Here is a 144,179-nt window from a genome sequence, read left to right as displayed (position 1 = left end):
ATGCCAAAGTCTTGCTATGGTACTCTGTGACACATTCAGTTGCCTTGCAATCGCACACTGAGACTCGACAGCCTACAAATGACCAATCGCATTGTTGCGCTGTGCCTCAGTACGTCCAGGCATGACTTTAACACCAAATTTAAGGTTGTCAACTGTCGCAAGAGCATTGAAACCCCCCGACCTTTTTTGGGGAAATGATGCATGGAATGTGCGTGCAAAAGGAAATACATGAATTTCTTCCCGTTCACAATTTATTGAATTTATTGAAGAAAACAGAATTTGTTGCGTTTTGGCGAGTTGTCGTTAACCAAGAATGTGAGTTAACGTTAACCATAGTCAGGGAGACTCCCAAAAGATAGTTGTAGATGATCTCTGCCATACAAAAGGTTGCTACGTTAAAGGTGAGGAAGATAGAATGGTAATGGCGCTGTTTGGAGCTTAGTGGCGCCATTAGAGTTATTTCCCTTTAACGAGGGCCAACGACATTTCGTCAGCAGACGATTGTGGTAGCTATGAGAAGTGTTGTCCTGTGTCCAAAATGGACTCTGTGACTGCCTTGAAAGTGTGCTGTGGCATAGCACTAATGGTTTGGTGCCCTCGGTGTGCGTCCGCGTCACATGATTTTTCTTGTAAGTGTTTTTACATCCTGGTTTGGGAACAAACTGAATAATGAAATTCAAATCTGCGACAGTGTAACTGGTTTTGAGTTTTCTCTGTTTGATTTTTGAGAGATGACAGAACATCCAACTCAATGTTTGCAATGAAATATTCGAAACGCTGCACACTTTTTAATTCGAAGACAGAACATTACAGTACATGGAGAGGATATTAATTGAATGAATGAAATATTAATAGTATGAATGAATAGTATGAATGAAATATTTGCATCCCATTGCAAATACCTTAATATGTGTATGCAGTGATTTTAAGAACGCATGCGTGCTTGAATGATACATAAAATATTTTGACAATTTACTTTCCTCGAAAAGAAACTAATTGTTAAGGTAGCCGCTTCTAACAATTAAGTTTAAACTGAAATGCAACAAAGAAATCGACGGAACTATGTTGATTAAACAGATTCGTGCATACAGTGGCGATATATTCCAAACGACAGCTCTTTGCAAACAATCAATCAGTCTTTTAATATGAAGTGTTACCTCCCTGGGATATTGAGGTTTTCAGATATCTCTAACTGTACATGTGTGTGTGTGTTGCAGATTACATGGAGGATGTCTGCGGTCACACCGTCTCTTTTAGTTCAGAGGAGGCAAATGAGTTTTTGTTTAGCCTCACCAGAGATGAGAGCAGTTTTGCTGCCAACATGTACTGTCCAGTAGAAATAGTGGCAGACAGAGGCTTCCAGATAATGTTCAAATTCACACGGCTTGACTTTTCATCCTCTTCACATTATTTGTCATTATACAGCCATGCCGTAGGTTGGAGTTATGGTGAGTTGATCATATGCCCTAAACATCATATAGATGAATCTGACTTGTGCAAGCATAATAATGACAAAAAGTGGAAGTTACGGAATATATTTACCTTTCACAAGTTCTATTAGGGAGTGACTCAGACATGCTGGATTGTAACTATAGCCTTCTGACAGACATGAGAAACTTCTAATCAATGGATTAAAGCTGTCTTACTTCTATCCCATACTCTGACATTGACCAGTTGAATTGCTCTAGAATTGCTTTGTGGACCTGGGTCCTGAGTTATAGAAAGATTTATGGTTAAACATATTGCTTGCAGAAAATTACTGCATGTGAGTGACTGAAATGTTCTGAGCCTAACTATGATTGATGGGTGTATAACTAATTTAAATATTACCATAAATTAAGTGTTTTTCAACAGAGATAGACAGATTGGTAGATATTTATTATTTTTCAACATAATCCATTCCCAGGTCCACAGGCTTCTGTCAAGCAGTCTGGTGCAACAGACATGTCCTTCATCTCAGGGCAAAACTCCATGTTTCTGCTGCTTCATTCCGAGAATAGGAGTGAAGCCAAACTCCACTGGTCATAAATCACTGAAAAGATCAGCTGAATCTACTTCAGAACTGCATGATATATTTTTGTTTCATCTCAGATGACGAGTCTTGAGCATTTCTAATCTGGTGTCAGAGGCCATGGCCTCATGATGAGGCTTCTTCCTTGACCAGCTGATTGCTCAAAATGTTCTCAACTCTGTCATAAAGATTCCTGCTGTATTTTCACATCTGGCTGGTTGATGATTAGTGATAATCATGTCATGTTTTATGAATATGTAAATTCATTCTTTGATCATCTTTAATGCTTTCTCTCTCCATCTTGGACTCCACTGCCCACCTATCAACAGCTGCAAAGGAAACATCACCTCTTACTATAAGGATGGATTGCCTTCCAACAGTGTTTAAAACTACCAAAATGTCAAGCCAGATAGTCAGACTGGTAACTTGAAAATATTACCAGTCCGGATACAAACTTGCCTGTCCGGTTTTCAACGATGAAAAACCAAAATATTCAGTTTTCTGAATACTGTCTTTACAGCACGTAAGCTACATGGCCTGCAATTTTTTTCAGCAGCAGGAACCTCATCATCATCCGCAGCTAAATGCTGTTGAAACAAAACAACACTCTTCAAAGCTTTTTTTGACCTGGGTAAGAAGTCAGGTCTTCTATGATGATTGTGATTCCATCTGAACCTGTCTACTGATACTATGAAAAGTATACTTTTAGCCTGTTAGGCAATTTAGGGGTAAAAATATCTACCAGCCCACCGCCTAGCAACTATTAAAATTAAACCATCCGAGATGAAAATAGACCGGTCAGGATATTTGGGTAGGTGATATTTTAAACACTGCTTCCAGTGACAAACCAGTTGGCATTTAGTGAAATATTGTGACTTGATGTGTAATTCAACTGACTGGTTCAAATACAGCATGTATTTACGAATAGTATTTTACAAAATGCTTACAAACAGACAAGGGCTAGCTATTCATCCTTCAGCTCGGAAACTGCAAGCCACCTATACTGTATTAATGTATGTTTGTGTTCCTATATCTGCTCCAAACATTGAATGTCCATATCCATAAAACAGGGATGAAACCACTAGATCTACTTTTGTCTTTTTTGAAACTGTTCTGTACAAACCGGTGTCTCCATCCTTATAATTAGACTCTTTGAGACATTGCAAACTGTATATTTGCTAGTTAAGGCTGTCATCTTGGAAAGTGTACATATGAACATGTGATGTGGACAAATGTAGTAGTAGTAGTAGTAGTAGTAGTAGTAGTAGTAGTAGTAGTAGTAGTAGTAGTAGTAGTAGTAGTAGTAGTAGTAGTAGTAGTATATTTAAATATTATATTTATTATGATATTTTGCTGAAATTTTCAGTCTTGATTTTCAGGTATAGATACGTACATAAATGACCTCTTGCACAGGCCAGTATCTGTAACCCCAAGCAACAAAGGCATCCTAATATTTAGGAGTGGAACAGCCCGTCTATCTGGGGGAATGTCTGTTACAGTCACGCAGTTCAAACAGGGTAAGTTCAAAGATTCCTCAATGGTACAAATAGTCACAGCAGGTTTGTAAAGTATTTTGGGTCAGTACCACCAGCTGTTAACTTTATGTTGGAGATAAGCCCAAGGTGATGCATGTCTTACACCATTACCACTTCATTAAAACCCATAGTGCCGTGTTGACATACCTACAAACATAATTAAAGCCAGTGTTGGATTCCAGGGCATGACGTTTGGTTAAAGTATAACACCACTGCACCACCTAAGCTCTATGACAGGGTGAACAAATAAGATTGTTTAACAAATCTCCAAGACTCCCTGACACTGTTACCAATGTGATCATAGATTCTTGAGGGAAGTTGTGATGTATATATGCCATTAAAAAAAGTAGGGTATATTTGATTTACAAGATTGATAAAATATAAATGATAAAACCAAGGAGGAAACAGTTGATGAAAAGAAATTAACGGAAAATTTGATAATTTATGCCATAACTTTGAAAATGTTTCATCTGTGTGGATATATAGTATTTTTTCTCACATGCATTGGCAATGGCTACTGGTATGATGGCAAAATGGAATATTCTCTACTTTCTTTAAATGGTATATATAAGGTAAAGAAGACCACTGTAGCCCAGAATTTGGGTAAAACAGCCAAAACACCTAAATGAAAAAGGAACATCAGTTATTAAGGTAAAGTATAGGGAGACACAAATATAAAAATCAGGTCATATCCTTTGGCCAACAATTCTTGACAACTCTGGGAATACCGGTATTCAATTTGTCAAGGTCAGCTTGCCATGGTGCCTGATTTTATATTGTCACATAGATAATCCAACAGTCAGTGCCCAATGACTTCAGAAAAGAGGGTAGGATTACATGCATCATAACTGAAAACAACAGAAGTGTCATTTTCAAAATGATAAAAGTCCTTTGTTGTAATTGTATAATAGAAACATATCCATATGACATGCAAGGCAATAATATGTCAGGGTTTTTTTTTTAATGAGATGAAGGATCATTTGAGTTTCACAGCATTGGAGAGTTTATATTATATATCTCCATAATGATTTACTTCTATTAAATACAAAAAATGCCTTCCAATTACCTTACTCTAACACAGAGGATGAGGGTCAGGGTTGTTATTGCAGCTAATGGAGGTTGCATCAGATACTGACATTATACTCAGTTGTTAGTACTTATGCAAGTTTGTGGATTCTATGCCAGAATCTTCAAAAGGACTGCATTTGTTAGGGTTATACAACCATACCTGTTAGCATTACAAATGAGTAAATTTTGTTCCCATGTTACCTTCTGTTTTTGATTCATTGTTTTCGCATTTAGATTTGTCATGTAAGTCTTCCTGAGTATCGGTTTTACCAGATATTAAGTAAATGAGGTTTGGATACATTTGCTTGCTATGGTTAATGGTGACCTATTGATACCATGAGAAGTATAGCATGTTTACTTTTTTCCATGTGTTTGGATTAAATGACCCTAGTGACACCATATATTGCTTGTTACAGCAACCCAGCTTACAATTTCCGATTCCAAATGTGACGATGGCTATTTCCACTGCGAGAATGATCGCTGTATCAGTGATGACCTGGTGTGTAACACACGTGACAACTGTGGAGATGTGTCAGATGAGTGGGATGACTGCTCTCTTCTGCCTTGGTGGATCTACTTCTTGATCGCCTTCGGTGTGATTTTCACACTCTGTGGAATTACCACTTGTGTCTGCATATCGTGTAAGAAAAAGGTAGGCTGAAAATCTCTTAGTAATGTGAATGTTACCTTGTCAGTCTCTGCATTTAAAGTTCAAACTTTGCAGGCTATTAGATTGCTAATACAGCCAGATTTGTTTTCAGGCAGAAAGACCTTCAGTAGCTGTTGATCAACGCCAGCAGATAAGCACTGTTCATACAGGCTCATCCTACAAATCTGCCAACACAGGAGTTTCATCAGCCATCAACAGTCTGGAGATGAATGCTGCCCAAGCTGCACAACATGGCTCCATGCAGATGCACACATCCCAAGCCATACAATATAGCTCAAGGCAAATGGGCACTTCCCAAGCCACACAAAATAGCTCAATGCAGATGGGTGTGTCCTCCCAAATGACTCACTACCAACCGGGAATCTCTTCGCCCTACAACAATCAACAAATGAACCCTCATCAGGTGCCTCCCCACAGTCCAATGCAGATGGGTGTATCCTACCCAGTACCCAGTGTGCCCATGACAATGCCAGTGTCTTCACCTGTATTCATTCCCCACAGCCCTTCTCAAGATCCCCCAGCTTACAGCAGTCTGCCAATGAACCCATCCGCACCACCATTACAGACTATCAAAGAGGATAAATCAGGACCTCTTCCACAGTGAGCAGAGTTCAGGGTCCAGCACTGCGAAGTGATCCAATTCACCACAAAGACCTACGAACTAGATCCTTCTTACAATCCAGTCTAGTCTAGTCTAGTCTAGTCCACCCCAGTTTTATTTCTTGTTTTACAGATTCTTGTCCTCAGAAAACCTATAGGCAGGAGGGGAAAAAATTATGGTAATGAAAAAAATCACAAGTCAAAGTAATATTTCTCTTAAAAACCAGGAGTATTTAACTTTTGGCAATTAATGAAGTGTGCATGGGTCAAAAACAAACAAATTTTCAGGTCAGTTTACATTTTTTACATTACAGTGTTATTTCTGCAGTGAGGAAAATAAAATTATTTTTCTTATTCTTGAAAAAATATGACTGATGGGTTCTTAAAACAAGAAATAGATTTGGTCTGGACTTTTTTATTTAATGACTGATCTCAGGACCATTACTCATTCTAAAGATTATTGAACACATGCAAGTTGTTCTGTTTTGATTGCGTTTGTGGCACCATCTGGACCACACCCAACTGCTGAATCAGGAACCCTGGCTACATGTTTGTTGGGAACACAATCACCTTGTTTTCATAGATTGTGGACATCGCATCAGTTGGAGCGTTGGGATGTATCATGTAAAAGGGTGATTGTGAAAATAGCGCCCCCAAATTAAGAAAACTGCCACCGCTCACAAGAAAACAGGAATTACATGTAGCAGAAAAGTATATGTATTTTATTTTGCTTTAATTCATCTCTAAATCAATACAATTATAGGAAGGCAACAGCTATGATAACATAGCCACATGAAATTTTCAGGTTGTACTTCCACAAGATGTATTTATGTACTATGTTGTACAGCTCAATAGAATGACTGCAACAGAATGCTCATCAAACCACATTTAATTTGTCTCTTCAAAATCCAAAATATATCATAACACTACATTTTTTCGCATAGTTTGTTATTATTGATAATAAAAAATGATGATATGACTGGATAGGATTAATTTGGGCTTGCACCTTCACACGTCAACAATTAACTATTGAAAAAACATGGGAAGACATTACTACTCAGTGGATGGTGGTGAACGTATCAGATAAGATAACCTATTAATTCTTTTATTAACCTGTTTTCTTACTCTAATGTAACAAACAGTTAGTACATATGGAATAACGAAGTGATAGGATGTCTTCACCTGAATCATGGTGATTCATGATACAAACTTAAATTATTTTTAACAGATTTAAACTATACTCAACAATACAATATAAAAACAGCACAAAGATTGCCAACAAGTGAAGCTAGATCACCATACAGGGAACCATGGCAGAACTACGAGAACAAAAGTTGGAATTAATTAAAAGTCTTGTTTATTAGTATTTGATGTAATTGAATATTCAACTAATTTCGTCGTCAATACAAAATCAACAATTAAATCACTATTTAAAAGCGTATCTGCATTGAAGTAAATCTCTATTATTTAAAATATGTATGTATCATCATATAATCTCCTTTTATCTTGGTGGAACTATTTTGGCCATTTTCTCTCGCCACAGAGGCCGTTTTCTTTAGATTCAGAGGCTGTACTCTCCTGTGTGGTGGCCGTTTTCATAATTTTGGGGGGTTCTTTTTCCCCTTGTAAAACAAACAAATCTTTAGAGTCAATTATTTTATGTCAGTATGATGAGCTAAAAATACTTGAGGACTACTAGCTTTCACACTCTGTCAATTCTAACATAGCATAGCACAAACCATCCTTTGAATATACACATTCTGCATTAAGAACAATTGCCAGATATCCATTGTTTCTGAGAGGTGGGTGTGATGAAGACATTTACAGTCAAGTATTTACAATTCCACAAAACACATGAATAATGAAATATTATGCTGCTATAAATACTGTTTGTTTTAAAGGATGTTGTTTTATTATGTCATTCCATGTTTATCGCTTTTCTAGTGTATGAAATCTTCATTCTGTTACAAGAAGACATACTGGCCATGGATGGATTCACCACAAAATTTCAGTTACAAATGCCACGTCAATAATGAAAAGCAGCATGAACATATACAGCCACTGGACACTCTATGATGGTTTGTGTGGCAGTTACTCATGGAAATGTTCATGATTTTCTCCACACAGTATCTCATCAATAATGTTAACATTCAAAGAAACAATGAATTATTTTGGCTGATATTCCAGTGTTTGCCCTTGACATGAAAATGCCTGGTGTCATGGACATATTTTTGGGAGTCAACTTCAATATGGAACTTTTATCAAGACATCAACTGTGATTTTTCAATAATGATAATCATTAAGGTAAAGCAGGCCAGGTATTTAATCAGCACTAAGCAGGTAATTGGCAATCAATAAACTTTGTAGTTTTAAACAAAAGCAAATTACAAGGTTAAATTATCTGAACATAGGTTCCAGTAGCAATATACTAGCAATGCATCAACAATGACTCAAGCTCTTAAATTCACTGCATATTTGAGATAAATTGTGTGTAAAATACACAGTTTTTCTGCGTCAGGGCAAACACTGATATTCAGGGTCAGAGAAGACTTCATAGCCATGGTGATGTGAACAACATCTACCGGCAGTCACAAGGTTTTTGTGTTGGGTCATATCTTGCACACATTTAAGTAGTGCAAGTTCATATTCCCTCCACATTTGGCAGTGTAAGATATTAAATACATTTATATTGCTATGTTACCACTGGAATTTTTCTGCATAATTAACTTGTGACTCTCAGACTTGCAGGTACTGACATTGCCTCCAAATTTATTCCACAGAATTCTATCAAACACAGTAACTTTGTAAAATCTTCTGGTCCGTGAAACCATGACCATTCTATTCTGAGTCCAATCAGCTTGGAAGACAAATATTTAGCCGTAAAACCACTAACATTTACACTCCACCAGCCCCTAAAATGGACCATTTTAGTCAATGGTGTCTTAAAGGTAGGTAGGACTTAAAGCATTTTCATGGTAAATCACAGACTACCAGTAATAGACAACAGTGGTTATTTCCATCCCTGTACAACTATTCTCAATATATCATCAATTAATATTTTAACATAACAATTTTTCAGTGTCAACAGATTTAAAAAGAATGGTAACTTTTAAAAATTGAGGAAGAATAACAATAATGCAGAAACAGGAAAAACTAAGTGAAACGTACACCTATAGACTTATTTACACTGTTTGGGGTTTACAATAAAGCCATGTTGTAAACACAAGGTGAGCCCTATAATTAACAGTCAAGCAAATAATAGCTCTCCTCATTCTAACCAACAGGTTTATATATCCAGAAATACTGATATAGATACACAGTGGTAACCGCCTGAAAACTTTCATACACAAAAAAAACCCACAAAAAAACACAAAAACAAACCAAGTTAATAAAATTGTGAACTAATACACTAACCGTTATCATATTTTAACAAACAAACAAAAAGTTGTCTTTCAAAAAGTTGACCAGGAGAGCAAACACAACCTAATTCCCATGAAAAAATACGGGAAGACGTTATCACTCAGTGGATGGTGTTTTCTAATAAGGGGACATGATATATCTCTGAATGTCACTGTGCCAACAATGCCGAGAGGGACATGCTGTACACTAGAATAACTCCAGAGTGAGTGAAGCAGTGTTAGCAATGACATGCCCTATGCAAGCACCATCGCAGAACCATCACTTGTACCTGTGATAATGAAGTTTCGGTGCAAGAAAATCACTACTGCGGAGATATCAGCTTGGTGTCTGTCATCAAGAGCATTCCTCCATTGTTGCCTGAAGTCACACCTGATAAATTCTAATTGTAGTAGTTACCTCAGCAAAGCAAAATCATCAACTTACCAATATGAATACACAATGTCTCTATGTTACAGGTTGAATATTCTAACTCTTGGTTGAATGATGTTCAAACACAATTTCATAAAAAAAAAAATAAAAAAAAAAACTCTTCAAAAACAGTAGGGGATCTTCATTTCTAACTTATGCGTGAAAAAAATTAGAAGGTATATATATATATCTATATCTATCAGAGTCAATCAATGTTGATATGATAGTAGTGAATGTTTCGAGAATGCATTGCTACTGGCATTTCATTATAACCAATGTTATTGGTACAGTAATGGCTCTTGGAAGATGTTTAGTGTAGGACATGAAATTTGATGCATGCGATTTTAACTTTCAAGACAAAAAAAAAGAAAGCCTGAATTACTAAAAACAAACACTAGCATCTCTGTGATCCAGAAGGGTAATCAAAACATCTTAAACATCAAAACGTGAGGTTTTTGGAGACTTCTTGGTAAAAAATATATAAAAGTTTTTTAACAAGCTATCATTAAAATATTGACAGTTCACAGTTCTTTACACGGAAGGAGTGAAGAGAAAGGGACAGTCAGGTGTTCGAGAAGCATTTGCCGACAAAGCTATCCATTCATTACCCTTTACTGTGGCGTCTCCATCATTTCTTGCACACCTGGCTGTCCCTTTCTCTGAACTCCTCCCTCGTAACAAATAGTGAACTGTGTCAATATTTTAATGATCGACTGTTAAAAGACTTTTAACAAATACAGCAGTATGATTAAAAAAAACCCAACACAGTTAACATACAACAGGTTTTTTAAGACACATTCACACACATGCACAAACATACACACAGTCTATTGGCAATCAGAAAACTCTTTGTCATAAACAAAGATATCTTCATGGTAAATGGTTATCAATACTTAAAATCAAATCACATTCAATGTCCTCATTCCATCTGTAAAAGCCAAAATATAGTGGACAAAAATAGGGATATATGTAAATTTTGAAATTATGAATAATAATGTATTTATTCATTTACAATCTGATGACATATCAATCATAAATGTACCAATATCCCTAAATTACTTTGCCCGGTACATATCCAGTTAAAAGCAGCAACGCTACACATGAAGAGCAGGAAACCTAACACTAAGTAAGTACACATGGCCAAGAGTAAAAATTATACAAAGCATAGTATGATAACTTTTCATGAAACATATTGAACAGTCAGATACAACAACAGAAAGTCATCATTAAACCTGAAGTTCATTATTCTTATGCTTAAACAAAATTAAAATTTATGTTTTTGAAAACTACTCTGAAATTTAAGGAAGCTGAAGTTGTGTCATATTCAGTTTCAAGAGGCTCTTCAGGGGATCCAGTTTCATACCTTCATTCTATCATACCATCATATCATATCGCCTGGACATTCACATTAGAAGTGATATATCTTCATCCATCCCTTTTGTCACTTACTAAACATTTCTACAGTCTCTTTTTCCAGTACATAAAGTCAAAAACATATGTAAGTCAAATATTGGAAGATTAAAAGCAATACAAAACTCTCACAATTCTGCATTGTAAATAGTCAATATACGTGAGATTGAATTCAGTCATCATGGTCAAAATAATTGCCAGCCCGGAGGCAAAGCATCGGTTGTTATTGCACTGGGACAACAGATTAAAATATTTGAAATCTGATGAATTATCCGTCATTTTTTTGTTTTCTTAAACAGGAATTTTCCCCATAATTTCTTTCATTGCTAACGTTTGGGAATCATCCATAATCCATCGTGTTACTATAACTTTGTTTCACTTCCTGGTATTTCTGATAACACTTCCTGGTATTTCTGATTACACTTCCTGGTATGACCATAGAAATGTCAACAATAGTCTCCAAAAGAGAAAACATCTCTTTGTGCCATAGGTTTTGTCACCAGATTTTGTAGAAACTGTGTGACAGTTTAGTGTAGTCTATTTTGTTTTTATTGGTTGGACCTTAACAAAGTGGACCTGCAGATTTCATTCAGGGTAGCCCAATATCACTTGTACACTTATTTCCACAAAATGAGCAGTTTGGTACTTAGTACTTTGAAACATTATGAACATGACCAACAAACATCTTCATTATATGGCAAACTGAAGTTCAGAATCAACATTGGTTCTGTAGAAGAAATACATCAATTGACTAGATTTTACAACAGCATATACCTGGTACAACAAATATACTTTAGAGTTTAACATAACAAAACTTTGACAGTCTTGCAGTTAGCTGGACTTACAAAGACAAACAAAAGCTGACACCACTGATCAAGACAAGCTAGTCAGCACATTGACTACTGCATTATGTAAATTAACTTGATTTTCTAAAGTATCTAGACCTCTGGATTTCTACATGTCTCAGGTTAGTGAACCAATGGGTATCAAGAAGATTTACATGGTTTTACCATAGCTGTTGAACACTGGCCCAGAGAACCTGGCGGGGTTTAACTCTCTGTTTACCTGGTTCGATTCAATATTTGGCTCAGTGTCTAGAACAATACCAGTAAAAATTCCCACACTTGTATAAAACACTTTTTTGTGTAAATACAGTTTCACTAATACAATGTACTGTGGTTTTGTGAAGGTCGGTGGACTTAACCGAAAACAGGATCTTCAAGAAGAGAAAAAGAATGACATTTTGATGTATAGTTTACATGATTGCATGAATGTAGGATTAAAATAACTCAGAATTCAAGAAAATAAGTACCTTCAAAACATTAAAATATATTTTTTCAATGCAAGAGAAAAGGAAACATTTCCCTTATTAGTATGGAAAGGACTTTATTTCCTAGTCTTTAGGGACTTGCGTTTGACACCGGACGTTGTAGGTTTCTGCAGGTCCTTTGGGTACTGACTTCGTTTTGGGGACTGCTTTGCAGGAGTAGCTACATGACGCTCTGAAAGAGATGCAGGACGTGTAGATTTCCATCTTGAGCAAACATAGGGTGCAGATGCACTCACTGCCTTACTAACATATACCAAACGTTGATGTAATTTATTGTTAAACCAATACTAGTGTACATCAACAGTAAGCAGTCTCACTGTTTTATCTGTTTTTCATGAAACATTTTTAATACAAAGACCACATTCCGCTATTAACTACTTCGCAGATCACAGGCTTTTATTTTCTGAGTTAATCAAACCAGAGTTACGCCCCTTAGACAAAACGCAACTGATTTGGACTGGTTCAATGTCTGGTCTTAGTAAAAATGCAAAATAAGACTAACAATGCACTACATAAATGAGTTACTTGTGATCTCTACACTGTTTAGGCTGCTTGGTGTGAACAGGTCCGTTAGGATACTTAATCAATGGAACCTACTTTGTACCTTCAGCTCATCTGCGTCAACTTCAATCACAACAAATGACACTGGGATGGACGATGGGTCAAAGACACTTCTTATAGTCACTGGAACATTTCTTCCTTCCTCATCTACAAACACTTCGCCAATCTGCTGATGTAGGTTTGCACTGGAGAGTGAGCGTATATCCATAAGGACTGCAAGACCAGCTCCTGTTTTCAGACACGACGGCAGAAGTTTATGGAAGGCTTTCCGACAATATGCCTGGAAGTTGACCACAGTGGTGTCAATCTGCTTGATCACCATAACAGTAGTATGATGTGAAGTCTCTGATTTGGATGACTGTAAATGTTCGATTATGTCATTGATACCATACATCTCTTCTGACTGCAGGGTCAGAATATCTTCCTGGGGATGAACAAATACATGCCCAACATTTTCATACATCTCCCACAACCATCGCACAATTGTTTCCACCTCAAGTCTTCGCTTTTGTGTGTCTTCATTGATTGTTTTGGTAACCACAGTAGCAGGTGTCCATGTCACCATGTCCGGATGTTCCCGATCTGACAGAACACCCAGTTTCTTGCGCATATTCCCATCCTTATCAATGAAGTCATTCAGCAGTAGCACGAGAGTTCTCTTGCCATCAGGTTTAAAGACACCTCCGATGTGCCCCATTTTGGATATCTGGATTGTGATATTGGACCAGGCTAGCTCCTGAGTTTGGTTGATGATGTCCTGGTTGTTCAGGCGTTGCAGGAAGCCTCCCTGCACTTGGTACAGCTTCTTGTCCTTTCCCTCCAGGTACTTGCTATCAAACATCAACCGCGTCACCTCAGGGACATCCTGCTTTCTGAAACAGGTTTTCCGAAAAGATGAGTGAGGACGCATATCGGGCCAATGAGCTAGACATGGAGGATATTAGAGTTGTGACAATTAATCGATACGCAAGTTATCGCGATTCAAGAGCTGCACGATACGATTGTCGTGTATCGATTCAACATGATACCTACATACTTAGCAGTCTACGAAAACACCGTCTCCCCTTCTATTTAGGTGTTCGTGGAAAATATTGCCATGGACATGCTCCGACTGAGATGATTTTCACAAATTTATTTTGTTATCTGTGCAAAAAAGCCAGTTATGCCAATGTTGATCCCTGCTGTTCCATTTTTTTGGAAAACACTACTTTACTGACACATGCTAAACATTTTCAGTAAAATGTCTTTCATGATGACATGTTTTATTTTTCTTGGGAGAAAAATACCTTCCCTGAAATGATAACATAACAGCACGTTATTTCCAGTACTTTTATTTTTCTGTATACAAGGACAAAATATTGTGATACGTATCGTATCGTATCGTATCGTATCGTATCGTATGTATCGGACTAACAGTATCATGATATGTATCGTATCGTGGCATGGGCGTATCGTCACAACTCTAGAGGATATATGTCAGGCCAGTAAACAAGACATGGAAGATGCATATCTGGCCAGTGAGCTAGACATGGAAGATGTATATCAGGCCAGTGAACTTGACATGGAGGATGCACATCAGGCCAGTGAACTAGACATTGAGGATGCATATCAGGCTAGTGAGGTAAACATGGACGATGCCTATCAGGCAGTGTTACAGCCAGGATTTCTCCAAAAAGTGCCAATTGGCACACTGATCTTTGAAAAGTTTGCCAACTATGAGTAAAAGTGTGCCAACTGTCAAGCAATAGTTAACTAAGTTATTTATTAATGAATCATTGCGGCAATCAACTCTTAAGCTTACCATAAGAATATCCACCATCTGGGCTGAATTTCAACTAATGCTTCGTTTTTCTGTGAAATAACATTATTTGTTGCAACAGTAAAACTCTTTCGCATGGAAAGTGTGCGAAGTGCATTTTGGTGTTCACTACAATCAACTTGTTGCTCTAATGTTGAAGCGCGAAAACAGTCCGTTCCTAGAGTAAATATGTTTCGATTTTTGAATTCTGTGCACAATTTGCAATACATTTTACCAGTGTCCTCATGATAATCAGGCCATATGTAATCTCTGAGCCATGATGTTTGCAAACGATGTACGAATTTCTTTCGCTTGAAGTCGGGCATGTGTTCGTCTTCTTCCACCTGATCGAACTTATTGACCTCGTTACTGTCAGTAAATACATCCGATACCAAACGTTCACTATTTGTACTATCAGTTGTATGAACCGTGTCAGGAACTTCACTTGCATCGGGCGGCACGCTAACACCACTCTGCTTTGAAAAGAAATCTGTTATTCGTCGTTTCATTTTCACAAAGATCGATTAAAATGGCGACGCACTAATGTCCACTTCAACTTCAATTGTATTGTTTCGTTTTGCCAATTCCATATGTGCAGTTCGTTTTTTCCCCATAATGTCACGTGACTTATTGACCAATAAATTACGAGTATTTAATTACATCAGTTTCCGGACAAATCCGAGTTAGTAAAAGCATAGGACTTCCAAATATGGCACACGTTTCCAAGAAATTACAGTTTTGTCAATTCTAAGAATGCGGAAGTGTCGCTATCCTCTTTGCTTAACACTAGAAACTGATACGTTTGTTTTCCAAGCAAAGTATGATTTCTTTTTAGTTTAACATATTTTTCAAGCGTGTTGTGACAGATTATAAATAATAAATGTATGTTTTTAATTTTATTGACTGAGAAGTGCGCCAAGACATACGTGTCAATGTCTATTTTTAGCGCCATTTTCTATGATTTTGCGGGAATGGCGCAAGGGCGCGGCCTGACTCAACCACTGATCACGTCAATGAGCTAGTTAGGAAAACATGGAGGATGCACATTAGGCTAGTGATCTAGACATGGAGGTTGCGTATAAGGCCAGTGAGATAGACATAGAGGATGCATATCAGGCCAGTGAGCTAAACATGTAAGATGCATATCAGTTCAATGAGCTTGTGAGCTAGACGTGGAGGATGAATACCAGGCTAGTCAGCTAGTCATGGAGAATACATATCAGGTAAAAGAGCTAGTCAGCTAGACATGGTGGATGCATAGCAGGTCAAAGAGCTAGTTAGCTAGACATGGAGGATGCACATCAGACCAGTGAACTAGACATGGAGGATGCAAATCAGGCCACTGAGTTAGACATGGAGGATGCATATCAAGACAGAGAGCTAAACATGGGAGATGCCTATCGGGTCAAAGAGCTAGTTAGCTAGACATGGAAGATGCATATAAGACCAATGAGCTAGACATGGAGGATGTATTTCAGGCCAGTGAGTTAGACATGGAGGATGCACAAGTGACTGAGTTTTGGTTTTAAGCCACACTTAGCAATAGTCCAGCTACGAGGGTTGGCTGAAAAGTTCTCAGTCTGAGTGGTTTTTCCCCACCAGCTAGGGACAGGTGTTTGCCACCAATGAGGACAATCATTTAGTGAATCATAGACACACGAACTACAAACATACTAATAGTTTTATCTCAACTACAGCTCTTTTGGTAAACCAACCCTCTGAAATCATCAGAAATGGACAAAACTGAATACAGGGCAGTCATCAAGTACTTGCAAAAGAAAGGGATGTCCCCAACACAGATACATGCTGACATGGTCTCCACTCTAGGGGATGATGCTCCTTCATTTTCCACAGTAAAGAAGTGGGCTGCAGAATTTAAGCGTGGCAGACAAAGCCTTGATGATGACCCACGCTCAGGAAGGCCTTCGACAGCAACCACTCCAGAAAACATCACGCGAGTGCTTGATATGTTGATGGATGATCGACGATTGACTACTCAACATATCGCTAGTGTAGTGGGCATCTCTCATGAGAGGGTTGAGCATATTATCACCAACGAATTAGGAATGACAAAAGTTTCTGCAAGATGGGCGCCAAAGCTCTTGACAGCAGAACAGAAACGTGTCAGGTTCCAGACATCCCTTGACAATTTGCGTCGTTTTGAAGCAGATCCCGATGATTTTGTGGCACGATTTGTAACCATGGATGAGACCTGGATACATCACTTTCAACCAGAAACAAAACTACAGTCAAAACAGTGGAAGCATCCTGATTCACCAGCTCCGAAGAAAGCCAAGTCTGTTCCTTCAGCTGGAAAGGTGATGACATCAGTCTTTTGGGATTCCAGATGTATTCTGCTCATTGATTATCTTGAAAAAGGTCAAACTATCAACGGCAGATACTATGCTGATCTACTGCACCAGTTGCGAGAAGCAATCAAAGCCAAACGACGAGGGATGATCGCTAAAGGTGTCTTCCACCAAGACAATGCGCCTGTTCACAAATCGGTGGTGGCCATGTCAACAATCCGCAATTGTGGCTTTGAACTCATTGACCATTCTCCTTATTCACCTGAATTGGCTCCTTCTGACTTCCACCTGTTCCCCAAAATGAAAAAGGAACTTGCCGGTCGCCATTTTGCAAGTAATGATGACGTCATTTCTGACAGGACCATAGAGGTGCGAGAAGCATGACTAGTCGCACAGCTTGGGAGGTAAGCTGCGAAAGGACCCTTGGAATCAGGGGAATCAGTGGGAAAGCTCACAGAACCCTGTCTGACCAATCAAGCTGGAAGGCGTCTCAGGTGTGTGCTCTCAGATCCTGAACCCGGGAGCAAAACACTGGTGTCTGGTTCATCACCCCAGAAGCAAACAGATCCACCTGGAACCAGTTTACAACTGGGAGATTATGCTGAATACCTCCTGATCAAGCAATCACTCGTGGCGAGCTAGAACACGTCATGACAGCACATCTGCAAGCACATTGTCCACCCCTGGGAGATAAACAGGCATAAACAGGCATCACCCGAAAAAAATCGCACCACAGTAGAAACTGCCACGTCTCCTGAAGGAGTGACGGAGACACCGTGCAATCCGTCTGATTGTCCATTTCTAGACGAAACATGCAGTGCCGAATCTGCTCCTCTAAGTGTTCGAACACCAACTGGACTGCTCTCAATTCCAGCATATGGGTCGCCTCGCTCAGGGACCAAACTGAAACTGTGAGGTTGCCCAGGACAACCTCCAACCCAGTGAGGGAACCGTCCATCTGAATTGTCAGTGATTCCACCAGGGTTGCCACAGCAAGCCCTTGATCAAGTTCCCGGTGTCGGTTCACCATCGCAAGTGAGGAGTTAACCACTCCAGAGTTACAAGAGTCTTCTTGTAGCTCTGTGAGTGTGTCCACGGCTGTGCTAATCCCTGCTGATTGGGTCTCATCCGCAGACGCGCATGCCAAACTATGTCAACCATCGCTGCCCTGTTGCCTAGCAACTGAGGCCAAGTTCGAGCTGAGGCCGTGGGGGGCTGGAGGAATTGAAACAATCCTTTGGACTTTGGTAATGCGTTCTTGAGACAGATAAACTAATTCCCGAAGTGTGTCGAATCTCGCCCCTGAGAAAACCTGATCCTGCGTCAGTTTTGATTTCTTGAGGTTGATAACTCAACCAAACTTGGTGAGAATATCCATCACTGACTGTGTGGATTCTTGACTCAAGCTGTGAGTGAGTGCTCTGAGAATCCAGTCATCCAGGTACAGGTAACAAGAGTTACCCCTGTGCCCTGGTGACTTGAGCTGGTATGAGCAGGAGTTTGGTGAACACCCTTGGCGCAGTAGAGATGCCAAAGGGGAGCACACAAAACTGGTAGCAATCCCTGGCGAAGGAAAACCTGATGTACTTTGTGATTTCGAGATACTGAAACATGGAGGTGTGCGTCTTTGACGTCGATTCCCTGCCTCCACAGATGAGATCACTGGATGCAGTGTATCGATCTTCGAAGAGATGGCACCTCGATCGTGTTGTTCAGACTGTTTGCACTAAGACGTTTGTGGCAAAAGCCAATAAGGCCTTATTACTCATAAAAAAATTACAACATAATTCCATTTAGCATTATTTGGCTAAATGGTGTTATTGTACGCTCCATGCATTTCCTAACCTTCTACAATTAATCCAATTAGTCTCATTCCTCTCGCAATTTTAAGTCAATTCTTTACGGCAAACACAAGTTCCTCATTACAGCACACATACTCATGTTTACCAACACCTAAGCTGTGCAGTCATCCGTCAGTTGTGCTCCGTAAACGAAGCCCACCCCTCCATTTTGAAACAAAGTCCGAAACGTTTCCATGGAAACCAAGAAAGTAACACATCAAAAAAACCTTAAAAAACCAAAAGGCACCACTTTGGGGTCTGCCACACATATCTAAAAAGTTTTACTAACAGATACTAAGACGTTTTTGAGTTCTGCTCTGGAAATGAAACACACCTCTCACTTTTCAGACTAGGTCCAAAACGTTTCCATGGAAACTGAGAAAATAATTAATTACAAGATCCTGTATGTAGCTAAAGGCACCACTGTAGGTTCTGACTGATATATCTACCAAGTTTTGCAGAAAAATATTGAACGGTTTTTGAGTTCAGCTCTGGAAACCAAACACACCTCTCACGTTTGAGACTATGTCTGAAACATTTCCATGGAAACCGAGAAAGTAATATATCATAAAAACCTGTAGATACCAAAAGGCACCACTATAGGTTCAGGTTGATATATCTACCAAGTTTTGCAGAAAAATATTGAATGATTTTTGAGTTCTGCTCCGGAAACGAAGCCCACCTTAAGACTAACACCAAAATGTTCCATGGAAAAACAAAAAAAATATAAATGCCAAAAATCTGTAAATAGCAAAAGGCACAACCATAGGCTGAGATTACTATATGTATCAAGTTTGGTCTAAAAATATTGAAAGGTTTCTGAGTTAAGCACCGGAAACAAAATGATTACGGATGGACAGACGGGGGACGGACTGACAGACGAGGTGTCGACTATATCCCCCCACATTACATGCCGGGGGGATAATAAACGAGGAGTTGGGATGGATTATTGACAAATATTTTCATCAGCTTTACTCACAAAAATCGCTCTGTCAAGTCTTGAATGAAACAGACCATGCTCTGTTTTGTGAGTGAAGGAGCATGGTCCAGGTCCTGCCAAATGAAGATGTTGCTGGTCTTAACGTCCAACTTCTTGCTGACTTGTTTCTCAAGTTGCTGCCGTATCTTCAAGGTTGACTTTGTCTCCCCAACAATGCATATGGCATAAACTGCAACAGACATCACAATGGTTAGTTACAGTATATCTTACGATAAGCAGATGTGAGTGAGCCCACTTGAGTTAGTGAGTGTACAGTTCAGCATTATGCTACTTTTAGCAATACTGTAGCAACATCACTGCAGGGTAACACCAGAAAGGGGCTTCACACATTTTACTTGGGAATCACACCCGGATCTTCGGTGCGAGAGTGAACGCTCTAGGCTATCCCTCCCCCACACTCCAGCTCACTTGAGAATGAATTTCAGATCTGTGACAGGATCCTATAATATTGGGACAAACTGATATTTTGATCAGAATTCACTCTCAGAATATGCACCTCAGATTAATAACTCTGTACCTACAACTACGTAAAAACAGCAGATATATGTATGCTACAGAGCAAAATAACACCACTGACAATAAAATCTGCTATCAGCCAAGGTCTCGCAAAATCACACCTTTGATGATGAATTTCCTAAAAACTGTGAAAAACATAATAAGAAAACTATGAGCAACATCAATTACTTAAATCTATTTCATAGAACACCCTTGAAGATCTGGGTTAGCACTGAATTCAGTAACCCATGCTTGCTGATACAGGCGACCAACAAGATTGGGTGGTCCGACTCAATGACTTGGTTGACACATGTATTCATATCCCAAATGCGTTGATCGAAGTTCATGCTGTTGATCACTGGATTGTCTTGTGCCTGTCCACTCATTTCACAGAACCATTACTCATTAACAGGAATCATCAGTATCTTCTACACTAGCAGATTTTGAAAATTTCAAAAAATGACAGAAATTTCCATTTGTTCAAGATATGTATGAAACTTGATTTACTAAACAGATTAAATATTTTTTCAGTATTTTCCACATGATGTATTTTCACAAAAATAATGGCCCACATCACTCCAGATTACCAAATGGTCTTCATCTGCCACAAAGGGACGTAGCATATCCAGTCTAAATAAACTTAGTCTCAGAATTGTTTGTTACACTCCAACACTGAGTCTAACAAACCCTAGCAGTGATTGACTTGGGCTGCGATATCACGATTTTCACGTATCAACTGCCATAAAATTGCACTCAAATTTATCTGTAGCAATTCAAAAATCGCATCCTCCTCACCAGGACGATAAGAAAAATAAAGTGTATAATCTGTTTTACTGAGAAAGGCTTTGTCAACATCATGCCTCCCAAAAAGCTTCTGCGAACATTGAGTTGACTTATGACACTGAACATACCAATGATCAAAAATAATTGTCTTCAAGTGTGTTAACCTGTTTAGGCATTCAAGAGTGACATATATTCCTATAATTGTCAATTCAATTTCATGTTGTGTAATTCATTGCAATTCATGATTGGTTGCCTTGAAGTTGATTAGAGTTGTTGTCCTGTTTGTCGTCTATTCCTTTTCTTGTGAATGATCATGAGCAGTTAAATCTCATAAGACTTGAAAAAATCTCATGTTTTTGGTCCCATGTGAGATTTTATCTCATATCTTTTCTGAGCCTAGTTTATCCCTGCCCTAGTAGGAGGTCGCATCAGATAACCTTTGACCGTCTAATCATATGAAAGACAGGAGAATGGAGTGAACCAATTAACCAATGGCTGCTATGTAGGGTTTGGCGAGACTTACAAAATTTCCATGTCACGGACACTGATCCCTCAACAAACTAAAATCTACATAAAACACAGATATTTGACATGCAGTATATATGCTTAGGGCTTTCTGATAATATGGTTACCATTAGTTAATATTTACGCAAACTGACATCCTTGAATATTTGAGGAAATCTATACAATGACTTACCATCCCGACTGGTCACACTGGAAGCATCTGTTGTAGAAGTCTCCTCGCTGCTCATATTCTGATCTCCCTTGTGATCTCCATTGTGGTCCAACATGCGATCATCTTTAGCCTGCTTGGCCTTAAGTTTGTCTTTACTGCCATGGTTGGTTATTTTCACTATCAACTTCTTTCCACCGTTTTTCTTCAAACTTAAACCTTTTTTTCCAACTGATGAACTTGGCATTTTTACCGTTTGATCTTTTTTTGACTCTAGGGCATCAATCTTAACACAATCAATAGACAGTTCAGGTAGATTGCCATTTATAGAACCTGTTTTTGACTTCTTGACAGACGTAGAGTTGACCAGCATATTGTCACTTTTTCTTTTCTGTTGTGGTGTTATGATGTCATCTGACAGGGCTCCATTGTTGTTGTGGTTGTTATCGCTGATGCTGTCAATGTCATTACTACCCGATGAGAACATCAACTTGTCCCCTGATTCATCTAGGACGTGTTTTTCTCTTGTGCGACATTTGACTGGTGACTCAGTGTCACTGATCTGAACGAAGGTTGTATTTGTGGCTTGAGAAAGTGCATCATAGTCAAACTCTCGGTAATCTTTATCATCTTCAGGATCCCCTTCAAAATCACTGGCATCATCGCTGTTATTGTTGTTGGTGGGTGTAGAAGAAAGGTCTGAAATTGACAATGAAGTCATCAAATGTTAGTAGAGGCAGCTAAGAGTAGAGGCAGTGAATCAATATATTCATTTTTCAGATCCTGAAAGAATGTTTCTGGCATAAATATACATGCATAAAAGTACCTGTGTGTCTTGCATATTTTCACATCATAATCATCCCAATTCTAGGAGTTTGTAATGATCCAAGTCAACAAGCAAGCACAAGGAGAGGAAAATTAGGGTTTAAAATTGTTTAAAGGTCACATGCAAACAAAAAATCAAACATAATTAAAACACATTTATCACTTATTCATGACATATAATACACATTGCCGCTTTTAAAAAAACAAATAAACACAATTATAAGCGTATAATTGCGATTCAAAAGTGTAATATTTTGTACTTGGGCTTACTTCCCCCGAAACGAAGCCCTTGGGAGACCGAACCCAGTCATAGCGGGTGGATATGCACTCAAGTGTAACGACGGCTTCCGATTGGCTGTTTCATTTGCTGATATGCTGAGGGTTCATTGTGTGTACAGAAAGATGATCTGTTTGATGGGCATTTTAGAAGTATAGCCAGTCACAAGAAAGTAAGATTCTTTATGGATAACAACTTCTTTTGTGTACTTGATGCGTCGTTTCAGTATGGATTCATATACTGTTGTCAAACAAAATCATATGCATGAAAAGAAGCCGTTATCCATGAAGAATGTATATAGAGATGTTGGGTTTGGAAAATACATGTTCTCTGAATTTGCGCTCGATCCAATAAAAAATCATGTCAGTAGAGATGGTAAACTACTGCATGGCCAAAATCTGTCATTCGTCTAAGTACCAGCAGGACTTGAAACTGACCAGTTTGCACCAGTTTCCGTCAGATCCAGTCATCCGAAAAAAATGAATGTAGTTTGTTTGCAACCCACAGACATGTCATGTCATGTGTATCACACGTGCTTAATTACGTAATGTGGCAGACACGGCACTCGGTTGCACGAGTCATAAATCAACTTATTTTCTTTATGTCGTATAGTCTAATAGGTGTTAAGTTCAAATTGCACGTGGTCAATGATTGAAGCTGTGTATTGCATGTTGATTTTAGCAGACAGGCAGATAGGCAGACAGACATACAGGTGTGAATAAACCAGACACTGAGCTTTCTCTGTGACAGAGACTGCTTACCACAATCAACAAGTTGTTTTACGTAACGAATAGATTATTCACTTGTTTGTGTACACAACCAAGATTAGACTACTGCTCACGACCTCAGACGCTGGGCATGCATACTGTTTCAAGCTCCGCGAACCTATTCACTGCGCATGCGTTATGGACGTAGAGGAGCACAGCTGTTGAAACCAGTTATACCAGTTATGCAATGTAACAGTTATTTTATAGGTTGAACTGCCATTTTTCATAATTTGTTTCGGTAAGTGCATACCGAAAGTTACAAGAATCTGCAAAGTTGTGTTTTACATTGCATGTGACCTTTAAGCAATATTTCATCCTTAACTAGAGGGGACGCAGAAATTATCCTGGGAATTGAACCAGTTCTTTGGCAGAAAGATTCATTGCTTTAACCACTAGGCTACCTAACTGATCCAGATTGTAACTAAACAAGAAAACCAAGTTATCACTATCCCATGGGTGTGTGTCTGAGTGAGTTTGGTTTAACACTGCTTTGACCAATCTATAGTCCAACCTTTGCAAGTGAGCTTAATGTCAGATTACAGCTCAAAACATTGACAACTTTTGGAGAACAACTCTATCATTTTTTGTGATGTTTCAATACAGATCCTTGCCGCAGCTCAAAATATCTCAAGCTCCGCCTAAGCTTGTGCGTTAAATTCCAACATCAAATTTGTAAGAAATGGCAATATATTCTTAAGCCCACAGCCTCAAATTTTGAGTTTTTCATCTTAGCCATGTATCCTATTCAAAACAGGTGAGTGTAAATTATGTCTTAATCTTCAAAGACAATACAACCTTTTAATCAATAGAGAATAACATGATGGTAACTGCGTCCAAGTCTAACTCTTTACACACCCATCACCCGCATCCAGCTTACTTGTCCCAACCGTACTGGGCATGATGCAGATGTAAAATAACATGGATCAAGGGACTTAACAAGGAAAAACCAGTTAATGGCACCAAGTTCCTTCCTCAATTTAATGGATACCTCATAGCTCCAGATAGAGTGTGCATTTGCGTATTTTACTCAATAAAAATCACATTTACTCAATTAACTACAAATCTGGAATTACGAAAAATGCACAAGAATCACTTAAGACCCAATAGGTTTATAATATCTTGCATACTTTACTCAATTCACTAACTTGGCATGCGTATGATTCGCTGTGGTGCCCAAACTCTACAACAGCATTAGCAAATGGTAGGCGATGCCTATATAAATATACTGTTATAGCTGCAGCCACTGTCCGGAGTTATAGCTGTAATAGTCACATGACTTCCATGTTGAGTATTTGAAAATGACTGAAAACTATTTTGCAATGTAACAAATAATAACAACTTTTAGACCATTGAGAAGCATTTACATTTATATATGTAGGAGAGTTATTAAATATTTTGTACATGACATGCAAAGGCCTGGGGGGCACTTTCTTTGTAAATATCACTTGTGCTGGTGGGTGCCTGCATTGACACTGAACATGGTTCTCGATAATAACCATCTTCACCTTTCCCTAGCCATAAATTATGAACAGTCCCTAATCCTTCACCATCCAGTATAACTGTGACCAATGTCCATTACAGGTTTATGAAATAGTGAGTGAGTTTAGTTTCACGCCGCACTCAGTAACATTCCAGCTATATGGCGGTGATCTGTAAATAATCGAGTCTGGACCAGACAATCCAGTGACCAACAACATAAGCATTGATCTGCGCAACTGGGAACCGATGACATGTGTCAAGCAAGTCAGCGAGCCTGACCACCCGATCCCTTTAGACGCCTCTTACAACAAGTATAGTGGCTTTTCATGGTAAGTATGGGTTGCTGAAGGCCTATTCTTCCCTGGGACCTTCACAGGTCGGTTTATGAAATAAGGCTGGGTGTAACTCACAGAAGTCAAATGAGTTGTACCCCATGCATGTACCCTTTGTAAACACTACCACAGTAGTAATCACATTGAGCAAAGAGGACATATGCAAGCACAGGCGATGGTGGACGTGGTACTTCCATAAGTACTGACAGTGATAACACTATATACACAAGAAGAAGCATTCACTGGAGCAGCATCTATAACGATTAGTTGCGAGGGGCAAACATTTCCAATGGTCATGCATGGGATTGAAGAAATGGGTGTAATACAACCATAGACGTAGTCAGTGGGGAGTAACTCACAATGTTTCAAATTTCTCCTGTATTGATCTTCATGTTCTTTACAGCAGAACACTCTGAAACACAAAATATTCCCTCATGTTCTTACTTTCCTATACACTGATGAAAATACTTAAACAAAAAGATCCGAATATGACATATTTCACATTTTGTTTATGTTGCAGTTGCTTAATACCACAATCAGTAATTTTAGTTCAACTACACGATACGTGCTTCACTGAACCAGACAATCTAGTGATAAATAGTGTGAGTAAATTCCAAGGTGTGGTAGATCAATGACAAACATATCACAGATCCTAACTACCAGATCCTGTTGTTGTCTTCTTACAAATATTCCCTAGGAGTTGCAACACTTCTTTATCACTGAAAACAGGGTATTATCTCAACATGACTAATTAGAATGAACTGTTCGTAAAATTTTCGAACATAAATGATACACATGTTTGCTGTGAACAGTTTTGTAGTTCCATACAAAAATGTACTCGAGGACCCTTACAATTAGTAGTATAACACCGACCAACAGATTCAAATGGATTCAAATTTGAGAAAGAGAAAAAATTTGCTGTCAATATTTTAGCATATAACAAGCAAAGTACTGAAGTTTACAGTGTAATAAGTCATACTGAAGAAAATACAGGATGCTTTTTGTTTTAATATTGATGGTGTATTTGTAGAATTACAAGCAAAACATAGGCCGTCATGTTGGAATCTATTACAATAATTTATCAGACACTCAAACAAACCTTGGCAGACAATGCATCAACTCTCTCCTCAGATACACAAAAGGTTGAAAGACTAAAGATTTATTTAGAGAATTTATATGTATCTAATTCAAAGAATATGCACAGTTGCCATTTTGTTTTGATAAGAACAAGTGCATATAATCACGAAATATTTATTTCTTATGTGGAATTTCTGAAATTCTAAAATAACTTCCTTAATTGAACTTTGTGGGCTTGACCAAAATAGTCATAAGTAATTGGAGACAACTGTTGATGCCATAGCTACAGCATTAGGTCCATTATTCAATAACATTCAAAGTTAAGCATATTTCAAACTAAATGAAGAAAAGCAAGTGTCATGCCTTCATGTAAAAATGACAATCATTCTGTTGTTTCAAATTACTGGCACATTTCTCTTATTAAATGTGCTGGGAACTCATTTGTGATGTATTTTAACACTTGCATAATTATTGACAATGGCAAAGGAAATAAATTCTCCACAATACATGGTGGAACTTCAGAAGCTAACATAATCATTGTAAATTTACAGAGTATAAACTTAACAGCAAGGGGAAAGACTGGCTGATCTCATAAAATCCTGACAAAAATAAAACTGTCATTTTCCTATTCAAAGTTAAAATAATATAAAGTTAAAATTAAAACAAAAATTAAATGTATATTCTAACAAAAAAGAAACTATAAAGGTAGACAATCCCGGACATTTGGGTATAAAATTCATCCCCAAAAACAAATGATTTTGTCATGTAGATAATATATCAAAATCATGTCCAAAAATGATATGCTGAATGAAATAGTTGAAATATTTATTGAAAAAAAGATGCACCAATAAAGCTCATATATAATCCATTTTGAGTACTCAAGCAAATTTTGGGATGCTTGCACATTATAACAAAAAGAAAAAAAATAGAAAATGTGAATGCACCCATGGATGATAATGAAAAGATGGAAAACTTGTTCCCAATGCTTTTGTGGCAATGCATATTGCATATTTAAACAAACAACAACCCTTACCAACATACATTGTGCCACTGAATCTACCATTTAAACTCAACATCCACCAGTTATTTGGGCTTCTATTATGACTCACAGTGTAAACTAGTGACAAAACTGACAGACTGCACAAATCTCCAAAGCCTCTGACAACTCAGACAAGTTAGTGAGCCATAAAGACATACCATGTTTCGTGCTTGAAAGCTTGCACAATGTAGCAGTGTTTGCAATACTTTAATTTGACAGCTGGCCATTAGGGCTTTCAAATCTACAGGCCCATAATTCAAATCTGCAGGCCCAATAAAAACAAAATTGACTACACTGTACACAGTCTCATGCTACAAGATCAAGAGAAGCCCAAGGCACACAGGGGAGTTTTATTTGATTGACTAGTGTTGACGCCAAAGCACTGAAATACCATTAAGTGAAGCTGTAAGTTATTGTAATGTTAATAAAGGACTAAAGGGGAAACACTCCAGTTGAAAATTAATTGACAGCTAACTTACTGAAGGCCTGCACATATCTGAAACTTTGGGCCCGATACAGTAACAACCAGCGCTGGGTCTCCGGGCCGGCGATCATTTCGAATGCTCTAATGCAGGTAATGTTAAGGTTTGGTCACAGTAACTTTGATCCTCACCTGTAGAGCACAGTTTTCTCCCCTTTAGACTTGATATGAACAACTAGCCTCTTTGTGACAACATCGGGAGACATTTTGGCACAGTAGTAATGGAAGGAACGTCTACAGGACCGTACGGCACATCCTGCTGTGGCTCCACGAGGACCCTTCTTCTTTTTCTTGCCGCCTTTGCCACAAATATAACATTTCTGCAACAGTTACAATATGTACAGCAGTGTGAACAGTTTGAATGCATGACAAATGATCAGTCCACTGAAATATTTCACATAGAGAAAGCAGAGGAAGACATCATCAAGGTTCCATGCAACATTTTTATCACTTATATTTCAGAATAATATACAGAATAATGCACTTTCTGCAGTAAAGCTTGTTATTATTATGGATTACAGTCTTGACATAAGAATGAGTATTCTTTAATTTTTTAATCAGAAAATAGTGAGAAGATTTCTCCGCAACATTTATAACAGCTGTGTTGTAATATTTATTATGTTCATAAAGACACTAACAGTCTGCTTCCCACGTCTGTATTCATCCATAACTTTGTCGATCTTGAAGCCTCCAAAGTGGTTGAATTTATACTGCGTCAGAAGGGCAGAATATTGCTGAAATACAAACAAAAGCCCCATTCAAGTTACATTCTATAACGACAAAGCAGGTCATTGCTCTGATTATTCATAGTAATGATATTGAGCTTGTTTACAGATGTATGTTAAAACAAAACACTTGCTGATTGGCTGGTTTGTTGTTTAATGCTTCACTCAGTAATATTCCCTCTATATGGCCACTGTCTGTAAATAACAGTCTGGACCAGACAATCCAGTGATCAACAGCATGAGCATCAATCTACAAATGGAATACAATGACCAAGTCAGCGATACCAGCAATTCTGATAGTCATCTCTTACAACAAGCATGGGTTGCTGAGGATTAGTTCTAACCTGGATCTTCTAGAACAAGACACTCAATCTCATGTAACACTTCACATTATTCGTAAAATTCAAATGAAAAACTAAAAATGTCTACACATAGAATTCACAAAGAAGAAAAACTGGAAATGTTTCCCTCAACAATTTGTAAATCTTTAAATAAATTTCATGACAAAAACTTCTGAAGTATACAACAGTCAAGTATAATTCAGGACATTGTTTGTATCAGTCTACTGACCATACACTTGTGGTGAGCAACAATCCACCCTTCATCTGTTATTTCAGAGTGCAGCATCCCGCATACGTCTTCAGCATCCTTGCGCCGACAGAAACCACACACACCTTCCTCCATATCTAGCATACAAACCACACACTATAAATGACAGATCCCTGGTAAGTTTCTGTGAATGGAACTGTACGTTAAACAAAGTCATTATTTTCAATAATACAGAAACGTGCACAGTCAACAGCAGATATGTCCAACATTCCTCAAATGAAAACTGGAAACCCCTTCATGCTGTCATTCCTGTTCACTTAATATATGTATTACCATGCATCATGAAAGGTTCCTCACTTTAAATGATTAATTTCAGAAAATGCAACTGAATGCAACTCATACAACAGTTTGACATTCCCAATCAAGTGAGTGAGTTTAGTTTTACCCAATCCTCAATATTCCAGCTATATGGCAGAGTCCCAATCAAGAAAATGGTGGAATATTCAATGGACCATTGATTTTGGCTAGGGTACCTTCCTCACATTGTTAGAGCTGGGATGACTCATTGATACACAGATACATCGTAACACATTAAAGTTTAATACAGCTATCGTATCGTCGACTGATGTATCGATACAAAACAATACACAACTTTTAAATACGACAGAAAAATATGCAAGCATGATAGGGTTACTTGTTTGTTTGTAACAATAGTGCTTCTTAATCTTTATACTGTGTCATTCTTTCAAGGTGTACAGTATTATCATGAAACCTACCATATTGTCGGTAACAAATTGTGATATGTATTGAATTGTATCATAGAGTATTGCCCCAGCCCTAGTTATAGTCCTGATAATGACCCTTTCAAACACACCACTGGCTATTGGTTCATACGTAAACAGAGAGAATATAACGTTGCCAATCTTGCTTCAGACACACTTAGTCGTTTGTTGTTGAACATCACACCGAGTGCGACAAAAGCTACATGACAGTGATCCTTAAATAACTAAAACTACATCAAACCATCAAATGATACATCATACAAGGTCAAACAATGAGACATACGATGCTGGGATGGCGATATCTTATCCAGGATCGCATTTGGACAAAAACAAACAAGTGAAAGAGACATAAAAAAAATATGAAAGCAAAATTAAAATAAAAAACTCTAAAGTTTCGGCATTTCCTATAAAATTTTCACTTTAGTGGATCATATCATCAGGATGAACTCATGAAGTGATGTTTGGTACATTTATGCTGACTGTAACCAAATAAAAGAATTACAGTTGATCAGATTACTTTCGACACCTTTTTCTACTAATACTCTGCTTATAAACAACTCGACTACAACACAATTATGCCGGAATAATCGTATTTGCACTGCCTTTCCCCAGCAACTGTGACCATTTGTTTACTGCCTTCACCCAGATTTGTTTCATCTATATTTTTTTCATGCAATCCGCTCATACCAATACATACTTAAAGATACTGATTATGCATCTATTGTGTCAACTCGACTTTTATCGTTTGGCATCACTTTTCCAAAATGTTGTTACGGACTTTGGACCATTTGAAGTTTAGTTTCGAAACGAGGACCACATCGAGCTTGTATATCATCTCAATCTTTCACTCTCCCATTCACTATGATAACTCCAAAGCAACTCGGAGTATGAAATAATCATCTGTAGGTACTGCAACATTACTACGTACTGTGGGATGCTTATGAAATTCTTCTATCAACCAATAATATTCAAATGTTCATGTATCAATAAATGGCGCCAATATTCCTGCAGTGGAACATTCGGTAGTGGTCGTGCAAGTCCGTGATTAAACGACGACGTCATCAAAAGAGACACAAGTGCTGAACGAGCGATGTTCCGATTGTGTTCACAACTGGGTCCTGGTCTAAGCATTACATGTACGAATAGAACGGAAATGATCTTATGCGAAGAAGGATGAAACCTTTTTACACGCGCCATCTAGCGTACCATCCAGGGGAAATAACTACAAGTTAATTAAAGCGTAAACTGGTTCCATCGTTGATTGGCGCAGCAAGGTCATATCTTTACTCACAGACTCACTCATTTAGTCATCTTCCCAGTCAAACTCCTATTCGCCAACTGTTGTTCTCAAGCTGGGACCCGTCTCTTGCATAGTATTATCAGAGACCGATACAGTGAACGGCTTCGTAACAATAGACACACACTATGTTATGCATTGTTCTAAGCGTTCGGAAATAAGTCCTCTAAAAACAAAAAATAAAATAACCGGTACAAAAGTACTAAAGTTCCCTTGGAAAAAAATTCCACTGGCAAAAAGTGCTACGTTTATTTTTATTATAACAAAAGTTATAAGAAACTTTCATATTCACATTCAACAATATAAATTGATAAAAATACATGTGCTGGACTTTTTAATTTTTCAACACTTTATTCACATAGGCACTTTCACATTGCACTTTCACTTGTCACATTGCTAACATTTACTGAGTCTTGTGCAGTCTAATATTGATAGCCATCCCACGAAGAAACATTCTACCCGAAGGTAGCTCCAACACTGAGGCAACGTTAAGCAATAATTATGATACATATTCGTGTCGAAATATTTAATCAACATGAGCTTAGTAAAAAGTAGGTGTGAGAACGAACGGTGTCCTTGGAAAACTGTACTGGTTTGAAATGTAAACACAGCAAAACTGAGATTGTACACTGTTCAGCGTTTTCTCCTATTTCGAGAAATCACAAAGGAATCATTCGTCTGGCGCACACTGAGCACGCGGAAATGAAGCCGGGAACCAGCTTATGATGCTGACATCTCAAAACCATTCGTAACTACTCGTGTCATTCCGTGTCTTCTTGTATTTCACGGAAAGAGACGAGTAGTTACGAATGATCTCAAAACTACTTCGCTACCATTCGTATCTTTCCGCAACATTCCGGAATAAACCGAACGAATGGCATTTGTTACTGCTCATATTTTCGAAGCCTTGATTCAGATGTTGACGACTTTTACGAGTTTGTCTATTTTTCACTTCCTTTCATAATCTTCCACACCTATCGCCTCCTTCCGTAACTGGCTGGCGACGATTACATCCGTCACCACTCGCCACTTTCCGGAACCCTCAAATCGAAGTCTTTACGAAAAGATGCGATCTGTAACGATTGGAATGTACCACAGGCAAGAGCGCCACCTGACGGCAGAGCAAAGGCATGTTCAAGTGTCAGCACTAAGAATAGCTTAACGCAGACGCAATAAACAGTGTGTTACCTAAAAATAGTTAATCCCGAAAAAGCTCCGGATTCTAGATCGATATGCATCAGTATGGATGTACATGTAAAATATATTACGTAGATACTGGCAAGATCTACATTCCTCATGACTGGGTGTTCTCGGATGGTGCATGAAAGTTATTTACATTTGTGTTTGTCTTGTAAGAGAAATGTAAATAAATAACACCGAACAGCAGGGCATACACATATTATAATATGAGTTGACAGAGCTGTCTTTAGTCAGTACATCCTCCGTAGAGGGTGTGTTCTCTGTTCTCTCTGAGTCGAGCCCTCTTTAAAATGGCATGTTGTAATTTTCAGGAACAACTGCACAAACTATTTGACAATGTGTTTTGGCAGTAGGTCACCTATAGTTAAACTAAAAGAAGTGCTGAATTCGTCTGTTGTACACACACAGCTCAAATTAATAAAGATCGTACACTTCTGGAGTCGATACACTTGTATTTAATACAGAGGGCATCACTCACAAGGAAGGTCAGGACCGAGTTTTTGAGTACTTCAGATTCCTTATGAGAAACACTCTAGGTTGATCATCTGACATAATTATAATGTCATTTTTAGGCACTTGGTTTTTGTGTGTGAGAGAGAATATGTGTGCATGTAAGAGTTGTGACACTGAAGGATGGCCTCAGCTATTCACAAACACCTAGTTCAGGAGTGGTATTCGTCCTATTTCTCACTGTCGTTGAGGCAAAATTGTTTGTTCATTTCTTGTTACATAATGTTCATATTCTTGTTGAATAAAGCAACCTGCAATGTTGCAGCCACAAGCAGGTGTCATGTTTGAGCAACAGTGCATGACAAATAGTTTTGCAACACAGCAGCAATTAACCAAGTGAATAAGCATGTTGTTCTCATCACTTCCAGCACTGGTTGCTGGCTTCTTGAAATTAAAGCCACAGTGCAACATGTTCGTAAGAAAGTAGGAATTATGCCTTAAATGGCTCATTTTGTTCATTTGGATACAGCAAAGCAAATACTCAGGATTTGCCAAAATGTGCATACCCAACCATTTTCTCAATGCTGTAATGCTGCAATCTTCCTTGAGCAGAAAATCTGACAACATAGCAAGTTTTAACTTTATTTCTTTTATTCTGAGAACACCAATGAAACATTTACAAATATTTATTTTAGACCTATTAACATGCCTAAAATTTTAACTTCAAATGTAGCAAATAGAGACCTTTCACAATTCATTTAACCCTTAAACCAAAGTTTTCAAATTTAATTTAATTGGTAATAATGGTTTTCATAACCAAAACAGATGTCAAATGTTTTGTTTGCATGGTATTAACATTTAGATAATGTTTTAAAGGAATAGGTGTAAAATAAATACAAACTCAGATGATATCAACAATGACAAGTTGTCTTGAAAGCAACTGATATTCCCAATTACTTAAAATTTAATTCTTAACAGAATATTTTCAATTTTGAAATTAATTCCATATTGGAACTACCTGATTTGAAGAATATTTCAATAATGCACCAAATCATGCTTTAATGCAGAAATCGTATGTTTTTCAAATCTGTACCTCCACTTAATTAAGATATGAGGTAAATTCTCGATATTTTCATTTAAAACATTTAAGTAATTGGGGTTCAACCAGTCAGAGTTGTCCTCTGTACACGAAGATCCATTTCACACATGCACATCAATAACCACTGATGTATTGAAACCATGTTTATCCACACGTTAACAAAAACATAAATACATAAATATATAAACATTCGATGCACATCCATTCAATTGGAAAAGAATGTTCTCTTATTACACCATTTCAGTTTTTCTCCCAAAATGATAACATGAATAAAATATATAAATAATTTTTTTTCTTAAAAAATCATTGCTGAGTAAATGTAAATAATGTAAATAAAGTGTCAGTATTTGTAAAATTTTCAAGGTCAAAGAACTCGAACCGCATCTTTATTACTGAACAAAGATTGATGGAAAGATCCTTTTGATCATTTCATCAGGATAAACATGGCTTCATCTCAACCAAATAATGCTGCCCATCCGACAATAAATAGCACTGTGACAACTATCAGTTGCTCTGTAGAAAAGACAAACCCATATGATGAAGTACAAACACAATTTTACAAAAAAGACACACGTTAAATATGGTCTGATTACATTTGATAGCAACCTCCGCATTGGAAGTACTCGGTTATACAGACACTGGCTAAAGCGAACAGACCAGGCCTAGAGATGCCAACATTTTCCATGTAAAAATGGAACCATTTTGTACTTCTAAAGAAATCCATTCTTGAGTAATTTTCATGGTATTAACTGATCTCTCATAGTTTTGATCCATCTAAAGGGGTGTCAGGTAGGTGTATTGGAACAGCCAAAGATGACAGGGTCAACAGATTCACCAGCATCAAATATCCCTACACCAAAAATGGTTTCACCTACTCTGTTTTAATTTGAAAAGGAAGGAATACTTTAAACTTTGTCAGTTTGAAAGAATCCTAAATTTTCAAGAGCCATAGGGCAAAATGTTCATGCATCTTTAGGCCAACAGTTAATATTGGAAGTTGACTTCGGGCGCTAATGGCTGAACACCCTGGTTTTAGTGAAAGAGTTCTTGGAGACTTAGTAACTAGTCATACAAATATTTTTTATACTCAGAGCATCAGCTTAGCATATCAACCATGATGTATTGAGTCTTCCACATGAAACCAAAGTGTTCTTTTATGCAGGTTGAAATGTAAGCCTAGAAATCCAGACTGCTTGTAAGCATGTTAAATACAGTCAATACTTTACTATCTTAACATGCAGTTATTAACACTGACTTATTACACATTTTTTTCCCATGTTCCTATTTGACAATCCATCCCAAAATACAACACCTTTTTGAGCAGCCTGGATTTGTCAAACAACATAAAATGTTTAAGATGTGACAGTTAGTGTCACCCGGTTTTGGCAAATACATTGACAAGATGACATCAAACCAAGCAAGCCCTGGTAATGTCAAACAGAAGAAGTCAAATATATGCTGATTTCCAAGGGCCATAAAACACTGTTGCCATTTTAGTACCAGACTGGCCTAACAAAGCTCTGCTACCCGATGAAGTGGGAGACATGAATGTCGTCGTGGAACCAGCCATACTGAAACATTCCCCCAACATGATGCAATAGTCTGGTGTCTACATGATACAATGGTTGGTTAGTTGGTGGGTATGTTCATTTGTGACAAATGGATCTAAACTAAATTTAACTAATCCAGTGAGAGACTTCACAAACTACTTGCCAAGTTAGAGATTTTGAAAATCAAGAGAGTTCTTCATTTTTTTAATCTCAATGCATGTAACAAAATATATCAAACATGAACCTTTAAATGAATTTAAGGTCCAGAAAAACAAATATCAATATAGTTTGGTAAGATATTAAAAACTTTAACTTCAACATGAGGATCAGTCTAAGACTGAAAAGTCATAAGAGATGCTCCTATTTCGCTGTGAAGTCTCCCAGAGTTGCTAAGTGCCAAGCCTGTTGTCCTGTGTCTGGTACTAAGACAGCGCGTAATCATTTGATATATACAACCAAACTGCAGTGCCAACCCAGAAATGCTTCGAGTCAACACAGCCAGCAGCTCATTATACTTAGTAAAAAACCTGCCATTGCCCACACAACACTGCCTGACTCCCACGGATCTCAATCATGCATGTACTTGTACAGGTACACAATAAAAATATATATGAAAACATGATGAAAAATAGTGTGTCCACCTCTCAGGTAGCCTTCTGTGGAATGCTTCAAACATAAACATTCAAACTCTCTTGCGAGATATCATAAATATTCCTCTACGATATTTACATTTGTCTGGTCTGGTGATCAACCGAGAACCTTCTTTGAGGGTTACTCACTCACAATGGAATATGATTTCGATGGAAGGTGGATGGGATGATATACTGAAAATGATGCAAAGTGTTCCAAATCTTGAAATGACCAATAAATAATTTTGACACTAATCCACGGCAATCAATTAAAAAAAATTAACGAAAAAAAAAAAAAAATACACACAGGAAAGACGAACAATGGCAACAATCATAGCTCAACCTTTGCAATCATTCCACATACACTGAGCTGCCTTTGGGTAAACATGATAATTTATTGAACGTTTTGACTTTATGCAGACTGAGAACGTCTCAAGCTTTACCCGCAATGCACACAAATAAATAAAACAAACACTTTTTATACAACCAATAAAGCATACAGGCTGCAGCCTAGGAATAGCTACTTGCTGCTGGACAAGAAAACTGGCAGTTGGCAATTCACTTTTGTCCGACTCAAATAGACAGCCAAAACGTGATCGTTTTGATTTTAATATTCTTACAGTTCAACACTGTTTTATGATCTTTAACATCCTGTAAACCACAACAGAATACAGTCAAATCCTTATGAGTCGAATTGCTTGGGACCAAGTAATAAATTCGACTTATCAATGTATTCTAGACAAGGTATGTCTGCAATGGTATAAAAAAATGGTCGGGACCGACAGATACTTCGTGTTCTGCATAATTTTCGAGACACTGGCATTCAACTCATCAGGATTTGACTGTGTTTCCAACTGGTTTTGTTAACTGGTATTTATGGATGATCATACTTTACAAAAATTGTCACTAGTTACAATATTGTAGAAAGCCAGATAATCTTGATCCAGTGAGATGAATGTCCATTCCCTGCCTCATGTTCCCTGGGTTGAAAGCGAAATGCTATACTCAGAGCTCTCAACCCTCATTCTAGCAAGTTAAGCTTTAGCCTTTCCCAATAGAAACTGGTTCCCCAAAGGTGTCAATTCTTTCACACAGGATACATTCAGTGTTGAATCCCTTCAGCATTACCCTGAATGAATCCTACATGGTGCAGATGCAGGATAATAGCTGGTACTCCCTCCCAAACAGATCACATCCACTCCAACCCCACCCCCACAGAGAAGGCATGTGCATACACGTCTCTTCTAACACAAGCTTCTCTTACCCACACTGTGAATCAGCTAGTCAGGCACCTGCCCAATATAGGGTCACACACCACACAGTTCCTGGTATGCTCTCTATGTACCTCATTCTTGTCTCAGCCCTACCCAAGGCAAACCACACATCACACACACACAGAGGTGAATATGCACCCACTGCCCCCTCCCTAAAACACCCTATGTGCACCTCACCCCTTCACCTGACCAACATCACACACTGAGCATGTGACCCTATCCCTAGGTAAGATCAACATCACACACTGTGCATGTGACCCTACCTGTTGGTAAGATCAATCAGACACTGCAGCATGTGACCCCTACTTCCAGGTAAGTCCAACATCACACACTGTGCTGACTCAGCGTAATCCAATGATAGCCCCACCCCTATAGCACTGCAGTCCCAGAACATATAACATGGCTAACACACATGCATTAAGTCTGTCAACTTAACCTTGGAAACAGTCTTTTCCTTATTTTCACTAAACCAGCATATACAAGGCACATAGTACTTGCTTTGAACAAAATGTTCTCAAAATATCAAATATCGTAACCATGATGTGTTAATGATTCACACATGTAACCTGCTAGTTACATCCGACCTACAACTGTTCGCTCTTCAACTTACCACATAGGGAGTCCAATAATAGTCTCCCAAATATTTCATTCAATAACAACTGTAACTTATGAACTCAAAAATATACATTTGTTGCATGTGTCAGTAGCAGGTTGTCCTAGGGTTAATGGGTTGATCACTTGTGAACAACTTAAGATGTTAGACTAGCTTGTTGAACACCTAACACCATGCTACTGGCACATGTTACACTGTGTCAACGTAACTGATGACATGTGAACAACCTTTAAGTATCTAAACCTGATATCATATACACTTAACATACATTACCTATCTATCATTCATTAACCATTAACACACTTTGAGAACATGTGTCAATCTTTTTTATTACGCCATGACACAAGAGCAGACCAGTATAAGTCCTTGTTTAACAAATCAGCATGTCCACTTTCACTATTTCAACAAACTGTAGTAAAATTACCAGTTAATATTAAATTCAAAATCCTACAATAATATTTGGACATTTTTCTCCCACACACCCAATCAAATATAACCTGGGAGAAAAAAAAGGATTTTTTAGACTAAAAACTTATTTGTTTCCATTTTGATCACAGGTGTGATACTTTTCCTGAAATACTACCATCATTATCAGTTTTGTGTTCATATTCTGTAAATCCATTTTCTATTTGAAGCTAAAGGAGTTGGAAACATTCACTGAATAGAAACACACAGCAGCCATTGATCATACAACTGACAAAATGCACTGTTGGCACAGAACGTCCTGATTGGAGAATTAACATTAGCAAAACAAGAGGACAGACTGGAATGCTCTTATTCAGAAACATCAACCCTATTAAACTGCACACTATGCCCTCTGAAAACAATTAAAAACTATCAACCTAAGACAAGTTCAAAATACATTATATTGAAATACACAAGTAAGAAAAATGTAAGTATGTATGTTTGAATCGGGATTTGCATGAAAATACAGAAAGGGATGTCTCCAGACTATCATTGACAAAACACTCCTCAAAGACACAAAGCAATTCTTCAACAAACAAAATGAAAATATACACTGTGCCCATTTCAAGGTTTATACATATTACATTATTACAGGAAGTGTCCATGTCAGTTAAGCAAAGTTTGACAGTGTCAACCAATCACATCCCTTCATATACAAGGGATCTACCATTTAATCTTTTTGAGTAGGGGGTGAGGTTGAAGTTTCTCAGAACATATTCAATTATTAAGTTAAGCATTAAGGAATATAATAGAGTGCATGAAATTTAGACAGATCCAACAATATCTTCCAACAAAATTGAATTTTTCAATTGATTATACAAAATAAAGAATAGAACATGGCACCATTCTTTCAAATCAAATCTGTACTTCCCCTAGAAAATCAAATGGATGCTCCCTTTCACACTGTAGTCCTATTGCTGGACTGATTCAAATCATGCTGGGTATTTTTCAAGCAATCATTGACAGACAAATATTATCAGCCACATTTGCGAAGAATTTACATTTCATACATGGTGGTGAAACAATTTAGTCTTCAAAACCAAACAGTTTCAGTGTGAATATCAACCTGTTTTCACAAAAATTGTCTGATACATAAACAGGAATCGGATTGACTTATATCATTTTGGCATCCCAACTTCAAAGCATACTGTGCAAGAGACTCCCTCTCCTGTGATCTCTTGTGTCAGTCATCACGATGATGGTTGAGCTGATGTTTTAGTAAGAAGGTGCTAACTAGGATACAGAGACATCTGGTGGGTTACTGCATGATGAAATACGCTGGTGTAATCACGCCAATCATTACACACTTAGATCACCACTCAATGCAGAAAGTGATCAACTCATTCAACTCATTCAAAAATAGTCCTGAATCTCTTTGGAACAAAGTGGTGGACCAACATGTTTGAGTTTCTGGTTTAAGTATCTGTGTGTGACTGAGTTAAGTAACATATTCTGTGTTTCACAACTGTAAGTTCGTACAACAATCCTCCAAACTCATGCAATAGGTGCCCCATGACCATCACAGACCATTACAGCATGGGTAGAGACGACAAGGCACTTTCAAGGCCATGCAAAGCTAACATATTCCAAACATCATTTTGCCTAATGAATAAAATCTGTTCCTAAAATGTTTCTCAGTTCTTTCTGGAGATACACTGTGACTGTTAACTGTGTGTAGCAAACATAGGGAATAAGAAAGCCTTCTAGGGGTGGTGGTCAATAAGTGTGGGTGACAACTGAAGGGGTGGGCATGTCTTAGAGGGAGCCAGAGACTGGCATTCAAGCTTGCAAATTCAGCTTCCATTGCGAACTTACTTAACCATTTCTATAATACATGCATTGAGTAGACACAGCCATTGTCATTGAAGCTGTAACCACAGACATAGCGGAGTCTGTCCACAACACTTGGACAACAAGCTCTTGTGTACTTTCCTGTATTTCTTTCCTGAAAGGGTTTAAATTTGGAAAATAAGAGAATTACACATCAAGGAAAGTTAATATCAAACTGACTTATATGAAGTCATGATACATGTCGGAATAGGCTGCTTCTGTTGAAGCAACTTCATCTTGTGTTCCTCATGAAGTCTTAAATCCCTGGGGATCGAGGTGAGTTGACACAATGAAATGTAAGGGGCACATATTACCATGAGCATGTCATACAACATCTCTCGACAACACAGTGTCTTGTTCACTCAATAGTTCATGCCTCCTGAAAATACTCCTGTACATATTACTTTTCGGTCCATTATACATGGGCTTCCGTCATACTTCGACCTTTTGATTGAAGCAATTATGAGCAATATACAATGAAAAGTGTCACAAAAATTAATATCAAAATGATTGCTTCTCAATTCATTGAATTATTGGCTACACAAAATGGGAAATGTTTCATTCGTGATGATGAAGATGAAGATGTTGATGTTTATATCTTTCTAATTTATCTTCTAAACAAAAACATACAAATCTAAAAAGAACATTCAAAGGAATAACTCTTGGTTCTGCATGATCCATCATAAATATATTTGATTATGCATATTTTTACCAGGTTCTGTGTAGCACTTTTCAGTTGTCATGTAGACAAGAGGTATTGATCACATACATCTAATTCCACATGCAATATTTAACCAACATCAACAAAATAATTCGGTTCTTCCATTGCAGGTAGGTTTTTGAATCATGTTGCAATACATTAAGTCTAAATATGAACTTCAATGGGAATGAGTCAGTCTAGTAATACTTGGCCAATTTTGATAAAATTGCTTGAGAATGTTATGTTTTCGATGAGAACTTATGAATACTAAAGTTTCATCACAAGGCTTCAGATTTGGTTGATGAATGGATAACGCTATTGGGACCTTTATACGATGGAAATATAATCACTCAAAATGACACTTCTAAAATCTGCAAATATAGTCAGTGTGCAGAGCTATGCAACTCAAAAAAATCGCATCTGAATGAAATGATCTGTAAAGATATGGAATGACAACCAATGTAAAAGTTACTATGCTTGAACAAAACAGGTTTCAAAGTCCCAATCAACTTTGAATGAAGATATGAATGCATATACACTGACAAAATATCTTATCATAGCGTATTTACAATATTCGTTTGACAATCCGTCAACAAGTCTCTTTAAGGCAATCGGGAATTTCTTTCGCTCTGCAAAAGGAATACATCCTCATCACTAGATGGCAAGCAGCATAGACGACCATCTCTGATGACAGCGGCCATGACGGTGGCATCCTGAACATAGAGATACAAGTGTTCATACTATGCAGTGTTACAAGTCTCATCAGCTAGGTGGTGCTCGCTGCAGTGGGAAGCCATAGAATCTACCAGATGCCTGCTATGATGCCGAACAGGGTCGTAGCCCTTGGATCGGTTCCGTCTTCACCATGATTGTCTCGTTGGAAGAAGTGGTCACAACGATTGGATGGGGCAGAACCTTGATGCGATGGTGGTCCGCAAAGTTTGACAGAGCATCATATTTCGACCGGAGAGCAGTCAGTTCCATTTTGACAACGTCATTCTCCCTCTGCAGCCGATCCACCTCTGCCTTCAGGCCCTCCTTCTCTGTCTCCAGCTCCTCCTTTTGAGAGATGCGTTTCTCACGGCAGTTGGCGGCATATCCCCGATTCTTGAGCGTGCGACGACGCTGCTTCAGCTTCACCACATCATCCCTGCTGAGCCCCTTCAGCAACCGATTCAGCTCCTTCACAGACAGTCCAACAAGCTCATCATCACTCAAGCGGTTGGCTGCAGCAGAGGCCTGCTCTTCGGATTTTATCTGGGATAAAAATATCTGAAACAGAAACAAACACATCTACAGTAGAAGTAAGCAAGACACATATAACTGGAATTCCATTAAAAGAAAAGCTAAACCATACAACCACTCATAGAAAACCACTTGTAAACATCATGCATATAAGCTCCAGAGATAACCACCATTACTTGTCACAATATCCAATGTCTTGGCTTGCAGACATTGTGGGAGTAGAGGCACAAAGCTGCTCAGCTGGAAAGCAGCAGGTAATGCGTTATTTACTATGACTTAACATTCATGATTCAATAGCAGCCAATAATGACTGCTTCCATAAATAATTCTTCAAACTGGCTACAATGGAATGTCAACAATTTTTTTGTCTTTATGAAACTCTCAATTAATAGATTTTTCAAGTTGTAATGTGCCATTGAAGTGCAAATTATATTCCAGCTGCCATAGACATCCAGTAGTAGTAGTCGTAGTCGTAGTCGAAAACAGATAATTATAGCTGAAATGGGGAAAACGTATCATGCATTCACATGTGTATCTGTTTGTCCTCATTTGGACTACTGTGTAATATCACAGATACCCCAACCAGACTCAGATACTGCACCCAGACACAGTAAACTGACTTAGAGCTGACCTGTCATTGTTAAAAACATCCTCTCAATGCACAGCTCCAGGCAGGGAAGCAACAAGTACCATCCTTAAAAGCTATATGGCAAGACCCAGTTGGGCATCAAACTGCTTCAGTTATCCTTCAGACCATGAAGCATCAAAGTAAACATTGGGTAAATAAACTGTACCCTAATATCAACATACCTATCATTTCCAATTATCAACACCATGATGACAAGAAAAGTAAAAGATCACTATATTTACCATGTCTAAGGGAGTATACGCCATCATTGTCTTGCATGAATCTATACAATCACAACTATAGGCACTAATGCATTTTCTCAGACTGAATTGATGGAATTAGTGACAAGAGGGGTTTATACAACATCAGCAGATGACGTAGCTTCCTGAACCTTCGCAAATCATGCTTACTTGACAAAACGGAAAGACAGTTTCCTGTGTTGCATCACAGCAAGCGATGGACACGTTATGTCCTTGTCACCATATAAGACACGTCCAACCTACCACAACCCTTCAAATGTTCATAGAAATGAAACTAGGGCAGTCATGAATGTGTATGAGCACAATATTGTTTCCTGAATTGGCTGAATACGGATTCATAACTACACTGTTTCTGCAGGATTAAGAGATCACTGACCACCAAGGAACAGAAAGTTTTGACATCAGGGTTAAAGGAAGAAATTCCTAAGGGAAACAAATTTGTATATTACAGATATGTGTGTGAGTGTGTGTGAGTGAGAGAGTGTGTGAGTGAGTGAGTGAGTGAGTGAGTGAGTGAGTGAGTGAGGGCAAGTGAGTGTACGAGTTTAGTTTAGTATTATGCCGTTTTTATCAATATTCCAGCAATATCACATTTATCTCTTATATTTTGCACGATGATCAACTTCACAGTAAATGCAAGCTTAACTCGAGAGGAATGTGGTCTACTCAGTGGTTGTACATTCTCAGCTGGCAGGCAACACTGAACATACCCCTGAGGGTGGATAGGATTCACATATATCATTATACAGATATTTTAATTCTATCTTAGCACCAATATTGCATTATGGAACAGATTCAGGGACTCAAATAAACCTGACCTTGATAGTGAAATGTTTGAACTATACCTTGATTTGTTTACAGAATCCTAACTCCGCCTGAACATACCATAAATTGTCCAAATACAAGAAGACACTGCATCGTTCACTGAAGTCTCCTACAGCAGAGAATGGTATCACGATATCTTAAAGTTAAAGGAACAGACCAGCCAGTGATTGACAGTATGAAAGGCCAATGCATACTAGTCCATTAGCAGATATCAGATACTAAATATCATAGCCTCTGAATAACAATGCATGTAAATAAGCCCATTAGCAAAAGAAAGCTACTCAATAACGGCAGAATCTGAAGTCTCTATTCAGGAAAGGACAAATTCTACAAGTTATGAAACAATTTCTTAGTCATTGCAGTAAGGGATATTTACTTTTTAAGATACTGGTATACAAAGCCTGAGTGGAGCATTACAAAATCCTGAACAGACTCTCCTTAACAACAAGCGACTTACTGTTAGTGTATGGTGACAAAAATATCCGATCTCTCCCCTCTACAAAATCCCTGACAAAAAAACATCCAACCCCAGCTATCTCCTTTTCACATGTCATGTTCCATGTAAGCCCCTCTGTATACCACATAGGTATGTGATCTCATCCAGCATAACAGCTGAAACACTTGATATCTACTTGAAACATATCTGTCATTGGTGGGGCTATGCAACCAAGAAAACAAACATGTAGGCTTGAGTTTCTGCCACGCCCTGGTAAATTTTACAGTATCTTGTAACGTGATGCATTATGTAAGATGGCTTGTGACAAGTGGTATTATCAAGTGTACAAGACCTTTTCCAATGTAAACATGCAACATAGATAGAGTTATGGGAATTAAGTAAGTACAAGATCAAAATCCTTTGACAATGTTCAATATTTTCCTTGCCAGAGACGTTATTTCAGAAACAAACATCTGATAAGGCAGAGATTAATAAAGGATTGCAAACTATGAGCCATTTACAGGCAAACTGGGAGAAAAGGTTACAATTCTTACATAACAAAATTCAATAAAGCTGAGAATTTAAACCCCATTCTTTTTTATTTCATTAACTATTCCTGTGTGGGACTGGGAGAATACTTTAAAATTCTTCAATTCCTACCATTATAAATCCTACAGATGAAGGCCGAAGTATCAGGCCACTCACAGGTCCATGAATTCTTGTCCAGAGAAAAAAGAATCTCTTTTTTTTATACTTCGAAACATGTTGAATCACTTTGTGATGACTCATAACAATTAAACTGATGATTACAAAGACAACTGTTTTTGTGAGAGATCCATGGTAAACAGGCCAGTTTAATTAACCTCCAGCTGTTGAAAGGAGTTTGTTCAGGTATGGGGAAAGGGATTATGTGAATGTCACGACATTTAACAAAGCCAGAAGTAATGAGAACACTTTTTTCTTCCTGTTTGTTTTCTTACTTCAGTGTATATTAGCAGCTGTTTCTGTTCAACAAGATTTCCCTGAGATAGAATTTATCTATGGTTTTTGTTATAAAAACACCTGGTGCAGTTAACACTTCATGAATAAGTGGGTCAAATGTCTGTTTCCTTCAGACTTGTATGTGATGAAGGCTGAATGTTTAAAACATCCACAAATGACATAAGGGCAGCTGACACAATGAAACACATCAGAATCCAGGGCAGCATGAACAGTTTGCCTATCAACAAAGACTGAGATGACCTCATCACAATGTGATTAAACATTGATCAAGCCAGCATTCATCCACATTACTCATACTGGTGTCAGTGCTTGCATGCCAGACAGGCATATGTTTTCATGATATCTCCTGCATCACCTATCTCCGTTTCCTCCATCCCCATGACAATCCTTTGTCCCCACTCACCATGTCCTCCATCCCCAATTCCCACGTCCTCCACCACAATGTCCCTAATCATAACTTTCCATGTCCTCCAACACCATGTCCTCAATCAATACTTTCTGTATCCTCCATCCCCATCACAGTCCTTTGTCCCCACTCACCATCTCCCCAATCATCACTTTCCATGTCCTCCATCACCATGTCCTCAATCACCACTTTCCATGTGCTCTATCTCCCCACTTCATCAATTCCAACTGTTCATGTCCTCTCATGTCTTCTCAATTTTTCATGTCCTCTGTCTCCTGTCTCCATTCTTCCATGTCTTCCATTCCCACTCCCCATGCCCTCCATCACCACTTTCCATGTCCTCTACCTCCCCTTTCCATGTCCTTCATCACTATTCTCCATGTCCTCTATCTCCCATTTCCATGTCTTTGGTCTCCTCCCCTTGTCCTCCAATGCATTACCCCAGGTCTGCTGTCCCCTCCCTATGTCCTCCTCAACAATTCTCACCATTCCATGTCCTCCCTCCCTACCCAATGTCCCTGTACATGGTTCCCTTCCCCATGTCCTCCCTCCACCCCTCATATCCCACCCCGCACCAGGTCTCCTTGCCTTGCCCAGCAGATAATGTGTCACTACTAGTGTGTTGGTAAATTCCTGCCTTCCAGTTGCTGGTCTCATGATCAACTGCTGATAAGCCACATTCAAGTCACGAGCTATTTATTATTAGAACACTTGACATTTATTATTGTTGTTGATAACACCATTTGTCTTGAATTGAAACAATCTAATGCCCTTGCATTTTCTTACTGCCAGGATTCAGTCTGGGTATCAAATTACAAATGAAAAAAACAGTTTTGTCTTCCTCAATTTACATTTCATGGTAGGAAAATCAGTACTTAGCCCTGTAACTAATAACAGGATTTCCCTGACGCAAGATTCCACCTACACACTCAACTCTGGAACTGACCACCATGCCTCCATTTTCTCATCTACTGTATGCCATGAAATTATATTTCATTTCAATGTGAAAAAATAACATTTTTTTTTATTTCTCAGTTTTAAATTCTGCTGTGAAATGGTATGTCCTGATGTGATTAACAAAATGAAAAAATATAAAATACTCTTACCCTTGTACATTCAATAATGAACAGATGGGATTGATCTTTCTTCATCTACATTTATGAACAAATTGACCAGCTACTCTTGTTTCAAAAAGATTTCCTAACCATATAGCCTCTTGATCTACATCAAGAAAATTCTTCAAGGATATCACCATGTGATCATCTTGTAGTATTACAGAAAATGAGTTACAAAACGGGAAACATTGTTTTTTATTTTCATATTTCATGTGATTGTTCCCTAGTGACAGAACAACTGATTCTAGTCACAAAAAGCTTTAGCTATTGTCTCAGGAGAAAGTTTATACCGCAGTATTAGCAGACCCACGGTAATTTGTTTCTTCTCAGTATGTGTTAATGCAAATTAAAAAATTCTGTATTTTTTGTTTTTGTACCATCATTTTATTAGCCTTTTCAATGCTTTTCTAAAATGTCAAAAAATCAAATCATTCTGTCAAAATCTAAGCACTTTGTTGCTAAGATGGCAGCTATGGTCCCTAAGTAAGTTCTCATATACTGGACCATAACTGACCGAACTGAAGATCTTGTACCGCAATACCTACCACACTGGTATGAGCGTACCATTTCACCCCTACTGTTGTCAGCTCTTATGGTGATGCTAACCTTAACAGGTCTGAAATCTTGGAAACATAATGAAGACACTGAGAAATCATGGTACATTCAGACATGTACATAAAATAATTAGTTCTATATATAATTTAATTTGATAAAGAAGTCTATGTGTTATAGAAAAAGGTATGATAAACAGCACATGGCTTGAGTTTTGTGGGGCAGAATGCTCAATAAGATGTATACAATAATTGCTACTTTTGCATTGTAATCAATATGATTCTGGTAATGGCAGAACCAGCTGGGACACACACCATCAATACCTCAGCCTCCCTTGAATATAAGTCTTCTCGACATTGCTTTGAAGGCAGAACAAAAATGCAGCAGACTCAGCAGTAAAATGCTTAAAATTTAACATGCATCGCTTGTTATGAGGCTGTTTTCTTTGGGACAGGTTTATAAGACCCTGAAAGGACCTTTTCCTTGTGACCTATAACTATGTTAAACCATGTTTACGGGTGCTAGTATCAAGCCAAACACTCTACAAGAGCCATCAGATAACTTGTCCTGCTCGTACTGAACAATGCATCCCTTGAAGATGAATATAGACTACTTCATGCAGCTTTCTACGTAACTCACAGTAACACAATCTGGTATAGGATCAGTATTTCAATAGATAATGGGTTTTTTGGCACTAAAATCATCATTTATGCTGACTCAGCACACCTGTCAGCACACCTGTATTCAAATTTTTGAAACTTCCAGATAAAGAACAAATCATGTCTCCAAGACACAGTACCTCTTATCTACATTGTACCTTAAATGACCAGCTGACCCAGTTATCATTCAAGCTGATTATCAATTAATCTCCAGTGTCAGAGAATGTGGCCTCCATAGCGTTAACAACGATCCCATTGTAAGGTGACCTAGCTTTCCCACTTAACAGTGATTGTACAGTCAAATGTTCCACATCACAGGTATGCTGAGTCGACAAAATAAACCAGGTGCCTTGCTAAGATATGCTGACTTGACAATATTGTGAATCAGTTACCTCCCTTTAGTGATACGTTATCACTCTACCTTTGCCTCATATGATTTCATGTCCCACATTCCCAGGAAACAGCCATGTTGAACAACTCACTGGTTGGGTCATTTCTCTACACCAAAATGCACACCCACCAGGACTTAACGACAATCCCTGCTGATTAAAACCTCAGCTTTAATGTCAAGGCTTCATCAGTTTTAAAAATAAAATTATCTACAAGTTCAGAAAAGAACCTCAGCAGGACAGCACCAATTTCACACCAATTAACTTGAGAAGCATTGTATATCATTAGTTGCCATGTTTGATCCTAACATCTATTTACATGTGACTTTTCATGCAGCGAGCATTCATAACATATATAACTCTTTAAAACAGAATCATATAAATTCATTTTTATTTGCATCATTACTGCATTTTGCATCAACATATAGTTAAGGATAGTAATCACAGTTTGAAGATCCTAATTTCAAAGCTGAAATAGTTGAAATTTCCAGTAAATTCCTCAGCTTAATACAGTCATTAGATTGTACTTCCGAGTTAAAAGTGGAGAATTCATGTTTGTATACATTACACATTCTATACATGCTGCAACCAAATGGTGGTTTCTGTTCAGTTCATGTTCAATGAGATTTTTTCACAATACATAATATATTGTTATTAATATGATATTAATTGGTCCCATCAAATATACTTTTCCAGTTCAGATGTATAAGAGTAACATTATGATTTACCCAAGCCTTCAGGAATTGTTTTAAAAAAACTTCTAAATAACACAGAAATCTAATAAATAATCTGAAAATCATGACCATGAAAAAGCAATAAACTCACAACAAAGAAAAATAACTCCATACAATTCTCTGTCAAAAAAGAATGCTCTGTAAACAGAAACCCGCTGTTATCTGTTTAGTCAAATTTCCCGGAAAAATCCTTTAAGGTGAAAACATGAGTAAGTCACTGAACTAGAAAGTGAAAATGATACCTGCTAACAACTGAAGTAAAGTTTGAAATAAGGAAACCAGAGAATCCCACCCACATGCATTATAAAGAAAATGACTAACATGATTAAATTATACAGGACTCTGTCAGTGACAAACATATATCACCTTTACAAGCATACATTGCTGTATTTTTATCTTTCAATAGGTTGAGTATGTCACAGCTTATGTGGGTGTAGTCATATCAGTGACATGACTCATATGTGGATATCACTTCCTTCTTAAATGTAAATACCTTACACAACATTTCATGAAATCATTTTTCATTTGTACAAGTTGAGAGAGAGAGTGAGATTAGTTTATGTCGCTTTTAGCAATATTCCTGGAATATCATCATGGCAGGAGACACCAGAAATGAGTTTCACACACTGTACCCATGTGGGGAATTGAACCCGGGTCTTTGGCGTGATGAGTGAACGCTTTGACCACAAGGCTATAAAGAGAAGCAGAAAATGTTTCTTATGTCCATAGCTTTCTGTAATAAATGGACGTTATGACTCAGCCAGATCTTACATTTGAGATTGCAAGTGGAAAGGTTATCAAAAAACAGTGCATGAAAGCATGTTGAAAGATGTCATTCAATGAAATGATAAATATAATGTTTGATATAACTAATATACACCATAGAAATTACAAATATATCCAAAAAGTTTTTAAAATGTTAAAAGGTATGAATGTTACATGATTTGTGTGTTTTTGTTTAACTCAGCTAAACATGGCTGTGTCACAGTTGTCATTTAGCTGGGAAAATTGCCAATAAACACTATGAAGGATGTTTTAGTGTTGATGCAAGAAGACCTCCACACATTAAACTGTGTACATCAGCACTGTATAGCAATGGTAAGGAGTTACAATGAGCTACATAATAAAGCTTATGGTGTATGAAATATCTGTTTGTTTCATGCCACATCATTCATAATGGTTCACAGCTGAAGATTTTTTGAAAACTCTCATTTTTTTCTGTTGTGAATTCAGATTAAAGGGTATAACATTCTGAGTGGTATGACATTCTGAGTGCGTATTTCCCCTTTCATATCATATTAGACTTTAGAGCTTTACAAGTCAGCCAAACAAAACAAAACATATTGTATTTGATATTCAAGATGGCAATATCATTAGTTGAATATTTCATCTCAACAGATGACATTCAATTTGTAATGACTGATTTATGTACATGTAACCATGGCAACTTATGCACTAGGCAACATGATAATTGGCAGTCAGAAATATACTCACACACTTCATGAATGTAGGTTAATGCTTTTCACACCAATAAAAATAATTAAAACAAAATCAACATAGAAATACTTTCAAAATATGTTAAAACATAAATCAGGAATACTAGACAAACTAATCACAAGTTTCAAAATGAGGATTTTGTTTTGTTAGTAAAAACAATAAAATGGCATTATCACTATTGCCTGGCATGCAGTACATTAAAAACTTGTTTGTATATATACCAGTGGTTATACATAAGAGTCACACCCACAGAACAAATAATGGCAACCATATTTAGCTCCAAGATGTGCATGCTAACTTCATTTAACTATCTTCTGTAGTTTCTGAGGAAACATGTTCCCACTGCCGCTAGTATGCACCACTTCTATCGTGGGTGAAGTGGCGTAGAAATAGTATACTGCAACCTGTTATCGTGAAGGCAATATTCTATTGTCACCAACAATTACAACACTGTTCCTTTTTTCTCTCCTTGAATCGTCTCATTTGAAATCATTTCCCAAATGAATGTTTAGCTTATATGAAATAAAACACAGCTTTCAGTCTCTTTTAATAACTGACAAGGAACTTCAAACCCAGAAAAAGTATGATTAACTGTTTATGTTAACAGAAGGATAACAGTAAATCTAAGGAAACCAATCTGGATGTTCCTGTGTTTTGCGCTGTGCATCTGTCAACAGAAATCATTTACTGAAATTGTAAAAGAGTCACACATACTTTCAATATATCAATAGTTTTTAGTTTCTGCCATTGATTAATTGCTATCAGAGACTCAACAATTACAATCTGTTAATAGTTACAGCTTTAGTATAACAAGGGAACACACAGAAAACTTCTTTTCCAAAAATATCAAAACATCTGTAGGCATCAGTTCTGTCCATCTCTGATTCATAGACACAGTTTCATATAAAAAGATCAAACAGTTTCTAAGTTATGATCTGGAAATGATTGCTACAAAAATCTGAGTGTAAGATCAGGTTGTTGACAAGGAAACATAACACCCATACAGAGAGAATAGAGAATACCAGTTCTGTACATGTTTGATCAATATGCAAGTTTCATTGCAAAATGTTAAATGTTTAAAGACACGGTATCTTCATTTAAGTTAAACATCAGTTACATGAAGGAAAGCACTGAAGTATAGCCTTTCCTTCTTTTCATTTTTGGCAGCACAATGTTTTTCTGGCTCTACACATGTGCATCATAGCTACCATATTTACACATTAATGACAACTCTCTCCACACACCACGCCTTGCCACCAAACCATCACAACCACCTAAACTTCAAACACACCATGCCATTTAGAAAGTGGTCAATTTATATTTGGGTTTACACTTCCATTAGGCACCTGATTCAGAGGGTGTGGGTTTGAATCACAGATGGGACTGAATCCAACAAAAGTACTAAAATCAGTACTTTAATAACAAAGTGTAATCCCAAATATAACGTGTTAAAAAATTCAAAGTCTGGGCTGAAATAAGATTCTGGTACCATTGTAACACCGAACTTGTAAACAAAGAAGATCAACTCACTAAGTGAATGAAAAAGTCAAAAATTTATTTTTCAGTTTGAGGTCCATTTGTAACTGTTGTTCTTAACATCATACAACACACGCTGTTGTGATATTTACTTTTAGTATTGTCTAGTTTAAAGAATGAGACAAAATGTTATGGACGTCAACTTCTGCTTCCTTGCCCTTTTGTCAGGTTAATTAATAACATATTCTACTTCATAATGTTAAACAAAAGAACAATATTGAATAAAAAAGTGTCTTAATATTTATTTGGATATATCTCAATCTCTTTACATTTGAAATATGAAAATAAGTCGTTATCTTACTAAAAGGCACAAGAATGTGCTGTCTTAATTTCTTTGGCAAACTGATAAGTTTGACATTAAAATATTTCTAATGAAAGTTAAATACTTTGTAATACACGCTACATATGTATGAATTACATCAGACAAGCAACAATTTAAATGTTGAATAAGAAACAAATTCCAGAATCATGAACACAGTAAATATCAGATGTTCATTTCACATAAATAGCAATCCAGTGTAAAAAGAAAATTAAGTGTTACAATTGTAGCTTTTTTGATAACGAAAATTTTAAAAAAAAAATTCTCAGATGGGATTCATCCAATTCCATAGTGGATAAATTATTAATGCTCTGAACATCCAGTAAATTTAACGATTTCATACATCATGAATATTATCCTGACAGTTATTAAAACAATGTCATTTTACCAAGACAAATACACTTAAATCTTGATTTCACTGTCCCAACTTTCCTTGTGATTATTTAACAATAATGGAAAAATGATACATATTAATGAACAAAAACACCAATGAAAGATCTGCCTTTGCTCTTCAGTTCTCTTCTCTCCACTCCATGACTTCATTGTCTGGCTAATTATTTGTCACTAGGCCAAAAAGTCATCAAGTGAACAAATGACAATATAAATCAATTATTGTGTCTGCAATTAACTCTAAGCACCGTCTAGAAACATGACAGTGTCTCTAGGTTCAAACCACTCCTAGAATTATTGATGAATATAAACAAAGAACTACAGGTGCTAAAAATAAGGCTGAAAGTGCAGAAATGAAGCGATTACTACATGGCTAAAAATAACACGCAAGCACTATTACACAATACGCACAATCATGTTTATTTGTCATTTAAATCAAATATATCTACTTTTATCTCACACAGTCTGAACTGTGAATGCTGTCTACCGTGGAATTTCGATCTTGCTGACACGAGAATTTCCTCCACGAAAGGAATCTTTTGTTTGAGAATGGTCATGTGACCAAACCCTTTGTTATTGAGGTCAGATATGCGTTGCTTGAAAACATTCCAACCACACGAGGTTTACATTCTCAATTTGTCACCATTCACATCACCAGCTTGAATAAATTAAGTAAAAATTAAATAACGTGGTCAAAATATGTAGCTAGATATCGTTTCAAAGACAAGGATATTGCACAATCTGAATTCATTGAGAAGGACCTAACCCGTCCTCCATGTAAACAACTCGGTCCACAACGACATACATCGCATGACCGACAAATTCTGACGTTATTCGGCTGTTCGTGGGCTGAAATATGTTCATCACCTATCTAGAAATCACTTAAAGATACAATTAAACATAAATAAAGTGTCTGAGACTCGTGTTTGAAACAAAGGAAAGCCCATTGAACAGATCGTGGTGAGTGATGAATGCGCAACACACATGCCATAGTTGCACGAGGCAGGTCACAATACAAAACAAAAACACAAGCCACGAGGGATTTGGCTAAAATATTGATATTACAAGATCCATATTTATTACAATCGATAGATAATGACAAAACGTTTCATGTATACCCAAAAATTAGATCTTTATGTTATGTATGAGAAGAAATTGCTATGTGCGCAATAAGTGGTGTTACCGACGCAGGACGTAAACAAAGACGGGCCACGCTTACAATGCGAGTAACGGACTTTGCCTCGACTCACGTACCTTTTTGCTCATATTCCGTCCACAATAGGAGTCAAAACGTGTTCCTTTGCTCTCTCTCTAGGAAGAAAATGGTACAATTCCCCCTGTAGAAACAATGAAGGAGTCTCTGGTTCCTTGGTTAACGATAACTGTGAAATTACGTAGTTCACTAGATGAACCTGTGCCAGTGTTTGGCGCGCTCGCGTACCGTGTTGATGATTCAGCAAGCACTCAGTGACCGAGCTATGGGCTGACTCAGCACTTATCCGTGATCACAACACTGTCGGGCCCAACAGAAACAGCTGAACGGTCTTTTCCAACTGAATCACTGCCGATAGGAGTGGATTTGTAGATCCGGGAGATGGCAACAATTTCACAATATTCACCTTGTATCCTTTTTGAAGATGTAACTCCGAAATTGCTATGTTAGGCTGAAATTTGCTGACGTGAAGTTAAAAATAGCTTCTGTTTACATAAGTGATAGGTAAACAGAACTCGAGTGATATCTTCACCAGTTTAAGATTTGAAATGTATTAAACATTTATAAAGCTTCGCTGGCTGTTTTAATACGAGAATTAACATTATTGATTTAATTATGATTATTATGTTAAACTTTAAAACAGTTGTACTTCCCAGTTTTGTCCCACGATTACAACCAAATACGTTTCAAAAATGGAATCACCACCTCTGGTATTTTCTGATTTAGACAAATATTTCCTGTTATATCCGCAGTCTCTCGAATATGTCCTCACTTTTATTCTACTTTGACCGTTAGCGTTAAGCAAAGGTTATTATAGTTCGATTAAATATAACACCAGAGTTGGACACACAACTCGTCATCTACGTCATATTTCTCATGTGACGTCGTTATAATTGTTATGACGTCAAACCACCTGTTGCGTTCGCACACTTTCTGAAATACACATTCCACTAGCATTGCTATTTTTACACCAATAATATATATTTATCGCCTACAAGATCAACACTGTCTTCTTAATATTCTCTCACGACCTATGGCTTTTCAAGAAACGAGATTGTAGACTTCAAATGTCACGCTACAAGCGTGACGTCATAAGTATCTCACTGCGATACTCTACTACACTAGGAAGCGACGTCCCACGCTCACAATGATCAGTGCAGACAGTTGTTAATATGATTTACTGTGTGGGTTAGCGCTGCAGATCGTATTATCATTGTAAAGTAGAAAAATAAATGGATCGAAATAGAATCTATCGCGGTTGATACAACCTTAAATGGTATTAATGAAGCAGAAATAGATACAACATGATCTCATTGTAAGACTGGGAATACAAATAAGTTACAAGTAGTGACACCTACTCAACGTTACTACAATACGGTTTTTATGTGTGTGAAATATTTTTAGGCTTTCTCGAACCAAAAATATTTCCAGACCTCATACTTCAACATAAGTCAACGATACGGAAATACGTGAATTGACGAATTGTCATTACTATTGTATTTGCATGCATACTTTTATTTTACTATAATAGCTCATAGTAGATATATCGAGTTAAATTGGATTTTGAAGTAGTCATAACTGCATCGGTTTAGTTAATTATATTTCTAAGACAGTCGATTTGGTATACGTGTCAAGCATGCTTTGAAAAGATGTACAAGTCTGCAAAATGTTTAGTGAGATTGGAAGTTTCATTCAACTTGATCAGAATTGTGATATTTACAATCCATGTGTCTCTTCATGAGGTGAGCAGAAAAAATAGCATGCTGAAGGAAGAACAGGTCACCGTAAATTTTATATTTGGTCGCTTTACATTTTTGTGATGGGCAGCGGAAAAAACAACATTTACTTGATTGAAATGATGGTCCGTTTTGATTTTCAAATAATGTAACTATAAATATTTTTGTATTAAGTAATTATTCGTAAAGCTAAAGCAAGTCAAAAGATAAATTGCATATGTACAGCTCAGATATGGTGGAGCTTCAGATATGCTGTATACGTGCAAGTGATTTCTTCAGTCGCAAAAGCAACACGTTTATACTATCCATCAAAGTGAGTCACATATCGCTCTCACTGTATGTTATGTATACTAACTACAAATCTTATGCAGATGAATTGAACGAGGATTTTGCATCAAATTGCCGAAGAGCATGTGCAAATATCGTACACGTGAACTACTGCGTTTTGGTGTAAAATTTCGTTAAAGATTCGCCAATATTCACTGAGTTGTACCTTTAAACAGTATGGGCTGTTTTGCAAAATCTACTTAAGAAGTTGACTGAGTGAGTAGCTACATTTACACTAATGAGTCTAAACAGTTGATGTAGTTTAAAAAATAGAGATCGGGTATTTGTGCTGGACAAAACCCCTATATATAGTCATGATCTTTCGCAGCTCATCGTCATATAATGTATGTACATGTAGGTTTTTACATTAAATAAAAGGAATATTTATGGAAATTCACATTATATCTGATGTGTGTGTGTGTTCGTGTGTGTGTTCGTGTGTGTATGTATGTGTATGTGTGTGTGTTCGTGTGTGTGTTCGTGTGTGTATGTATGTGTATGTGTGTGTGTGTTCGTGTGTGTGTTCGTGTGTGTATGTATGTGTATGTGTTCGTGTGTGTATGTATGTGTATGTGTATGTGTATGTGTGTTCGTGTGTGTGGTGTGTGTATGTATGTGTATGTGTGTGTGTTTGTGTGTGTGTTTGTGTGTGTGTTCGTGTGTGTTCGTGTGTGTGGTGTGTGTATGTATGTGTATGTTTGTGTGTGTTTGTGTGTGTTTGTGTGTGTGGTGTGTGTATGTGTGTGTGTTTGTGTGTGTGTTTGTGTGTGTGTTTGTGTGTGTGTTTGTGTCTGTTTGTGTGTTCCTGTGTGTGTTCGTGTTTGAAGGGAACATTAGGGAGTGGAGTGTTTGTGAGAATCTTAAGGAATCCTCTAATTAGTCAGTTGAAAGCATCAAACTATGTGGTTGATTATACAAGTAACCCCCTAACTGTTCAGGACACCCAGGAACACCTGGGTTCGATCTGGGTGTGTGTCAACCCAGGCCCGTCGTAAGACGCGACTTACGGATAGGGTGGCAGGCATTCTAACTTGACTGACGCAAGCCATACGTAGCCCCGATAAACCCCAGTGGTCCCATTGTTCTGAATGAAATCATCCTTGTACTCAGGCGTTTCCCAATGTACTAAAGCACTGCACTAGTGTCCTCTTCTGTGCTAAAGCAGCGTTCCCGTTCCCCACTGTTCAGAAGTATTACCTCACTGTAATCCTACGTTCCCCACTGTTCAGAAGCATTACCTCACTGTAATCCTACGTTCCCCTGCTAAAGCATTCCTTCCATGACCCCCTCAGTACTGAAGCAGTCCACACTTGTTCTGATGCGTTCACCCCTGTACTGAAGCAGTCTACACTTGTTCTGATGCGTTCACCCCTGTACTGAAGCAGTCCACACTTGTTCTGATGCGTTCACCCCTGTACTGAAGCAGTCCACACTTGTTCTGATGCGTTCACCCCTGTACTGAAGCAGTCCACACTTGTTCTGATGCGTTCACCCCTGTACTGAAGCAGTCCACACTTGTTCTGATGCGTTCACCCCTGTACTGAAGCAGTCCACACTTGTTCTGATGCGTTCACCCCTGTACTGAAGCAGTCCACACTTGTTCTGATGCGTTCACCCCTGTACTGAAGCAGTCCACACTTGTTCTGATGCGTTCACCCCTGTACTGAAGCAGTCTACACTTGTTCTGATGCGTTCACCCCTGTACTGAAGCAGTCCACACTTGTTCTGATGCGTTCACCCCTGTACTGAAGCAGTCCACACTTGTTCTGATGCGTTCACCCCTGTACTAAAGCAGTCCACACTTGTTCTGATGCGTTCACCCCTGTACTGAAGCAGTCTACACTTGTTCTGATGCGTTCACCCCTGTACTAAAGCAGTCCATCCTTCTACTGATGAATTCCCCCTGCACTAGAGCAGTCAATTCGTGTACTGATGCCTTCCTGCCCTGCACTAAAGCAGTCCTGATACGCCCCTCTGTACTTAAACAGTCCACACTTGTACTGATGCCTTCCCTTCTGTATTTAAGCAGTCCTTTCTTGTCCTGATGCTCCCCTTGTACTTAAGCAGTCCTTACTTGTCCTGATACGCCCCTTGTACTTAAGCAGTCCTTACTTGTCCTGATAAGCCCCTTGTACTTAAGCAGTCCTTACTTGTCCTGATACGCTCCTTGTACTTAAGCAGTCCTTGCTTGTCCTGATACGCCCCTTGTACTTAAGCAGTCCTTACTTGTCCTGATACTCCCCTTGTACTTAAGCAGTCCTTACTTGTCCTGATAAGCCCCTTGTACTTAAGCAGTCCTTACTTGTCCTGATACGCTCCTTGTACTTAAGCAGTCCTTACTTGTCCTGATAAGCCCCTTGTACTTAAGCAGTCCTTACTTGTCCCGATACGCCCCTTGTACGTAAGCAGTCCACACTTGTACTGATGCGTCCCCCTCTGTACTGAAGCAGTCCACACTTGTACGGATGCATTCACCCCTGTACTAAAGCAGTCCATCCCTCTACTGATGCCTTCCCTCTGTAGCAGAGCAGTCAATCCTTGTGCTGATGCCCCACCCCCACCCCCACCCCTACCCCCCACCCCCACTCCCTGTGCTAAAGCAAACCATCCTTGTACTGATTCCTTCAAGCCCTGTACAAAAGCAGTCCATCCTTGTACTGATGCTTTCCTTGCTGTACAGACTCATTTCCTCCCTGTACTTCAGCGTCCCCCCATGTACTCCCCCCTGGGCACCACCTTTCCCCTCTGTGCTAAAACATCCCACTTCTGTACTCCAGTTTTCCCTACCGTATTCTGTAATCCAGCATGGTCTCTCTGTAATTCAGCATTGCTTTTCCGTACTTCAGCATTGCCTCTCTGTAATCCAACATGGTCTCTCTGTAATCCAGCATTGCCTCCCTGTAATCCAGCATTGGAATCTGTAATCCAGCATTGCCTCCTTCTATTTCAGCATTGGCTCTCTATAGTCCAGCGTTGCCTCTGTGTAATCCAGCACTGCCTCCCTGTACTTCAGCATTGTCTCCTTGTACTTCAGCATTGACCCTCTCTGTAATCTAGCATAGCATTGTCTCTCTGTAATCTAGCATTGCCTCCCTGTACGTCAGCATTGTCTCCTTGTACTTCAGCATTCTCTCTCTGTAATCTAGCATTGCCTCACCATAATTCAACATTGCCTCTCTATAATCCACCATTGCATATCTGTACATGAACACGTCAACATTCCCCATGCGCTAAAGCTATTCCCCTCTGTACGCCAACTTTCCCCACGTACTAAAGCATTCCCTCCCTATACGCCATTGATCCCCATGTACTAAAGCATTCCCTCTCTGTACACCAACGTTCCCCCATATACTAGTCTGAAGCAGTCCCTCCCTATACTCCAGCGTATGAAGCATGCCTGTACTCTATACTCCAGTGTATGAAGCATGCTTGTACTCTATACACCAGCGCATGAAGCATGTACTCTATACTCCAGCGTATGAAGTATGCCTGTACTCTATACACCAGCGTATGAAGCATGTACTCTATACTCCAGCGTATGAAGCATGCCTGTACTCTATACTCCAGTGTATGAAGCATGCCTGTACTCTATACTCCGGTGTATGAAGCATGCCTGTACTCTATACTCCAGCGTATGAAGCAAAACGTTTTTAATAATGCAATAGTACATATCAGTGTACTCTCTGATCAGGCTAGATTTCACATCAGTACATTCTCCTAGCAGGGATATTAGCTTCATATTGTTCATATTGATAAGATAAGTTTGTTATGTGAACACCTGAAATTAAAACTATGATTTGTATTAATATTAACTATATTAAACCATATAACCTGAAGTATTCGTGTTGGTTAAGCACCAGGGCAGTTCATATTTTGGATATGATATCGTGAACGTAAGATATGTGATACACATATAAAATCTAACTGAGACAATATGTATAGTTTCCTTTGCGTCTCAGTTCATTTGGAGCGGTGAGATTGCCCCCCACATGGATACAGTGTGTGTAGTCAATATCTGGTGTCCCCCACCGTGACATTTTGCTGGTATATTGCCACAAGTAGCGTAAAACTAAACTCTCCCACTCACTCTCAGTATATTTGGAAAACGCCTACTTTGTTCTTATTTCTTGTGATATGTATCTGTGCAAGGGGTGCAACAAATCTTAATAACCACAAGCGCCCCCCCCCCCCCCCCCCCACACACACACACCACCCGAAATATTAAGATATGTAATATTTAGTTTGTCTTTCTCTTTCAGCTGAAGACGTGCAGTCGTGATTTTATGAGTACTTATATAATCTCACAAGCTGTCAGTGACTATAGTTGTGCAAGCTGGCTGCTACAGATCCTGTTACGTTCTTGGATGTGATAGTTTTTCACAGCTTTAAGATGTAACGAGGTAACCTGAAGCAAAGGCGTTACGTGTCCTTAAATTTTACTTCCTACCCAAGTGAATCAAAGGCTTCGAGGTCGCTAGTGTCAGAAAAGATATCCTGTTTATTCTTGAATTCCTTTCTAAGCAAATTAACAACGCAGCTCATGAATGGTACAAAGTTCAAGACAGTTTGAACATCTTTCTGTTTAAATCTTCTCTTCTTACCTAAGAGAACAACTTATACACTGTCTTTTTGCACGTTGTGGGGCGGTGGGGTAGCCCAGTGGTTAAATCGTTCGTTCGTCATGCAAAATACCCGAGTTTATTTCCCCACGCGTGAAGCCCATTTGTGGTGTCCCCAGTCGTGGAATTACTAAAACGCGGCGTAAAATCATATTAATACACTTCAGCATATTGCAAAATTCAGTTCCTCTTCAACTGGTAAAGGTTCATACCTCTAAATTACCATAGTAATCCATTTACCCGGTGGGGTTCCTCTCGCCGAATACCGGTTCGATTCCAAATATGGAGGCTGTGGTTGATGTCTATTTCTGGTGTTCCCAGAGTTGATGCTACTTGAATATTGTCAGAAAAGACGTACTCTTGTATAATTTCTGCTTATATGGTTCTCTGCGACTATTAAATCGCTCTCCATCCCGGTACAATACTAATTTTACAGAAATGTTGTATTTATGTAACTAGTTATAAAGTTTGTTCCGTGGGAACGCTGTAATATCAAACTACCAAGTTGTGATGAATCATGCGCCGATTTGCCACTTGACATTTACTTTTATACACTTGTCCAGACATGACATTTGCAGATCCGTTTTTGGATATGATTTTCTCGTACTTTGGTTGGATAAGCCAGTTCCAAGCCATTTTGCCCATGTAATTAAAACCGATAGCCAGTAATAGATTCTGTTATATGACTTTATCGGCATTTTCCTGATTAGATTTGGTTGTTGTTGCTGTTTTCTAATTGGATGCTTTTAGTTGATCTTGATCCTCGTTTTCTATCCCGGAAATGCAGGATCCGGTATACCATTTAATTTGTCTTGGTTTTCAGTTTACACACAGCTGTGCCTTGTAGATTAAACTGGGAATTTCACTTAGAATAGTAACTTTAGCAAGATTTATAAACAGAAATTTGTAAATGTTATGGTATCCAGCGTATTATTCAGTTATGATGTACAGTACATCCAAGGTAATGTTCCGTGGTGGGAACATGAAATGGCATAAGGCGTATAGCCTGTGAAGATGCTGGTCAGACCTGGTCTTCAGCACCTCTTCGAGGTTGAATATAAAGGGTGGCCAAGCTCGCTGACTTGCTCATGGTGTCAGTCACTGGTCTGGTTTTCTTCGTGAGATTCAGTTCGACGATCATCTGAGCAGATCGGGAAGCCTTGACGACAATCACACGAAACTTTGAGACCCTGACACAGAGGGAGACATTAGCTCTGTCAGTAGATTGTAAATATTACATACCTCGTGATCTCACGGAAAGGTGATAGCATTGAACAATCCAGTATACCTCGCGTTGCTGTGACAATGTGACAGGAGAAAAGAGAATGGGTCTGTGTTGGTCAACCCTCTGTATTCGGTGGTGTACGTGACGAAGTATGGTATCGTGATGAAATTATCTGGTCTCGTTTCCTGACATTCCATGGGGACATAACTCTTCAACGATTGGTCCACCACCCGTACATTTCAAGCAATATATCAATTCTTTGAAGAGGCAGTGGGCTTCCATGAAGGGGCGTATCCCACAGAAGTTTTACTCTGTATATTTTCGGTTTCCCCCCGCAGTGATACTGCTGGAATATTGCTGTATGTGACGTAAAACCCAACCCACTTAATTCCTAGGTTCTAATCTAGGTTCAGCATGCTCTTGGCCATGCGCTCGTGTCTAATATAACTTTCCAATATTGTTTGTGGGCATTTTGTAATATTCACTGCGGACTGGTAAAGTAAGACTATATGACGTCACAGTGCCACATTACTTGAAAGAATTCGGTATAGCGTCACTCATATTACGTCATTTGAACAATATGTAACCTCCAGCGCAATTTCTGTGTTTGACATGACATTTCATACGTAGCTTCTTCATATTGTTTTGTTTAAAATGTCAACGAGGAATATATAGAACAGCCTACTCGAAAGACAGAATTTCTGTTCGGTGTGAGAAAATGCATCAAACCTCTCGCTAAGGGTTTGAGATTAACTCCATTCACTCACTTGAGGAAGATACTTCGTATTAAACATTTTGTAGCATGTACCAGCATGTGCGTGGTGTGTTGGTTCGTTGACGCATTTACAGCTGTAAGCTGCATTACAGCTGTGTAACTGTATTTTAACGGACAAGACAGTCACCCCAGTTACCGTGAGCAATCACGAAATCAGATCACCCAGGCTGATGACACGGTCCATTTCAGCGTGTCTTAGACCCGTGAAGATCCGGCTTAGAACTGATCTTCAGTAACCCATACTTGTCGTAAGAGGCGACTCACGGGATCGGGTGGTCTGGCTAGCTGACTAGGTTGATACGTGTCATCGTATCCCAATTGCGTAACCGGTCACGATATTTATCACTGGATTGTCTGGTCTAGACTGGATTACAATGCATTTACAGACCATATAGCTGGAATATTGCTGAGTGTGGTGAAACACAGTCACTCATTGTTTCTTAGGCATATCTATATTTTTGTGAGTTCGTGAGTATGGATCTACGCCTCTTTTAGCAATATTCCAGCACGGCGGTGGCACCAGAGTAAATTTCCACAGCGACAAGGAATTATGGCGATAAGAAAACGTTTGACTGAATTGCGTCGAAATAGAATTTTTGGGAGGAAACAGAAAATAATACGGACAACCTAAAGACTAGCAAAGGTTCTTAGGAACCAATAGCCTAGCGTTCCTTTTGTGAGTTGCAGGTTGGAATATGGTTATGGATTGTCACAAAGCTTTCTGACCCTTGAAGATCCGGGGTAGAATAGGTCTTCAGCAACCCATGCTTGGAAAAAAGGTGACTATGCTCGTCGTAAGAGGCGACTAGCGGGATCGGGTGGTCAGACTTGGCTGACACATGTCGTCGGTTCCCAAATGCTCAGATCGATGTTCATGCTGTTGATCACTGGACTGTCTGGTCCAGACTCGATTATTTACAAATCGCCGCCATATAACTGAAATATTGGTGGGGGCGGCGTAAAACCAAACTCACTCACAAAACCTTCTTTGATAAAGACCGTCGTGTGTTTTGTAATGGTTTCTGAGTTAAAGTGGACCTTGAGTACCCTGTGCTTGTCATGAAGGGGATCCAGTAAAAGGACTCGGAGGGTCAAACACTGATTTGTCAGTCTCACGCAGGGAGAATTCCGTCCCTAATCAGACCAGTGGTCTAGCAGTGTGGTGGTTTGTCTAAATAGACTCGTGTAAAGATGTTGGGATGATGGGATTCCTGAGAGGCAGTTAGAAGTTGGTGAATATAATAAGACGTGTATATGGATGACAACTTCTTTTTATTGTTTAACAGACGTTTCTGGTCTACGTCTTGGCCCTTCTTCAGGTGATAGGTACAGGAGTACAAGACATATTACATACACCAATATTTATAGGAAGAAGATAAGTACAAGTATATGCAAACAAATCATCTGTTAACTGGCTTCACTTTAACTCTGTTATCATTATTTTTTATCTGTACTGTGTGATTTGTTTGTATATACATGTACGTATCTTCTTCCTGTAAATACTGGTACATATGATATGTCTTGTAATCCTGGCTCCATCACCTGAACAAGGGGCAAGAAGTAGCCCAGAAACGTCATGTTAGGCAATAAAACGAAGTTGGTATCAATATACTCGTCTTATTATCGGAGTGTTGATTGAATAAATATAACTGATTGGTGTTAAACTAAATCCCCTTGATTTTAAGGGTAATAAACCTATTTGGAAAGTATTTGGAAAGTAGTCAAAAGTAACATGTGCTATGTCTTATATTGCATTTTTTCAGCATAGTGCCGTTTCTAGCCAGTAATTTTGTTAGGCTGGTTTCAATCAAGGATTCGAACCCACACTCTCAGAGTCAGGCACCTAACCGCTGGCACACAACGTTAGCCATATAACCAATGTAGACACCGACATCTGTCACATATTTTATATGCATATGTAGATGTATATACATTCACATCTGACGGCACGATGTTTATTATGGTTACTATGTTTCCCAGGAGCCTTTTCATCTTCAACGTCACAATTAATGCTAAGCCGACACAATTAACGTGTTCCCGACCTAATTGCCGTTATCATCCAGCGCCAAGCTCTTAATAAGGACAGTGATTAAAAAATTATATCAGATGCTATAACCGGAAGCGGTTTAGTGACAACCAATATTGCCAAAGGAATTGTGACAAAAACATGAAGATGTTGTAGTAATAAAAATGTGCATGGAGACAAAGTGTTTAACAAAGGCGACACTACGTCATAACAGATGATCATCACACTTAAAACTTCCTCAGCATTCGTGTAGATCTGGATCAAAATTCACTCATATATTCAATAAAATAGCAATGCAAATTTGTCAGTCATACTCGTAGAGATAGAGGAAACGTGCATATGATGACATTTGGTGGTCCAAAAGTCGCCATATTGCGCAGCTACCTGAACGCAGCTAAAATATCATTTTGAATTTGTATAAATGTGATATTACGACAACTTACTCCACCTTACATACTGTATTCCTGACAACTGATCTGGACACTGAATGGAAACGATATTTTAGGAATATGTGTCCAAGTTTTCGGGCTCTTATTACCTCACATATTACCTCACGCGCCATTTGTAATGTACCCTTCACGGGTCTCGGTAAGCGTCAAACCTCCAAAGCAAAACTGGCTATAAAAAGGTTATTCGATTGGAAGGTTGTAAACCATGTGCAACAGAATAAGTCCTTAAAATAGCAAACCTATTATAAATTCATGAAATTCAAATCTTCTTTACGTCATATTGCATATCCCATGACTGGCGCACATTTCCAGACAACAAGAACCCTACACAAGGATGCCGCCATTACTTACACCCAATAGGAAAACAAACTTGGGTCGTTTGTTTGGACGTCCCTTGTTGATCGTATACAAAGCTTAGCCCAAGCAACCCGGGACGTATACACCGTTTCTTTACATAACGGTACGACCAGCCAATGAAATGAAGCGTAGGCACAACTGGACGTAGTAACATATTTAAGCAATAAGGTGAGTGAGTGAGTGAGTGAGTTTAGTTTTACGTCGCACTTAGCAATATTCCAACTATATGGCGACGGTCTGTAAATAATCGAGTCTGGACCAGACAATCCAGTGATCAACAACATGAGCATCGATCTGCGCAATTGGGAACCGATGACATGTGTCAACCAAGTCAGCTAGTCTGACCACCCGATCCCGTTAGTCGCCTCTTACGACAAGCATAGTCACCTTTTATGGCAAGCATGGGTTGCTGAAGGCCTATTCTACCCCGGGACCTTCACGGGTCTTAAGCAATAAGGAAATAGCTTTCAGCAAAAGTCATTATTCTATTTGGTCATGATATGTTGTGTACCAACTGGTTTACTTTTTATCAAAATATATACAACAAACTACCCATGCATTTTCTTATGATTGTCAACTGTCACTATACCGTTATATAGAAAACCTGTAAACTAGTGTTAGTTATATCGGCTGAGACCAATAATAATTGTTAAATGTAGTGTTGGATGTAGTTAATAAATATTAAATGCTAATATTCTTGCCTCTGATTGCTTTATATAAAAACATAATTTGAACAAATGGCAATTATGTGGATCAATAATAAAAGAAATTCTTTGTTCTGAGGAGTAAATTTATGTTATGTACTGACTTATATGAAATCCATGCACCAAGTTGCTCAATGACACGGTGTGTGTTTTACTGGCATGTCTCTGCGGAGATTGATAAGTGTATACATGACATAGCCATCAACCATGGTGGACTGAAGATCCGTCTTGACCATCCTCATTGCACTGAAGTTTCTCTCGCTTGATGTTGATGTCACGGGCATGTAGTGGTGAATTGCCGAAATATTTAGTGTAGGCACGTGCCTAAAATGCCAAATGGCAGGTACGCTGCTGATAGCATGTCTGAATTACTTGATCTTAGATACATTACTCAAGACACTATCCATGTATGCTAGGTGGAATACTAGTGGATTGGCAAGGATGCAACTTTTTCATGGAACGATCTCACATCTCAATTATCATTCAGAAGAAGAAGGCGACACCCTACAGTGCTCCCCGAATCAGCCATTCGTATACTCGCTTGGCTCCTCAACAGGTAAGAGGATAACGAAACAGAATGGCTCGGGACACATCAACACCCAAGCAAGTAGAACGACAGTGTCGTAAGTTGGAGAAATAAGAGCTAATAAATTTAGAGATAACATGTAATTGAACATGTTCCTATTACAAACATTTTCAAAGCGTCACATAATCCTGGATTATGGCATTCAAGACCCCATGAAAGCTATCTAAACCTTTTATGTAGACACGTGGAGGTCTTTTCTAATTTTGACGCGTCTGTCCAAAAATGATGTCCAATGCAATTCTTGATTTTCATCTGAACCAAAATTCAATTCATATGTTCCCAAAACGTTTCAGGAGAGCTGATAACTAATCTTTGAATTTGTTCATGACGAGTCGGGTAGGAAGGATCGCGAACATTTAGTATCATACCTATTCAAAAGTTATTAATGAACATATGCCCATGACTGTGTAAGGCCTGCCCTGACATTGCTGGAATATTGTTAAATGCGGCATAATACCCAACTCACTCACTGATATTGTAAGAATCATACAGTCGATGGGCAGGCATAATCAAGTAATTATGGAAGTGATACCAAAGATGTATCAACTAGGATCAGAATGAACTCGGTACTGGAGATGTAGGTTGAGAACTCGAACATGCACGGTCATTTCTGACACGGTCACTATAAATTTGGGGACCTTTATTGGCCGATTGAGGAGGTAATCATAGAAATCCTCTACAAGAGCGCTAAGATGAAAACCATCGATGCCACGGTTGAGTGTTGAATACACTTGATCTCCTGAGAGCTCTGTTCCACTTCTCGATGACCACTTGAGTGATGTTGCTGTTGATCCCGCAGGACATCAGGTCGATCTTGAGAATGATCCTCCGAACTAACCAGGCGTTCCTAATCTGACGCTGGGTCACGTGTCAGTTCTATGACCCTTGACCAATCATGTAAAAGGCACCCAGTTCTCGCGAATATTGGCATAAGCCCAAAGATCATCTGATTCTATGGATTTCTGACGTATCCTTCGAAACATTTCTGTGATCCTTCGTCCATCTTTCTCAGTCTGACTGCCAATGTTCTTCATTGTTCACAGGACTCCTTACGTGAGTGTTCAATTCTATAAATCGCTCCTCCGCCAACTGCCAGTCCTCTCGTTGCTTACTGTGATGAATGTCCAATCTGTCTGATTACTTCCATTCTGAAAGCTTGTCCTCATGATTCTTCATAGGACCTTACGTCCGAGATTATCACCTCTGAAAATATAAGATGTACTCACTGATTTGTTTCTTTCTCGAAAGAAGACTCCTCTCACTTTCTGACTGGCAACGTCTTGGCCATCTTTGGAGAAGGAATACAGTATGAAAGTCACATATGGTCACATATGTCGTTGGTTTATCATCTCTGAAGCTTTAAGATGACTTCATTGGCCAGTGCTCAATCCTGTGCAAGGACCACTGCACATGCATGACCTCATATATGAATACCAATGTATAGTTTTTTTAGCAAATGCACAACTGTCAAGTCTTGACAGTGAGAAGCAGAAAAAACAACGCCATTGGGGTCTTTGGAACTGGTGAATTTGGGTTCGACCTATCAAGTTCACATGTAGCCTTAAGCATCGTCTCAAGAACCTATACGATACCAAGGTACACTGCTTGATCCAGTAGATTATGTGGTAGCTGTTACCAGGGCCATCTGACTTCGTCACGTACGACTATGGACAACCACAACCTTTCAAGCATCTGTCAAGTTTTTGAAGAATATTTGTCAGACAGTGAGAACCTGCCTTCATCGTAGGGCCTAGGGGCATATTACCTTTTCAAGATGCCATTTTAATCACAATATTATTTCGCTACTCCTAGCTTGTTTCCTAATGATGTTTTCTTGCTTAGGTTGGAAGTTGGCAATATTCCAGCTATATGACAGCAGCATGCATGTAACCGAGGCTGTACCAGACAATCCAGAGACTGAAACTGTGCAATGATCCAATCAGTCTGGGTACGATTCTGGGCTCTCAACAATCTCAAACAAATATGATAATCAGATCCATGTTATTGCCTCTTGCACCATTCTTGGCTACAGAGGACAGGTTGTTACCTGGATCTACACAGAGGTGGTTGGTTTGTTGTTTGATGCCACATAGCAACATTTCAGCTATATGGCGATGGTCTGTACATAATAGCATTGATCTACAAAACTGGGATACGATGTGTGTCAACCACCCAATTCCAGAGTGAATAATACACCTTTGTTTGTTGCAGAGGGCCAGTTGTCCCCTGCATCTACACAGGGAGAGTGAATAATACATCATTCTTGGCTGCAGAAGATAACTTTTCCAATGATTCTAAACAGTGAGAGTGAATGATACATCATTCTTTGTTCCAGAGGGCCAATTGTGCCTTGGCTCTGCACATGAAGATCTTCGATAATCTCCACGGCCCAATGATTTTATTACCTCCTTTTGCTCACACCACATTTTCACAGTAGGCTATCTAAGTTGCTGTTACAACTGAGTTTGCAAAGATAGCTGCAGCAGCAACTCAGATTTGGGGGGAACATCATACAAATTGACAAATCTGATACTTTACAAAAATATATGCAAGAATTCCATCTACCTCTTTCAGAGTACCTGATGTTGACAAATGTAATCGGTTAAAAAATTTAAGATGTGAAAGTGAGTTGTGATTGGCATTATCAAGTTCCCAGCATAGACCCTGATTGGATAAAAAGCCAGCCAAGGGAGGTAATAAAATCATCAGGTCAAGCCATAGATGCATCCAGTTTATAGAGGAGATTTATCGTAACAGATAACCAGCATATTATCGAGGATGAGGTCAGGTAAGTAGGTCAAGTATATTACTTCCCCTGTAAGCACAGATAACACCCTACAACAAAAGAAAACACAGATAGTTGTTTATTTCATAAACCATATCTCTTCACTTCCCAACATCAGCTACCATATCTATATTCTGCATGTATTTGTTCAGAAAATGGGTTCCAAACAACTTCATAAATAGATAAATATATCGGTTGGCAACAAATTTCTTTCATTCAAAATGAGTGAGTGAGTCAGTGATATAAACTTTATCGTCACATCGGCAATATTTCAGCCATACTGTGATGAGAATCATTCAACATGACTGAAACAGGAATAAGGACACAAGTTCTGTGAAAAATAAGGTTCTAGAGATTTCTTGAGCCCTAGTTTTGAGAGTGCTTCAAGAAAGGAGAACAAAATATGACTTTTGCCATATGAAACAATGTAGAACCATAATCCAAATAAGTGTATATTTCTGTGACAGACATCTAAAAGGCCAAAATACATTAAGTAAGAGTGATCATATCATCACAACAGCCATCAATTCCCTTCTGCTTCATGTTAGTTCAAACAGATTCATTGTAGCCATTCACAGGTTGGCAGGCACTCATGTTTTTCATACACTCTGAAATGAAAGAATTAGATAATACAGCATTTCACCTCCCCTGGCCCCACTATGATAAACGTCATACATGCTTAGAGTCTTTAGCAAGACTTGAAAAACACTCGATCATCTGTTGATGCATGGTTTGTGGTGAGCAAGACAGTAACAATGAGTCTTGACAGATTAAACCAGGATGCAGTAGGTCCATGACAAAATACAAACACAACAAAATTCCACAACATAATTTCCACAAATCTGAAACAAACATTTCTGTGAGACATTAAAAAATGTGCCAATATTTTGTATTCTACAAAACAAACACTAACACATTACAATCTTTTAAAGCATTTTAAATAAAAATTAATAATATCACTATCTGCAATAGTCCTGAAAATTATCACAATATTGTTTCTAACTATTTTCTTACTACTGATATGTTATACATGCCATCAACATTCACTCCTAAATGTAATAATCATCAGTCTAGAAATCAAACACATGATAACAGAATGAGACTGCCCAGATCCTAAGAAAATAAGTCCCACCTAGTCTAGAAGGTGTTTTAAAACAGTTCTTTAGGTAAACAGGCATTAACTGAAGCTAAAGCATACTTGTCAGCATAAAGTTTACAATGGACAATCTTGGAAACAAATACAGTGGACTCTGTATATTTCAACACTCACTGGGACTAGGATAAAAATGTTGGATTATACAGAGTGTCACATAATTGAATGTCTCCCATCCTCAATAATTACCAGGGTATACATTACCACGAATCTCCACTATACTCTGGATGGATCTACGGCCATGTGATTTTATTACCTCACTTTGCTGGCTCCACATTCTCACAGTAGCCAGTCAGCTAAGCTGCCATTACAACCAAGCTTGCCAGTGTCAACAAAGATACACTGCATTGGTTGCAGCTGAAAAGTTTTGTCTGCATGATGATCTGGGGGGAAACTGACAGGTCTGAAACTTTGAAAACAGTATATCCAGGAACTCCTTCTACCTCTTTCAGAGTTCCTCTGCATCATTTGTTGCCAAGTTTAATCGGTTAGATAATTTAAGAAGCTAAAGTAGACACCTGGGTCCCATTCCTCAAAGCAGTTGTAGAGCTAAGATGATTGTAATTCCCATACTTTAACATAGACACTTGCCTGTCGTTGTAATATGATCACTTTGAGGAAAGGGGCCCTGATTTGATAAAAAGCCAGCTAAGGGAGGTAATACAATTATTCAGTCATAGATGTATTCCAGGGTATAGCGGAGATTTAACATTTATCAGGAAATAGTGGACAACATATTCAGGTACAAACACTTGGCAAAATACCCACTGGACTTATCTGCTGTAGTCATGCTTATTTGCTGGCACTGATTATAATGCCCAGAGTGGTAGTCAAAGACACAGAAACAATCTGACACATTTTGTTCTGTACCAGTCTAGAAACTTACAATAAATCACATTTCAGTGTATTCTGTGCTACAGTAGTTACAAAAATATCAACATAATTGTGACATATACTGACATAGTATTTTTTACAAATCAAACTGACCAGCAAAGAACAGTGTCTCAGCAAGAGATCACAAAATGGATTGTTGTGTCGGAGAATGAGTCTCACAAAGTGAGGATCTATGAGTTTTCTGTATGGCACTGAGTTCCTTTCAGTATTACTGAAATTGTAATGAAAGCATATTGATTGAACGTCAGGGCAAGGATTAACAAATGTAACAACTGTTTAATTTACATAAGATAAGTTCCACCAATATACAAACAGTATTGATACTGGTGATAGGAATGACTTTACAATAATACAGTTACTATATTAATACAAAACATGGGTAACTATAATACTGCTGATGATAGGCCAGAGGCAAAGAATGACACATTTTTATCCATCACTTTGAACTGGAGCTTTTTTGTCGTTGCTTTTTTAGCTTTACAGTGGCTGTCTTGGACTTTGATGGTTAACTGAAACAGTGAGAAAAAGATGAAGATAAAGATATTCAATCAAAATTCAGTGTAAATATGCTGTATATGATGCAGTATTAGGAGTAAAGGGTAGTCCTGGCAGTGGCACATCGGTTTTTGATATACACTTTTAAACGATGTTCTGTTGTAATTACATAACCCATACACTTTTATTTCAAACAATAGTAGAATAAATGTTTTGAACAGTTGTCAAATACATGATTAACATCCTTACAAGGACTGCCAAAACCAATTCCTATTTGATTCAACTATACCCTGCCAAACTGATATAATAAACAACATGTACGTTTTGATTATGGTAAAAATAGTACTTATAAATACTTGCCTCCCCATGTACATCTCTACAGTAACCACTTGGTAGCCCAGACACATGCATGGTCATACTACAAGAGTGACAAAGGTACTTCCACAGAAACATGGCATCTTCATCAGTTTGCATCACATTCAATAAAACAATGACCTGTCCAGGAATGTCAGTGTTAAGGAGTGAATTTTTCAGATAATGAAGAAAAGTCACCATTTCTTTTGGTTGCACGCCAATGTTTATCAGTAAACTTAGATTATCTATTATCAGCACCTGTCTTACTTTGTTGTCTGCTGAAGTCATAGACGATATTTGTGATTTAAAATACTGCAACAATGGCTGAAGGCTACATTGCTTCGCTAAACAAGAAAATGGGTCTTGGCTCTTTCCTTCTTCTGTGTCTTGTGAGCCAAGGGCCTGATGGCAGATTGCCTGCCCAAGGTATTTCATTCCCTCAATGAACACAAGATTCCGTTTTTCTTTTTCTGTGTTCAGGCTGATGCCTTGTTTTTGAGCAACTGTGGAGTAATGGTTGAAAGATTGGGCAAACCCTACAAAACAGACCTTGCTGCCTTTCCTAAGGCTAGAATTGAGAAAGTAGTGAATAAGAAACGATCCATCTGAAGAACTGTCGGCGATCCCTACAAAACTCCCTTCATTTGTTATTTCATAGTTTGAGGAAAGAATGTTGTCAATTTCACTGATCATACTGATTCACTTAAAAGCACATCAGTGTTGAAGGAGTCGAGGCAATGCTGTTGAATTCTTTTCTAAGGGAGACAATTACGATTGAGGTTCCGCTAACAGGAAATGAGAGAATGATATATAAACGAACGAGGTATAGTTAATATATCACTTCTCTATCAAACCTAAGCGTAATATTTTGCAATGTAATTCCACAAATCTTCATCATTCTATATAATTCTAAAACATTTTCATACATGAGTTATTTAAATTTTTCTCTTTTATTGAGTTGTTGTACGGTCTTTCTTGTGTTTGAAATAAGTTCATATTTTGTAATCAAATTCAAAGACTTTCCGTTTCCGGTGCGCCAGATTTGAAACGAGAATATTTGTAAACAACTTTGGTAGTCTACTGGTGTATTACTTCAAGTACGTATGTATGTCAAAGTTACATCCATTGTATATTCGGTGCCATATGTTGAACTGAAGTAAGGTCATCAGCCACAGTTTCCTTTTGTTTTATAATTTTATATATTTATTCGGTGAAAAGTGCCCGATTGGAATTGGATCTATGATTATTTTGGGTTATAGCTTAAACGGCACCACAGCAGAACGGCACCCAAATCGTTTGGTGAAAACGGCACCAAATTGGCGAAAATGGCTACTGATTAAAGGGCTAAAACGTCACCATATATCAAACATTGTTATATTGACTTTATTATTATGTTGACTTTGTTGTTTAATTGTTTGTAATGTTTAGATGTTTGTTTCTCAAGTTATCAAGCATTCTTTTGGGTTGTTTGGTGGTCCTGAAAAGGACCGTTGAGATGAGAGTTTTTTAAACTCAATGGATGGGCCCATGAATTGCCGCACATCTCGTCAGGAGTTGGGTCAAGGAAAGATCGCCATCCTTGAACTGGTTCCACAGTGAGAAAACCTCATCTTGACTTGCCGATGACGTCTTTCTTACATAGGCCTTCAGACGTCCCTCCTGGATGAGCCTGGTCTGGAGGGGAAGGAGTTTAGCCTCCTGATATAGTTCTGGGACCAGGCGGTAAATTCCCAGCGACTGCTCCCTCACCTTGTTGTTCATCCGCCTGTGCCAGCCTAAACAGAAAAATACATATTGTTATTACTATAAATGTATTATTATTTTATTCAAGAATATCGGTAACATTTATTATTATGATAATGTCTACATGTATGTATTTTGAAATGAAATGTATACCTTCAACAAAGTTGTTAGTCCTGACTGCAATGTTGAAGACGGACCGATATCCGAGGTTCTTTAGGACGAAGAAGCTCCCTCGTTCTATTGGCCATCCTCACTAAAGTGGCTTGGTTCTGACGAACCACCAGGTTTGTCCGGATCAACATGGTTTTGCTGAGCCTCCTCAACAATGCTGGCTCCCGATATATAGATATTGTTGTCGGCTTTTTCCGGTGGTTTCAATCGTAGTTCGTTCACGGTCATCATGGTCGTCTGGAGGTGGCAGTGACACTGATGATATATTAATGTCAGATATATCAGGAGCCCTTACTTCAGCGTCCAGATCCATAGCTTCTTCTGGGGGATTTGACTCGGCAGTTGATTCCAGACTTAGATGGAAGTTGACGGTGTCCAGCATGTTCCTTTCACACCGAACACATACAAAGGGGAAATCTTCTTCATTTGCGCATATCTCACGGTAGCGTGATACAGATATACCCGTGCCACAAACTCTGTGAGTCCATACTCACACTGGTCGCAAGACACAGCATGTTGATTTCTTCGGACAGTCTTATCGCATACAACACAGTGGTGAGACATTGTGATGAATGATGTGTATCGGGTACATGTCTGTGCTTTAAATACAGTTTGAAGGGTGCGATGTTTTTACTTTCCAAACACTGTCGGCAGAGTAGACGCATTTATTATCTAAACATACTACACACAGCTTGGGTATGAGAAGCACTTTCCAATCATTGTCAGCAGAGTAGACGTATTTATTATCCAAACATGATGCAAGCAGCTTGGGTATGAGAAGCACTTTCCAATCATTGTCGACAGAGTAGACGCATTTATTATCTAAACATGATGCAAGCAGCTTGGTGAGTGTTAGTGTTATATATTGATGGGCATACTTACCTGATATATTCCTGATATATTATTTATTTATATTTAGGTAATATATATGTTTTCACAAAGTCTATTTACGAAACACTAAAGTGATCATATCAATGTTCATCCAAAGTTCACAATCCAATAACGTCTACTTACCTAATATATATGTTTTTATTTCACAAAGTCTATTTACGAAACACTAAATGTTTATCCAAAGTTCACAATACAATAAAGTCATCATATCAATGTTCATCCATTTTAAAATTGTATATGGTGACGTTTTCGCCATAACATTTGTAGCCATTTTCGCCAAGGGAAGGTTCCGTTCTGTCCAAACGGTGACGTTTTCGCCAGGTGACGTTTTGCTGTGGTGACGTTTTAGCCTGCACCCATTAATTTGAGGAAAACTACCATCACAGTACAGTTATGGAACAGCGGATGCCTAGTCTCACGTCACCCTAATCCTAACGCAAACCATAAAAATTATAAATCTTACGCTAAACCTAACCCTAAACCAAACCCCAACCCTAAATTAATCAAACGTTAACTCTCTGAAAGATGGCAGAACCTGGTGTTCTGTAATCTATCCGCCATTACTTTTCACATACTCAGGGTTAGGTTAAGTTAGCCTTTGTTTTTCTTTCAGAGTGACGAACATATCGGGTCATTCATTTCTTTAGAACACGTTTTACTAATCTTGTACTGTGATATTATATCATAATATCATAATATACAGAGACATTATGTTATTACCAACTGTTCTTGTCTAGTGCTCTTGGTTAGGGTTAGAGCTCTGGCTAAATGTGTACCTTTATGCCTGTCAATGGACTTTAAATTTGAGGAAATGGTTACGGTTTTCAGGAAGGAAAGATGTCTTTGAGCCACCAGTTCCCAACACTCACCGTGGACCAGATAGTGACTGTCTGCAGAGAAATGGAGATTCCAATATCGGAAAATGACATGAGGAAACCAGATGTATGTGAAAGGATACATGTATTTTGATAATTTATTCAGACCACAGTTTACATTCAATGATGTAAGAAGCATGGTAAAGAGGATTTCACAGTCTTGTAGTGATTTCATGATTCACTTTAGTACAGCACTAAGACACAGCTATGGGTTGCACCTTGCAGTATTATAGCACAAATCTGCAAACTAAGGTCGTCCCCACACTTCAGACTGGCATACTTACAAGATGGCTTACACAGACTCTCGGTGGTGATCGACAGGCTCTTGCACCCTCCATCTCAGGCCACAGCCTTGAACTTCAGTGTCCATGACCACAATCATTCCTAATGTACATGTTGTAGTTTAAATCATACTACAACAACCATGCACATATGTCAAATACTAAGACCCCCAAAGAGATTATGTTTCCAGGTTTGTAAGTACAATTCCCATGCCTGCAAGTTTTACCAAAATAGTAAACAGACCACCTTTAGAAAACAGCACCACAACTTCCAGTGAGGATGTTAACCCCAACCCTAATCACCTACAATTACGCAAAAGAGAATTATTATGTGTTTTAAAGTTTGTGGTGCTGTATTCTAAAGGTACCCCTAGTAAACATGTGACACTTGTTTCACATTAGGCTTTTCTCCCATATCAAAGGCTATCTTGGCTGTTATCAAATAGCCAAATGTTCCAATCAGGCAGAGCATGAATTTCTGGATTTCATAGTGGTTGGTGTCTCTTGTCCATTTCTTGTTTACATGATTGATTATAATTTGAAGATGCATTTCAATGTAGGTTCATCGCTGGAATTCCTTATATGGCATGGTTCTAGAATCCCTTGCTGGAATCACAGCAGACCAAGTCAGACAGGTAAGTAGATTCATGTTCAGAAAATATATTAGACTTAATTCTGTTAATGGCAAATCATAGGGAAAATCACACGATTTAGAATGTCTGTTATGATACATTCCTTCTAACTTTGTTACATGTGTATGGAATGCAGGTATGATTTGGATGATATCTACCATTATCCAAAGTCCCCTGAAAAGAAATTCAAAATGTAACACTTTAACATTTAGTGTTCTGAATGTGGTTTCAGGAACCTAACAAATGACAATTAGTATGGCAGATTCCATTCAAAGATGTTTGATTCACAAGGACAAAATGAATGATGCTTTACAAGCATCTACTACGTTTTGTATATTCAGTCTAGATAATTATGTTATAATCATATGTCTGTTTCAGCAACACATCCATAGCTCCCAACTGTGTGACTATCCTGAGATGCATGAAGAGTCAATGTCCTTGATGGCTTTCACCTTGGCTATGTGGGTTCAAAACTTTCTGAAATGAGAATTTAGCTTTCACCTGCATATTTTGAACTTGAAAACTCTCAGGTGAATCTAGGATGTAGGTGGAGACTTACAAACAAAGGGTGAAATCTCCATCTTGTATAATGCACATACATGTAGTTACATTTTCTAAATTCCAGAAAACTGAATCTGGTACTTACTTATACCTATACTTATGTACTTTCACTAAATGCTAACTGTTCTAAACTGGTTCCTGTGGGCTTGTAGCAAGTCATAGCACGGCTTGTCCAATTTTTTCTATCTGAATGTTTCTAGTGACTGTGTGTCTATCAACAAGAAGACCTGAGCAATATTTTCCACATAACAGTATGAAAGAAAACCTGACTTTTTCAAAATTTGTGAATTCTATTTTCCAGTCAACGGGTGATGTACGCATGCGCCTTCACAGATTTCAGTGTTAAGGATGTCATTGATCCAAGTGAGTGAGATCTGTCATTTGTCTCTTGAAGACAAACGTTTGGTGTCATACATTTATCAGCACGTTCACTGAATCTTCATAAAATAATCAAGATCTCTTTATTGTCCTTTATGGAGCAGAGGTTTTCATGATATGAACGAAAAGTTGATATTGTTTTCATTTCATTATACTGATGTGATATTTCTCAGGACCAAAGCGTCTCATCAAGATAATGAGTGCAGCCATAAACTTCTACCGATTTCGGCAGTCAAGAATAGAGATGTTTGATGAACTCAAAGCTAAGAATGTAAGTCCTGTTCAATCTCTGTGAGGCAGTGGGATGCATCACATGCTTGTTTTTATGACATCCCAAATTTGTTTAAGATAGTTTATATCAGTTTTCAGTGAGGCAGCCTTGTTTTAAAAAACCTCTTTATGTCTATTACTTAACCATTTTATTTTCGTTCAAGACATACTGGAACTTGGTACACATGTACTTAGTAGTGGGCCTGAACATGTTAAATCTGTCTTTTTGTACTGTTTCTACAAAAGATGACATCTCAAATTTGTTCAAGATAGTTTATGTCAATTTTCAGTCTGGCAGCCTTGTTTTAAAAACCTCTTTATGTCTACTACTTAACCATTGTTTTTTCATCCAAGACATACTGGAACTTGGTACACACACAGTTAGTAGTGGGGCTGAACATGTTAAATCTATCTTTTTGTACTATTTTTATTTTTAACCTGGATTTCACATTTGCACTTGAACCCCACAACAGCTGAAACCTCCCTGGGCCACACCTGTCAAAATGTGAAGAATATTTAGGGTGTTAGTAATGGACTCAACATTTTACTTTTTTCATTTTGACCATCATTTGATATTTTCATCTTTGGCAATGTTTCACCACATGCATTTTCTGTCACTGTATACACTGTATAATTTTAATGAAATTTTCAATATGGCAGCTGAAGCGACCATTTTGTAATAAGTATTTGTAATTTTTACTAAGTCAGTTTATGTTAAAAAATATGATGAAATTCTATGCTTGTTTAGCGGTGACACAAACTTTTGTTCAGCAGCATTTTCTTAAATGTTGACAACTGTAGGTTAGCTACAGTGCCTATGGATGATTTTTAAATGTTAAGTTCTAAATTTTACCTGATGAATATATATTATGGAATATGCAAACAAAATTTAAAACTCTATTAAAACTCGATCACTAACAAAAGCGGTTCCTAAGATTGCGTCTCTGCTTGTGGGGGAAGGGAGGTAACTCTATACTTTTTCACCAGTGCCTATTATTGTCAAGATTCTTCAGATACATGAATATGTTGGTCAGGGCAAAAATGTTCACTGTTCATAATATGTTTGTGTGCAGGAACGATACAGGGAACAGCGAGAATATTTGTTAAAGTCAAATGATGAACTGAAACAGAAGATCAGCAAACTGAAGGCTATCCGTGCAGAGCAGGAGCCTGAGATTAAAAAGGTGAGTGCTTACTCCTGGTATATAAATTGCAACCTTCAGTGACTGTACTCCTATCATTGACCATAGTAATCATGCTGTCCTCAAAACAAAAATATTTTGTGAATATATTTAGTTTGAATGAACTGAACTATTTCTCCATGTTGTATTAAATTTAACACCTTTGGTGATGTAACTCTGATGAGGTTCCATTGTTGAAAGATGTGACTAAGTAAGATTAGATACTTACAGAAACAAACAAGGAAATCCATGAAAGTACAAATGCTCCAATATTTATTTCGAGAATTTCACCCACAGTGCAAGATATACCTTGGGAAGAAACCTGGAAAAGAATAAAGGAACACTTGTACACTCATTGATCCCGTATTTGTTTCCATGAGTATATTTAATAATTCCAAAGTAAGGTTAGAAATATATGAAACAATCCAGTCATGATGAATGTTGCATGATGTGCAGGTGATGGAGGAGATAGAGGTGATGGGGAGACAAGTAAGTGAGAACCACAAGATTCAAGGTGCCACACAGAAGACTGTTGCAGAAGTCAGGAAAAACATTGCAGAGAAAAAGGCAGCACAGGTATGTACTGAAAACAGTATCAGGTTGGACTGTAATTAGCCAATAAAATAATGGTGATATCCTTATACAAGCTCAGGAACAGAAATACCTTGCCTTCTCACAAAATGTTTACATGACAGTATCAAAATGATTTGTGGTGATAATTATTAATGAAATAAAACTGCAGTTCACTGACTGAAAATAGTACCCGTTATAAGACTCAGCTAAAAAGTAAGACTGGAATTGCTTATTACTGAGCTCATGGTGATATATGTATTCCATGAACCTCAGCACAACATTCGAACTCTGACACCATGCTTATGAGTTCCACAGTCACTAATGAGCACAAAGTCTTCACAAATGTGTCACATAAATAGATTTCATGTTACAATGGTTGCACAAAAACTAGAACAGTATCTGCATTGGTTTCGTGTATTGGTCATTTATTCTGACTGTGAGATTAGAAGTAAAGTTTAATTCTAACTGGAAACACTTATGGTTCCTCATGTTTGCTCAGGTTATTGTTTCAATGAAAACAAGCAATGGTACTAAGGTTCCCCCGTATATTATCAAATTAATTTTAAAAAGTAATGAAAGTGAAGGTCAAAGTTTAAGACAAAGTTAAATGCCAACAAAAGCATGGCAAGGCGACCTCTCTTGATATCTTTTTCTCTAGCTGTTCAAACAGACAAATATTTTCAAGACTCACTTTCACCTTGACAAAATGGAAATAAAGCGAAATCAAATCCATGAAGAAAATCTAGTGAACTGTTCTTGAGATATTTTGCTGACAAACGTAACATGCAATTTCACATTTTGAATTCTTGAAGTGTTGCTGTGAACTTGAAAATTAATTAAAGGGGCACTGATGCAGGGCAATTACCGTGGACTGGTGTAAACTTTTGTTGTTTTTTTCCCGTGTGTACCCGGATGATATCTCAGAATTCGTGACTGGTTCGTGACCTCTGCTGCACAGTCTGTATGCACAATTTAGAGTTTAATAATGTACGTCTCTGTATTTTGTCTCATAACCCTAATTAGTTTATTGTCATATTTGTGTGATTTTGAAAATTAATAAAAGAACACACTCTGCTTAGGTAAGAGTTCCGCCCATAACCTCCACCCCAATCAAAAGCCAAAATTACAAACTGACATGCATACCTCATCCTAAATATACATTCAGTAAACTAGAACAGATATGAAAAACACATCAATGAACTTGTTTCAGTGTAGGAATATTACTACGGGGAAGGTGGCAATATTCTATGTAAAAAGATGGGGGTTACGGGCAGAACTCTTTCCTCTGCTTATACTTAGAGTAAATTTCTAACATGACAGCAACATTTATACATTGTATAGATTGCCAATGTGGATCCTATTTCACACACATACAAGATCTAGTGTGTGCTTTCTGTCATATAGATTCTACTGAATGCTACAACAAATAAATAAAAACAAAATGCAAATAATGAATGTAAAACAGACTAATTTTATAGCAACAATGTCAGGCCACTACCTTGTTCAGGAATGTATCCATCAATATCCACATAAAAGACTGATATTCCATTCATCTGCAGCTGGTAAATAATCCTACTCTGTGTTGTGTGTCTTACAACAGTCTAATTTGCAAAAAAGTAACACATTGTTTCACGTCTTTCACATTGGTAAAAACCTGATAAATCTCTCATTGGTCACCCGCTGCTCTAACTGGTTGAAATTTCGTTTGCGGTTGAGAATTGTGCACTGTTGTCAAAAAGGTCGATTTAAGGTAATCAAAGATTGAAATGAGCAGTTTTAATGACAGGGTTTCATTTATAACAATATCAATAAGTGATTTATGCATTTGCACCCCCTAGAGTATATGTAATCTTTAAGTCCCTTTGTGACCTTGAAATGAAGGTGAAGGTATGGATCCTTTTTTATACTGTGCTGAACATAGGTACCAAATGTGAAAAGAATCTGTTCAGTGTTTCTTAAGATATCCAATACTATATCCCCCCAGCTTTGCACTAAATGCACGATGGGGGATATTGGGCTCAGTGTTGACAAACCGATTACCCTGTAAATATGGTGATGTATTGCTGAACGTGTACAGTGCTTTCTCTGCCCTGCTAGGATCAGCTGAAGTTGGCCATCCTCACCAGCCAGCAGGAGGGGGAGAAGCTGTCACAGAAGATAGTTCAGTCACCAGAACGTGTAAAACAAGAACAGGAACGCATGGAACAGAAGTTGGCAGGCCTGAAAATGACGCTGGATGAGAAGCGGACACGTGGGGCTACACTAATGGCAGAACATAAGAAGGTGAAGGAGCTGGAAGCTTGTGCACTGAAAGCCCTCAAGTTGCTGCAGTCTATCAAGCAGGATGTGGACAAGGAGAAGTGAGTGGCTTTTGTTCACAATTGGCCCTTCTTCTTGAAAAGTTTGTAGCCCCAAGAATTCTTTGATAGTAGCCAAAGAGTTAAGAATGGGCTTAAAAGAGAGAGTCTGATCAATATTTCATAGTACCTAAAAAGTTTATTATCTTGATTGGCATTGCAGTATTGTTTGTTCATTTATTTTCATCTTGAATGTCAGGATACCCAGCACAGGTTGAAGGTAAATTTATTGAGGTATATTTCACCAAAAAGTCTCAACAAATGAAATTGTCATGATATGGCTTGAAAATTGCCGAGATGATGTTTAGCAGAACGTACTAACTCATTCAGTCAATGTATGATAAGCAAATTGCAGTATAGAGACAGGATGCACTGCCTTCATGAAATTAGGGGACTGCATGTTCATTAGTGAAGCTATGTAGGTGTATTTCTACCTTTACTCTTGGTCCACAGCGAGGCTGTGGAGCAGATATCCAGTTGCCGGGATCAGCATCAAGAACAGCAGCAGACTCTGGGGGAACTGACAGTCAAGCAGGACCAGCTGAAGCATGTCCAGGCCATCAGGCAAGAGAAGAGGACCAAACAACACATGCAGCACCAGGCCAAGATGAAGGCATACACAGAGCAGCTCAACCAACTCAATGAGTATGTTCATTTAACGTTCATAGGACAGTGTCAGACACGTTCTAATTGGGATTAAATTTCAACACAGTTCATTGCTAGTTCATATTGTTAAACCATATGTTCCAATAATTCTTAAAATAAAACCAACAGAGCCATTCTGAACCAGACTAAGCCACAAGAATACTAAATTTAGTTTGCATGGACTCAGAAACTTGGTAGATTGTTTGCTATCATTACACAATTACATGGATCCTTATTCACAGTTTCAATCAAAGGTTCGTCTGGCTGAGATTTCAGTTTATATTTGAACGCCACCCTATAGCTGTCATATGTGCAGGGCATGACAAACAAGGCCAACTCTTCAGCTTTGTTGCCATCACAATGATACATCCATGTAACTTCAAATTGACACTCATTGCTATATTTACGGTTAAGGTTAGTGAAATCCCACTCAGAAGATCAGGATGAAGAGCTGAAACATCTCCAACAGAGTAAACATCAGGTTCTTTGTGAACTTAAGGAGCTGGAGAAGGCCACAGGCAGCCGAGTGGAGAACATTCACAAACTGTACTCTCAAATTGTTGACTTGGTAAGTCCCCTATGAACTGTACGCACAGACCACTACTTTGTAAGTCTACACTTGTCCCAGCTAACATGTTTTAATGGTTATCCTGATTTTGTGATAAATGTGATCCTGCATAAATTCTACATATGATCCTGTTTGAAGGAAGGTAAACATAATGAAAGCCATTTTAAAATCACTTAGCAAGTTAACTGAAGCAAAATCTTTAGTTATTGAGGTCATTGAAAGTTCAGGTGCATCTGAATGTGTAAATCTCATTGCAGGTTGATGTGATGCATTCTGACTTGGGCTGCAACTGGGACTCGTTCAGACAACTCCTGAAACTGGAATTGGATGCACTAGGCTGAATGGGAATAGAGCTTCAGAAACTCATCTTCAGAAAACTGTACATATAAACACTTTCATCAGCCATGTGACTGGCACCTCCATCTGTTCTTCTTCTCCCTGTCATCTCTGTAACATTCTTATCTCTGTCACCATGGGCTACTGGATCTAAGGGTTTTGCTACATCCCTTGTCATGTAGGTTTGTTACTGTGGGTTTCCTACAATAGTGCTTGTTGATCTGTGTTCTGTATCGAATACACTGATACTGCAGGAGAAATGCAATAAATAGAGCAATGTCTAAAGCAAACATTTTGTTTTGTTCCTTCAACAGAGCAACAAGAGCATCTAATAGACTTGTCTTTTATGTAACAATGTGCAGTATGCTTACAACAAGTGTCATGTCTGGACTTGGATGAAGGAGGAATACTCCAACTGAAAGAAGGTACAGTTAATGAACATGTTAACAACTGATAATACTTACACCTATCTGTATGTAGATTAATTAGATCAACATCTGCCTACACTGACTGGCAGCATCAATGCACCAGTACTCTTTCCAGAGAGGATTTCTGTGAACTCTTTCCAGAACACAAGTAACAGGATTCTGTCCCTTTCCATCACAGTATTTATAAGAACTAGTCACACAATCCTTTAGAACAGAGGAACAAGATGATCATGTGTAAACACTTATATCAACTGGGTCAGTTCACATATTTGGAATTTGAGCAGGTAAGGTACAGGTGTAAGATGAATTGATGTGACTCTAGATGTGATGTACTTTGGTAGGAGACAACGACTGTCCAGTTTAGTGTCATCTGACAGCAGTGTCATCTCTGATGTTATAGTTCCTTGATTTAGGAGCACTTCTCCGTTGATCCTTCATCTTATGAGAGGCTGTCTTCCTCTCGGGGGATGGCCGGTTGGTCAGGTCTGTCTTAGTTCCAGATATGCTCAACCCCTTGTCTCGGGTAACACGAGGGGACATACGTGGCGACACACGGATGTTAGGAGATGGTGGATTCATAATATCTAGAAAAATAAGAAATGCATAATTCACCTTCGCTATGAAGGTCCATACTGTAGCTTGATAGAACTTTGAAGAACAATTCAACATATTTTACTACAAAGCAGAAAATAATCAAATATGGAACTCCCTTCAGTTATTTAATACACTTTAGTAACTGTGTCAGGATAATCATGCATCTATGCCTAGTTTGTACCTTGTACCTACCAGCTCTGGAGCGAGGTGTTTTAGGTGTGAAGATGCCTGGACTCTGCCTTTCATCCAGCATCCTCCAGATCTCCTGCAATGACTCCCCTCCTGCAGATGACATGCTCAGTAGGAGTTTTCTGTCACTGATCACTCCTTGGGGTTCGGTTTTTTGCGTGTCTCCTAGGGAACTGGACGTCTGCTCCAGATGTCCTGACAGTACATTAAATAAATGTTGCTTGATTTGGGGTTTATTATGATTTAAGTGGAACTATGCTGGAACTAATCTGGAGGTTTGTACTGATGCCAGGCCCAGAACTGCCTCTGTAAATATGGTAATTGTTTACATCTTGATAGATATGCAAAATATAGTAGTAAATCTGGTTTGGATGGCATCATTGGTTGAGCCTACTCTGTCTTTAAGGAATAGTTACTGGATATTTTCGACAGGGTTTGGATGAATCAAATAGAATACAGAGAGTCTCAACTCAACCATTGATCCATAATTGGAATGATGGGCTGAGGATGAATCTGCAATGTTCAAAGATAAACTTACCTGTGTGGGGATTAGTTAATTGCCTTGTCGGGATGTCATCTAAAGATTTGTCAGTGGACTCCATCACTGGCACAACATGCCTTTGGGCATACTGCAGTTCCTGAAACAACAAGTCTAGTCTTGTGATGCTGCCTGGATACAAAGACATGCCAACAACCAAATCAGAAATGTGTGAGGCATTTCTTACTTTATTTCATCATTTGAACAAAAATTATGTCCCTTATCCCTTCAGCAACCCTTGCTTGCCATGAAAGGCGACTCCTAAGAGGTGACTAACGGGATAGGGAGGTCAGGTTTGCTGACTTGGTTGGCACATGTCATCGGTTCTCAATTGCCCAGATTGATGCTCATGTTGTTGATCACTGGATTGTCTGGTCCAGACTGGATTATTTTTCAGACTGCTGCCATATAGCTTGAATATTGCTGAGTGTGGCGTAAGACTAAACTCACTCATTCACCCAAGGTGATGCTGGTAATGTGCGTTACCAGCATCCCAAAATGGGGACGGGTAGATTGCTTGGCGATTATTTCCTTCGAAATGCACTGAATTTGCTTATTAATGTCTATATGTTGAAGAATAAACATTTTCAAAGTTGCGTTTGGTTGTCGGTAACTCAATGCATCAGGCATTTCTTACCTTTATTCTCATTCGAACAAGAGTTATGTCCTTTATCAAATAATGCAGTCGTTGTGCTTAACCTACCCTTTCACTTATTATGACAACATTTGCCAAAGATTGTGGCTTACACATGACTGCAAGCTGAAATTTGTTTGATTTCATCAGAATATGTTGACCATTATATCTGGGGACACCCATAGTTTTAGATTCATTTGGATGGCAGCATTTACCATATAAAACTGTTTCATATCTCCTGGTAAAAAGTAAAACATTTGTTATAAACCATAAGCATTTGCGTAGGTCACTGTTATGAAAAGAGAACCATGATTCTGCATTTAGCAGATCTATAGACCACAGGTCACAATCGAGACCACATCCTTGCAAACCCACCCTATCCACAGGAGTGGACCAACATATCTTACCTGTTTTGTCAGTTGATATTGTAGGGCTTCCAGCTGTTGCAGCTTACTACGATACTGGTCTGTGTTAGGTCTGGACTCCATTGGAGGCCTGGATCGACCTGGAGACACTGTCTCTTGTTGTATTGCTGTCACAGGTAGATGAGTCTGGGTATGAGCTACTGCTGGAGGAAAAATCTGCATAATTATCTGATGTTTTCATCATTTATCACATGCAGTTAGAGTAGCTATAACATGTCATCATTTTAATTACTTCACTCAAAGGAGTGAGAAATAATATGAAATAGAAATGGGCTTCACACATTGTAGCCATGTCCGGAACTGAACATGGGTCTTGAGAGTGACAAGTGAACACGTTGACCAACAGGCACTCCAAATGAATGTAGGAATCTGAGTAAAATCGATGAATGGTTTGGATCCATTTCTAACTAAAACACAGACAGTGATGATATTTTCTTGAAGGTTGATATATATAATAGTTAATTCACATATACATGAAAATGCTGACAATGAGTCAGTAGGGGTGTGTTTGGAGAAAAAATTTGTACCAGATTTCTTAAGCTCTGCTCTCAGCCTGTTCCCTATTTCAATCAACTGTTGTTTTTCCTTGGCCAGCTGACTGATGTGTTTTACTGCCTGCTTCAGCTTGGATCGAAGTTCAGACACTTGAGTTGTCTCCCCTTGTCTGTCCTCCATTCCTATGCTGTCCATGGTGGATGTCATGCCACTTCCCTTTTGTTTCAGTCTCAGTATCTCATCCTGAAGCTGCTGGATCACAAGCTCCTGTACACACATGTAAGGATGCTTCATTAGCTTCACTACAAAACCATAACATGTAACCATGGCAACAGTGTAGTGCTTGTTGACATCTTAGAAAACAACATACACTGAAAATATGAGACATGCATGCTTTTGACATGTAAGTCAGTGCTTTGTCTATAACGTTAAGCATCCTGCTCCAATAAGAGTCGCTGACAAACTTCTAGACCAATCTGTAAGTAATCTTTTAGTGCCTCATGAGGGTATGTAACTGTTATAAGTGGACCATCCATGTATATTTTAAGAGAACTTTTGTATGTTGCAAAACTGCAATAAACAAACACTTCCTACATCACCATGCTTGTTGTCAGCTGCTAAATATAACAGTCACTGCCAGGCAACTAATATAAGTAGGATTCAGTTTGTGTATGTCTTGTTTCTTTTGAAAGAGGAGGATAAAGTGAAACAGATTTTCCCTGGTTTTGACTAGTTTGCATATTTCAACAAGATTTACTGTGTGAGCATTTAAAGACATCCTGCCATGACATGTTTCTGTTTAAGGCTTAAGATATTGCATTCGCTAATGACACAATTCATATATAAACAAGACTCCTAGGAGCAAAAGGGCAAGGTCTTTTCACCAATGACTTATCTATATTTATCTCCTCTTTACGTTCCCTTGAGAAAACATACAAAATTCTTAACATTTCAATATGTTTTGGATAAGGACAGGATGCTGAGAAGTGAAAACGTGTTTTGGCCATCTGTACAGAGATGTTTAGTAGTTCCTGTTCTATGGGATTATGATGCAGTATATTCCACAATGTCTACTTATCTTCAATCTAAATGTCTTCTTTTCTACACTCCAAATGTCTATTTTGCTACTCTCCTACCTGTGCCCCGAAGTTGACAGGTGGTCTCCTCTCACTGATTTCCATTTTCATGGCTGCTAACTGGAATAAACAAACATCTCAGTAACACAAGTACTCCCAGGATGTAGTAAATGAGGACAATATTTTTGTGTTTACTACTCTGCTGCTACTCTAAATTGCTGCATTATCGGATAGTGGATTTAAACATGATTAATCAGTGTATTTTGACAATAATATCATCCAAAGGTTTAGACTCCTTAACAAAGTGTGGAATTACATCAAATCGAAGACGAGAGCCATTGTTCAATCCCACTGAACCTGTTAATACTATGCTTTTCTCATGTTTGAGGCCAATACTTAGTTTTACATGCAACATGTCTGCTTGAGTGAATTTTGTCTGATGGTAATCAGTGATATTCAAGTCATAACGGTGACCTGTACATAATCAAGTTTTCTCTTGTCAGTGCCTGACTGCATACTGAAGATGTTGTTGGCACACACACATGATGCCACAGTCAACCAGGCTGAAACATTGCATCCAGCCATAGGGGAGACTACTGAGGGGCAAACAGCTGTTGCGATAGTGAGTCTATTGCAACAAACTATTGCGTTAGCAATAGTCTGTTGCGACTATTACAATACTATTGTAAAAGGTGGTTTTCTTCTTGAATTGTCTCATTTGAAGTCATTTCTTAAATGAATGTACAGTTTATGTGAAATAAAAACAAGCTGAAGTAGTTTCAGTCTCTTGTCATAACTCACAAGAAACGTGAAACTCATGTCAAGTAAACACATTTGGTACTTCTTGTATTTTGTGTTGTGCATTTATCAACGGAGGTCAATTACTAAACTATAGATACATACCATCAATGCATCAATATTGTTTCATTTCTACCATTGATTATGTGCTAATGAAGACTCAACAATTGCCATTCATTGACAGTTTGATGCATTGTTCACAGCCTTCACTCACCAACAAGCAGGTAATGTTGGGAACATCCTCTTACATAGGAGAAACTTGCAACATGGAGGGATAAAGGACATGATCTACAAATGTATTTTCATGGTTATGGAATCTGACCTCATTGGAGAGGGCAGTGACCTCTGTGTTTCTCTCTAGGGAACTGCGGTAGTATTCGTCTGCTTCCTTTCGTGTCTCCACCAGCTGCTGTTCCAAGTCAGAAACGCGTGACCTCAAACCTGCCACCTCAGCCTCGTGCCGCCTCTTCCCAGCATTGACCTCATACTGCAACTGATCAATCTCCACCTGCTTCTGGCGAGGCTGAAATTGAACACAGTTTGTAAGGAGAGACCACCTGATTGATAGTGAGATGGTGAACTGAGTTTATTGCTGCATAGAAAAGTGTCGGTTATATCACAATGAGATCACTTGTGATCCAGGGCCCTCGTTTCTGAGAGTGATCATAGCGCTACAACAGAGTCGTAACTCCCATACTTTAACATAGACTTGTGACAATCACCGGAGTCTGGCATCAAATAGACACTTTAACTTAAAGGATGTTCCAATCCAGGGGTTTTGTGCTGCTTTTAGTGAAATTCCAGCAATATCACGGTACCTATGAGGGGAATCAAGTCCAGGTCTTTTTCATTGGGTCACCGGCCCTCCCATCAAAGAACTCTTGGTAACACCACACAAAGAATATTCAGGAATCAACACAGACAAAGGTGTTCATCAGAGGCTAGAATATGCTGAAGTTACACCATTCTTGCAGTTTGTTTCACATACAATGACGCATACAATGACAAACAATATGCTCAAACTAAATTATATGCCTTTGACAATCTGTTTCGGTGTCAGTCAAAGAAATGTCCACACCAGAACCAGCTTGGTATCAAGGTCTCGTTCCTGAATGCAATCTTAGTCACTGTAATAAGTGTGTGGGGTGTAAGATCATTAGGCCTGTTATGGACACTGGTAGTCTACACTGAAGAGAGTACAGAAGTAGTGAGTGTGACTCTGGAGTGTGTTGTCACCTGCTTCTCCAGCTGAGATCCCCGACTCTCCAGATACTGTATCCGTGCCTGCTGCTTGCGGACCTGTGCAGTCAGCTCCACCTTCTCACTCCTCACACTGCCTGATGCAACAGAGATGACAAGATCACATTTACTGGGGATGTCATCATATATATATAGCAGCAGATCATAAAAAGGTAGTGAGTATCCAGACAAAATGAAGACTGATATCATTTGTTTTTGCAATGGTTAAAATGGACAAGAAACAGTGAGAGTGTGTGCTGTCTGTACTCGGACTACTGTGATTATTGCTTTCATGATGCTAATCAACTGACTTTAACCAGCATGATGAACTACAGTGGAAGCTTTAAATTAAATCCTGTCATCCCTCAAATCTGGGATGCTCTCAATATCAGCACCAGAATTTGGTCTCGGCAGAAAAAAGTTAATTTATGATTACTTATACACCCTCGGTGTGAGTCTATTCCATATCTTGCCACAATAGACTGACCAATTGACTCTTTGTTCTATCTCAACAGATATGGCTGAATGTGCAGTAAACTCATTGGTGAGTGACATGTGTCAGATGTATCATAAACTGATTGTCACACAATTTGTCAGCCATTGTGAATGTGTCTCACATGTTCATCAATTGCTCATGAAGTTGCAAAGTCAATCACACTGATGGATGTATGAAAACGTTCTCTAAACCAGTATGCCCCCTATTCTGGCATTTTTTGCTGGTCCCAACAAATACCAGTTTAGAGGGCCTCAACTGTACTTGAATCTGTGACAGTCCTTGTGGTATCCCCTTAATGCTGAGTACTTGGCATCCTCACCTGGGAATCATCTCTTGAAAAGATGTTGCCAACCAACTAGCCTGAAGCTCTCTGGGCAAATGACCAACAAGTAAGACCATGGAGGTGGTCAACAGACATCTCGTCATACCCATCCTTCATAGTTTCAAAACGTTTCTGAATTTCCCAGTGACGAATGACAGCATGCAATATCATGGTAGGTCTGGGTTCCAATCCAAAGCCTTATTCACTATTTCCCAAACCCTGGTTTGCACAATCGTACCCATTCTAATCAGTTTTACCACAGTGTTAAACGTAATGTAACTGTCATACTGGGCTCTCCACTGACATTAAACTGACACACCCACATGTAACCTTGCAGATACTAGTGGCACTATAACCCAGCTCATGATCCCTTTATCCACTGCTCTTCTTACCCAGCATATTGTTGAGCATCTGAATGTGGCTCCTGACAACAGTGTTGTCCTTGACCTCAGCCATTACATCATCATTCTCTGGGTGTGATGTGACACCAGGCATCTTGTGAGCCTCCAGTTCTTCCTTCAGCTTCCTCACCTTCTGTTTGAGCTGTGTGACCTCCTGCTCCAGACCGCTCACATAGTCTGGGTCATCAAACCGTGTAATGTCAAAATACAGGATGTCTTCAAGGCTGGCATGTGTCTGAGTCATTGCAAGGATGGGAAAGCCATATTAACTGAGTGCACCTAGCATGATGTGCACCTACCATTGTGATGACCATCCAGTAATCAAGAGTAAACAAAGTGCCTTTGAGCTGTTGTACTGGTTATCAGTGGTATAGAAAATGTTAGCATAATAGTGATAATAAAGTAGCCATGATTTTCTGTAGAAACTTGATGGAAATATCAGATGTTCAAATTTTAAGTAATTTCTTAATGGCAAAAAGGTTCAAATTTATCACTAAAGCTGATATTCAGTGGTCCACTGGCACACGGAAACAGTGAGAAGCTCTTGAGTTTAATCCATAATAAACAAATTGGGAGAATCTGTTGACGCTACGTCCAGAATCAAAATATTCCATACATTTCTCTCACTGACCATGTTACAGATGGTATATACAAGTAATCTCTCAATAATTGTGCATAATGACCAATATCTGCACCAGTTACACGTGCTAGAATGGCCAGTGAAGACCTGGCTTAGAATCAGACGAAACAACATTATGACATCATCAATGCTTAAATTTGTATAACACACAAAAGTGCTAAAAATGAGAGGGCTCTACTCACCTCTTGAGGGTACAGCAGGGGTGCCTGACTGTGTCGGGAGGTTGTGGCCTAGGTCCTCCATCTGTTCTCTCATCTGGCGTATCACCTCCCGAAGGTTGTCATTCTGGTCCTGCAGCTGCCTCAGGTCATGCCGACTCTCTTCCTCAAACACTGAGCTGTCAACCTTGATTTAAGGTTATGTTGTCATGATTCTCATGTTGCCATTATTGTGGAGCACAACAGTGCAGTGGTATAGCATATGCCTATCATGCCAAAGTCCTAGGTTTGATCCCCAATGGAGATACCTAGGTTCAGGTCCTGACGTGGCCACATTTGCAGACAATCCTTGGAGACAAGATATTTAGATCCACATGTCTCAATTCACCGAGCTGTAAAATGGGTAACCATGGGGATGTGCTATCAATGTGAGTGTTTAACAGGCAGCATGGCTGTATGATTCCCTGGGATGGTAATGTGCATAGTGTTGTGAGCAGGCAATGTGACATGAGTGCCATATAAGAAGATTATTACTATTACTATTATTTTTGTTGTAACTTACCACCCAATTACCAGAATAATGTTTGTCACTGACGGCAGAGTGAGTTCCAAAATGGCGGAAACATTTTACAGTTTGGTTTGTGGATATGCCTTACGATGATAAACATGTGGATTATTTGCTTTCAGACCAAACAACTGTTATAAAACTGTACAAATACTAATACTGGTCTGTGCCTGACTTTTCCATAGTGATGTGTCCAAAGGTTCATTTATGAGGATTTAAGGCTCTTGTGCTTCAGTCTAATGCAAATACATCTTTAATGAAATACACAGAGGATACGAAACGACCTTCCATGTAATACCATTTTTGTCAAACGAGTAAATGATTTGAGTAAATGAGTGAAGCAAGTTTGATACTAAATCTTTCATGAGTTTAATAAAAATGGTATTTCACAGAAGCAAGTTTAATATTCTTGCTTATTACACTCCTACATAAATTGATAAAACTATGGCGAAATTGCCTACAGTGTGAATACTCTCAGCTCTCTGTGAGTCAAGCAAGGTCTAGTAGAATTGCGACTGAGGCATTAGCATTGTGACGTCAAATGTCTGGCAGTATTACACTACCGTAGAGTAATATTGCCTTAAAAATATTACACAGCAGTACCTTCCACAGGCAAGTAACAATATGCCATATTACATGGTCTTTGATGCTATGTAGTTTGTATTATCATCACAGCCTTGTTAATAAACCAATATGGCTGAACCGGTTTTGTTAAAGTTAAGACAAGTTTACATAGTAAGCAGTAAACTGAATGATTTATCATCACTGAGTCACAGTACTGCATCACTGTGATAATGAGAAATACAAAATATGCATCAATTTGATGATAAAAATGAGTTTAAGAAGGGACAACAGTTTACTACACTCATAAATGTCACATATCGTATCAATTACAAGTCCATGTCAGAAGTATGGCATTTAACAAACCCGTTTTGTAATGTCTACAGTAGGGTGAACCAGTATGTTACAATTTGAACTTCACAATATGAGATATTGCAGTACACTTTTCACGAACTGGTTCACCCAATACAATTGGTAGTTTTTGTGATGTAGTCAAAACTACCAATAACATTTGTATTTCCTTTATACTAATGTAAACTGATAGTTTTGAGAATGTTTATTGATCTTATAATTGCATTTTTCAAACTGAATGAATTATAATAATAGATTGGAACCAGTACTAGTTGTAAGGATGAACAAACCAAAATGGCAGACGCAGCTGCAGATGCTTTTTCTCGAGTTACAAACTTTAGAGTGAAGTCTTCCAATCATTTTCAGTTGATCTCTTGTACAATCACATGCAGTGGGATTGTTTCCAAAGAAAGGAAAAAGAAATTTCATTACCTTAACCCATGTGTTACACGTTCACAATATACTGCAATGCATACTGCAATACGTCAACACATAGCGCAATATATCGCAACACGAAAAATTTTGTAATACCCAACCCTAATTTACAACCTGAAGTCCTGTCTTATGTACACTTACATTTACATTCTTGTTGATAGGAATCCCATGATGTTTAAGGGTTGCCATGGCGATGTTTCGGTCCCTCTGTAGAGTGTTTATCAGCATGTCTTTCTGCTCTATCTCTCGCAACTTCTCCCTCACCTCAGCCACAGCCTGCAACATCAACATGGGCATCTTGGACTAGTCCTGATGCTGGAATATTCATAACATCACGCCAATTTCTTTCAAAAGGGTAGTGAAACTGCATCAGTGTTATTGAAACTTGTTGGCCTATACCATACTTTGGTTGGTTTTGAGATTTTGAAATATTCCAAGTAAACTTTTCTTAATACTGAGAAGATCACTTATACCATAACTTTGTGATGACATGTTCTTCCAGTTCTCTTTATTAGGAAAGACTCCCTGCAGCAAAACCTTATCAGACAGACTTTTAATAAACTAAGTAGTATAGGGAATGACAGTCCGAAAACACTTTTCAAAAACCCCTCTAAAAAGCCTCATTTACTAAATGAGGCTTTGGTGGGACCATTAGCTCTTGCTACTATTGCCCCTACTACAAAGCCACGCCATCACGTTTACCGTGACTTGGCAGGCGGTAATACTGTGCCGTACGGTACGATCAATAATTCTTCTCTTACAAACCCCCTACCCGGCCCATCCCTCAAGTAGTATAAGTTAGGTTCGTCGGCTTTCATATCCACTTTATCTATGTTGTAAGTTTTGACCGACCATATAGGATCGGTGGCTCGCTTACGGCTATGTTATGTTTATATCGATGAAACAGTTTAACGTGAACCGCCTACGATCTCTTTGGTGTTCATAATAAAGGCTTGCTGGGCTTTTTGTATTCCCTGTTCTATGTACTTTTTTTTCTCGTCCTCGCTGATAGCAGACTTACGAGACTTGGATCGAATATCTTGTTTCATTTCGTTATATTTTTTGAGTTCAGATAGGATTGAACGAAACTCCTCTTCTGAGATTTTACTGTCAGAGAGTGCCGTGGAAATACGCTCACTAACTGTGTTCAGCTTTGCTTCGGCCAGAACCCTGATCTCATCGTGTTTCAATGCCTTACGATGCAGTCTGCGTGATACCAACTTAAGCGTCAACCCTAACACCCCCGCTATCCCAGCTGTTATTTCAAAACCTAGAACTATAGGTGCAGCCACGATGGTGGTTAACAACACAACTCCTGCCGCCCCTAGTCCCATGCTGGTTGTCATAAGGGTAGTGTCAGCCCCGTCCACGATATTGAAAGCTCTATTATATTTTTTACATAATGCTTTCCGCGTGTCACGGTCTTGTTCTAGTTGACGTTTCACATCACATAACTGCCTCAAGCGGAACCCATCTACGGTTTCCAACGTCTTCGCTACTTCCTCTACGACTGGGTACAGACCCATCCTATAATATATATTTTGAAAGATATTTTAATTGGGTTTCAGTTAATACTCTATTAATGTATTTGAAGTCTACAAGATCTAGACTACTAGTCAGGGTAATAGGTGAGAGGTAAATAAAATTTCCTGTTGTAATAGAAACCCCACGGAGGTTTATTAAGTGGTTTATAGTACCCCCGGGGGTATCCCATTGTATAACAATACGGCAATATTGGTCTCGGTGTTCATCAAACCATTGTATTGACACCCCGGGTAAAATTTGGTGTACTAGTGAGGTGTTTTCATCGCCTGAATACTCAAAGAAGACTTCTATGATGAGTGTGCAAGGGGATGATATGCGAGGAAGATATTCGCTAAATGTTAATTTATTGTTTGGATAAGCACCTAACCTTTTTTTTATATGACCAACATGTGGTAAGTGTGCTAATTCCCTCTCCGGAATGAAATCCCCGATCCAGATGCCGTTGTTCCTAATCTTAGAGATTGATTTATATTTATCTCCTTCTATTGTGATATAAGGTGAGGTGAGTGTTAAGTTGATCAACCATTTAGGCTCTTTAAAATCTGATAACGACACCCGTTTGTACACGTTGTCTTTGAAGTGTAGGATGTATAATTCATCTTCCTCACCAGGCTGATCGAATCCATCTGTATCTCCCAGGTCGTTAAGTGTAGTGTTGGGATGATGATTAGTCATTATTATACTATTATGATATAATTTCCAACTGGTTTTCTGATAATAATTCAGGGGTTAACTTTATACCCATGAAGTGTATGTTGTCAGGCAGGAAGATATTGATTAGTGATATCTTGTTTTCTACGATCACGTTGACCCCCTGCAGACTGGTCTTGGAGTCGACACCCACCCGCACGTAAACGTTGCAAACTTGAAACTGGTGTCGTTTCACCCACCCGAGTTTGATCCCCTTCACGATCTCGACATCATTCCCCGATGGTTCCCCTAGGTAGACTTTGATGAACAGTGTTGAGTTTGCCGGTAGACTCTCTAGTATCTTAACCACGCCTTCGAATTCAGACACCAACTGCAATTTCACGTTTTGTATGGCTGGTTTACTCGATAGCATGTGGGCTGCTATAGTGTTGACTGGGCTGACGACTATGCTACGTCTCTGAGTTGGGACGTAAGCCACGAGCAGGGTTCCATTGTTCACGACTTTGTTTAGGTGGTTGTCTTTGTTATCCGTGAACACGTAAGGGGAGACGAGTCTAATATTGAGAAACCATTTGTTATCGGGTAACAACACCCACTTGTCATCTTCGGTGAAGACGAGCATATATGGTTTGTTTTTGACGACGGTAGTGCTCTCAACATCGTCTAAGTCGAACAGTTTACCTCCGAATGATGGGTATATTCTCCAGTTGTCATCACCGGTGTTGACGAGGGCGTACTTAGTGTTGGCTGTTGCTCCTGTGGTATCTATCATATCACTTAGGGCTCCACCGGAGGGGATTTCAACGCGTTTGTAAATGTTGTTTTTTAGTTGTAAGGCGTACGATTTACCATCTACTCCGGGAGCGTCGAAACCGCGTGTGTCTCCGAGGTCGGAGATCCCGATATTGACACATTTTTTCACTCCGGGCCCTTGTGCGCTGGTCATGTTACGTGAAGCGTTAAGCTGAGGTATCCTATATTTACAGGATTATGATTTATATCTAACACCGATATTGTCAGTTCAGGTATGTTGCCCTGGGTTAATCTCTTATACTGCCGTGGTGAAAACGACTCGGTTCTACCGTCGTTGAATTTCTCAGTTTTCACCGGCACTGCTCTCAGTATAGTGGAAGGGTGGCCTCCTTGAATATTATACGTTGTGCTCACCTGGCCTAGATGAATGTACAGCTCTCGGTACGGTACTAAGTCGGGTAACTTCGTGCCTGTGACGGTTGTTGTTGGTTTTATCTCGTCAGGAGACATACCGAGTATCCTCGCTAATGGTCGGCCTAGCCTCAATGAGGTTCTTCCGTTGTTGATTAACACCACTGTGCCGTTTGAGTCGTTCATCTTGAGTTCGGCTCCCAGGGGTTTGAAGACCTCGTCGTTTAGAGAGCACACGCTGTAGTAGCCGTCAGTTATCTGACTGCGAGTTCCACTGACGAACAGCTTATTGTTGCTGATATTAATGTTAGTCCATTGCGGTAGGTAGGTGATATCACAGAGTGCGACTTCGAGTTGACCTGACGTGTTATCGATCGCGTGCGTCAGCTGAACGGCCTCACCGCTCGTTATTCCAGGAAGTGTTATGTACATATTACATATATATTTATTTATATAATAGTTTTAAAATGTATTCCCCTGGTGTGTTTTACCCTAAACTGGATGTAGATTTCTCCCCCATGAAGATCGTGGTTGCTCCTGAGTTGTATTTCAATGCCCAGCTTTTAGATGTGTTCGATAAGTATAAGCTTATGGTGACTAACATTGAGGCAGTCCACGCGTGGTTCAACAACCCTATGCAGTTCTGGCAGAATCAATTCAACTTTGCTGTGTGGTGCGCTACAACGGGGTGTGGTGTGGCATTGACCGACACTCGGCGTGGACCGCTGAGTCAGTCTGTGTTCAAATTCCACGTGTACTACCAGGTCAGACGTATCCTTAAAGAGATCAGTGCCCCCCTCCCACAGGACAAAGCGTGGGACGCAACAAACAACCCATACGATAGACGGGCCTATGAACGTATTTGTAATGAATTCGAAATAAACCCGAAGACGGATTGGCGTTTGCCGGGGCCGAACCACGGGTTGGGTATTCCTTCTGATGGCGTGCGATCAGTGAAAGAACTCAGTGATCTTATACTGAAACAAGGTAAACTACGCCCGGACTTTGCTTTGTCGAGTAATGAATGGAGGGATGATCGTATGAACTTTAAAGGTGGTGTTGCTTTCACAGTCCAGAAAGTGGAGCAGTCAACCGCAGACGGGTGGAAAATGTACATGCTGGACACATCGAAAGGATTCACTCGTGCTGGTACAATACGCTTGAACGACTCGATTCGAACGTATGTGTGGTCGCTGTTGGGTGCGCAGTCGATGACGCGTTCTAACATCCTCGGTAAGGGAACTGCTTACGACGCTCAGAAACAATTCGTTTCCAACGTTGAGGATGCTATTAATTCTCCAGTTGATCTCCCGCGGGCCATCGAACGCTACCAAAACGTGTTAGAATACGCCAGATCGAAAGTTAACTACGTGTTCGGTGTGGGGCTGTATATGTCTCCGAGTGATATGCAACTGAGAGTAAAAAAAGTGGTGGGTTATAACAACAAAATAGTCATAGCCACGGCGGACCAAAAGTTGGGTATCAACCCCGATATTAACACCCCACATATCCCACGCACCCAACCACGTGAAAAGGGTATAGTGGCGCCACCTCCGGAGCCTAAAGTTCAACCAACACCACAGGAGGTGGCCCCTCATATGCAGGTCTCCTATCAGCAGCATATTGATAATAAAACAGCCCTAGTGGTTGGTGGGGTAACTTTGGGACTTATTTGGTTAAAGATTTCTTAGCCGCTACGTACACCAGACCCGCCACGGCGACGATGGCTGCCCACAGGTTTTGACTGAGCCACATGGCAGTTTTAGACAGAGCGCTCAACAACCACGAGACGATGCTACCCAGTATGCCGGGAAGGGCTTCGGCGGCTTTACCAGCCAGTTTAGCTAGGCCTTCCCCGAGTTTTTTGATCCAGTCTTTAACACCACCACCACCGCCTGGAGTTCCACCGCCGCCGGCAGGCCCCACAGGGGTTCCTCCCACCAGTGACACCACCAGGGTTGATATGATTAAACCCAATGCAGTCAGAATGCTGGCGATGGTGATCCCTTGCTCCCGGAATAATATCCGAATCCTGTTGGCTAAAGTTGTATCTTCATTCAGTATTCTATCGATTGTTTCCCGAATGCGACTGATCTGGGATCGAAGATGTTCACGATTCGAGGAAGCGGCTTCCAATCGTGTACGTCTCTCGTCTTCTAAATCGCGTAGTCGTTCATTGATACGATTCTTCATATCATCGTCGTCAGTTTCGGTGAGTTTGGTTTTTTCCCTAGCGATGTGCTCGTCGATTTCGTTCAGTTTCCCCATGTTGTTCACGAGTTCTCCACGCACGCGTTTCACGGCTTCGTCTAAGCCGCGCAGTTCCCTTACCGGAAAGTCAAATCCCGGTAACGGTTTGTCCCAGTAGGTGCTCAACAGTTTTTCTATGCTGTCCGAGGCTTCTGTAGCACGCTCTGGCGTCATTTCATCTATAGTGGTGAGGTGGGATCTGGTAGCTTGCAGATCTTCTTTAACGGTCTTAGGTATTGCACCACCGTAATCACGCATGTTTAGATGTTCACGGATAAATTCAGCACCACCATTGCGGCTGGCTAGAGTTGACAAGGCCAGTGGTTTTTTATTGATCTTGTTAAAGAGGTCAACCCCTGGGGCAGACTTAAGACGTAGAACACCCTTTGTATCAACAAAAAAATTCTTATGGTATATACCCTGGGGTTCAACGTAATTTTTATCGCTTTTTAAACTTTTGTAATAATCATTTACCGTTGTTTCCAAGAGTTCTTGGCTCAATGGTGAACTAGTAAATGAGGTCTCCTGCTCATCATCGAATGCTTGGGCACTAGCGCCCGGCATCTCCGTCATATCTATGTCTTCATCCATTAGTATTTAAATATATTTTATTTATATATAACAATGTACGGTAGAAAATTAGATCCTTTCAGAAAATTGAGAGAGCCATTAGGTGCCAGAGCCGTGCGACAGTCGGTGACCATCACCAACAATCCCAGCAAGATAGACCAGAACCAAACTCTGCTGGTTAGATTTCCAAACCTTGGTGAGAATGACCTCATTGTACCAGGCACTGTTCGACTGGCGTTCAATATCACGTTGACCTCCGACAACGACAAACGCGAGCTAGTGCGGAACGTGGGTCGAGCTATCATCAAGAAAACGACCGTCAAGATCAGCGGTAACGAGGTACTGAGCATCGACGACAGCGACGTGTTTCACTGCTACAAGGATCTCTGGAAAAGCGAGAGAGAACGAGTCAATGATGTGTACCAGGGCATCAGCAAATCAACCCGGGCGCGCATAGGGTACGTCTTCACGACAGACCAGCAAGACAAGCTATCGGACGGTGAAAAGGCTATCGCTCTAGCATACGGGAATCGATTCTGCGTGCCGCTCGACTTCGAGTTGCTCACGGGACACGCGCCGTTTTACCAGGCCGCGCTGGGTGATAGGCTTGAATACGAGCTCACGTTTAATGACTATAGCAAAGTAGTGCGTACGCCGAACGGTGATGAGGCCAGTTATACCATAGACAACATCTCTCTGGAGTTCGACATGGTCACTAGCCCGGATCTGGCCAGGCAGGTTCGAAGCCAGTATTCTGGGAAGATGGCTATCCTGTATGATCGCGTACTGAGGCATAGATCAGTCATGCGAGATAAGAGCGACACTGTGTGGAATATCAACCTGAACGTGCCGGCGCGATCGATGAAAGGTATCCTGGTCGTCCCCGTGGAGGATTACGAGCCATTCCGGAGGGACAGCGAGAAGTTTTTCAACCCCGAGATTGAAAAGGTGGAAGTGACCATCGAGGGCGTGCCCAACCAGCTGTTCAGTCATGGTATGAGACCACACCAGCAGTGGGATGAGATAAAAAAGCTACCAGTGGGGGATTACATAACAAAGGACCTGGACCTCGGCTCCGTGCACATCGGTGAATACTTGACCACCAAATACGCCTTATGGTTGGACATGCGATCCACGGATGATGATAAACTGCATGGTAGCGGGCGTCGTATAGATAACGGCAGCGAAGGGATAACCATCCAGATTAATAAGAAGGCTCAAACCGCTGGTAAGTTGAAATTATATCTGTACGTTATTATGGACGCGCAACTTAATATAGACAATGGGAGATTCGTGCAAGCCATCTACTAGTGGGGGGTACCCCAACATCCCCCTCCCCACTGACCCACACTGCGCTATCATATGCGGGCAGACTGGCTGTGGGAAGACCGTTTTCGTGTTGGATATGTTGGAGGGTTACTACAAGGATGTGTTCGATAACATCGTTATCATGTGCCCTACTCTGGGCATGAATAAAACGTACGCGCGACCTTGGGTGATGACGGACCCGGACGTACACAAAATCGACCCTGGAACACGCCTGCAGGACTGGTTGAAAGCTCTTCACGAGAAATTTAAAGGGGAACCGACGCTGTTTATACTGGACGACTGCAGCGCTAATCGCGAGATAACAAAAAAGAGAGACATGCTATCGTACCTGGCCTTCTCCGGCCGGCATGCAAATCACAGCGTCTGGGTGCTAACGCAGAAGTTCAACTCGGTGTTGAAAGACCTCAGGGAGCAGACGCGATGGGTGGCCTTATTTCACTGCAAGGACAGGGATTCGTTCGAGGAGTGTTTGAGAGAGAACGATGTGATGAGTAAATTAGAACGGGAACGGGTAAAGAAACAGCTCGCTGAAACTAAACACGCTAAGCTCGTTCTAAAAACCGACCAACCAGTAGCATATATAGTTTGCTAAGCAAAGCTAAGCAAAAGCTAAGCAAAGCTAAGCAAATGCTAAGCATAGCTATGATATTTGAAGTATTTGTCGTGTGCAACTTAACTTTCATTTCTCTGTGTTTTATCTGCATCGGGTATTATATAGTTAAAACTAAATCTTACTTGTTATATTATAAGATGGAGTGTGAGGAATTGCTCGAACAATTGTCTGTGGAGGGTTCCCCAACTGGGGATTCCCCCAAGCGAGAGAAACTGGTGGCGTTGGCTGTTGGCGGCAAAGCCAAACATTACTTTGGAGACTACACTCCAGATAAAATTCACAAAATGTCAGCCGAAGAAATCGATAAGCTGTACGCTAGATACGAGTCCCGGCTCGGAGCAGAAATGACAAAGACAATAGGATCGGCTATGACCCAGATATACACCGGTATTGTATCACACTTCCTTCCCATTCCACCAGAGCGCCGACTTTACCTATGGGAGGACCTAGATAAAGACCCTTTTATAGAACACGCTGTGAGCTCTATCAGCTGCGGGCTGTACCACAAATATGGTATGTTGTTGGCTCCAGTGACGGCGGCGATTATCACGGCAAAACATTGCCAATTTGAGAGAAAGAATAATAATAATAGTATAGATGGATGCTGCACAGGAGGAGACCCCAGTGGCTTCACAGGAACCAGTGAGGGTGGAGACCCCAGTGGTGGTACCCCCAACAGTAACCAGACAGAAGAATCCTAAGAGAGTAGCTGCCGGTAAAAAACGGTGGTGTAACCAACATAAAGTGACTAACCCAACCCGACTGTTGTTGGCTGTAGGCGTAACTGCTGCCGTGGTTATAACATGGTTATACACCTCCCACAGTGAGCCACAACCCAACAGTGAGAACAGTGGGGGTATGGAGGTATCCCCCATGGTAGACCCGCATATCATGTTATAATTTAAAATATTTTATATCATATACATAATGTCTGAGGGGAAAACGTTCGTCAACGACGCATACCACGCCACAGTGGTAGCCAGTCTAGCAGTAGGGTACGCTCGGTTGACTAAAATGGTGCTTAAACAACCAACTATCAAGCTAGATTTCAACCTGCAGGATATGGGTATGCTCATAATGAACCTTGGTATGGCGATGGCCACAAAAGACATCCTAGTAAAACAAGGAATAATACCTGATAATATAATGAAATAAATATAGGGATGGCCACGATAGCTATGATGGTTGGTGGGGCGTTAGTGAATGCCCTGGCATTTTCCGGGAGTAATTTCCTCTTCTCGAAACTACGAGATGATCACGCGGCTGAAATACAGGAAGAAAGGAAGCGACACGATCTCGCTACTGAGAAATTACAAAGAGCACAGGCTGAGTACGCTAAAAAACGCCTCCAGAGGATCGATTTTATTAATGAACAACTCACGCGTGAAAACCATGCCGTTCAAACATTCAACGATGTCGATGAAGCAATGAAAGAATACTATCTACTAACTGGTAAACAATTGGAACCGCTCAATAAACCCACACTCGCTCAGTACTACACACCATCCAAGGGACAAATGAATCGTGAACTGGGCTTCATAGTGTTGGGTATAGCAGCTACTGCGTTGGTTGCTAAGCAATTAAACTAAAATACCTATATAAGTAAACATGAGACCCGCTCCATACCGATGTGAATATATACTTATGGGGAAGACCGAGGCCTGTGGTAGGAAATGCAGGAATCAGGGGTTCTGTTGTTTCCATATGGGAAGTCCTAACTACACGTGTTCTGTGTGTGGTATCGGGGTTAAAGGGCACTACTGTTTATGTAAAGCTCACGGAGCGAACGTAGTCAGACATCAACTCATATACGAGAATAAAAAAGACTACATAAAAGAACGTAGGCGACTGCTCAAGATAAAATCCAATTAGAGATTGGTTCTCTTAGGTGTAAACATGTCTACTGTACATTCTTGAATATGGAAGCCTATCTTACGGTAAAACAATTAAAAGCTATAGCAAAACAGCTTGGATGCCGGCGTTATTCAAACCTGGGGAGAGCCGGGTTAATCGAATTGTTATCAAATAACCAAACACTGATCGATGCCTACATAGATTCACACAAACTGTTGGAAGACTTACGAGAATTGTGGCCAACAAACCGAGTTTGGTTAATAAGTGATTACAAGAAATAAAATATTTTTTATCAAGAGTGGAGGAGTTACCTCCCCTTACTGTGAACCAATTAGACATTAGTTCTCTTAGGTGTAAACACAATGACTACTGTGCGCGAGCTCAAGAGGGTCGCAAAACAGAGAGGTGTTATCGGGTATTCTAGAATGCGGAAGCCAGCATTGTTGAGATTACTAGGTTTAGAAGCCCCTCCTACAGTAAAACAGTTAAAAGCTCAAGCGAAACAGCTTGGATACACGGGTTATTCAAAATTGGGGAAAGCCGGGTTAACCGCATTGTTATCACATACCCCCGTAGCACGTCCCACTGTAAAACAACTGAAAGCCGAGGCACACGATTTGGGTTTAGGCGGGTATTCTCGTATGAGAAAACCACAGCTTGTAGAATTATTACGACAGAATAGAGCTATTGACCTACAGTTTGTGCGCACTGAGCACGCCGTAGGCAATTATTTGAGAGGTTGGCGCATGCACATTGATAGAAACATAGACATTACAGATATTAAGCCTCTGATAGCTGATAAGGTCAACCAGGAACTAAATAATCTAGGAAGTATCAAGTTTCAGATCACAGTGAAAATGTCACTCGATAAACAGGTTGGGAGTACCACTGAGTATGTTCAACCTTACTTCCGAGGTAAACAAGAGGTCGTCACACATGCAGAGACCATTGACACATCAATCGATAATAGTTTTCAGCAGATACGAGAATACCTAGAACGCTACACACACATGGGGTCCGGGTGGGCTGTAGATAAAATCGATAATGCCTATCTAGATATAGCTAAATACGTGCCGTTCAGAGGTGGGTCATACCTAGACTTGCCTCCCTACTATAAGAACAAACAAGCCATAGTAAACGTTAAGAATAGAGGAAACGATTGCCTGAGGTTATCTCTCAGGTCAGCCATATTTCCAGCTGCCACTAATCCGAACAGGCCTTCTAATTATCCACAGGATGATGGGCTCAACTGGGATGGTATAGATGAACCAACCCCAATAACCCAGATTACTAAAGTAGAAAAACAGAATAATCTGGCTATAAATGTTTTTGGTCACGAAGGTAATACAACAATAATACACAGGGTCAGCCCGGTGAAGGATTGTCAAGTTATTAATTTATTCATGATTCAAAAAGGTGAAAAGTATCACTACACGTGGATAAAACATCTCAGCCGGTTGTTACACGACCAGTCGAAACACGATGGGGAAAAACATTTTTGTGTACGATGCCTACACTGTTTCAGTCGGGTCGATTTATTAGAATCCCACCTGGAGGATTGCCAAGGTGTTGGGCAGACGGCCATACGAGTCGACATGCCTAAGGAAGGTGAAAATATCCTAAAATTCAACAATCACAAGAATCAAATGTTTGTGCCTTATATCATATACGCCGACTTCGAAGCCTTAGTGGTTGGGGAATCATCCATTAGTGGGAGTTTCACACAAAAAACACAAGAGCATAAAGCCTGTTCGTTTGGATACATTGTCGTCCGTTGTGACGGGGAAACGAAAGCTCCGGTAGTGTATAGGGGTCCTGACGCGGCTGAAAGGTTTCTAAAGTGCTTGCAGGAGGAAGAAAAAATTATTAGGAATGCATTGTATAAAATCGCTCCAATGCGTATGACCAGAGCCGACAAGCTAGCTCACGCTAGTAGCACTAACTGTCACGTGTGCGACTCACCACTTAACGGTGATTCGGTGAGAGATCACTGCCATATAACTGGTAAGTATAGAGGCGCCGCTCACAACGCGTGCAACCTCAAGCTTAAAATCAACCCTAAGACAATAAACATCCCCGTTGTCTTTCACAACTTGAGAGGATACGACTCTCACTTGATCATGCAGGCCATCGCGAAAATCGATGGTAATATATCGTGCATCCCAAACAACATGGAGAGATACATCTCCTTCAGCTTAAACGGACTTAGGTTCATTGACTCGTTTCAATTCCTCCTGTCGTCACTCGACAGTCTGGTCAAGGCCAACAATACCTTCCCTATCACAGATCGATACACAGACGCCGAGACTAGACACCTGCTCATGAGGAAGGGTGTATACCCATATGAGTACATGGATAGCTGGGCTAAGTTCACAGAGACCAGACTACCTCCTATCGACTGCTTTTATAGCAAGCTGAATGAGGCGTCAGTCTCACGAGACGATTACTCGCACGCGATTAACGTATGGAATAAACTGGGTTGTAAGAACCTGGGCGATTATCACGACCTGTACTTGAGGACAGATGTACTGCTGTTAGCCGACGTGTTCGAGACGTTTCGGCAAACATGTTTAAAGCAGTATAAACTCGACCCCGCATGGTATTACACCAGCCCAGGTCTGTCGTGGGACGCCTTGCTTAGAAAGACCGGAGTTAATTTGGAATTGCTCACAGATTATGACATGCACCTATTCATTGAGAAAGGCTTGCGAGGTGGGATTTCCATGGTATCCAAACGATACGCGAAAGCAAATAATCAATACGTGAAAGGTTACGATCCTAACAAACCAACCAATCACATTCTCTACCTCGACGCAAATAACCTGTACGGCTGGGCTATGAGCCAGTATCTACCTACAGGAGGATTCGAATGGGTACCAAACGTTGATGTTATGAGCATTGCATCAGATTCGAACAAAGGGTATATCCTCGAAGTTGACTTAGAGTATCCCAAGGAATTACACACATCGCACAACAGCTATCCCCTTGCGCCCGAACGTATGAGGGTTAACCCAGACTGGATGTCTGAGTACCAACATAACTTGTCAGGTGGTCGTGTGGCGGACGTTGAGAAACTCGTGCCTAACTTAATGAATAAGACCAAGTACATAGTTCACTATCGTAACCTACAGCTGTACCTGTCATTGGGTATGAGGCTGACCAAAATACACAGGGTGCTCATGTTCGACCAGAGCCCATGGATGGAGCCCTACATCAGAATGAACACAGACCTACGAAAAAAAGCCACCAGTGATTTTGAGAAAAATCTCTACAAGCTCATGAACAACTCGGTGTTTGGTAAGACTATGGAAAACCTTAGGAAACGTGTAACCGTGAAACTGGTTAGATCTAGTGAGGAAGACAAGCTCAGGAAATTGATAGCCAGTCCGGCATTCAACCGTAATAAAATATTCACAGACGACCTAGTTGCCATACACATGAAGAAAAGCCACATAAAATTCAACCGACCTGTTTACGTTGGGATGAGTATCCTCGATTTATCCAAACACCTGATGTACGACTTTTACTACAACGAGCTTAAGAAACAGTACGGCGACAGGTGCGAAGTGCTGTACACTGACACGGATTCCCTGCTGATGGAGATTCGAACCGAGGACGTGTACGAGGATATGAAAAAACACATCGATTTATACGACACCAGCGACTATCCTAAGACCCATACCATGCACAGCACGGTAAATAAAAAGGTCCTAGGTAAGATGAAGGACGAGTGTGCTGGCACGCCAATAGCTGAGTACATAGGTTTGAGACCTAAGATGTATTCCATATTGAAAGCCGACAATAGTGAGATCCGAAAAGCTAAAGGGGTTAAGAAGTATGTGGTGAAACAACACATCAAACACACCAGATTCAAGGAGGCCCTGTTCAAGACCCGTACCTTTAGGCATAAGATGAACACGCTTAGAAGTGATGGGCATAAGATATACGGACTGACTATAAACAAGACGTCCCTATCGCCTATGGACACGAAACGTTGGATAGCTATTGATGGTATAAACACATACGCGTATGGACATGAAAAAATTTGAGGCTATTTATTACAGCCCGCGTGGATATTGGAAAGGAGCTAGCGCAGTAGATAAGCTATCTAAAATGGCACGAGTATCACCAGAGAAAGCCAAAGCGTGGCTTGAAAAACAAGCCCTGTGGCAGATCTATTTGCCGGCGCCACGCTACGTACCTAGAAGGAGTTTCGGAATTAACATACCTAATAGCATTCACCAGGCAGACCTACTGTTCCTACCTCATGATAAGAGGTACAAGTATGCCTTAACCGTAGTGGACGTAGCCAGTCGTTACAAGGAAGCCGAACCCTTGACCACGAAAGATTCGGCCAAAGTAGCCAAAGGATTAGAACGCATATACAAACGCAGCCCGCTGACTTGGCCAACAGAGCTGCAAGTTGATCCCGGACGGGAGTTCATGGGTGCCGTTTCACAACTGCTAGCCAAACACGATACAAAGGTCAGACGTGGCACGGCCGGAGCCCATCGCAGCCAAGCTATAGTTGAGAGATTTAATAGGACTTTGGCTGAGCGCTTGTTCGGCTATCAGTATGCTAGGGAAATGACAACCACTGGAAAACGATCGACCGAATGGGTAGCGAGGTTACCCGAGGTGGTGTCGGCAATCAACCATGAAGTAACCCGGCTCATTGATAAGAAACCGGCAGACGCTATCAAACTAAAATCAGTGTTAGCAGAGTCGTCTGCTCCATTGCGTGGAAAGGAGAAACAGATACCAGATAGGGCCTTAGTTAGGTATCTATACCAGCCGGGGGAACACGAGGGCGATAGCCGTAAGCGAGCCACCGATCCTATATGGTCGGTCAAAACTTACAACATAGATAAAGTGGATATGAAAGCGGACGAACCTAACTTGTACTACTTGAGGGATGGGCCGGGTAGGGGGTTTGTAAGAGAAGAATTATTGATCGTACCGTACAGCACAGTGTTACCGCCTGCCAAGTCACGGTAAACGTGATGGCGTGGCTTTGTAGTAGGGGCAATAATAGCAAGAGCTAATAGTCCCACCAAAGCCTCATTTAGTAAATGAGGCTTTTTAGAGGGGTTTTTGAAAAGTGTTTTCGGACTGTCATTCCCTATACTACTAACTAGATCCCAAATACCATCTCGAGTGGAGAAGACTACGAAGTCTTTAGTACTTTTTACCCGTGATCTCTTCATTACAATCCAGCCAAACATGTCTAACCTCTGGGGAAGACCTATTTCTGGGCTGATTTAACATGTGACACCTGCATCCTTCCTGTTCTGCTTCTTTTACCTAATCATGAAGGTTCCTAGTTCATTTTACTTACCAGATCATGAGCCGTTTTGCTTCTAATTGGTCATCAGACTATTTTTCTTGTCTGTTACTGAACCTACCTAACCTCAAACTGACTTTACTCTAACCTCATCTCAGTCAACAATCTGGTTATTTCACTTACCTGATCTCGGGCAGAGGTGAGTTTTTTAATGAGGTCTTCAGATCGGTCATACTGGTGTCTCTCTGCATCCTCCAGCCTTCTCTGCCAGTCTAGTTCCAGCTGTGCCTTGCTTCTCTCCAGACTTGCCTCTCTCTCAGCTGCCTGGCTCAGATCCCTCTTGTACCTACAGGGAGAACCAGGCATACATGGACACACAGCAAAGCTCTGTCAGTTGGGGGAAACACAGTTAGGGAAACACATATGTTGTATCCTATCTGATTCTACTGTCCAGATTAGTCTGAAATGACAAGTGGGACATGCACAAGGCATACCATAAAACATGAACATAATTGGGGACCATAAACAAGGAACACCAGAACCCCTGCCCACATTGGAGTATGAATACATGGCATACCATAACACCTGCACATAGTGGGGTATGAATACATTTCTTATCACAACACCTGCACATACTGGGGTATGAATACACAGCATATCACAACACCTGCATATATCTGGGTATGAATACATGGCATACCATAACACCTGCATATACTGGGGTGCATATACAAGACATACAATAACACCTGCACATATTGGTTTATGTGCACAAGGTATGCCATAACACCTGCATATATTGAGGCATGTAGATGATGTATACCATAACATCAGCACATATTGGGGTATGTATATAAGGCATACCATAATACCTTAAGAGTGGGTACATATACCAGTTATACCATACCACCTGGGTATATATGTATATACCAATTATACCATGACACACCAGTCTGGGTACATACCAAGAACATTACAACACCAAAGTGTGTGGAGTACACATACATGTGATGATAACAAGTAAGTACATCCTACCTGTCGATGTCCTGTTTCTTCTGCTGTAGCTCCACCTGAAACTTGCTCTCCCTCTCCCTCAGGGCTTCCAGTTCAACATCCCGGGACACCTGACTGTGTGACATCTCACCCAGGTGGCGCTCCCACTTTTCTTGTTGACTCTCCAGTTCTTCATGGAGTCTAAAAACATACAGCCCATTTAAGTTCATGAGAAATGGATAAGTCACAGAGCAAATCTATCTCAGGGTTAGAACAGCCTGCTCCCCACATCAGAAACCAGGGACACACATTCCCAGAAATATTCCTGAAAAATATCTACTGTAAAGTTCAATCAAGTCAGTAGGTGATTGTCTTCAGCAGGTGATTCTCTTCAAAGCACTTACATTGGTTACGGTAAGAGCCTCCTTTCACAAAGCACAAAGGGGATCTTAAGTCATTAGTGCAATGTTAAAGGACTTATGACTTAAGTCATTAGTGCAATGTTAAAGGACTTATGACTTAAGTCATTAGTGCAATGTTAAAGGACTTATGACTTAAGTCATTAGTGCAATGTTAAAGGACTTATGACTTAAGTCATTAGTGCAATGTTAAAGGACTTATGACTTAAGTCATTAGTGCAATGTTAAAGGACTTATGACTTAAGTCATTAGTGCAATGTTAAAGGACTTATGACTTAAGTCATTAGTGCAATGTTAAAGGACTTATGACTTAAGTCATTAGTGCAATGTTAAAGGACTTATGACTTAAGAAGTTATGGTTAACCTTAGTAAAGATTGCTTCATGAAAGAAACCCCTGGGCCCCGTTTCACAAAGCTCTCGTAAGCCTAAGATCTCGTAACTTTTCTCGTAGCATCCGTAGCTCCTGTGTTACAATATAGGAGGTACAATGGCTACGAGAAAACTTACGAGTTCTTAGGCTTACGAGAGTTTTGTGAAACGGGCCCCTGAACTGTAGCAGAAGCTGAACCTTTAGTCCACTAAAACACACCATATACACTTGTATTAGGAGGCCCCTACTTGGTGATCTGAACATCCCTGTCTTTGCTGAGGTCCTTGTTCTGCCACTCCAGCCGACGAATCTCTATCTGCTGGTCCTCCAACTGAGACTGCAGCTCACGGACTGTGGTCTGTAATTTCTCTTCCCGCTCAACACATGCATCCTTCACCTTGCCAAGGGCTCCTTCCTTCTCACGCATCATCAAGTCCATCTCAGACAATCTGTAATAATGAACTGTGTTATTGTCTTGTCAGCAGCTTTTACATGTTGCACACAAGATTCATCTGTTGAAATTAACAAGTGTAAAATGTTCCAATGTTAAAAATGCCTGCTTGCAAGCGGGATCTTCCAAAAGACTAATGTTGTGTAACGATGTGTGGTCTTACTTTCGCTGAAAGTCCTCCTGTAGCCTAGCGATGCCTGTCTCAGTCTCGCGGAGCTTGGTCTCCAACTCAGATATTCTGAAACATGCAACATGTAACCGAAGTGGCAGCTCTCAATAACAAGACATGAACGTGGTTTTCTACAACTGTCAGTGTCAACTTGAACACAATGTATACAACCCTGTCACAAAACCAGACACAAAATGTCATTTTTTTATATTTGTACACTTTACCTTTCATTCAGAACAACTAATCTTCCATATCTCCACAATGCCTCAACTTGGATTACGTCAAAAATTGTGCTGGTAGATAAATTGGGCTCATCGGAAATCAAACATTTTAAGGTTGCCAAGACTTCACTCACCTTGCATCTTTCATGACAGTGATGTCCTTAATAGCCCAGTCTCGCTCCTTCACAGCCTTCTCCAGCTGCCTTGTGTGGGACTCGGACTCCTTGCATTGCTCAAGCTGCTTGTTCTGTGTGGACTTCACCATCTCAAGCTCCTTTTCCAAAAGCTTTGCCTGAGAACCCATCTCCAGTTATAATTATGTATACAATAATAATAATATTAAACTAGATATTTATATAGAGCCTTTATCCAGGACTCTGCTCAAAGGCGCTCAGTCATATGCTCTTGAGAAGAGGAATGATTTCCTCTGAAGTTCCCTGCGTCTCAATGGATCGCAGATCTTCTTCTTGTTAAAGAGGTCTTTCAAAAGATATCTTTCAAAAGGGTCACAAATTTGCTGATCGTATCAAAATGGAGTGAGTGAGAAAAGCTTTTCACCTGCTTTTAGCATCATCCCAGAATTGTCCCTGTGGATGGCACTAGAAATGGGATTTAAACATTTATCCATGTGGAGAATCAAACCTAGACTCACTTGACGAGCTACCCATCTCTCCATACTAAAGTACTGTGTATGCATGTTTATATAGATGCAAATCAATTGATCTGATAAAACATTTTTCCTGACAAGTTTCAATGCCATTCATCGAATGTTGGGTCATGGCAAAGTACTAAACCCTATTCTTAGAAACCACTGCAATGTAAAAAGATGACTGTCACATACCAATAAAGTGAAAAAGGCTGAAGTAAATCTTAACTGAGTTTGTAAACACATTCTCTAGCACAAAGACGTTTTTCGCCTTTAGGCAATCCATCCAATGAGACATGACCAGTGTTCACGAATAGTGTCCTGACCCTCTGACAAATCTGGCAGATTTGCCAATGGTCAGACAGAAGTCCCAAATCTGCTGGCCCCAGGGTCTGACTAAATATATCACAATAACTTCGTCTGAAGTTCTTATTTGTCGCATGTGACACTTGTTCCCTGTTTATAATATTTGTCATCATATAATGTTAATAACTGACAAATGTTAAATCTGAAATGTGTGTTTAATTTTATTCTGTGGGTCCTGTGAACTATCAGTTTGTCAGACAGACATCTGATACTTACAGGACCCAATGTCCTGCTACTTTGAAACACCATTCGTAAACACTGCATGTCAATAATCAAATCTGAAAAAGGTAACCTAGTGGCACAATGCAATAAATACCATGGACACATGATATTAGATATACATTGTCAGTGGCTGGTTTAATATAGCTTTTGACAGTAATCCAGTTATATCAGGGCAAGACAACTTAATGTGTAAGGAAAGTCCAAAGTGAAAGCCTTGAGTACAGGTATGGTCCTGTAAAACATGGAATCCCTGGCAATAGGCTTCTGTAAAGCCCAAGGGTACCCCCTGATCATTGGGTAACCTATGGTTTAAATACAGAGATATTTTTCTGCAAAACTTAACACAAAGTGACCATTCTCAAACACATTACAAACAATGACCACCCTACCTTCAGCTCATACTCCAGAACTTTGGCCTCCATTTCATCTGCTTTCACACGGAATTCATGTTCTCGCCTTTTAAGAGCCTCTTCAAATCCTAGGATGTCATAAAATATGCTATGAGTGTAGTGTGTCATGTTTTATGCATCATGTTACTGTCAGTTCATACTGAGCACCAAAGTAATAATAATAATAATCTGCTTGTAAACCGCAGAACTCCACGTGCTAGGTACATGCTCAATGCGCATGACAAAAATATGAAATATATTACGTAAACAACAGAATATTTACAAATATGTACAAAAATTAGGTAAAAGCATTATAGATATGACTTGAAGAGATCGAAAGATGAAGCTGATTTCACACGGAGAGATAGAGAGTTCCTGCAGAATTGTGAGAGAAAGAGCGTCCTCCGAAGGCTTTTAGATTAATTCTTGAGATGTCGAGCTGTAAGTTGCTACCCGAACGAAGAGGGCGGGATGGGATGTGTGGCTTGACAAGATTCTGGAAATACTTTGGAGAGAAGCCGTGACGAGTGATCAATCTTAGGGCAGTATGAATCCTGTAAGCTTATGCTAACCCGATCCTTATGGAACATGACCCGTGAAGGTCCTGGGGTAGAATAGGCCTTCAGCAACCCAAAGGCGACTATGCTTGTTGTAAGAGGCAACTAACGAGATCGGGTGGTCAGACTCGCTGACTTGGTTGACACGTCATCGGTTCCCAATTGCGCATATCGATTCTCATGTTGTTGATCACTGGATTGTCTGGTCCAGACTCGATTATTTACAGACCGCTGCCATATAGCTGGAATATTGCTGAGTGCAGCATGGAATCTTTATGGAACACATTAAGTTCCGGGTCAGTTGCAATGATAGGCTGGCCAAGTCATAAAAGAGAGGAGTGGACAACCAATCCAATACTATATACAAATCCCATGGAGGACTTGTCCGTCTAATGACTGGATGCAGTCTATCCACGCCTGTAAGAAAACACTGTACCAGGGGGTGTTGTCCCAACAAGGCACCCTCGATAAGCATGTGGAAGGCTGAAATAGCTGTGGAGTAGCCTCAAAGGGATTGGACGTGACTCTCTCCCATTCCCAAAGATATAACGGGAGACGGGCACCCACACATTCTTTGGGCAAATGGCAATGTGTCCCTGCCAACGGCAGAGAGACCGTAGCTTGCACCGTAGGTGCGCTTACTAGGAAGCCAGGGCCGATTTCCCCTTCCTCTGAAAAGGCAGCTGAGAAGCTGCCTTGCCCTTGCCTTTCCCCTTGCCCTTGCTCTTCTGTGACTGTAGTGGAGCAGTCCACTTTGGCACATCCTAAGAATGAGCTGAAGGATAGCTCGAGCTAAGGACCCAAAGGACGCGCATGAGAGGTGGAGGGTTGTTCGAGCAAAGGCTTTAGAGTCTTTCAACTGACTAACAGCCTCCGCAGCCTCTCTAACTGTCAAAGGCCCCGGAAACAGGGTCGAGCCCAGTCAGAAAGGCAGAGACAGCAGTGCATGCTGTGTTACTGGTGAATATCTTACAGACAGCCATAGCCTATGAAGGCCCATCACGGCACACATAATCTGACTTGGGCAAGAGCACATCTAGTCGTGCGCCAGATGTGAATTGACCTACGTAAGCTGCCGCTCTTAACATGGACGAGGAAACATCCTTGTCCCTGTCCTGACACCAACTGCCTCTGCAGGAGGAGAGGTAAGCTGAGTGTACCTCAACCTTAAGTTGCTGCACGACATCCTGAAATACATTTAACCCAGCTAAACAACATGAAAAAAGACTAAAAGCCTTAAAACCAGTATACCCATTTTGACTGAAACAAGCAGAAAAATGGGCTAAGACATTCCAGCATGTAAAAACATACTAACAGACAACCCGCAGGAATAAGTGAGATGTAAGCGAAACACTTCCTGCACTAAAAGGAGAATACATATTCAAGGTCTCAGTTGTGAAACAGCAGCACTCTGACACCTGATGCCATGGAGATAACTCAATCTTTCACTTAACATCTTGTCTGCATACAGCTGTTCTGGTTCAGTTGTTTGACTTGAAACTACTACAAAATATTGTGCTCATTCATCACTATTTACCTACACAATTTGCCATGACTTAATATGCTCTTTTTCAGAATTTTGCAACGAACTGTTATACATCAAACTCTTTTTCAGAATTTTGCATCAAACTGTTACACATTGCTGCAAGTTTATCTAATGCAAGGGAGTTTACCCTGTCAACTTTTATATAATCATAGTCAATTTGTAATTATTATTATTCAATTGTAAAATATATCTGCTTGCATAATTATGCCATTCACGCTCTTATGTAAGAGATACCAAAGCAAAATGCTATGTATTGTTTGTACTCTGGGCCTAAGGCCCCCATTACTGAAATGAAATCAATTGAACAAATTGAAGTTTCTTGGTTGCCAACCTGACAAGATAAATACTACACACAACACTTGCTGACTGTGTGTCTTGATACCACAACATCATGGATCTTTGCTTGTGCCATAAATCACAAGTATGTCATTCAGTCACTGTCAATACACCTGTCCTGTTGGTGATATAAACCACCACTAACTCACTCTCTCACTGAACCACATACCTGTGGACAGCTCTCTCTTCTGGGTGCCCGATTCTTCTTCCACTTCCATCAGTCTCGCATATTAGTGATATAAACCACCATTAACTCACTCACTGAACCACATACCTGAGGACAGCTCTCTCTTCTGTGTGTCCAGTTCTACCTCCACAATCGTCAGTCTCGTATATTGGTGTTATAAACCGCCACTAACTCACTTACTCACTGAACCACATACCTGAGGACAGCTCTCTCTTCTGTGTGTCCAGTTCTACCTCCACAATCGTCAGTCTCGTATATTGGTGTTATAAACCACCACTAACTCACTTACTCACTGAACCACATACCTGAGGACAGCTCTCTCTTCTGTGTGTCCAGTTCTATCTCCACTTCCGTCAGTTTCGTATATTGGTGTTGTAAACCACCACTAACTCACTCACTCACTGAACCACATACCTGTGGACAGCTCTCTCTTCTGTGTGTCCAGTTCTTCCTCCACTTCCTTCAGTCTCAGCTGGAGCTTCCTCCGGAATGTCTCGAACTCTGCCCTTTCCTTGTCCAACTCTTGAGTCTTGGATCTGCCATAACAGTCATTGTCATGTCGAAAGTAGAACTCACTGACTTTAAATGCAGTTGGTATTCAAGAAAGCTGCTATTCAATGCAGCTGACAAAAACAAGGCCCTAAAGTGATCCTTAGTCTAAGAACTGTTTTTGGAGTAATACAGACTGCTATCTAATAAAGATGGGTATTCAGTTTATTCTATCTAATCGTTAACTGTAACCAAGATACTTAAACTTTCCTCATACTCTAAAAGACAGAGAACTATCATCTTGACCAGAGATGAACTCACGTCTTGAAGGTGTCCACTTCTGTCTGTCTCTCCCGGAGTCGGTGCTGGTAGTGAGCCTGGAGCTCCACCATGGCCTGTGTCTCTCGCTGAGTTGCCTTCTTCATGTCATCTAGACGGATCTTCAACTCACTCACTTCTGCAGTCTTTGTACTTAAGTGGGCTCTCAGTTCTGGATACACAGTAACAAAGTGTTTATTATCCAATATTGTCTTGCTAGAACCCAGAATACCATATGTCCTCTTAGGGTCTGTATATGATCTCCACATGCCTATGACACATTTCATTCACTGCTACCTCTATGGCACTAACACCTATGACATCTGTAATACATATTATACTCCTGTATGACATGTGAAATATTGGCCAGAACCCATACTATCGTACATGGTCTGTATATGACTTCCACATGCTTATCACACACACATTGCTCTCTCATGACACATGAAACCTGAAAGACATGTCAAACACCTGTATGACACATGAAATTTGTATGATATAACACACCATTATGACACATGAGCCTGTACAACATGCAGCACACCTGTATTATATAGGACTCACCTGTTTGACACAGGGCACACCTGTACGTCATATAATTCACCAGTATGACATTGGGCACAGCTGTATGACATGAAACACATCTGCTTGAAATGGTTTACACCAGTATGCCATGGGACTCACCTGTCTTACACAGGGCACACCATATGACATGCAGTTCACTTGCACGACACTGGGCACACCTGTATAACATTAAACACACCTGCGTGACATGGGGCACACCTGTATCACATGCAACTCACCTGCTTGACATATGCACACCTGTATGACTAGAGACTCATCTGTTTGACATTGGGCACACCTGTATGACACGAAACACACCTGTTTGACATGCAACTCACCTGCATGACAAAGGGCACACCTGTATGATATAGGCCATACCTGACTGAAATGGTTTACACCTGTATGCCATGGGACTTACCTGTTTGACACAGGGCATGCATGTATCACAAAGGACTCACCTCTTTGACACAAACGCATGATATGGGGCTCACCTGTGAAATTGGCATCATAGGCCTGCAGCTCTTGGTCCCTCTCTTCGAGCAGCTTCAGGTTGTACTTGAAGTCCTCCTTCAGCTTTGTCAGTTTTGTCCTCTCAGCAGCCAGTGCCTGCTCCTTCTCTCTGCAAGCCTTCTCAAGTGACTCCACTCTGCAAACACATGCAAGTGTATCATAATCAGCTTCAGGATGCAGTTCAAAATCATTACACCTGGCAAGAAGACCCTTTTGGTTGAAAGAAAGGGGGTACAACCTTACTTTTGATGTTGGCCTCTTCAAATAAAACCTGATATAGCACCAGCAGCATTAACGCACAGACACTGGTAATGCCATTTCAAGACAAACGGGTGAGAGAATAAATTCAGTTCCATGTCGCACTCAGCAATATTACATTATGTGGCGATAGTCTGCACCAAACAATCCAGTGAACAAGAGCATCAGCATCGATCTAAGCAATTCTGATACAATAGCATGTATCAACAAAGTGTGTCAAACCTATCCCCTTAGTCACCTCTTACAACAAGCAGGTGTTACTGAAAATTACTTCTAACCTGGATCTTCATAGGTAAAAGATACAAGGAGGGAACTGAAGTACATCACACTTATGGGTCATGTGAGGAGTAGACAAATGGTGTTCGAAAGGGTCAAGTGATAGAGATAACAAAGACAAACCTCTTCTGAGATGCTTCTTTCCATTCCTTCTCTTTCTGTTCTGCCAACTCTCTCCATGTTGTTGGGTCCTGGTCAGCCATTTTGTATTCTTCACATGTGTAGAGTCACGCAAACCTTACTCAGTATTTCACTTCCATTGCAGCACGCCAACCTCATGACTCGGGTATCCTGTAGTGATTATTGACCAGTAATAATTACAGCTTCTCATAAAACCTAACAACGTAGATATAGTATCCTAGTGTAATGGGTTTTTGATTGGATAAGGGTAAAATATTTTGTGAACAGAAACAAAATACATTATGTTGATATTGTTCAACCTACCTTCAGACAAGATAATGTATTTCATAACCCATTACATTCCCATGTATATCATGCGTTTTCCATCGTTACTCTGCCACTGCGGTCAAAGCAATCTCAAACTTACGCCGGATGTGATGCCATATGTTTTTGATCGTTTCGTTGACTGTATATTTTTATTGATGTTGCGACAGTAAGGTATGCCCAACACCTCCAAAACTCTGCACTATACAGTCAAATATTTCAAATTTCTGAGATAATAAACAATTTCCCTTTCTAACATGCTGCAAAACAGTTTTAACTGATGCTGAGAACAAAACACCAACGGAAGTGGATTTCCCATTTAATTTATGTGGTGAGTAGCATATGAGATGGAAAGACCTAGAATTCCCTGTCCAACTACAGACTTATGAGCATTATCTAGATTCTCTTGACTACATTGCTAGTAACTGGCCTTTCTGGCATTGATAACCTTCTATAAACAAAATAATTCAAACAGCATTAGTTCCTGTTTAGAAATGAATCTTGTAATTCATTGGTGATTTAATGTAATCAATTTTGTGATTCTGGCATGCCATAAAAATAAATCTGTCAGCATGGTCACATGACTAGTTATTTGATCCTGTAAGGTAGTATCTCAACTAAGCAAAAGAAGCATAAATTGCACCTTTGGAGTAAAGATTTTAGGATTTGGGGCAGTTGATTATGAAGCAGATATTACATAAATGATCCTTGAGTTAAAATTAACCTATTGTTGCTTTTTCACGGTTGTTAACGCATCAAATTATGGTTTGTAGTTTACTGAAGTGCCACTGATAGGGGAGGTTGCCAAGTTGACATGCAGGCTGCTTCTCTTGGATTTTCATGCATTATAGCGCTAAAAACATGGATCGTAATGGCCGATCGAAAACATAAGACGATTGGAAATGTATGACGGGAGAATATATAGGATCATAATCAGGGCAGAACAGGGAATTATAAGATCCTGATAGAGCTAAGGGATGAAACTCTGCACAGAGAACTGAAGAAATTAATACTACTGGTCCACATATGTCCTATAATCTGAAGTAAACCAAACGCTGCTAAACAGACTCAGTCTGTTTAATACATTTACCTGATACAAATAATCTTTCTCTCTTTACATATAAGACAGCCGTGATCATGGATAATCATATGTGTTTGCCTACAATAAGACAAGCGTGAGTTTACATTGTTGTTAACAACAATCCACCCATCTCATGACAGATGTGATTGAAATAATTTAATACAATATCCAATATAAATGTCCAGCAGTGACTATATTTAACGTCACATCGGCAACATCTCAGCCATATTATCGTGACAATATGCATATCCAATTACATGTGTACAGATGCTTCGAAAAGAATTTTAGCTATGGCAGCTAAAATATTACTGTAGTAGATTCTTTAATTGCCAGCTTGTCAATCGAACTGTCCTATCGAACCTGACAGCATTTTAACATGTCACTGCATGTCCTTCCGGATTTCAAGCCTCAAAATGGCATTGCTTGTGTTGACATTACTCACTCATGACAGTGTGACGCTCGCAGATATTAAATCATATTTTTCCAGTGCCAGTGTATATTGTTAAACACTGATATACATCTGTATCAGTGTCTCCGGAAATCTCATCACCTGCTCGATGAAAACAATTTAACAGGAACCATATATACAAATTCACCGCCTGCCTCGTTTTCATTTACGGGACGAATGGTTTGCGGCATACAGTAAACTTTTGACTGTAGCCACGACTCTTCATCCGGTCCGCATTTGTGCGCTGCCTGTTATAGATCTCATTAGATCATTCCCAGTTTTGCTTGGACGTCTTCGGTTACGGAAAGGTAGAAATTTGATATAATCTCGAAACACAAATTAGGAGACCGTTTTATATTTTACTGTCCAGGATACCTGTCTGAGAGATAGTATATGCTGTTTGAAAGCGATAGAAATGTCAGGGCAATGATTTGTATATGTCGCACATCTGGTTTGCGGCAAACAGGTCAGCATGTGCGAAAACTGTCAACAAAACAGCGCAAATCGAAATCATAACCTCTGCATTTCCTTTTGACCAGATGTTCAGTGTCACGGGTAGAAGTTACTCGTAGTATTTGTAAGGGGTCCACTAGCAGTGAAAATCGTAGCAAAACCTGGTTCCCCTGAAATGTTTTTATCCAGATCCATTTTCTTATTAAAGGATACACGTAATCCGATTCACACTGCCCCTTGTCTAATTTAGCACCAACCTTCACCACATTCAAAGACTGGAAGTTACACCATGTCTTAGGAATATCTTTTACCTCGTGTTCTCAAACAAGTTACTTTCGGAAACCGCCAAATATAAAACAGCCAATAGATAATATAAATTGCACTCTTGACTGAACTCTGAAGGTTTTCAGCCACAGTTGTGTATACTACTGGGCTGTGCTTTTCGTTGCGACTTTATTTTCAAATGATCATTGAGGAGATTCATGACATGGATGTCAAACAACCCTGACTCTGTGAACTTTGTTCTCTGCCTATATTGCTTAAAGTGAGAGTACCAACACCCCAGTCACTTTATCACCAGAATAATTTAATTTTCACTTAAAGTCTCACTGTTCAGGCCAAAATCCTGAATACTATTTACCAAAATTCTTAAATGCATAAGAAAGTAAGCAAATTAACAATACGTACTGAAAAGTATTTACACACGACATATTGTTGTGTACTCCCTTTTGGTACAAAGGAAACACAGTATTTGTGGCATAATAGCTGATGTAATATATTTTGGATGATTCTCCTCTCATGTGAGCCAGGTTATGTTCCTTCGGTCACAAACAGCTGCTGCACAATGTAATGTACAGAGTGGTGATTATGATGCATGTCAAGGGGACCAGATTCTTTTCTAGGCTGCCTTCATGCTTGATTGTGCTGGCTTGATTGTGCTGTTGTTTGTTTTGAACTGATTTTGCGATGTCTTAAATAATTTTGTACTTATTTTCAGAATTGGGATAGAATCTTTTGGAGGAATGAAAGAAGAATTTGCCAAAATAAAAGAATGGAATGGTTACATGTGAATCAAAGTTAGCGTTCTCTCTGAACATTCCATGACAATGGATATATCTAGTGATATATCTTCAGAAAGTCTTATAGCAGACAAAGACAGGTTTGAAGACTGGGAACCAGTGTACATTGAACATAAAGAATGTAAGAAACAGTTTGTAAATCCGAGCAAGGAGACACTTAACGAAGTTAATCTTACCAACGGTGTCTGTGAATCTGAGGCGGATGATGAGGTTGATCTTTCTTCCACAAGCCTCGAATGCCTGTCTGACACACACCTCAGTGAAAGACTTGCTGTACTTATTCTTGATTTCAACGACCTCACATCCCTTCCTGAGTGTTTTGGGCTGGGTGCTCCAAACTTGAGGATTCTGTCTGTGAATGGTAATCAGTTGAAGACACTACCACATAGTATTGGATCTCTCTCACACCTAGAAGAGCTTCATCTTAATGAAAATTGTGTGGAGTATATGCCAGAATCTGTGTGTGGTTTGATGAAGCTTAGGATATTAAGACTGACTGGAAACAGTATTGAAAAACTACCTGATGACTTCGGTGAAATAAACGCTTTACAGTCACTCATCATTGATGAGAACGGTTTGTCACAACTTCCTAGGACATTTGGACTTCTTGAAAACTTGCAGATATTTGAATGTAATACGAACAAGTTGATATCTTTACCATCAGGATTTGGAAAGTTAAAACACTTGAAAGTTCTTAACCTCAGCAACAATAACATTGAAAAACTGCCAGACAGTTTTGGTGATTTGAAAAGTGTTGAATTTCTAGATTTATCAGCAAACCAGATCGAAAACTTGCCAAAGTACTTTAGCTCTAGTCAAACACTGAAGAAGTTTTATGCAGACAGCAACCTGATTGGAGAGTTACCAGAGTGGGTATCCCAGCTACCACAGGCTGTAGAAGTGTCAATGAAAGACAATAAGCTCACTCACCAGGCTGTCACTGAAACATTTGGACAAACAAACCATCGATTGAAGGTGTTAGACATGAGTGGTAATTTCATGACATCTTTACCTCACTCGATAGGAGAGTTGACTGAGCTAGAGACTTTGCATCTTGGCAGTGTTATTGATGAACTGGAACGACGGAACTTTCAGAATGGTAACTGGATAGCACAACTGCCAAATGCTTTTTGTCAGATGGTGAATCTCAAGGAACTTCATCTTGATGAGAATCAAATACAAGAACTACCCGAAGACTTTGGAAACTTAGTTGATCTGGAGTTCCTGGACCTTGGTATGTTTGCAGTTTGATTTTATTGATAAAATATAATCCAGACTCTCTCAATTATGGACTAAAATAACAGACCTGACAATCAACTTGGTGTGAGAACAATGCCAATTGCCATGCATTTCAGACGTTACTGACTAAAATGTATGAGATATTTTAAAGTGAAGTGAATATTACCGTGAGTTCTTTGAAAAGAACATACCATGTATTACCATAGATAAGCTGAATTTTGAAAACCCTAACAAACAGCCTGTAGAAGGGGGTTGCCTTAGACTATGGGTTACACTTTTGCCAAAGGGGTAAGAAAACATCTCACTAACTTGTCCGGGCTGCTTTGTAAGGTGGACAAATGAGCTGGTCCCAGGCCAGTCTGTAATAGTTTTCACTGTAGAATATTTCTACTGATATTACTGAAAGTGTAAACTGCTATGATTAGGTATGTCCTGGCTGTTGTCAAGACTGTAGTTACCTTACTTACACTGTGCTGTTACTGTTATTAGCAGATTATTTAATGATATCTTTGGATTTAAGCTGATTAAAATTTCAAGATGATAAGCAGTGTTTCAGCAGTTATCCTGTTATCAGTGTTGTAGAATCCTGGCATTCAGTGAAAGCAATTTTTTGTACCAATTGAATATTTATTGCTATTCATCAGAAAATATACAACAATAATAGCAATTTATGTTTTCAGCAATGTTAGCAGTAGCACAGTATATATTGCTGTAAATAAAGTGTGCTGTTTTCATGTTTCCAGATTTTTTTAAGACTAAAATTCAACCAGTCATCAATCATGGTCGTCAACAGGCATAATAGCAATAATAAATTTTGTAGTCATGGTGATAATGGTAATTGATAGTAACTAATCATGGCACTGCCAGTCAGAGACAACCACAGTTGTTCCATCTCCCATAAGCATGATAAGTGAAATAATAAGAAAATTGATGAGGGAGTTGAGAGTTCACAATTCATAAGTTGCATGAGGAATTATTCTTGAAGTTGAGTTAATTTTGCAAGGTGTGCAAGGCACTCATTACTTTATCATGTTTTTAGTAATTCTGTGTGGCACAATGTCTGGCTATCTGTATTTGTCTGTTTCTCATACCCTACAAGGTCAGAACATGCTTCATGAGCTTCCCCACTCGTTCTGTAACCTGCGCTCCCTGAAGATCTGCCTCCTGTCCAAGAACCACCTTCAGCTACTTCCACCCAACTTCGGACAGCTCACATCGTTACTGGATCTCAGGATGGACAACAACCTAGTATGTATAATGGACCTGGTACTGATGCAGTGACGTTTTATGTTTCCATTCCAACTCATGGACCTTCTACTGATTCTGGGATGTCATGTCACATTTTGTAGAATTAGAATATGATGTACAACATATAATGCTAAAATCTTGATATATTTGAATATTAGGGAGATACATTTATTTGAAGATTTGTGTATCATATTCATATGCCTATATTTATTTATGAGGTTTTATGTTTTAGATTGCTGAGTTGCCAGAATCATTTGAGAAACTTGTGCAGCTGAAGACATTAGATCTCTTCAACAACTTGCTAACTCAAGTCCCCTCCTTCCTCAACAACTTCAAACACCTTGTTCGACTGGACATTGATGAGGTAGGTGCGCCCCATGGTGTTATGTTGTCGTGAAGTAGTTTGACTTGACCTCATGAGAAGTATTCAGATCTGTTGTAAGACTATGTTGGAGAATTGTCCAGACCCTCAGACATGTGAAATGTCCCACATTGTTGTACCTCTGTTTCCTGCTTTAGACATCAGGGTATCTCGATTATCTTCAAGGTTTTAGATTTGGTGATATTTTTACAAGTCTGTGATGTTATCATCTTCAATGTCTTCATGTTTTCAGTTTCTATTCTGGCTGTTTTATGACACTCTAGAATTCTTAGTCCATGTTAGGCAGTCCTTTCACTTTAAGGAAGTAAATCTGAGGTTATTTGATAAGAAATGATAAAGACAGTACCAAATATCGGTAACCAAGAATATAAATTTGGAAAGATGTTTGTACGGTGTCCATGGCTACAGAACAAGCTTGGCGTGCCCCGTCACGAAGTTCCGATTTTGGTGCGTCAGTCCAAGTACCCTCCAAGGGACCCTTCCCTGAAAGACAACTGGAGGGGCAGGCCTCGTCAGGACCTTACTGGCCTTGAAACCTTAATTACCCAGGTGAGCAGATCGTTTAAATCAATAATAGAAGATAGAACCTGGCGTGTGATACAGAGTTATCTCCCTTTGACCATCTTTGGCAGTGGGGACTGTTGTTGGAGGTTGAGATTCTGCTACCTGTATTTGATCTATATGCTTGGTCCAAACTCATCAGATGTGTCAATATATTTACTTTAACAACAGTCTTTGTAAATTCTAAAGGTAATAATTTGATTTTTGTTTAAATTTAAAATGATGTCATTGTTTTTTTAATTTGATTGCATACATTGTGTCCCACATAAGAATAGAGCAATTGTTGTGTGTAGTAAGTTCCAAATGTATGAGTGATGCACAGTCACACATCACTGTGACCATGGTGAAGTATGCAAAAAGAATATAATTAAATTTTTTACTTACCTTACCATAGGTCTATAGCATATTACCTCAAGCTTCGCTTAGTAGGAGATCTGACAGGAGTTGAATTGCTATTCAATCTTGAATGGCTATATCGCAATCGACGACTGTCATGATACGGAAGTATCTGGATCTCCCCACTGCGCATGCACGCAGACTCCACAAAATCTTCACTTTTACTTCAAGTGTCGTCTGATCTAGATGTGTTTGGGTTGATAAAAATTTTTTCAGAGCTAATAAAGTATCACCTTTCTACGCCTTTACACTTATTCCTTTCAGGGATTTTCTGTGTGGTACATATATTTTTCAATCTTAGTGTTGATTTTAACATATTATTATGTTATTGTACATTTGTTGGCTACCTCGTACGAGGCATGGCAGCGTTTTTCATATTTTTGTTGTTGCCCCTGTAATTTGTTACCGGATCGGTTTCCTTGCTTCTACTGATAATTATGTCCGCTGAATCTAAGTTTTGTATTACTTAGCACAGTATTTAGCGTAATTTTTGCTGTTCCTTTTCAAATGGCAGCTATTTCACTTGTCTATTGCAAGCATGCTGTTGCACTGGGAGTGGAGCAGTCCATTGCGTGGTAAGGGGTGTTTTTCTTCTTCACTTATTATCACACTGTTATTTTGGTTTATTACAGTTGTTGTGCATGACATGCCATTTTTGTGAAGTTTGTAAAGGCTTGAAGTTCGGCAAGGACCCGCACCCGTACTGCCTGGACTGTGCTGCTGTGTCCTGTTCCTTCCTGCAGTGTTGTGCAGTGTGATTAGGACTATCTTTTCCGAAATTCAAGGCATACTTGGCGGTAGTGAGGAAGAGGAAGACACAGAAATTAAGAAAAATATCTCGATCTCCTGCAACGTCATCTGGTTGAAGGTTATCTCTTCCGTGTACACCGGAGATTCAGTCTACATTGGAGATACCTGGAGCAGCATTAGAAACTGCTGCTCGAGTGGAGGCATCACTGAATCAGAATCATTTAGCGCTCCTGATGCCGACACCGATACAATACCAATGCCAGCACCTATGCCTATACCGACACTGATGCCTTTGCTGATGCCGACGCCGATGCCGATGCCGACGCCTATCACCCAGCTAGGTGGTTGGGTGGATTTGGCGAGACCGGATGCTCTTACACACTCAGAGGTGCAACAGATTTTAAGAGCACTACTTATACCTGCCCCATTGGTGACGCCAGGCGCTTCTCAAGAACAGGGCTCCTCCTCTAATCCCAGACATTACAGGGACAACACAGAGGGAGGAGCACATCTGTTTGCCAGCGCCGGCTCCTGTGGGTGCATCCCAAGCTACTGTCCCACCAAGCTTAGATGTGTCGATGCCAGGATCGGGCGCACTAGCGTTTGGAACGCCACTGGGCGCCGTGACTTTGGCTAATGATACGAGGAGAACAGGACGTTCAGGCGTCAGAAGGTCTCGATCCAGAAGTCCTCGGAGCATTCATCCAGTGTTTGTCAATGACGTCGTTCGCCATCCAGGTCACCAGATTGTAGGGGCAGATCCCTCCACCCCAGTCACAGGAGTTGGTGTTTGTGGTCCTGATCAGCGTCACCTCCTTGTGTCAGACAGTTGACAAATAGGAAGCAGGTGCCGGAGCGCAAGTCAACTATTTCTTGGAACTCTGATGATGAGCAATACTGCTCTCCAGACTATGAGGAGGACCCTGCACAACTGGAGAAGGAAGAGGGATCGTACCTGTCCGATTGTCCGCTATTTATGATTGGATAGCTGATAGGCTCCTGGAGTGCCCCTCCCCATCGTCAGGGGTAGACAGCGCCAGGGCTATTATGGTGGAACCCGAACTTATGATCCCGCCACATCCTATGGTGGTTGACACCATTTCTTTGTCATACAGCCGCCACCGTTGACATCTCAGCCAGCAACACGGGAGTATTCAGAGGCGCAACGTCAGTTTTTGAGGGACAGCATCGAAGTGTTGTTAGAGAAATGTGCCATCGAGGAAGTACTGGACCCACACCTCTCGCCAGGGTTCTACTCTCCGGTCTTCCTCATTCCCAAGAAAGACTCTGACAAACTACGCATGATTCACAACATGGCAGTGTTCAACGACTGTTACTTGATGGAGTCTCTGCATTTCAGGATGGTATCTCTAGAACAGTTGCGCCTCAAGTCGACCCCGGGAATGTGCAGTCTCGACATACAGGATGCTTACCTGCACGTCCCCATCTACCCTGTTCACAGGAAATTTCTGAGGTTTGTTTTCAAGGGTCGACATTAGCAGTGGCGATTCCTGCCATTTTTCATTTCCACGGCCCCGTGGCTATTTACCAGAATCACGACACCCATCAGTCGTTTTCTTCATCTCAGGCAGATAGAGTTCAACCCATACATAGATGACTGTCTGCTCAACCAGTTCGAACCTCAGTTGCTACGCAGACAGCTAGACTTTTCCATCCGTCTCCTAGAACAGTTAGGGTGGATGATCAACCGGGAAATGTCGTATTAACAGCCCATGCAGGAGTTGGTGTTTTTCGGGGGCCTGTTCCAGACACAGTAGGATTGTGTTCAGATCCCCCTCGACTGATGGGAAAAGATCTCCCGGTTTGTAGTGAGGGGACTGTCAGAACCATTGCAGAACCTCTGTTGGGCCTTCTGACGTCGGCGCAGGACTTAACACGCAGTGGGCGTCTGATGCTATGTCCGTTACAGAGGTACCTCCCCCCGTACATACAGGCAGACGATGTTACGACACGCCTGATGCTTCTGGTACATCTGCACCAATACCTGCCCTGGTGGACGATCGAGTCGAACGTCTGTGACGAAGTTTGTTTGACCAAGATTATGCATTACCATGAACTATTTGTTGACGCGTCACTCCAGGGTTGGGGTGTGCACCTAAGCGATCGAACAGCCTTGGGGCTCTGGTCTGAAGCAGAAGCAAACTGGCACATCAACAATCTAGAGCTGGAAGCAGTGATTTTAGCTGTAAGTCACTGATACTACGTCATTCCAACCTACTGATTGTCTCAGACAACACGACGGTGGTGTGGCTGATTTTGAGACAAGGGACAACCAGATCCAAGTCCCTTCTGGATCAGATGTTTCGCCTAGCCAGCATCATAGATGCAAACGACATTGAAGCCATTGAAGCCATCATATTCCAGTTTGCAGAAATGTACTAGCTGATGCGCTCTCGCGACCATGGAAGCCGTCCCCGACCGAGTGGATGCTTCACCTGGAGATATTTCGGCTCATATGTCAGAATCACGGGTGCCTGCTGATAGACCTATTTGCCATGATACCAGACCCGGTGGCTTGGGCGGTCAATGCTCTGTCAATGTCCTGGGAAGGTCTAGACGCGTACGCCTTCCTGCCTCCAGTATCAGTACTGGTGGTAGTGGCGAAACTCAAACTCATGGTGAGGATCCGTCTGCTGTTGGTCGCACTCTGGTGGCCAGCGAGGACTTGGTTCCAAGAATCTCGCTGGAAGAGATCACTGTTGGACACTGCACCCGGACCTGGAGCACTTTCATCTAAGCGTCTGGACCATTTGCAACCACTTTGAGGGCCAAGGGATACTCATCTCAAGTGGCAAAGACCATTGCCCGGGTGCACACAGCTTCCACCCAACCAGTCTATGATGACAAGTGGGCTACATTTGAGAAGTTCTGTGCCCAAAAGTCGCAAAACCTGCTGTTAGCGCCATCCCAATTCCTGGCTGAGTTTTTACGTTGCTTGCGGTGCTCATGGAAGCTCAGAGGCAGTACTATTGGGACCTACCTGTCAGCACTGAATTCAGTATTACCTGTCAGAGGAGATAGGAGGGTTTCAAAGATCCCCGAATTAGTCGCTATGTTAAAAGTGTTCAACCTGGGGGATCAAAAGGTTAAGTTCCGGCTGCCAGCATGGGACCTGAACTTTGTGCTACAACACCTGAGAGGTCGCCCTTATGAGCCGCTGGATAGGGCATCGTTAGATAATTTAACCAGGAAAACAGTGTTTCTGCTGGCGTTGGCGACAGCGGCGAGAGTGAGCGAGATTCACACGCTGGATGTGACCAGGGTCCGGTTTGAACAGACCAGACACGGTGCTGTACACTTGGGCCTCCTCTGGGATTTCCTGGCAAAGAACCAGCTGCCAGGTCAACCAGACAGATTATTCACCATCCCGCCCCTTACGGCCAAGAGATTGTTTCTGCCTTTTCCTACGACGGCTAGAGGGGAAGTCACCAATAGCACACAATAGCCTTATGGTTGAGGCAGACCATCCTGGCGGCTTACGACGCACAGAATCTTCCTCACCCGTGCTCCCAGTGCTGACAAACAGAATGGCTAACAACCCCACAAGATTCGGGCATTATCCTTGACTATGACCTTACATAGGAACTGTACTGTTCCTGACTTTTTGGCTGGGTGTTTTTGTCAGCCCTCGACAGCATTTGCTAGCCATTACTTGCGGGACTTAGCAGTGGATGATTTGGATAGGGGTGCAGTCTTTCGGACCATTAGTAGTTGCACAGCAACTCACACGTCCTTCCGCCCTTATCTTGGTCTATAGGGGTCTTGTACTTACATGAGATAAGTTACTGTACCCCTCCGGTGGTTAGTATGTGACCTACTACTCTCATTCTGGTTCCAGTGACCTTCACGAGAGGTCGTTGCGGCAGATCGACATGCAGAGTGAATCGGTAGTGGTCTGGCTACCCCAAGGCATATGTGGGATCTTAAGACGCTGACTGTCCTCTGGTGTCCTACACCACCATCCTGTCTGTTGTATCCATATGCTACAGACCTATGGTAAGCTAAGTAAAAAATTTATTAAAATCTAAATATTTTAGATATTTAAATACTTACCTTACCATATGGCGTTCAGTCCCTCCCAACGCTGGATGCTCCTCCGCTCTACGGACTCTTCGGACCGAGAAGTAAAAGTGAAGTTTTCGTGGAGTCTGCGCGCATGCGCAGTGGGGAGATCCAGATACTTCTGTATCTTGACAGTCGTCGATTGCGAGGTAGCCATTCAAGATTGAATAGCAATTCAACTCAGTCAGATCTCCTACTAAGCGAAACTCGAGGTAACATGCTATAGACCTATGGTAAGGTAAGTATTTAAATATCTGAAATATTTAGATTTTAACAAGATTGTGATTGTGATAAGTGTCAAGTATTCAGCGTGAGTTCCTTCCTCTAGGTCTACAGGACATAATGGGTTTACCTACAAGTTTGCTGCCATTTTCAGCACAAGTGAACATGGAAATAGCAGACAACCTGTTTTAGTCGGGTATAGACAAGTCCAGATTGTTGATGTCTGTGCACTTCCACATCAACTGTCTTTGAGCCCATTAATATTGTCTACATTTGTTAAAGACAACTTCTGTTTATGAAACAGACAAATGTTATGCTCAGATGGTCAAGTACTGACAAAGCAAAGTGAGTGAGTAGGGTTCTACAAGCAGTATTCCAGGAATATCATGGCAGGGTCACCAGAAGGGGGCTTCACACATTGCTCCCACTTGCGGAATTGAACCTGGACCTTTGGGTGATGAGCAAATGTTTTAACCACTAGACTATCCCACAGCCATGGCAAAGGATGTAACTTAGTACCAGTAAAATGCCAGTGAAAGATACGTTTTACGTCAGTAGTTGTGAATATGCTTGTACAGCGTAGATGTGTCTGAATGATGGTGGTGTTTCAGGTTCCTGATGCGGGTCCTCCTCCTGGGGAGGAAGAGCAGCATGATGAGGACTCTGAAAAGTACAGTGAGCAGCAACTGGAACTAGCTGCTCGGAGAAACATGTCCATCTGGAGGTCGCATGATGGGCCCACGCAGAGGGAGAAGTTCGTCAGGGGAGAGAGAGCTTTCCAGAATTGGCTTGCACGGAATAAGACGTTTTCAGATGAACCAAGTGATGCAGCTGAGAGTGAAGGTGCTGTGAGCAGCAAGAGGGATGATGATGATGATGATGATGATGACGACGACGACGACGACGACGACGACGATGATGACTGTTTATACAGCTACTGCAAACAAGGTAAATCCTTGCCCCATTATTATTCTATTTGTGGGTCAGGATTCATGTTTCAGCTTCTTCCTCCCAATTGCTCAGATTGAAACTCATGCTGTTGATCACTGGATTGTTTGGTCCAGACATGATTAGTTACAGACAGCTGCCATATAGCTGAAGTTTGGTGTAAAACTAAACTCACTCACTCAGTTTATAGGGGCACTGATGCGGAGCGATTAACAGTTCTCATCAATGGTCTATTTGATGTCAGTTAAAGGTCACATGCAACCAAAAAATCAAACATAATTAAAACACATTTATCACTTATTCATGACATATAATATACATTGCTGCTTTTAAAAAACAAATAAACAAAATTATAAGCGTACAATCGCGATTCAAAAGTGCAATATTTTGTACTTGAGCTTACTTCCCCCGAAACGAAGTCCTCGGGAGACCGAACCTAGTCATAGCGGGTGGATATGCACTCAAGTGTAACGACAGCTTCCGATTGGCTGTTTCATTTGCTGATATGCTGAGGGTTCATTGTGTGTACAGAAAGATGATCTGTTTGATGGGCATTTTAGAAGTAAAGCCAGTCACAAGGAAGTAAGATTCTTTATGGATAACAACTTCTTTTAGTGTACTTGATGTGTCGTTTCAGTATGGATTCATATACTGTTGTCAAACAAAATCATATACATGAAAAGAAGTAGTTATCCATGAAGAATGTATATAGAGATGTTGGGTTTGGAAAATACATGTTCTCTGAATTTTCGTTTGATCCAATCAAAAATTATCTCACCAGAGATGGTGAACTAGAAACTGCCGTTCGTCCAAGTACAAAGCAGGACTTGAATCTGACAAGAGTTTGCACCAGTTTCCGTCAGATCCAGTCATCCGAAAAAAATGAATGTAGTTTGTTTGCAACCCGCAGACATAAAAACATGTCATGTGTATCACACGTGCCTAGTTACATAATGTGGCAGACACGGGACTCGGGTGCACGAGTCATAAATCATCTTATTTTCTTTATGTCGTATAGTCTGATAGGTGTTAAGTTCAAATTGCATGTGGTCAATGATTGAAGTTGTGTATTGCATGTTGTCTTTAGCAGACAGGCAGGCAGACATATAGGTGTGAATAAACCAGACACTGAGCTTTCTCTGTGACAGAGACTGCTTACCACAATCAACAAGGTATTTTACGTAACGAGTAGATTATGTACTTGTTTGTGTACACAACCAAGATTAGACTACTGCTCACGACCTCAGACGCTGGGCATGCATACTGTTTCAAGCTCCGTGAACCTATTCACTGAGCATGCGTTATGGACGCAGCGCAGCACAGCTATTGAAACCAGTTTTCCCCCCAGCACTGGGGGGAATTTAGTGAAACGTTTGAACTCTGATTTCGCGGGCTTTTTTTCATCGCGTTTTTTTTTCAACTTTATAGGTTGAATTGGCATTTTTTATGATTTGTTTCGGTAAGTGCATACCGAAAGGCATCAGAATCTGCAAAGTTGTGTTTTACGTTGCATGTGACCTTTAATGAATGTATAACAGGTATGACTAGTGGTAACACCACTCAGATCACTCAACAAAGGTTCCTATTTGGCATTTCTTCAGTCTGGAGTAAATACTTAACATTATACATTAAGGTCTGATGTGGCAAATGTTATGTAATATGTGCATGTAAGTGATGCAAGAGGGTTTTTCAGCCGAGTTACAAAAACAAGCATCGATCAAAGGACTAACCCATAACACACTGATTGATTAATTACTTTTATCTTGCACAGTGGATTTGTCAAAAGGTAGTGTTTAATTGTGTAGAGTTACTGCTCTATACTGACTACTCCCTGCTGTGAAGTGCAAGTGTAAAAACAACATCCTTCTGTCAAAGAATTAACCATCAAAATGTTGATTGTTCATTATTGGCTGTCTAAAGTACTTAGAATGGCAGATGTCATACAATTAGTTGCCACGTGTGCTATCTTGAGTTACCAATGAGACTGTATACCAGAGGTAAAAAACTGAAACGATGTATCACTTTTTGCATGTTAGACTGTTGAAAGACTGAGGATATAGAGCAGGATTATTTACCAGCTGCAGATGAATGGCATGTTTTTTTATGTGGATGTTGATGGATACATTCCTGAACAAGGTAATATTGGCATTGCTGCTGTAACTTTTGTCTGTTTTATATGTAATATTTGCGTTTTATTTTAATTTATGTGTTTTAGCATTCAGCAGAATCTGTATTACATACACTAGGTTAACATGACAACATACACATGACAACATACACATGACAACACACACATGACAACATACACATGACAACATACACATGACAACACACACATGACAACATACACATGACAACACACACATGACAACATACACATGACAACATACACATGACAACATACACATGACAACACATGACAACACACACATGACAACATACACATGACAACACACACATGACAACATACACATGACAACATACACATGACAACACACACATGACAACACACACGTGACAACACACACGTGACAACATACACGTGACAACATACACATGACAACATACACATGACAATATACACATGACAACACACACATGACAACATACACATGACAACATACACAAGGTTGTGCACAGGGCATGTGTGAAAAATGATTCAAGCTGGCAATCTATACAATGTTTACATATTACAGCCATGTTATAAATTCAATATAAGTATAAGCAGACTGTCTTAACAGATTTTTTTACCACTGGCAGATGATTAAGCTTCAAAGCGTTTCATTTGTTTTCATAATAATGAAGTAAAAATGACTTTGTCTTTGTTGATAAAACGATCAGTCCATACTTAAAATGTCAATTGCACATACGGGTGGCGCAGATGAGGTCACAAACCTGTCATGAATTCTGGGATATCATCTGGGTACTCATGGGAGAAAAACAATAACAAAAGGAACAACCAGTCCACAGAGATTGCTCTGCATTAGGGCCCCTTTAAAGAAAGAAGATGATTTCATCCTCTTTATAGTTTTTGCCCGTCCTCGATTTCTAGATATGACAGATAAACATGGTGCCAGCAATATCTTTGTTTCGGGTGTGAATGTGGTTTGAATAGAATTACTGGACATCAAATCAGGGATCAAAAGTAAGTTTTTCTCAAGTGTGCCTCATGGGCACTGTCATGATAATCTAATTGTGCCATTGCAGTTTCAGGTGTGCCATAAATTCATGGTCTATTAATCTGACTTCAAAACATTACATGGCTTCATGTGAATGTTAATATTTTGATCCCTGCAAATACTTAAACATTCAGATTTAGTATCATGTGTATTCTGTTAATGTCCTCATTAATTCTGTGCCTTGCTCAGAATGGGAGTCGGCCAATGGGAGTGAGGAAAATGATTGGGATCTCCCTACACAAACAGCCTCTGATACTCAGACAGGACCAGTCAGGGAAGACGAGACAAATGGAGAAAGTGAGAACTGGGATGAAGAAATAGAGGATCAGTTCTCCAGCAATGCAGGTCAGTAGAGATGTAATGAGTGTGCGTGTTGTCGACTACGTACTTCAGGTTAGAACTAGTACAATGTAACCTATCTTACCTCACACATAAATGTAGGTTTCGGACTGGCTGAGTACTTTCTGTTACTCAACGTACCCCACTTACATGCGTGTAACATTACTATGCACCCTGCTGGGAATGAAGAACTCATGTGATACTTTGTGGTAGTTATTCTTCATCTCAGATAACACCAAATGACCCATGATGTTGAAATTGCTGATGTTTTTGGATTGATGGAAGGGAAAAATATGCTGTTTTACTTGTCTGCAAAATCTAACGATGGCTACAAAAAGATTTATGCTCTTGCTTCAAAGAATTCAAAATTAACATTCAGGTGTTCGGTGAGATAAATACATGCATATTGTTCACTGGTCCCTCAGGGCACATTGGTGATTTCTTTTTGAAAATTTCCCCCAGACTTAGGGAACATAAACATAAGGGTACATTAACCAATTTCCCCCAGACTAAGGGAACATAAACATAAGGGTACACTAACCAATTTCCCCCAGACTTAGGGAACATAAACATAAGGGCACATTAACCAATTTCCCCCAGACTTAGGGAACATAAACATAAGGGCACATTAACCAATTTCCCCCAGACTTAGGGAACATAAACATAGGGGTACATTAACCAATTTCCCCCAGACTTAGGGAACATAAACATAAGGGTACATTAACCAATTTCCCCCAGACTAAGGGTGTAATGGATAACATACGTGTGGTGTTGTTATATAGTATTTAATCAGCCAGTGTTCATTGTTACAGTATCCAGCGAGCACATGGCTCCCAGAATGCGCTGCGGCTTAACAACTTCCGCAGTTCTCGGATTGCAGATAACCGGACCAAACACTACATTCCTCCCAACTTTTAGAGAATGAGCTCCCATAACATTAACTGTAAACTAATGAGAAACTACAAACTGTTCTAACAGACTCTAACGCTATCATATAGAAACAAAGCATCCCGCTTGAGGACTTGTAAATGTGTAAACAGAAATAAAAAAACATACATGACTTTATGATGCTAAACATTGATTAAATGAATGTCTATATAACTGAATAATACTGTGTCTCTAAGATACTGCCGTTAAATGTCCAGGACTAGATAGTACTGATAATACTGGATGGGTAATAATACTGGATACTAAGTCCTACACTACACATTTACTGAGGATTATGGCTTTAATAGAATATAGTCTTTGAAACGAGCAGGCTCCTTGCGTGCTCTCTTTGGGCGTTCAGGTCCTTCCGATACATTGGGATGATCAATGTCAATGTTGATGCTCTCATCATCATCATCTTGTGGTATTGTAAGTGCGCTACCACTAATGTCCTCAGGTATCTTCTTGAAACATGACGAGTTTCTGGTGGTATGCTTCGTACCATCACATTCCTTTGCTGTTAACATTGTCCCCTTAACTTTGACAACCTTGTGTGGTGTTGGCTGCCATGGGGTAGACAACTTGTTGGAGTTGCCTTCCTCCTTCAATAACACAGTGTCTCCGACACTGAACTCTCTGTGTGAAGCATTGTTTCTAATATCTGCATATTGCTTCATCTTCTGCTTTGCACAACTATCATTTGCTCTGGCCACCGTGTCAATGTCCTCAGGCACTACCTTATCTCCAACTTCTGGAAGTTTTGTCCTACTCGATCGACGAAACATGAGTTCGAAAGGGACAACCCTTGTAGTGCTGTGTGGAGTTGACCTGTACTGTGACAAGAATGTTTGAAGTTCTTGTTTCCAATTCTTGCCCTCAAAGGACAGCAGTTCTGATAGCCTTCATCATTGGCTTGTTGAAACTCTCTGCCTGTGAGTTAGCTTGTGGCCAACGAGGGGTGATTTTCCGGTGTTTGAATCCTTTGTATTGCACAAAGTTGGCAAAATCATGACTCTGGAAAGGGCTGCCATTATCGGTCTTGAGCTCTTTCGGTGTTCCAAACTGTGCTAATATCTTGTCCAGGACTGGGATTACTGTCTTGCTCGAGACTGATTTGATCACTTCTACAACTGGGTACCGAGAATGTTCATCAGTCACGACAAACAAATACTCTCCTGTGGGTAGTGGTCCACAGAAATCTGCACTTACACACTCCCATACCTGTTCAGGCATGGGTGACATTTGCAGGGGTTCCATCTGTTTGTTGTTGCTGAATGTCACTGCCTGGCACGACAAACACCTTTTGACCATCTTTTCTACACGTTCTGTAAGTTTTGGAAACCAAACTTTTGATCGTATGAATGCCTTTGTCCTCTGGACGCCTTGATGACCTTCGTGTGCAAGTCTCCATGCCTGTTCTCTCAAGAATTCAGGGATGACAATCAGTCGACCCTTAAGAAGTATGTTGTCACCATGGCAAGTGAGCTCATCACTAACACGGCTGATTTCCATGAGCTCATCACTCCTGATGATGTCACTGTTCTGACTGGCCATCACATGTTTCAAATTCTTCCAGCTGTTTGACTTCGTGAGTTCAATAGCCAACTGTATAGTTGCATCCTGTTTGTTGGCATCAACTATTTCCTCTAGTTTCATGGCTTTGGGTGCAGATGTTCCAGCAATGAAGTTAACATACTGTTCTGCAACCTCTTCCTGTACTGGTACACTTCTCCCGACAGGCTTGGGATGACGTGACATGTAGTCTGCAGGATTGTCTTTTCCATCCCTGTATTTGATTGTCAGTTTGTAGGGTTGGAGCCTCAGGCCCCATCTTTCAATACGTAGTGGTGGGTTTGGTTTCTTCCAAATTCGTTCCAAAGGCTTGTGATCAGTTATCACTGTGAAATGTGGTGCGCCACATAAGTACATATTGAAGTGTTCACAGGCCCATACCACTGCAAGGGCCTCGCGCTCTGTCTGGCTGTATCGGGACTCCACTTCCGTTAATGCTCTGCTGCCGTATGACACCACCTTATCGTTTTGTGTCAACATGGCCCCAAGACCATATGGGCTAGCATCAACAATGACCTCAATGTCTTTCTTTGGGTCAAAGTATGTGTTCACACAGTTGTCGGACAGAGCTTCCTTCAAAGCGTGAAAAGCACTGTCATGCTCATGCGTCCAGTTCCATTCACTTTCCTTCTTTGTGAGTCGTCGAAGGGGTTCCGATATTGTTGCATAATCTTTGATGAACCGTCCACAGTAGTTTGTCATCCCGAGGAAGCTTTTCACCTTGCTGACGTTCTTGGGCCTGTCTGTATTCTTTATGACTTCAATTTTCTTGGAATCAGGTGAGACACCTTCTTGGCTGAAAATCAGACCAAAGAACTCTATCCTGTCCCTATAGAACTCACATTTTTCCTTGTTGAGCGTCAATCGTCTGTCTTTCAGTCTTTGACAGACGGCATCCAGTGCCGCATCATGTTCTTCAGTTGTTCTGCCATATACTATGATATCGTCGCTGCAGTTTTTGCAGTTGGATATGTCTCTGATGACAGTTCTGATTTCCTCCTGGAAGACCTCAGATGCAGAAGACACGCCGAAACTCAGCCTCTTGTATCTGTATAAACCCATGTGTGTACTAAACGTTGTGATTTGACGTGAGTCTGGGTGTAACTGTAACTGGTGATATCCAGCGCGCAGATCAAGCTTGCTGAATACCTTAGCTCCGTTTAAGTCGTTTGTGATCTCATCGATGGTTGGACACTGATGTCGTTCTCGTTGAATGGCTTCGTTTGCTGCCCTCATGTCCACACAGATTCTGATGATTTTCTTGGGTGGTGTGACTATAGGAGATACCCAGGGAGTAGCTTCTCCCTCCACCTTTTCGATGATGTCAGCTTCGAGAAGCTTGTTCAGCTCCTTCTCCACTTTATCCTGGAGGTGAAATGGTGTCCTCCTGTGTGTTTGAGCTACAGGCTTGACAGTTGGATCTACATGGAGTTTGATCTCTTGATCTTTAAGTTTCCCGATTCCTTGGAACAGCTCAGGATAATTGATTACCGGTGTCACTTGTCTGATGATTTTAACGAGTCCTAGTGACTGGGCTGTCTCATTTCCAAGAAGAGATCCATGGGTCCCTTCAGCAACACAGAACTTATGTACTTGTGTCACTGTGTTTGTCTCTATCAACAGTTCACATTGTCCCAGTATCTTGATTGGCTGATTTGTTCCATACGGGTAGAGCTTAGCACCCTTGTTTCTGCTCAATTTTGGTTTACCAATCTTCCTGTATAGCTTCTCGTCGAGAATGTTCTCCGAGGCACCCGTGTCTAACATGATACTGCATGTTTCACCATTAATGTTTACGTCTACCACTGCAGATGTTGAGTCCTTCAAGTGCCAAATATTGTTTGAAGATTTGCTGATTAGGTAGCATTATTACTCCTCTGATGTGTCAGTGTTGTAGCTTGTGTTACTTGGCTGTTCACTTACTTTGTTCACATGGCTGTTTTTCTTCTGTAGTTTAATGCAAGCTTTCATGAAGTGATTGGGCTTTTTGCTGAAATTGCAAGTTTTTCCTTTGGCTGGACAGTCACCTTGATGTGGATATTCACCACCACAGTACAAACACTTTAATCTGTCCAATTTGAATGATCCAGTGGCTTGTGCTTTCTTCTCTTTGTCATGTTTACTTCTGTCTTCCTCTGAACTACTGTGTTTAGCTTTGTATTTCCTTTTATGCTTTCCTGTATGATGTGCTTTTGGTCTTACTTTATTCACTGACGCACGTTCTTCATTTTCCATAACACTAGCCTGTGAGTCTGCCATTTCTAGTGTTCTTCCCATTTCCACAATATCTTTCAACGATTTCCCAGTTTCACAAAGTGCGCGTCGCCTCTACCTGTGTGATGAACAATGCTGAATGACTTGAGAAAGAATATCTTTCTCCACATCATGAAATCCACAGTTTTTTGACAGTTTTCTAAGTTCTGTTACCCACTCATCTAATGTCTGTCCAGGCTTCTGTTTTGAATTTCTAAATTTAAAAATCTCCATTTGAATATTGGTGTGGGGCTCAAAATAGGCTGAAAGTACTGTCTTGGTATGTGTATAGTTTTGCACTCCTTCACCTTTGTTAGCCATGTATATATCATATACTGACTCACCGGCATAGTGTAACAAATGGGCACGTTTCACATTATCATCGTCTCCATTATCTTTCAGTTTCATGGCTACAAACATTAATTCTAGTCTTTCAACATATTTCTTCCATCGTGGCCCTACACTGCTCTTATCTGAATCAATGTCAAAGGGGGGAAAGAAAGGAATGCTTGCCTGTCCCTCCATTATGAATTCACACGGTGCTCACAACAGTTTCTGTTTACAAAATTTATGTTGATTTCACATGTCTGTTAAGCACAAATGTCTGTATACATACTGTTTGACTGTTTATGGGGTTCACTGTTGCTTTATCCTCTTCGCCAGTGTAATGGATAACATACGTGTGGTGTTGTTATATAGGAGTATTTAATCAGCCAGTGTTCATTGTTACAATAGCCAGCGAGCACATGGCTCCCAGAATGCCCTGCGGCTTAACAACTTCCGCAGTTCTCGGATTGCAGATAACCGGACCAAACACTACAAAGGGAACATAAACATAAGGGTACATTAACCAATTTCCCCCAGACTTAGGGAACATAAACATAAGGGTACATTAACCAATTTCCCCCAGACTTAGGGAACATAAACATAAGGGTACATTAACCAATTTCCCCCAGACTTAGGGAACATAAACATAAGGGTACATTAACCAATTTCCCCCAGACTTAGGGAACATAAACATAAGGGTACATTAACCAATTTCCCCCAGACTTAGGGAACATAAACATAAGGGTACATTAACCAATTTCCCCCAGACTTAGGGAACATAAACATAAGGGTACATTAACCAATTTCCCCCAGACTAAGGGTGTAATGGATAACATACGTGTGGTGTTGTTATATAGGAGTATTTAATCAGCCAGTGTTCATTGTTACAATAGCCAGCGAGCACATGGCTCCCAGAATGCGCTGCGGTTTAACAACTTCCGCAGTTCTCGGATTGCAGATAACCGGACCAAACACTACAAAGGGAACATAAACATAAGGGTACATTAACCAATTTCCCCCAGACTTAGGGAACATAAACATAAGGGTACATTAACCAATTTCCCCCAGACTTAGGGAACATAAACATAAGGGTACATTAACCAATTTCCCCCAGACTTAGGGAACATAAACATAAGGGTACATTAACCAATTTCCCCCAGACTTAGGGAACATAAACATAAGGGTACATTAACCAATTTCCCCCAGACTTAGGGAACATAAACATAAGGGTACATTAACCAATTTCCCCCATGTGGCCAGTGAACAATTTATAATATACTGGTCATAGCAGGCATGACGTTGTACCCTGATGGTGTAGGTCAGTAATCGCAATATCCATCACTGGTGTGTCTGGTCCATACTATGCTGCCTTGTGTTCAGTATTAACAGTGTAGGAAACATAGCCCATCCCAATGTCCGAGATGGGTGAATTTTGTGGAGGACGGATTAAAAAAAATCTAGTCCGTCCTCATGTCGGGTCAGTTTTAACAAACCAATGGCATACTTATATTGATTATAACCTTTTTGAATATTACCAAAGGATAGTAACCAGATGATTCCACAAGGAGAGATTTAACTGTCCAAGCTCTGTGTGTGCATGTTAAATGATAGCTTAAAATAAAACAAGCCAGTTTTAAGTCTTGAAATGGTGTTTTGTTTCTATTTGGAGGACAGGCTAGATTTTGGCAGGACTAGTAAAAACTTTGACCAGCCATTCCTGTGGATAGGCTGGATTTTCTACATCTTTCCTACACTGATATTAACAACAAAGTAATGACAAAACGTTTGTAAGACATATGTAGATGTGGACTGCTTGAACGTAATGTACATGCTACCATAGTTACTGAGAGGACTGTCTTTTTTTCAGATGCTGCACCTCTGTGTCAACATCCGACATGGGAAGAAGCTCACCAGCCCACCAAGGACCTTCAAACACTCTTCTTTGCATTCGATCTCCACACACCATCGATTCCTCGCAACCTGGCACCTGCAACCTTTCCTGAAGAACCAGGGCAGTATGATGACGCAGATTAATGAACCATGAACTGCTCAAACAACATGACTCCCGCTCATCACACAAGATGATGTTACCTGTCGAAATATTGCATTGTGTATGGAGAAAATAAGTTATGTTGATTGGGACCATTAATGTTGTGATTTCTGAAGGTCATGACAAATGCACCGAAGAGAACTTAGTCAATGGTACTTCACAGCACTCCAGCTATTGTACAGTGAAAGGAGAACCAAAGGTGTTTTGTCGACTGGGTCCATGTGATATTCTGAAGATCATGACCTTCACATCTACATTTTGTGATAGTTCATCTGGGTCATGATTTTGAACCCTAAGATTTGAGAGTGAGACAATTGAATGCTGCTACCATGAAACACTAAGATTACATCTAACAGTAATGTTTTCTTCTACAACAGCCTTGTGGCACCCTGCTTTAGTTCCTCATATTGTAAACTTCAATATAATCTGGCAGCTTCTAGTAATTGAAAACTGATCACAGTGGTCAAAGTGACCTTGTTTGTATGGCATTTTATGTAAGTTAGTTTTGGAATTCAGTTTGAGCATTTCAGAACAGTTCTGAAATATTTTGTGAATAATAGATAAATAGTTGAGTACATTCATTGTGATTCTGTCAAGGAATCCATGAGAGATTATGACAGCACGAAGTATGTTAAGATGGGTTTGTGGTTGAATTATGTATTCATATGGTCAGGCAGCCACCAACGGCTGAGTCAGAAGTCTATGGTTTGTATATGTGATGTCAAACATTTGGGACAATTCTAAGCAAGAATTTGTACACATTTCTATTTTCCTTGTTTTTAGAATATGAATTTAAGGGT

The 144,179-nt window shown here is 39.9% G+C and overlaps 7 protein-coding genes across 17 annotated transcripts; 3 read left to right on the top strand and 4 right to left on the bottom strand.

The window, feature by feature from the left end:
- The first annotated feature begins 538 nt into the window (after positions 1–538).
- LOC137283990 (uncharacterized) lies at positions 539–5,888 on the top strand. The gene is made up of 6 exons (XM_067815656.1): positions 539–629; positions 1,218–1,448; positions 3,391–3,528; positions 5,031–5,266; positions 5,364–5,423; positions 5,529–5,888. The coding sequence occupies exons 1-6, from the start codon at positions 539–541 to the stop codon at positions 5,886–5,888; spliced, it is 1,116 nt and encodes a 371-aa protein (XP_067671757.1).
- A 5,548-nt stretch (positions 5,889–11,436) lies between these two features.
- Positions 11,437–31,301, bottom strand: LOC137285102 (uncharacterized). Of its 2 annotated transcripts, none has more exons than XM_067817310.1 (9): positions 31,174–31,301; positions 29,485–29,600; positions 28,828–28,923; positions 28,322–28,509; positions 25,952–26,004; positions 21,937–22,611; positions 19,941–20,130; positions 13,050–13,885; positions 11,437–12,624 (listed from the first exon to the last, which is right to left on the bottom strand). In XM_067817310.1, the coding sequence occupies exons 2-9, from the start codon at positions 29,596–29,598 to the stop codon at positions 12,509–12,511; spliced, it is 2,268 nt and encodes a 755-aa protein (XP_067673411.1). In that variant the 5' UTR covers positions 29,599–29,600; positions 31,174–31,301; the 3' UTR covers positions 11,437–12,508. The 2 variants fall into 2 exon arrangements, with proteins under 2 accessions (XP_067673411.1, XP_067673412.1); XM_067817311.1 differs by having other exon boundaries at positions 13,057–13,885.
- A 7,364-nt stretch (positions 31,302–38,665) lies between these two features.
- On the bottom strand, positions 38,666–54,741 carry LOC137285104 (transcription factor MafK-like). 2 transcript variants are annotated; one of them, XM_067817312.1, is made up of 2 exons: positions 43,468–43,522; positions 38,666–42,624 (listed from the first exon to the last, which is right to left on the bottom strand). In XM_067817312.1, the coding sequence occupies exons 1-2, from the start codon at positions 43,492–43,494 to the stop codon at positions 42,169–42,171; spliced, it is 483 nt and encodes a 160-aa protein (XP_067673413.1). In that variant the 5' UTR covers positions 43,495–43,522; the 3' UTR covers positions 38,666–42,168. The 2 variants fall into 2 exon arrangements, with proteins under 2 accessions (XP_067673413.1, XP_067673414.1); XM_067817313.1 differs by lacking the exon at positions 43,468–43,522 and adding an exon at positions 54,600–54,741 and having other exon boundaries at positions 40,197–42,624.
- Positions 54,742–70,208: 15,467 nt separating this feature from the next.
- Positions 70,209–73,744, bottom strand: LOC137284082 (elongator complex protein 6-like). The gene is made up of 2 exons (XM_067815762.1): positions 73,050–73,744; positions 70,209–72,703 (listed from the first exon to the last, which is right to left on the bottom strand). Exons 1-2 carry the CDS (start codon positions 73,734–73,736, stop codon positions 72,578–72,580), a joined length of 813 nt encoding a protein of 270 aa, XP_067671863.1. The 5' UTR covers positions 73,737–73,744; the 3' UTR covers positions 70,209–72,577.
- A 301-nt stretch (positions 73,745–74,045) lies between these two features.
- Positions 74,046–84,795, top strand: LOC137284081 (kinetochore protein Nuf2-like). 3 transcript variants are annotated; one of them, XM_067815758.1, is made up of 12 exons: positions 74,046–74,140; positions 76,677–76,790; positions 77,565–77,639; positions 78,015–78,097; positions 78,499–78,560; positions 78,749–78,846; positions 79,919–80,029; positions 80,483–80,602; positions 82,697–82,959; positions 83,410–83,601; positions 84,016–84,169; positions 84,427–84,795. In XM_067815758.1, exons 2-12 carry the CDS (start codon positions 76,686–76,688, stop codon positions 84,508–84,510), a joined length of 1,347 nt encoding a protein of 448 aa, XP_067671859.1. In that variant the 5' UTR covers positions 74,046–74,140; positions 76,677–76,685; the 3' UTR covers positions 84,511–84,795. The 3 variants fall into 3 exon arrangements, with proteins under 3 accessions (XP_067671859.1, XP_067671860.1, XP_067671862.1); XM_067815759.1 differs by having other exon boundaries at positions 74,051–74,148; XM_067815761.1 differs by having other exon boundaries at positions 74,117–74,144; positions 84,427–84,595.
- A 39-nt stretch (positions 84,796–84,834) lies between these two features.
- LOC137284079 (coiled-coil domain-containing protein 57-like) lies at positions 84,835–121,557 on the bottom strand. 7 transcript variants are annotated; one of them, XM_067815752.1, is made up of 22 exons: positions 121,474–121,557; positions 119,522–119,689; positions 118,846–119,000; positions 117,794–117,962; positions 117,398–117,519; positions 114,358–114,446; positions 112,869–113,026; positions 112,508–112,582; positions 112,142–112,342; positions 111,146–111,304; positions 110,294–110,456; positions 94,992–95,126; positions 92,963–93,125; positions 92,132–92,317; positions 90,919–91,019; positions 90,005–90,205; positions 88,945–89,004; positions 87,841–88,075; positions 87,296–87,456; positions 86,255–86,354; positions 85,720–85,911; positions 84,835–85,517 (listed from the first exon to the last, which is right to left on the bottom strand). In XM_067815752.1, the coding sequence occupies exons 2-22, from the start codon at positions 119,599–119,601 to the stop codon at positions 85,300–85,302; spliced, it is 3,123 nt and encodes a 1,040-aa protein (XP_067671853.1). In that variant the 5' UTR covers positions 119,602–119,689; positions 121,474–121,557; the 3' UTR covers positions 84,835–85,299. The 7 variants fall into 7 exon arrangements, with proteins under 7 accessions (XP_067671853.1, XP_067671852.1, XP_067671856.1 ...); XM_067815751.1 differs by having other exon boundaries at positions 121,366–121,555; XM_067815755.1 differs by having other exon boundaries at positions 87,296–87,453; positions 121,474–121,541.
- A 1,368-nt stretch (positions 121,558–122,925) lies between these two features.
- LOC137284077 (leucine-rich repeat protein lrrA-like) lies at positions 122,926–143,505 on the top strand. Its single transcript, XM_067815749.1, has 7 exons — positions 122,926–124,137; positions 125,242–125,390; positions 125,623–125,754; positions 126,181–126,321; positions 132,396–132,732; positions 136,101–136,256; positions 143,197–143,505. Exons 1-7 carry the CDS (start codon positions 122,931–122,933, stop codon positions 143,361–143,363), a joined length of 2,289 nt encoding a protein of 762 aa, XP_067671850.1. The 5' UTR covers positions 122,926–122,930; the 3' UTR covers positions 143,364–143,505.
- Positions 143,506–144,179: the final 674 nt, after the last annotated feature.

Source organism: Haliotis asinina, chromosome 5 (genome assembly GCF_037392515.1).
Source record: "Haliotis asinina isolate JCU_RB_2024 chromosome 5, JCU_Hal_asi_v2, whole genome shotgun sequence".
Taxonomy (NCBI): Eukaryota; Metazoa; Mollusca; class Gastropoda; order Lepetellida; family Haliotidae; genus Haliotis; species Haliotis asinina.
This window is presented reverse-complemented; position numbering and strand designations above follow the sequence as displayed.

Excerpts from the sequence above, each read along its gene's own strand:
- LOC137283990 (XM_067815656.1), top strand. The coding sequence starts at position 539 with ATGGACTCTGTGACTGCCTTGAAAGTGTGCTGTGGCATAGCACTAATG. Across the intron at positions 5,267-5,363 it reads GCATATCGTGTAAGAAAAAG|ATTTGTTTTCAGGCAGAAAG; the intron begins GTAGGCTGAAAA and ends TAATACAGCCAG. Across the intron at positions 5,424-5,528 it reads AACGCCAGCAGATAAGCACT|ATGCACACATCCCAAGCCAT; the intron begins GTTCATACAGGC and ends GGCTCCATGCAG.
- LOC137285102 (XM_067817310.1), bottom strand. The coding sequence starts at position 29,598 with ATGGAGGAAGGTGTGTGTGGTTTCTGTCGGCGCAAGGATGCTGAAGAC. Across the intron at positions 26,005-28,321 it reads GAGAAAACTGTGCTCTACAG|AGTGTTCTGCTGTAAAGAAC; the intron begins GTGAGGATCAAA and ends TTTGTGTTTCAG. Across the intron at positions 13,886-19,940 it reads GACTTGACAGAGCGATTTTT|AAAGCAGGATGTCCCTGAGG; the intron begins GTGAGTAAAGCT and ends AACCTGTTTCAG.
- LOC137285104 (XM_067817312.1), bottom strand. The coding sequence starts at position 43,494 with ATGATGGCGTATACTCCCTTAGACATG. Across the intron at positions 42,625-43,467 it reads CGTATACTCCCTTAGACATG|ATATTTTTATCCCAGATAAA; the intron begins GTAAATATAGTG and ends TTTCTGTTTCAG.
- LOC137284082 (XM_067815762.1), bottom strand. The coding sequence starts at position 73,736 with ATGATCAGTGAAATTGACAACATTCTTTCCTCAAACTATGAAATAACA. Across the intron at positions 72,704-73,049 it reads GTAGAGATGTACATGGGGAG|TTAACCATCAAAGTCCAAGA; the intron begins GCAAGTATTTAT and ends TCACTGTTTCAG.
- LOC137284081 (XM_067815758.1), top strand. The coding sequence starts at position 76,686 with ATGTCTTTGAGCCACCAGTTCCCAACACTCACCGTGGACCAGATAGTG. Across the intron at positions 80,030-80,482 it reads AGGAGCCTGAGATTAAAAAG|GTGATGGAGGAGATAGAGGT; the intron begins GTGAGTGCTTAC and ends CATGATGTGCAG. Across the intron at positions 83,602-84,015 it reads CAGCTCAACCAACTCAATGA|GTTAGTGAAATCCCACTCAG; the intron begins GTATGTTCATTT and ends TTTACGGTTAAG.
- LOC137284079 (XM_067815752.1), bottom strand. The coding sequence starts at position 119,601 with ATGGCTGACCAGGACCCAACAACATGGAGAGAGTTGGCAGAACAGAAA. Across the intron at positions 112,583-112,868 it reads ACTGTCATGAAAGATGCAAG|AATATCTGAGTTGGAGACCA; the intron begins GTGAGTGAAGTC and ends TGCATGTTTCAG. Across the intron at positions 89,005-90,004 it reads TCACTGCCCTCTCCAATGAG|TTAGCAGCCATGAAAATGGA; the intron begins GTCAGATTCCAT and ends TGTTTATTCCAG.
- LOC137284077 (XM_067815749.1), top strand. The coding sequence starts at position 122,931 with ATGGATATATCTAGTGATATATCTTCAGAAAGTCTTATAGCAGACAAA. Across the intron at positions 125,755-126,180 it reads TTCGACTGGACATTGATGAG|AACAAGCTTGGCGTGCCCCG; the intron begins GTAGGTGCGCCC and ends CCATGGCTACAG. Across the intron at positions 126,322-132,395 it reads TTGAAACCTTAATTACCCAG|GTTCCTGATGCGGGTCCTCC; the intron begins GTGAGCAGATCG and ends GTGGTGTTTCAG.